This window comes from Erithacus rubecula, assembly GCF_903797595.1.
Source record: "Erithacus rubecula genome assembly, chromosome: 8".
Lineage (NCBI taxonomy): Eukaryota > Metazoa > Chordata > Aves > Passeriformes > Muscicapidae > Erithacus > Erithacus rubecula.
This window is the reverse complement of record NC_136659.1, coordinates 7,453,713-7,565,257: the sequence shown is the minus strand read 5'-3', so window position 1 is coordinate 7,565,257 and position 111,545 is coordinate 7,453,713. Positions and strand designations below refer to the sequence as shown.

At 39.0% G+C, this 111,545-nt stretch overlaps 4 protein-coding genes across 5 annotated transcripts in view; 2 read left to right on the top strand and 2 right to left on the bottom strand.

Moving 5' to 3' along the window:
* Nucleotides 1-4,484, top strand: part of OSGEPL1 (O-sialoglycoprotein endopeptidase like 1) — a 4,896-nt gene extending 412 nt beyond the window's left edge. The window contains exons 1-7 of the mRNA XM_079310714.1: nucleotides 1-251; nucleotides 882-1,269; nucleotides 2,152-2,356; nucleotides 2,432-2,580; nucleotides 3,134-3,264; nucleotides 3,411-3,482; nucleotides 4,355-4,484. The exon at nucleotides 1-251 is cut by the window's left edge and continues 412 nt beyond it. Of these exons, the coding sequence (XP_079166840.1) occupies nucleotides 40-251; nucleotides 882-1,269; nucleotides 2,152-2,356; nucleotides 2,432-2,580; nucleotides 3,134-3,264; nucleotides 3,411-3,482; nucleotides 4,355-4,445 (1,248 nt within the window). The 5' untranslated portion in view covers nucleotides 1-39 and the 3' untranslated portion in view covers nucleotides 4,446-4,484. The remainder of the gene's footprint in view (nucleotides 252-881; nucleotides 1,270-2,151; nucleotides 2,357-2,431; nucleotides 2,581-3,133; nucleotides 3,265-3,410; nucleotides 3,483-4,354) is intronic.
* A 247-nt stretch (nucleotides 4,485-4,731) lies between these two features.
* LOC306804320 (asparagine synthetase domain-containing protein 1-like) lies at nucleotides 4,732-11,173 on the bottom strand. Of its 2 annotated transcripts, none has more exons than XM_079310710.1 (4): nucleotides 9,140-9,215; nucleotides 6,967-8,534; nucleotides 5,895-6,076; nucleotides 4,732-5,061 (listed from the first exon to the last, which is right to left on the bottom strand). In XM_079310710.1, the coding sequence occupies exons 2-4, from the start codon at nucleotides 8,440-8,442 to the stop codon at nucleotides 4,800-4,802; spliced, it is 1,920 nt and encodes a 639-aa protein (XP_079166836.1). In that variant the 5' UTR covers nucleotides 8,443-8,534; nucleotides 9,140-9,215; the 3' UTR covers nucleotides 4,732-4,799. The 2 variants fall into 2 exon arrangements, with proteins under 2 accessions (XP_079166836.1, XP_079166837.1); XM_079310711.1 differs by lacking the exons at nucleotides 4,732-5,061; nucleotides 5,895-6,076 and adding exons at nucleotides 9,712-9,765; nucleotides 11,006-11,173 and having other exon boundaries at nucleotides 8,207-8,534.
* Nucleotides 11,174-34,708: 23,535 nt separating this feature from the next.
* On the top strand, nucleotides 34,709-50,972 carry SLC40A1 (solute carrier family 40 member 1). Its single transcript, XM_079311069.1, has 8 exons — nucleotides 34,709-34,970; nucleotides 35,182-35,249; nucleotides 39,430-39,589; nucleotides 40,382-40,497; nucleotides 40,816-40,942; nucleotides 43,910-44,152; nucleotides 45,992-46,651; nucleotides 47,707-50,972. The coding sequence occupies exons 1-8, from the start codon at nucleotides 34,931-34,933 to the stop codon at nucleotides 48,024-48,026; spliced, it is 1,734 nt and encodes a 577-aa protein (XP_079167195.1). The 5' UTR covers nucleotides 34,709-34,930; the 3' UTR covers nucleotides 48,027-50,972.
* A 29,912-nt stretch (nucleotides 50,973-80,884) lies between these two features.
* Nucleotides 80,885-97,335, bottom strand: WDR75 (WD repeat domain 75). Its single transcript, XM_079310708.1, has 21 exons — nucleotides 97,204-97,335; nucleotides 96,929-97,058; nucleotides 96,141-96,206; nucleotides 95,489-95,582; nucleotides 94,745-94,869; nucleotides 94,532-94,602; nucleotides 93,873-93,986; nucleotides 93,258-93,346; nucleotides 92,317-92,475; nucleotides 91,957-92,016; nucleotides 91,754-91,869; nucleotides 91,107-91,279; nucleotides 90,187-90,350; nucleotides 87,810-87,993; nucleotides 86,295-86,389; nucleotides 85,855-85,950; nucleotides 85,139-85,302; nucleotides 84,512-84,571; nucleotides 83,296-83,439; nucleotides 83,124-83,215; nucleotides 80,885-81,248 (listed from the first exon to the last, which is right to left on the bottom strand). Exons 1-21 carry the CDS (start codon nucleotides 97,287-97,289, stop codon nucleotides 81,044-81,046), a joined length of 2,487 nt encoding a protein of 828 aa, XP_079166834.1. The 5' UTR covers nucleotides 97,290-97,335; the 3' UTR covers nucleotides 80,885-81,043.
* Nucleotides 97,336-111,545: the final 14,210 nt, after the last annotated feature.

The window sequence follows — 111,545 nt, the reverse complement described above, 5'->3', positions numbered from 1 at the left end:
GTTCTCTTCTAGACATAAGCACCAGGTGGATTATAAGCAATGAACAGCATTGCCAAAAGAGTTTTGCAGTCAGTAAAGCACGGCCGAGCTGCGTGGCTGAGGAACAGCACTGCTCACTCTGGAAAGCAACGTTTTGGCAGGCTGGTTTTGGGAATAGAGACGAGCTGTGACGACACCGGCGCTGCTGTGGTGGATGAGTCTGGCTGTGTTCTGGGAGAAGCACTGCACTGTCAGAAGGAAGTTCATTTACAGTAAGAACAGACTTTTCTCAAGTCTTCTGCCTTAATAACGATTTAATTGTTACTGTTACTTATAATATCATTCATATAAAAGTCTTCCCCGTCCCATAAAACTCAGTAAGTGGTGTGTAGGTGTGAAGATGTGTTGCTGGGGCCACAACACACACTGCCTGAAATACTACTAAGGGGGAGGAAAGAAATGCCATGCATTTAACAAGTTTCCTCCAGTATTTTCTTTCAAAGAGAAATAGATTATCTCTAGCTTGAATAAAATATCATTGCTACTGTTAAAATCATTAAATGCCTTGACTTTTTAAAGGGAAAATGAATCAAATGTAAGCGTTGGTGGTAAAGAACATGAGCTGATAAGTGAGGCGTTGTGAATATTAAGTTACATTGTTTTGGAACAGTGTTGAGGTACATTTAAAAAGCATATGTACCAAAAAAGGTCGTTACATCCTTTTCTGGCCTTCCACTGATAACTATGCTCTCTTCAGTGCCCTTGACACTAAACAAGGCATTAGAGAATGAACTAAGGAAAACAGGCAGGATGTGACAAGGTTAAGAGGTGTCTGAAAACTATTTTTATGGCATTCTATCTGCTATGAACTACCAATGCATTGTAATTCCTTGTTTTTCTAGAACAGGAGGAATAATTCCCGTGGTGGCACAGCAGCTTCACAGAGAAAACATCGAGCAAGTGGTTCAAGAAGCCCTGCGTGCCAGCGGCGTTTCTGTGGCTGAGCTTGCGGCTGTGGCAACCACGGTGAAACCCGGGCTGGCTCTGAGCCTGGGCGTGGGGCTGCAGTACAGCCTGAGCTTGGTCAACAGGCACCAGAAGCCCTTCATCCCCATCCATCACATGGAGGCTCACGCTCTGACCATCAGGCTCACACATCACCTGGAATTTCCCTTCTTAGTTCTCCTGATCTCTGGAGGCCACTGTCTCCTGGCAGTAGCGCAGGGAGTTTCAGATTTCCTCCTGCTTGGACAGTCCCTGGACGTCGCACCGGGTGACATGCTGGATAAGGTCCTATCTCCTTTCCTTTGTTGTTCTCTTATTTTTATTGCATTTATACTACATAGTGGTAGCATTATCATCAGCCTGAGGACAGTAATTCAATGCAATACAAGTTTGATGTAACTTTTTTTTTTTCTGTTTTGAAATGCCATAGATTTAAGATACAAAAAATGTTAAAAATGTAGACAAAACATCAGTTGTAACATGTGTACATTAATTATATTTTACCAAATAGGCAACATAACCAAAACTGGAGTTAAATGTTTCATTGACACTGATTACATAAAGAAGTTGTACTAATTAGAGATCTATAGAGGTATTTTATAGAGGTATTATTATGCTGTCAAGTTTGAAAAATGCATGTTAAACATTTCTTACTAATTTTAATTCTTAGAGTTTGAAAAGTATGGTTTGGCCTTCAGAATCTTAAATTTTCTAGGTCCCTGAGTACAGTCTGTAAAACTGGTCACTTATGGCTTTGTTCTCAGACAGTTTTTAAACAGTATTTGTGCATATTAATTAAAAAATTGGGGGAGTGCATGGAGTCAGAAAGAGGATTTTCAAAAGTTGAAACCAACTTTGTTCCTGTGTATCTGGTAATACAGTATGGCAGTCCGTCTGTGTTTCCTATAGCTTAAAAATTAATTGATATTTCTGCAAAATTTGTTGATCCTTATGTTTGCCCAGATTGTTCTAGAATTGCATTTCTAAATACCCCAAGGAAAAAAAAAAATCCTGCTGGGCTGGTGTTGCCTTACCCTTAACATGCCCTGTTTGTAATTTCATATTGGATTGAATTTTTTGGTGTCACATTTTACTCCTAGGACTACAGTACAGGGATGCTGTTCCAGGAGGAACTGATTCCAGGTCTGTTGTTTGTCATCTCCTTAGGTGGCACGAAGACTGTCTCTAAGAAAGCACCCAGAGTGCCACAGCATGGCTGGGGGGAAGGCCATAGAGCACCTGGCTCAGTCTGGGAACCAGGAACGGCTCACTTTCCCACTGCCCATGCAGCAGTATCGCAACTGTGACTTCTCTTTCTCCGGACTTCAAAACCTTGTCTATAATGCCATTGTACAGAAAGAAAAGGAAGAAGGTATTTTTAGGCAGTCAGATACAAACTGAGCTTTTGATGACCTCAGGAACCCCCTTTGATGATATACTTTTATAGGTATTCAGGAAGGTGAGATCCTGTCCTGTGTTAAGGATGTTGCTGCTGCCGTACAGCACGCAGTGACTGTTCATATTATCCAGAGGACATACCGAGCCATGCTCTTCTGCATCAAGAACAGCATCTTACCATCAAAAAATCCCACTTTGGTGAGTACACTTTGTTTTTCCTTTTTATATCTGACTCTGTAACATCATTAGAAGATGCAGATGCCTCATTGTACTTTTTACCTTGACATATGAGGAAGATCTCAGTATGTATTATATTGTTAAAATACCAACAATATTGAAGTAAGTCATATAAATATTTAGCTGGGTTTTAACCTAGAGATTTTCTTACCATCTAATCTAACCTCCCATAACAACTTGACCTCATGCTCCCCAATACTTGATGGCTGTTCTAGTTACAGTAGAACCATAGACTGGTTTAGCTTGGAAAGGACTTTAAAGATCATCCGGTTCCAATGCTACTGCCATGGGCAGGGACATCTTCCATTAGACTTGCTGTGCTTCAGGAATATCTTTTTGCATAATAAGCTCACTTGGCAGACTCTTTTCCAGTATGTTTAAATCTTCAAATGCTGCATTAATTGCTGTCTTTAGAGCTTCAACAGATAACCCTTTTTTAAACATGATGCTAGTTGTGTGTGACCCATCAGTACTTTTGAGTTAATGCCTTTTTTTCTTTTTGAAATGCTGTCAGGTTGTATCAGGAGGAGTTGCAAGTAATCAGTATATCCGAAAAGGTCTACAGAATCTGGCAGATGCAAATGATTTTGCTTTACTGTGTCCTCCTCCAAGACTCTGCACTGATAATGGGGTTATGATTGCATGGTAAGAATTGTTTCTCTTTGAACAACATTACAGGAGCACATGCAAGGTTGACATGAGAGTCCAGAACCTCTTTTTGTGCTGACTGAACGATATGCTCGCATGCAGAGTTGTGACATACATTTTTATGTGACTGGTTTGTTGCTCAGGAATGGCATTGAAAGGTTACGGGCAGGACTGGGGGTGCTACACAGCACTGCTGGCATCCGCTACGAGCCAAGGTAAGTGACTGCTCATTCCCACTCTCCTCACTGTAGGCAGTGAAAGGGGAACAGGTCACATGAAAAACAGGCACAAGCTGCTGAGGAGTCTCTCTGCAGCACACATACATTTTAAATTTACTTTCCTTTACTTTAAATTTAAATTTACTTTACTTTCCTTTAAATAGTAATGATCGTGGCTGGCATTTATGTTCGTTTTGGCTCAGAAACTAATTTACATACATCATACAGTTCTATGTGTTTTCCTACTTTAATCATGTAGATTAAAGTTTGGCTTAAGGCCAAACAAAATGCAGAGCTTTCAAATGTACCAGCTGGTCTTAAACTCTGGATTTTTTCAGGTTTTTTTCCCCTTTCCCTTTTCAGAAGAACAGACTTGGATGGTCTCAATACAAAAAAAAATTGCATTACAGTTTTCACATGAAAAATCATAAAATACTCAAAAAATAATTTGCTGTGAATAAAAAACTAAGTTTCTGCTAAGTTTCTGCTGGTTTAAAACTAAGTTTTAATGCTGACAATACATTATTTAAGATTATCTCTAGTGTGTTTTGCATTCATCAGCAAGACATGAATTTTCAACTAAAATCAGAGTATAAATAAAACAACAGCCCCAGAAGATGGCTTTGAAATCACAGCTGTTTTTCTGAGTTTGGAATGGCTACAAATGCAAATATTTCCTCATTGTAAAGATGTCTCCAGGTACACTTCAGATAGGCTATTTTAATGGTCACAGTCTTAGAAGTGCAGGGAATGTACCAAAATACTTTGACTCTAGTGCTAATTGTAAAAAAGGTCTGTGAAGCTGTACATCTGTGTGATATGGCAATGATTATGTTAATTTTTAACAAATACACAATTCTGTTTTCTAGAGCTCCCCTGGGAATTGATATTTCAAAAAGAGTTGAAGAAGAGTCCATCAAGGTGCCAAAATTAAAAAAGATACGATGGTTGGCATCTTAAAAAGTAACTTAATAAAATAAATGCAACTATAAATTATAAACTGTTTCAATGATGTTATATTTAGTGACAATACTTGGATTACAAATGTTAAAAATCATCTTTCAGAGAAACAAAAGCTGTGTTGCTACCACCAAAGTGATTCCAGCTACTATTCCAAACTAAGCATTCTCAGTATTGAAAGAAAAAAACTTAAAAGCACAGGATGCATTCATAGCGAGCTCCTTGTACATGCACACAACTCTGATTATTAATAATTAATTCCCAAGTGTGTAAAAAACCCCAAACATTCTAAGAAAACTCAAAAGATTTACTGACTTTGCATATAGAGTAAGTGCAACATCTCAAGATACAGTTCTATAATTCATCTACTGAAAGTAACTTCAGTCTGCTGCATGTGTCAGATGCTTTTTCACTGTTGCTCTCTAGTTTTGCAATCCGAGATCCAAACTGTACTGCCCTTTTTGGCAAAACAGTCGAGGCTGTCAGGCCCAGCTCCTTGGCTGCAAGGCGCAGAATCAGTTTCTCACCAATTCCTCGAGGTAAAGTCAAATCAACTTTTTCTGAGACGGGAAGAGAATTGAGGAATGAAACAACATCTTCATCAAGAAAAGGAAATCTGAAAGAGAGATTTACGTGGGAAAGACCCTTTAAAAATTCCATAGGACTAATCTTGGTTTTCCTCTTTACCACATGCAAAGATGTTGTGAAACTGCAACTTTGAAACAAAAAGATTTACACAACAAATGCTGGCAACATTCTGAATTTCAGGCATTCATACCTAATCATGTGCATGGTTAAGAGCACTGCACATCCACCACTGCAACTGTTCTTGTGCTCAATTGAAAATGTGCAACTAAGAGCAGATTTGGAAAAGCACTGGCACAAAGATCACATGAAAAAGCCTTTCATGCACCTGAGTGGCCTTTGCTCCTGCACACCACCTAAGGAAGTTCTTTCAAGTTGATGGTAGCATGGAGGAAGTAGACACAAAATTATTCTTCAACTCCTCAGACTTAACAGCCAGGAGATGTGGTGGATATTTACTATGCCTTTACTGCATGGATAGGAATACACAGCTTCTGTTACACTGTTATTCTCTAGAGACACTCTTCAAAGGTTCACACCAGAACACCTCAAAGTTGTACAAAAGACTGTTCAGTTTAAAATGATAAAACCAGCTTGAATTTGCCTATTTCAACACCTGTTGCTGCTTCTTAAAACTTCTAGATGGAAATCAAGTTGCTAAATTTCCTTAAGTAAACTCTTCCACAGTGTAATACAGTCACTTTTTTAAAAAACAAGACTAAAAACTGCACGACACAGTACACATTAACAAAAGTGCAGCAGAACTAGAGACAATAAAACACGCAGAAATTTCAATTAAGATTTTGTTAAGGGTGTTAATCTAAGCAGCAAAACCAGTTTTGCTCCATGCTAAAACAGCAATACCTGGCTTCTTTTCCGTGATCACCGATGATCCTGTCATCTCTACCAAGATTTCGAGAAGAAATGCGACCTAACTCCATTTCAAGTTCTTTATTAAGACCCTCTAAGCCATCTTTTCTGAAGCAAACACGATGTCGGGAATAGCCAGCAAGCTGCTCATCTGCTCCAATTCCCATAAGCACAACCTGAGGAAACAGAATATAAGAAATTTTAGTATCTATGCAAGTTAATATGTAACAGACCTTAAATGTTTAACTACAACTTATGGAGAAAAATTTTAAGAGACATCTTCTAAATATTACCTATAGGATGGGCTGTGCCTTACACATTTGCAAAGCCTGAAACAATTCCCAGTAAAGTCACTGGTAACTTGAATTATGTTCATGATCACACCTTAAAGTACACACAAACATTGCTAGTGGAGCAAGGAAAAGCCATCAAAATAATGCCGTATGTATCACAAATACATCAGTATATTTGAAGAATATCTTTGTTAGTTTCTATGATAATAATATTTGTTAAACACCAGCATTTAAAAATTATTGTCAAATGATGATGACATATGTTGTAGTTACCTGAATGTACACCCAGAGTATTATTCATTTACCGGCTACTGGATTACTAACAACTATATTACACAAAGTAAAAATTCCTTACACTACTCAGTAGCTACAGTAAAATGTTTTATCAGGAGAAAAAACACTATTACATCTGGCCCATTACTGTGCCTTCAACAGCTGAAATTGAATATTTCCTTCTTCCCTACACAAATAATCAAAAACAGATGTGAGAAATCAGAATAAAAAATTATAGATGGTATTTTTTTTCTTACACATACTATTGCATATCCACGTTCACTGAAAAACCATGAACATTACATGACAAAAGAACTAAATATTATTTTTAACTCTACAATTACACAAATATTATGATTATTAAATATTTTACATTTTGACACTGAATTTCAGAAGCTTTATGAAAGGCAAAGATCCCAGCTGATTTCTGAATCAACAAAACTGTTTTTACATTCCGAAGTCAAACATAAGGCAGAAAACAAAACAAAACAAAACAGTACCTTTGCAGGACTTTTATATGGTTTCAGTTCTCCTTGGTTACTAATAAAACCCTCTCCTCTGGAAGCAAACCAAATTGCACAGCCAATACTGTCATCCAAGACTGTGTCCAGTGGATAGATTAAGTAATTAATACGTTCTTTTCTCACTTTTTTCAATTCGTCTAGTGTAACATTAATTTCCACAAAGTTCCAGGTTCTTGAAGGGTTAATGGCTTCTAATTCCTTCAGTCCTGCCCTACCAGTGATTCTGTCAGGAACATCAAAACAAGATAAATGAGTACCAGTGTCACCATCTTGACAGCCTTCTTGAGGACAAAGCAAATCAAGCTGAACATCATGGCTGGTATGTCTTTTAGCGGTACCCCTGTGCTTAGCTTGCTTTTTCATCATGAAAGCTACATTGAGCAGATCAATTGGCTCTTCCAAAGGCACATGTTTATCAGCCAGGGCTGCAATAACCATAGAATCAATGCCACCAGAAAAGAGCACTGCAATGTGTGCTTTCTTATGAGGCATGCTTGGAAATTCTCTTGTTTTCTGATCTGGGTCTCTGAAGAGACACAGGACTCGTCTCTTGACTGCTTCATTTAAAACATCCAGAAATCGACAGGCAATTTTTTTCTTATGCTCCTCTGCAAGAAATTCTTGAAGGGTTTCTACAGACACCACACAGTTAATGTTGCTAGAATTAGAGCCTGGACATGCTCCTGAAGCTTTAGAAACTGATTTATTTAAGGGGATAACTGGTGCTCTAAGACACAGCTTTGATTCATTCATCACGAGATGTACATGGTTTGGTAAGTCTTTTGACACTTGGTCAAGAACATTAATGCATGTTTCTTCTACTGCTTCCTCTCTGCAGCTGTACTTCCATGGAAACAATGTTAAAGACAAAGATTTAGTTGTTGCACAAGCTTTGAGATCAATTTTGAAAATTCCAGATGCTGGGACTTCTTGCCATTGGTTGCCTGATTCAGAACAACCACTTACAGAGGTGAGACAGAAAGTGCTGTCAGTCTCATTACTGAACTGCCAAAGCAAACTACGACGACCAAAGTAATCTCTGCCAAACCATAAACTGTGTCTGGCTGCTTCATAATAAATAAAAGACCAGGGACCCTGAAGTGATGAGAAGAGTGACAAAATGTCCATTTCACTGCTGCATAATGCCAGATGACGAAACATTACTTCGGTATCATTCTCTAGATTTCCTACATGCACTCCACTGAAAATTTCTCCATTCCAAAGAAAAATATTGTTACTGGCATCTTCCAGAGGCTGAGGAGTCACTAGTCCTCTCAAGTGGAGTACGTGGCCTGAAAAGAGACATTCATAAGAGACATCAGGCACAGTTTTTATCAACTGTTGGCTACTGTCTGGTCCTCTTCTTCTCAGATGGCAGAGGGTGTCTTCACTGAGGAAATCATGAATCGCATGCTGGCTGCACAAGGTAACAACACAGCAAATACCACACATTGCAACAGGAATTCACAGGAACTACTTCTTCATTTTAGCCTTTTCTGAATTTTCCAGCTCCTGATGTGCCTTCTTTAATTCATCTAATGTATCTGTGTAAGAGAAAATGACACAAATAATTAGTTTCATAAAAAGGAAAGTTTATGCATAGGTAAGTTTAAGAGTAAATCTACAAAATTAGTAATTTCAGCCACTTTTTCAATTGAAGTGATAAACATAAAACACTAATTTTGCAAAGCACTATGTTTGTGTTCCATCATTACTAACATAAGCTATGTAAGCTTACTGTAGCATATTCCTCTTCATTATACAAATATGATGATTTTTTTCCAAAGAAAGCCACAGTGCAATAGGGGAATGGCCAACTCCTGCCTATATAATCAGTATGACTTCAACATTTGTATTAAGAAAAGGGAACTGACAATTAAAATAATTAAAATGGCAACACTATTAACCCAAATCAAAGAAATGTACCAATTTTTCACTCCAGAAAATTGAATTTATACTTCTGAATTTTTACTCTTCTAATGCTTGTTCCATCATCACCTCTGTTAACCACTCCCCTATTACTTTGTACTTCCACACAGCTGCAATTTTCTCATTTCAATATACCTTTGAAATCAGCTACAAATACAGCTTTTAAACTGTTTAACTATTAATATTAACTATTTGAGATACCTTTACACTGCAAACTTACTTTTGGACTGAGACAGCATTTCTGTCCGGTCTGCGAGGAAGAATATGTTGCTATTGGGTTGCTGCTTATAAACTTTCTGTAAAACAAAACCCACACTGTGTTAAGTCAAAGCAGCAGCTTCTGGGACCACACTACAGCAGAAGTGGGTGTGGGTCCAAAGAGACACTCCTGGTATAAAAGTGAAGGGATAAGTTCTGCCCTGCCAACACCAAAATTCTAATCAAAAGTATTTAATGCTCAACCTAAGACAATTCTGAATTTCTCTTTTCCACATGCCCAAGGGATCATGTTCTATTTTAAACAAATGCATAGAAAAAGTAGGAATACCTAATGAATCCTTGTGATCAATTCAAATAAAACATAGAAAAGCAAAAAACCCCAACACTGCACAAGTATACATAATCAAATTATTTGGAGGACAAATTATTCTAAGCACAACAGACTACATGTTTATTAAAATCTGTATTACAACAAATTAAAGACAGCATGTTCTGGTTTTGTTACCCCTCTTGTCTCTATGTTTATTTCTCTGCTAAAGTGAAATAGTTAAAAACAAATTTGTAAAACCTTACCCGGTTCTTCTTCAAATTGGAAAGTTCATCGACTACAACCTTCTGCTCTTTAATCTGAAAGGCAAAAGATGCATTTGAATTAAATTATAAAAACAAGACATCATATTATAATCCTAGTAGTGAGCATGTCCACTGATATTTTAAGACAGCAACATACATGTATAGCTGCTGTTCTCCAAAAGAATCACTGAAGGCAAAGTAAGTCTTTAAAATTACATACTTAATTTCTGTAGAAACAGGCTATTTTGCATGCATTTGTACTTCTCCTACCCTTAAAAGCTGCTGGGAAGCCAGAGTACCTATATATATAATATGTATTACATACATACATACATACATATGTGTGTGTGTGTAAATGATAATCAGAGAGCACATTTTTCCCCCTCAGAAGAGAACATATACACAACTAACACAACATCAAGTAATTTTAAAAAAATTATCAAGAACACACTTCATAATCACAGGTATGCTCCAGATTCAAAATCAAATTAATGAAAATCCAAATACTCTAGAACTGTATTAGGAGCAACAGGAGCCCTTCTATTGCTCTTGGCTTTTACATTAACTTCCTTAGTGGGATTTACCACTCTGTTCTGCACTGATAGATGTGGCAGATATTCCTACTTTCTTTTACAATGGCAGCTGTGATTGTCGAAGAGTAATCAGAAGGACTGTTGCAAAAGCCAATACTGAACAAAGCTGTGGGCACCAGGGAAGAGGGAGAGACACATAAGGAGCACCAACCTCTATGGATGAAACCCCTTGGGACATTTTGGGCAGATAAAGCTGAACTAGGTACTGGAAGTAAGCCATATGAGAAGCAGGTGAGGGTTATTGGTTTGTCCAGCCTGGAGCAGACTGAGGGGAAACCTCACAGGAATCTACGAGTTCCTTATGAGGGGAAGTGGACGGGCAGACACTGATCTCTTCTCCCTGTTGATCAGTGACAGTACCACAGGGAACGGCCTGGAGCTGGGCCAGGGGGAGTTTAGGCTGGATACCAGGAAAAGCTTTTCACCCAGAGCCTGGTTGAGCACTGAACTCCCCACGGAAAGTGGTCACAGCACCGGCCTGACAGAGTGCAAATAACTTTTGGATAACACGCTCAAGCACGTGGTGTGATTCTTGGGTCCTGTGCAGTGCAGGAGTTAAACTCGCTAAATGCGGGTCCCAGACAGCACCCGCCCTCCTCCTCCTCCTCACGCTGCTCGCACCGGAGGCGACAGGCTCCGGGTGCCGCCCGCGCCCCGGCCCGGACTCTGGCACAGGGCCCCGCGGGGCCGCCTCCGCTCACCCGCCGGCTCAGCTCCTCCTTCTGGCGCAGCGCCGCGCTCTCCCCATCCTCCTGCCGCGGCGGGCGGCCCGACATGGCCGTGGGGGCACCGGGCGGGCTCACCCAACGGGACCACAGCCGACCACGTTCGGACAGCACAGCCGCCGCGGCCAGCCGCAGCACAGCGCGTGCGCGCAGGCGGGACCGCGCAGACCGCCGCCAATCAGCAGGCGCGGCAGGGCACGCGCCCGACGGGCACCAATCAGCAGGGGCGGCAGGGCACGCGCCCGACGGGCACCAATCAGCAGGCGCGGCAGGGCACGCGCCCGACGGGCACCAATCAGCAGGCGCGGCAGGGCACGCGCCCGACGGGCACCAATCAGCAGTGGCGGCAGGGCACGCGCGGCGGCGCGGGGCGGATGGCGCGAATCCTGAGGGGGCTCGCGCCCCCGGCCGGGAGAAGCCGGGACTGCACTGTAATTCCCGGGAGCCGTGTGTGCGAGGGCATCGGGACACGCCCAAGATGGAGATTTTTGGGATGAGGCTTGGAAGCCGTGCTCCTTGTAGAGTGTGTCGGAACACCCGGGAAAGGAAAGGAGCGGCTTGGTGTAGTGTGACCCCGGGCTGCTGTCGGGCTCTCAAACCCCTTTAAGCGGTTTGCTTAAAGGTATTCCAGAAGATATATGAATCATACACTATTTACAGATATTATTATATGAATCACACACTATTTACAGATATTAAGATCATATGTTTCATTAAGTTCAGTATTAAGACATGTTGCTACAGTACAGATAGAGAGGGACTTTTTAGAGGGGTCCTTATGATACTGACAACAGTGCGAATATAGTTCAAATCTTCACGAACCATTTGAAATATTTACAACTTCAGTAAGAGAGGTAGAAGTGTTGACAATCTCACATAATCATACATATTATATATTTTATTTATACGTAGAGTTTGTGAGCAAGATTGCACCTTGGTTGTATCTATGAGCTTAGCTGGGATGTCTGTGATGTTGATCAAAATTTTTGGTAGCGCTATAGGAAGAACAAGGATTTTGGCTCCCAGTACAGAGATGGAGAAAGACAATTTGGCTATATTTGGCAATCCACTAACTTGCAAAAGTTGTGCTTATTTGCTTTGAACAGAACGAGAAGGTTACACTTTCCTAAAAGGAAGGCTTGTGCCTCCAGCCTTGCCCCACCATGGCTGCGTGTGGGGCTGTGTGTGGGACAGGTGAGGGAGCTGATCTGTTTTTCCCTGCAGTGCACAGGGCAGTGTGTGGGACAGGTGAGGGAGCTGATCTGTTTTTCCCTGCAGTGCACAGGGCTGTGTGTGGGACAGGTGAGGGAGCTGATCTGTTTTTCTCTGCAGTGCACAGGGCTGTGTGTGGGACAGGTGAGAGAGCTGATCTGTTTTTCTCTGCAGTGCACAGGGCTGTGTGTGGGACAGGTGAGGGAGCTGATCAGTTTTTCTCTGCAGTGCACAGTGCTGTTGTGATTCTGGCAGTCCCAAAGAACAGCAGCTGAAGCTGATGGGGAGTTGTTGTCCAGGGGTTGGAGTAGTTCTGGGTTCTTGTGCTTTGAATTCTGGATGAAATACACATATCTGGGTCACATAGGTCAGTTTTGGTGCTATTGCTCACTGTGCTTTGTAGTTTGTCACTATTGTTCTGTTGAGTAATTTGTTTGAGTAATTCCCAACCCTCTGCTGCCCAGGTGTTTTATTTGTTGTTCATATGTTACAAAGGTTGATGATCAAGTAATCCAGTAGTCAAAGTATAATTTCCGTAGTGATTATCCTTTTTATGTTCAGTAATAAATGCAGTTAATGTTTATTAATCAAAAATCCATCACTTAGTGTTATTGATTGTTTCAGAAGAGTGATGATAATGGTTTTGAGGACTAATAGCAAATGTGGAATGGTTTTAACTTCTGGTCTTACCACAAACTAATGATTCTTCTGCTGATATGGAATGGGCTTTTGATAGGTCCTTTTAGAAATGAATGAGTTCCTGTGACAAGATCACTCCTGAAGTTACTGTCATACCTACAATGAGAGCAGCTGTGTTTGCAACTCAGCAAAGTTTGGCACCTTTTCACTCTCTATGCAGAGCAGTGTCGTCTCCATTGGAGCTCATTTCAGGGCTGTTGCAGTTTTGGTGTTGTCTGCACTGTTACTCCTGAGAGCTGGGGAGGCCACCTAGAGCTCATCTGGCTGACAGCTAAGTGGGCAATGTCATTCAGTGACACATCTCTGGTCATTCTGATTGTGTCTGTGCATTTGTGCCAGCTCTCATGCTCTAAACTTTCTTTTTACTAGCATAAAACTATTTTTTTCTGAAGGTTAATAATGCCTGACGCAATGTTAATAAAGAATATTTCAGCCTTTTAAAGCCCTCACCTTTTCAGTATCTGGCATCTTTAAAAATATAAAAAATAACACAAATTACCCAACAAGTCATGGAAACAGCTAAAAGCCAGAAGTAGTTACTGATGCCAGAAAGTCTTTGAAGTTGCTGTCAGCTGTTAGCAAATGCATGGCCAAAACAGGAATCTTTAAATAACCAAGCTCAAGCTCCAAAAGGCTGCTGTTAAAACCACGCTGAAGAGGTGAGGCCATCCTTGTGACAGTGCTGTCGAGTCTTGAAGACCTCTGTTCATGATGTTGATACTTGAAGACCTCTGTTCATGATGTTGATAGTAATTAGTGTTGGAGGATTTTACAGCTCTGAGAGTCAGAGGGTAGGACTGATAGTCCTTAGCAGCCTCAAAGTTTCCGTGCTCTTTGCTGCAGGCTGGAAATCGGCGTGTGCTCGGTTCTATATCTCTCAGCTGATGCTTGGTAACATGTTAAGCCACTGTAAATCGGTTGTGGGTTCAAGTCTGAGTGGTTTATGAGGTTCAGCTGTAAGTGACTCTAATCTGAGGAAACTTGTCATGCTTCAGAAGAACCAGCCACAGAGGTCCTTGCAGGGGAATAGCAGCGGGATAATTGTAGCTCTAATGTTGGCCACAAGAGAGCAAGCCGAAACTGTACTGGCTGCTCAGAGACAGCCAAGGAAAGAGTGGGGCCAGCCATGTAAGACAGATGGATGAGGTTTCTAAAAGGGGAGAGCACAGTCTGAGAATTTATCTGGGTTTTTGTCTGTTTTGGAACATCCTCAGTGCTGCTTCTGGGTTATTTTGTATTCAGGCATGTGCATACATACACATATGTATTGCCACGATCCACATTAGTAGATTCTGAGATGTAGCATCAATGTCTGTGTTAATTTCCCAGTTGAACCTATTTTAATAATTTGCTAATTTATAACAGTCTAATAAAGTTCAAATTGTTGAAATTAGTTTGGTTTGCTTTATGGTAATCCTTCTGTTAATTTGTCTGAGACACCAGGATTTAAAGGGAGTTAGGTTAACTTACACAGTTAGGGATATGGATATATACACTGGAATCTAGGCAAAGTTGTGGTTTTTTTCCTTAGGTTAAGTACCTAGATTGTCAATTACACAAGAAACCTTGCAAAACCTATAATCATTCTATTTTAAAAGTCCTGTCACTGCAAGTAAAACAAAAAGTCAGCACTTTTATGGTCTTGAGGTACAGTTGGGTTTTTACAGTGCTTCTGATACACTGTTAAAGCAATCTGAGAACTCATTTGCACAAAAATTCTGCGTAATTCACAAACATAAAATTTATAAATTTTCAGAAGCAGAATTTCATCACTTTCACATGGAGGATTTTTTGTCAAAATAGCTGGGAACTATCATCAGTTTGTAAAAGCTCATTAGTTTTTACAATCTGATTGCAGACCTCAAAGCTTCTAAAAGTTCTGAACAAAACAGCTTATTTGTACAATACTCCCAGCAGTCCTTCATCTGATTATTTAAGTAAGAAAGGATTTAAAAATAGACTTTTCCAAGTTCACTCTGTTCTTCAATGTAAAACTGAAGTAACTCTAATGAATTCAAGAGCCTTTTTCGGGGTCTCATGTTGCTGTAGTTGAGAAGACAGTTTGACCTTTTATTTTCATAGTTTTTCCTTCCTTGGTGCAGAACAATTTGTTGTGTACTTCGTTAGACTTTAAAAGAGAGTTAAGTTCTTGTTAGTGCTAGCTTCACTTAGACATAGAGAACTAAAATATTTGGGTTTTTCTCTTGAGGGCAGTCCCTCATGCTCTGAATAACCAATGCACAGGTTTACTGCAGTAACTACTTTGAATATGGAATCAGAGTCCCAGATACACATTTTGAGTAGTGAATGTCCAGGAATCTTAAAAAATCAAGTGCTCTGTCTTACAAAACATTTTGTTTGCAGTGTGAAGATGGAAGCCTGGTGCCTGGATGCTGGAAGCTCTTCTGTTGGTGCCACCAAAGAAAAAGTATATGAGAGGCTTAGAACTGCTCAGGAACATTTCATAGATAGATGCCTCATTTGGATTATTTTGGATTGGGCATCTTTATATAAAATCAGATGAGAAAAGGAAAAGAGAACTGCACCAAAAGCATCCTGAGTGAAGAGTCAACCTGCCCAGTAATTCTGCTTTTTGGAAGCTGAGTTAGGAAGTGCAGAGAAGACTCGAGGGATAATTGTGGACTTCTCTTTCCTATTGGGAGTGCCTCCATGACAGTAAGTACTGTGTTTAATACTATGTACAACTGATATTTTCTGGAAGATAAGACCCAGAGATTAGATTTTTTTTGGAGGAGTAGGCAGGTCTGAGCAGGATGGGCTGAAGGTATGGAAGTGGCAGCCTGCCTGGGTCTTCTGGAATCAGGGCCTTGGTAATTTGGGCTGAGATAGGTTACAGCCCCATAAAGCATATTCCATAGGTACACAACAGACACCTAAGTGAGAGCTTGGGCAGGACAGAACATGTCTGAGCAGACTGGAGAAAGGGGGAAATGCATGATACCTTTGCAAGGCTCTCTGAGGCAGGAGTGAAGGTAAGGCTGTGTGCTCTAGGATGCCCAGCTGGATTAGGATCTTGCCTAGGTTATTATATTAAATGTGTTGCTCTTGTGTGCTTTTTGTGCCTTTGTTCTCACTGTCACATACATTTGCACTTAGCTCCTGCTACTGGGCAGGAGATTGTTTTTTCAGGTTTGGAGACAGGAGTTATTTGAAAGGAAACACTAAGATTTTAAAATTCTAATGTGCCAGAGACCACGTTATCGAGCAGCTTGTTTGGCTTCATTTATTTTTAAACTTCATTCTTTCTGTCTTAGGCTGTGCTGAGACCTTCCATTTATGCCATTATCCACTGTCCTTATTCCCTTCCAGTTTTATTTTTATTTTTCTTCTCTCTACTCAAAGTTTTGGTACAAATCAGCCTATACACATGGCAAAACAACCTGGGACCCAAAGAAACTGAACCCTTAGTAGAACATTCAGTCTTGAGGGTCCTACTTGTTCACCATCCTTTTATGGTGAATGTGATACTTAGTGCTTTCTGGTCCGTAGAACTCACAATGCCCAGCTGAGATGGATGAATACAGAGAGGAAACCTAAGCCAAAGCTGTGTGAGTTGGCAGGGTGAGGAACAGAACTTGGAGGTCCTGGCTTTTATTCACACTCCACCTATGAGCATTAGTATTTCTATGTTTAAATTACTATTTCCATATTTAAAATTGGGCTGGTTTTGCTTTATGAAGTCACAGTCAGAAAATTACTCATTGCAGAAATATTCACTGCAATGAATGGCAAAATGTGTATCTATTTTAATTTTATCACAATTTTTATGTTGACTGTTTTAAACCTTCATGCTTGCTTGGCAGCCTAGACCCTTTATCTCTGTAGCTGGAAAGAAAATATTGTGATCAAGTTCTCATGAAGCAGCAGACTAAGCATTCCACAGCTAGGTGACCTCTAACAGAAAAGCTCACAGAAATGAGTTCATGAAACGTTTATTTTGGGTTATCACAGAACAAAACATTTCTATTTGTCATGTTGACATAAAATCTAAAAAGGCAAAATTCCCTGGTTGCAAGTTGCTGTGCCTTAAGCTTTACTGTGATTGTCATCTTATTTAAAGTCTAAACATCATGAGATTTAACTGTTTGCCCCAAACACTCTACTCTGAAACACCATCACTGATTCTATACTCTTTCCCACTTTAACACAGTTTTTGGAGTAACTACAGCTGTTGCAATTAAGAAAGATTGCACTACAAAAGTGCAGGCTGTAACTACTGTGAGGTGTAAGAATCTCATGTTTTAGGTAGTGTAATAACCCTCAAAAGATTTCCTTCTCTTTCAAGGCAGAACCACTAGAACTGAGAAACCAGCAATGAAAATGCTGGTAGGCTTTGAATGTTTGCCTTATCTGTGTCTCATACAGTTAGTTAAATGCTGTAATACTGTCTGCATTCCTGGTATTTTTAGTGCTGATTTTTAAAATGTTAATTCATCATTTGAAGTGAGAATAACCACAAGAGAAAGAGAGGTATTATTGCATAATTCTTTGTATGTTTATTAATTGTTGAATATTTAGCAAAACTTTGCCCATGGCTCTGAATTTAACACTAATTTAGGTAATAGACCTTTCTGCTACTGGCATACATTATCACATGTAAGAGAGGTAGCCTAGATAAATCATACAATTTTGTAACATTGAACATTTGAGTAACATCTCTTTTATTAATATTCTGACATTTCTTTAAAGAAAGGTACTGGTATTTAGCACTTCTGAAATCAGTACAGTAGCTGTCTGGAAAACAAAACAACCCTAGCATTAGATACCTGTAAATTAATATCTCAGCCTACACACAATGTAAGTTCAGTTAATACTCTTAAAGCAAACTTTAAAAACCTTTATACAAGGTTATAAATATGACAGTATCAGTGAACCTTGGCAGACTTACTGAGAAGTACTGACCTTGGTTAGCAGTTAAAGTCAGAAATTAAAAAAATGAATTTAGAATAAACAAGCTTTGCCAAATTTTGCTTAGGGATTGTTTACAGGTCTCAATAGGTTGAAGTGACAGTCCTATCAGCATCAGTTTTATATGGCATTAAGGAGGAAAATTTAGAGTGGCCATTAGTAAAATGGTAAACTTGCAAGCAACATGGACAAGATGTGACTACATTAGATTCTTTCCAGACCAGAACAAACAGAGAGGCATGACAATAAATTGCTATGAAGGAACATATTTTTCTGGAATTATTCCAGTCCTAAAGCATGAAAGTTCTCTCTAAGGAAGGGAAAGTAGGCAATTATGTTTTACTTTCTTTGTAGCTTCTTAGCCTTCTTTCACCTTCAATGAAATATTGATAAAGTGATAAATCTGCCACAACTGGTCTAGAATTTATACAGTAATCAGCACAATTAAAGCAGAGCAGATTTGGCCAACACCTGCTGAAGAGGTCTCATAGTCCTTGCAACTATCAGATTTACCCTATTACTTACACAACTACTGCAGAGATTACATTAAGGTATCTGATTAAAAATTGTATTAACTAGAAGGAGATCATGATCTCTTTAAAAATCAGAGGAAGACAATAATTGCTCTTTTTTTTAAATTTCATTTTTTTATCTGAAATATTTAATTGACTTTTAATCCTCTGTTAGGTAAGTCCACTATATACAGCCTAACATATATTGTTTGCTACTGAAATGGATGCAACAGCTCTTCAGCTGCACATAGAGCCATTGGAAGTATTTTTGGCTAAGAAATGAAGGCTCTAGCATTCAGTTACTGTTCATGTAACTTACACTTATTTGTTTACTGTGTTTTCCACGAAGTGTTGCCAGGAGACTTTGCCAGGCTTATTTTCAATCATGCACTTAACTAGACTCCAGCATACTCTATGCTTCCTCCGTTTTTGCTCTGCCTTTATCTTTTTAATAAAACAGCTAACACCTTGGAGAATAAAACATATTGTTTAAATGACTGAGAAATTGGAAAATTTAATTCAGAGATGGCACTGCATCTTGCTTATTTAAATGAATACTACTCTGGAAAGCTTATTCTGCTGCTTTCCTCTTGTAGATAATTTTAATCAAATCACTTGATTACGAAGCAAGATGAGCAAGGTTTAGCTGGTGAAGAACTGTTTGGGTTATTCCATTCTTCTTGCAGGGAACTTAAGCAGCACAGTCTTGAACATCTTGCTGCTGGAGGATTTTCATTAGATTTAATCAAACTTCAGGTCTCACCTGTATAAATGTGAAAGTTTGTGAATACAGAAATACAAGTTTATATATATGCACACAAGCCTACTCTATTAGATAATAATTCTAGATTCTATTCTATTTATTTTTAGAAGCATTTCTTTATATTGTGGAATTCTATGTTTCATATATATTTATGTTACCAAATAAGAACAAATACAGAAGTTAGATGATACTAAGCACTTAAAATCCTCTTCATATACATACCACTAATAATAATAACTCTTATGGAGAACAGAAATAATTTTAAATAGCTTTATACCTTAAGAGATGCTGTTCTTGGTCCACATCTGATCTGTCTTGCCTACTGATGCAAAATTGCCTACTGATACTACTCTGAGGATGCCAGATGCTGTTTTGAAAAGGATTTTTAGGTCATCATGGATAACTCAAATAATATTTTTTCAAGTTTACAGAATTCACTAAAACCTAAACCCAGGTGAGTTAACATTTGGACAAAATTAAAATTAGTACAAACAGAACAGCAAAGGGGGAAATTTTGCATGTATTGAATCAGACCTAAATATGCATCTGGTACCATTGCAGTTTGCTATTTTCTTTCAGGCACTACTCCAATCCAAAACCATGCAGGATATCTTAGTATTTATCTTGGCAATCATAGTCAGTATTATATGCATACCTCAATATATTATCTTGACAGTATTGGCAGTGTTCAGGGTGCTTTTAGAGTTTCAAAACTGAAGGTATTTTTCTTTGACCAGGCTGCATCATGCACATAGCTGATGAATAAAGCTGAACATTTGACTCTAGTTACTGAAAAATTTGTTTCTAGTCATTGCAGAGTTCGAGTGTGTCTCATATTCTGATGCTGAGAACAAAGCTGAGGAGACTGAGGGTAAAGGTTTTGTGTTCTAATATGTAGATAGGGAAGTGATTTGGGGGAGTGGAGGAACAGAAGGTTTGTAGTATTCAGCCTCTTCCCAGCAGAGCTTCTAATGACAGGTTGCACCATCTATTCTGCCTACACATCTAGCCCTATGCAGAACAAAAATGAGGAAATACTTGCTAGATGATTGGCAAGATGTGTGCTAACAGTGTTGACAGTAGTTATCTTTCTGATCTGACACTTCACTGATACTGTGTGTTTGACATGTGGGAGAATTATTTACAGCTCTATCAGACCTGGAAAAATGGTTGAAAGAGACATCCAAATAATAGAGATTGTTGCCTCCTTTAAATTTAATTTTATAACATAAAAGGCACTGAGTGACAGGGTTTTAATATATTTATAACTGAAAATATTTATGTTCCCTGTGGTTGGTAAGTGAAATGTAATGCCACAGAAATTCTTAATTTTGAAATTATTATATTTTTTAAATATATTAGTTTTCTGAGCACTAATAGTATTTTTTGGCATAGAGTACAGTTAAATAAGGAGAATGAAATCTCATGCTCCAGTAATTGTCAGAAGGAAATTAATTTAAGCCCCTAAGTCTCCTGTAGTTGTGTGTGCAAAAGGAACAGGCAGTTGCACAGCTACTGAAGTCTGCTCTGTACTACTGGCTGTTGTAGGGCAGGCCAGAATGTCAGGAACTTTGGTGAATCTGAGATCTTATATTGCAGGGTCAAGTGTTCCTGTTAACAAGTGAACAGCAATAACAAAAAGGCACAGTATCTTGCATTGTACTAACTATTGCTGGCTGTTCAGTATTCCAGCAAATGCATAAATGCCAGGGTAGTCTCAGTTCTCTTCTGTCAGAAGATTGGCAATGCTAAGCTTTGGTTATCATCTTTACTTGTGAGGCTTTCACTGTGCTAATTAGCATGACTAATTAAAAATAACTGGATTCCCTGAGGTTTGTTGCATTTGCTTTTTAGCATTAGAACATTGTTTTTCCACTGAAGCATTTACTAGAGTTTTTTTACTGAGATACAACTATGGGGAATTTGGCTTAGACATTAACAAAAATAATTTTTCATGGTTTTCCTAACTAGTTCATCTTTAAAAGTAAGATTTTGCAATATATCTGCAGCTAGTAAACAGGTCTTTTTTCAAGGGTTTATTTATTATGTATCTGTCAATTTCTGATTTTCAGAACAGACCTCATGCATAGCAAAATTATTTAGCAGCATTTTATTGTTTAATTCTTTATGGTTTGTTTCTCATTAGTGTACTGTGAGTTTGGATCAAGTAGCTTTCACTGCCTGTACAGCATCTTCTGTATGACCCAATAGGTTAAATATTTCTGGTAAATTCAGCTCTGGTTAATTTATGTTCCATGTGTTACTGTAATTTGATGTTAGACTGTACTTTCAGTTCTTCATATTTGAAAGCAATTAAGCAGCCTTCCTGCTTGACTTCAATGTCATTGCTTCACGTGTTCATTTGCTTATTGTTTAATTCTAAAATAAAACTTTACTTCTGAGGATATTTAAAAGTCATCACCCACTCTGCACTAGGTATGAAGTAATCCCCATTTCCTGGCCTTAATTGTTGCATAACACTGCAATGCACAGCGGTGGAACAGCTGCAACATCCTGATTGAAAATTCTGCATTATGTCTGAGGAGGGAGTGTGGTGTAATCAGGCCAGTATTCTGTCCTTGAGCATCCTGCAGTGTCTACAGAATTATACAAAACATGCCAACTTCAGACAGGAAGGATTATTCATTGGAGGAAATGTCCTGGGTAACCTGGCCAGGTTTACAGTGGACATTATGAAAGGCTCTTACTAGGCAGTAGCTTTATCTAACAAGCTGTTTTCCTGCAAACAGAGATTTGATGAAAGATCAGAGTGCCACACCCTTTGCATAGGTGTGGGAAGAACATTTATCATTGTTTGGTTTGGTATCCAAATGACGTTGCCGATTTTTAATTTGCTGATGTGATGAGCAGCCTGATTTCTGTCTCAGAGGGCACAAAGACATACCTTGAAATTAATAAAAGTCTTTATCATGGAGCATCTTGCTGTCCTTTTCTATTTCCCTTATGATTTAACTGCTTCTTCCACAGCTGGTGCTCTCATCTTGACTCCTTGCAGTTCTCAGGGTGCAAAATATACAGCCATGTACTCCAGTTACTGATAGTTGTGTTTTGTTGATTATTTTGGCAGGAATGCTTGTACAGCTGCTTCTTTTCTTTCATAGAACATCCCTGGGGGCTGAAATCTTTGTTCTGATGACAGTGAGAGTATTCTCAGCTTGTCTAGAATTCACGTGGTTCTTCTAAAAGCTCTAAGCTAGAGACTTTTAGCCTACAGAATTTAAATATACCAACTGTGAGACTGTTCTTTACATGGCCATCCTCTAATGCTTTATGATTCCCTGAATAAAGGGGGGGATGCTAAGCACAGCATCATATTCCTTAGCTCTTATTCTCCTTACAGTGCCACAGCCCATACTGTATGAATGGCTTAAAAAAAATAAAAAATAATTAATCTTATTATGCCTCCTTAGCAGAATAAAAAATTCTAAGGTGCCACTATCGGATGAACCAGGAACAGATATAGGTGATATTTGGCAACTGGAGGCATTAATTTCTCAGATGAGATAAAAGAAGATGCAGATGATGACAGAGAAGCAGTGGAACAGGTTGTTCAGGGAGATTTTGCAGTCTCCAGCCTTGGAACTGGTTAAAGCTTTGAGTAATCTATCTGTAGCTGACTTTGCTTGGAGCAGGAGAATGGGAAAGAGACCTTCTGAGATATTTTCCAATATGAATTGTCCTAGTATTGAAATTTTTTGAGATTGAAAAAATCTTGGGAGTTTCTAGTATCTCACAAGGTTCATAAAACCTGCCACAATGTAGCCTAACATTTACCAGCAAGATCTTCCTTTAATCCATGACCCTTCTTTCCAATGAGCCTGCTCACATCTCCTGCTTTTGTGAGATGACCTGTGTGGAATGCCACTTAAACCCCACTTCCCTCATTTAGTGATCTGCCACAGACTCCAGTACAAAGATTATACTTATCAGTTGGTCCCAAGGCTGCAACAAAAATTCTGTTTAACTTCTGTGAAGTTATAGTGGAGAGAGAGAGCAAGGACAGTGTGTACCATGTTCATTTTATTTGCAGTAAGTCTTATTTTCTTCTGCATGCTTAAGTACTGAAATTTAATTCTTTTCTTCTTCCATGCTGACAATACTACTGAGATAAATTAATCTATTTTTCTTCCTTTCATGCTTTTATCACACTGTTTGCTTTGACCTGGCCAGTGAAACCACTTCCATTGTTATACTTCAGACATTATTTAATTTCCATATTTTTCTAATATCTAAAATAAATGGCTTGTATCTTGCATTTCAGATGTTACTGCTACTCACTCCACATTCCCTGTTGTCCCCTCTGATCCTGCAGCTATGAGCTTTGCTATATGGCTGCACAGTCACTGCTGTAGCAGCTGCACTTCATCCCACATTTCCTGTGCAGATTGCCCACCTAAAAGCTGTTGCATATCAGAAAGCACACAGCAAACACCTGCAAGGCATGCAGTGGGGAGAGGGCTCTGAAGAACCTTCAGGGAAAGTGATGTCTGACTAAACTTAGCACCTCCTTACTCATTACACAAGGATTTCCTTTCCTTGGGAACTACAGTAAGGTCAGACACACTGGATATTAGGTAGTCAGCAGTTTTTTCAAGTAGTTTAGTCAAGTAGGTCAAGAAAAATACTTTGTCCATGTGTCCTGTGTCCTGGGGAGCACCCAGTACTGTGGACAGTGTGCAAACCTATGTTTTAGGTGTTAATGGTGTGACAAATCATGGCATGTCAATCCTGCAAACTGCCCAAATTGTCTGCAGACTTTTTTTTTTTTTTTTTTTTTTTTTTTTTTTTTTTTTTTTTTTTTCTTGAATTTTAAGAAGGGCTTAGCATCCTGTCACAAAGGAACTTGACTGGTACCACTAGGGGAGGAGCTCATTTTTAGTACAGTAGATCTGTAAACTGAATTATGTATTTTCAACAAAACCAAATCTCAACAAATAGCTAACAACATTAGTAATTTGATGAAGTATTACCTGCTTATAATGGTCATTAATTTAATATCACCCTGCTCACCATAACATCACTGTTCCCTATCTCCTGCTCCCTGGCCTCTCTGCAGAGTTAAATTTCACGAAGTATGCATGTGGTGAAACTAATTAGCAAACTAGTTGAATGCTGTCTTCATTTTCGAGTTTTCAGAATACTTGACTGACATTCATTAATTCAACCTCTTAGTGATACATAGAATAATCATTATTCTATAGATGAGAAAATTTGAGGACATAAAATTAGATAGGTCTGCATATGACAGAACTCTGAATTTACTGTGCAGGACGCTTCATCCACAAATTTTAGAAGACTTTAGAAAAATCTCTCTCTTTTTATAGCACAGGAAATTAAGACAAAAAATGCACTTGTTTGGAAAGACACAAAAAACCCCCTGTGATAGAACAAAAAGTAGGCTGACCAGTGGATTCTCCCTCTGCAGACACCAAACTGCTGACAAAGGAAAATATGACAAGCTATTAATATGCTTTTCCTGGAGTTGGTAACTTGTGCAGCATGAGTTCAGCATTGGAACCAGCAGGTTTGGCAGCATAAATCTTACCATGAGCTTTCTGAGCATGTACCTTATTTCCCTAGCCAGGCCCTGTAGCTGTTGCTCAACTCCATGGTGCCAGAAGGAGATTGGAGGGAGAGACTGCATTGTAGCTGTCCCCTGCATCAGTAACAAGACCCTCCCAGGCAGGAGGAATCCAAGATTACTGGGGTTACTGGTTAGCACACTGCTACATAAATTCATTTTGATATCAGTAGGGAGAATGCAGTGAATTATCAGTGCTTCCATCCAACTTTCAGTTAAGCCAGTTAAGCCACAAAAATATTCTTGTTTTTCTTTCATATTCTCATGTGTAGGTTTAGATGTAATGTCACTTTCTGCAGCTTCTCAAGTCACATTATAGGTGTTGTTCTTGAAAAGTAGCAATTGTGTTCTCTAGTTTGGAGATTCAGCCTTCTAGTTTGGAATTCAGCTGTTATTGTCTTTGTTAAATAACTACAATCAACTTGCTGTCTTTTTTACAAAACCTATATGTTGGTTGTGATTCTATTTGAACATCTTGCAGATATGGCAAATTATTTTTCACTGGGTTGCCTTGAACTAGAAATGTATTAAGCTACATAAGTAAATTTTGTCTCTGGCAAATCTTAATTGCCAACAAACTAAAAATATAGTTCAAAATATTTATGAAATAAGTTGTTTGAATAGTTTAATAACTTAAAATAAACTTTATTTCAGGATGGCTAGTAAGTTTTCTCAAGTGAGCTTTCTTCTGTTACGCAACACTACCAAATTAGGTCAAGCTGTGATTTTATAGATAGTTGAATCTATAAAACCTGACACACAAACTTTAAGTAGACTCATAGAAAAGACAGGCATATTAAGCTGGATAGAAATTGCAGTCGATTTATGGCACCCATAAAACACTAATGGCCTAACAGATAAGATTGTTTTGCCTTCCTGAAAGACTTCAGTCTTGAGCAGAGGAATTGTTAGGGAAAGTTAATTTGTGGTGATTTTTATAAATATATTTAACAATACAAAATTTTAACAAACACCTGTCATCAATAGTTTACTTTGATGCTAAGGTAGAAAAAACCCTTAAAAATGGTCCCAGCTTCAGAGAGCTGATGACCAATGCTAAATGTATTTGTCATGTATAGAATAATCAACAGTCCTCTCTGTACCACTTACACTTGGAATCTAATCTGACAATCAGTTGGGCACATGATTAGCTGATAAATAGTGGTACACATATGATTTGCTTAAATCAAACATTAGCTAAACACAGAGTATAATAATAGGTGAAAATAGGCAGAGAAGGGAGGAGATGGCAATAACAAATGGTGATTCCTCGCTTGCTTTCTCTAAGCATAGACAGTTTTTGCCGCAAAGGAATAAAAAAATCAATTCAATGGCCTCCTACTGTGAATTTGGCCTTTCATCTTCAAAGTACTTTCCAAACGTTTATTAATTATCTTTACAACAGTCCGTAAGGCTAATAGATAAATACCAGCCTGCTTATGAGAAACTGAAACATGAAGGTGGAGCCATCGGTTGGTGGCCACATGGTGAGTCAGCACGGAATCTAAGATCAAAATCCAGAAGGGCTGGCACCCACTCTCTTGGTCAGTCGCTGGATTTAGTCTCTTTCTCAGTCTTGCCTTCTTGTGTGCCAAAGACTTGATTTTTTTGTTTTGCTTGCTTTCTTCCCATCTGCCTTCTACCTCCTGCAGGCCTCACTGGAGAGCAGATCATGTGCAAATTGGCAGGTACAGTTTTCATTTTTCTTTCTTCCCTCATCCTTCCTACTTAAGTAAACGTGCAGCCTTCCTGCCTGCTTATGTCCTATCCTTGGACTGTGCAGTTTAGAGAAAGTAACAAACCTTGAATTGACTGAATCTTACATTTGTTAATTTGACATATCAGAGCATAATGCTGTAATTCTTCTAATTAAATGGCTGTACCTAACAAATCACAAGAATGGATCTCATGTCTTGAATCAGTTAATTAAATACTTCTTTTGATGGTTTCCTCTAAATCTCCAAGTCTAGGTTCCTGTACAAAATGTTAAGGATCTGAACTATTTTATTCCAAACAGTGATTCTCACAGTCTATATCCATGTATTTAACTATCTAAGGAAAAATAATTGTGAAGACAGGCATGTTCCCTTGGACAATTTAGGATGATTCTCACCTTCCTAGTCAATACCCTATCCAATTACAACTACAATTCACTATGAGCAGGAGCTCATATATTGTAGAGGCCTCATTTTCTCCTTTCAGACTGACTCCTAAAAACCAGAATCCCCACTAAGACTCCTTCCAAGAGTTCTCTTGGCTCCAAGGGATCATGCTGGAGAAAGCCAAACTCAGACCATACAGATTGCAACTAAGTGATAGTGTTTCAGTTGGTTGTGTGTAGGAAAATGCTGGACACAAAGACTGAAGTAGATTTGGGAAGGTGGCTCTCAATCTCCCTGAACCTGCATTCTTCCCCAGTGTTGCTGTAAAACCTAGTGCAGAAGTCCTGCTGAGTCTCAGCATAGAGAGATTGGCAAAGTACTCTGAGAAAAGACAAAAATTTGCCATTCTGATAAAACACATGCTGTCCTAAAGATACAACAGCCCCAGTGAGGTTATTATAGGGTAGGAATTTGATCTGTTTTTCTAAATTTAGACATCTATTACCATCTGAGATGACAGAGGCTATCCTGTCTGCCATTCAATTAAAATACCTGGAGAGCTCAGGTCTCTTACAGGATCTATGTTATAATTGCCATTTGGGTGTTTTACTTTCACAGGGTCTCTTAAGCTTGATGCCTATGTTTGGCAACTTACTTTGACCCTACATAACATGTAGTCACTGTGAAGTTTTTCATCTAAATTAATCACTGTCTTGAAACTTGTTACAGACAAAGCATAAACAAAACACTTATTTTGCAAGGGGAGGTATGAAATCAATTGCTGGCAATAAGAATGTGGTCAAAACAGAAAGACTACAGAAGAAAGGAATTCACAAATGAAAAACCTGTGCTCCTCAGGATGGATGTGAATATTGTGTAAATAGACATTAGTTAGAGGTTTAATTGTGACAACGTTGTCTCTCATAATTATAGGTTACAACAACTCTTATGTTTGTTCGCAAGGTTAAACACATCACAACAATGCTTCTGACCGTGTCTGACATCCAGAATTGCACCTTCACTTAAGAAACATCCTCTGCCTGTTTATCCTTTATAATTTCCCAACCACTTTGGAGCCCTATACTTAATTGACTTTGGCATGGATTCTCATTCTGAAAACACTTGGAAGCACGTGCATAATTAATGTTTGAGTATTTCTACTGAATACAGTAATGGGCAGTTATGTGTTTTAAAGGACTGAAGGCATAATTAGTGAGCAGCCCATAGAATTAAAAGACTACTTGAAATTTACCTTGAAAAGCAACTTAAGTCAACCTCTTCTGCAGGGAAGCAAGGGGCATCTCTCAGTCCCAGCTGAGGTCAGAAAAAAACCCAATAAATATTGTATTGAGACAATTTGAAATTCTTTGATCTTGCCATTGTCTTACATTTTCTCTGTGTGAATCCATGTGGTGTATTTTAAGAATTTAGTTATTATACATGTGTTCTTTGCAGTACCAGTAATATATATAATCTGACTTCTTCAGATTTTTTTCCTTCTCATAGTTCTTTTAAGTTGTTTGAAAATATTTTCCCTTTTCCTGACATTATGTCAGGAAAGGATTCTTGTTACCTCAAGACTCACGTGCCAGGTTTCATATGACCAGAACCCCATGATGTTGCTACCTTTCCATATCAGTTCCCTTAATTTATTAATGATCATTTCATCCATTTGGGAGTGCTAGCCATAATAATAGGGTGGAGAAGTATTAGATAACAGCAAGCTATCAGTCATATTTGTGTTTTCTTGTTAGCTGATTAAAGGTACTGAGTAGATTTGTGCTTAAGATATTTTAAAAAAATAAGAGCTCTGCAGAAACAGGTAAAGGCACGTTTCCAGCTCTGATAGAACAGTGTTTGCACAGAACTGAAACTGAGGGCTAAGACCACCTCTAGGGCCAAAGGCTTTGAAAAACTTTTCAAGGGAGAGGAGTTTGTGTCCTGTCCCTGAGCACACTACCTAAATATACTGCTTCCATCAGATTCCACATTCCATATTGGACATTGCAGGGTCTCCCTGGCAGTATCTCTGGAATATGATTCAGGCCCTGGGTGTCATTAATGAAACAAAGAGAATGCTTTCTGTGGTATTATCTTAACTTTCACTTCAGATTAGTAAGAAAATCAACAAAACAATATTAATATGAATGATCCTATTGGAGCTCTTATAAAAGAAATTTCAAAACAAATTTTCAGGGTTTTTTTTTTTTTGTTTGTTTTGGTTTGTTTTTTTTAATTTTTAAATTGGCTGTTATGCTTGTCACCCTTAAAGAAAATAGCCTGAAGATGGACAAAGCGTTCTATGGGAGCAACTTTCCCTGGCTGAAACAAGAGTTAGTTGGAGTTTGCTGTGTCAGTGAAGGCATCAGTGACAGGAAGGTATCTGATTGAGTCTGATGGGTAAACTGTTCTCTGAAAGCTAAGGTTAGGATTTTTAAGAACTGAAGTCTAAGTAATTGTACAATTATTACTAATTACTAGATTATTATGTTGTTATTATTATTGTAAATAATCAATATAACACTAACAACAAATGGTAATGACATTGCAAAGGGAAAAGGACTGACTTATTATTCTTAATAAGATTTGGAACTTAGTTAATCACTGCCTAACATCAAATGCTGGCACGTGGTAGTATGAGGTTTTTCTTCTACTCAGAACTGTGTGTCAAACTCATTTCTGCAGGTTTTGCTAAAGATCTATTTGGCTCAGCATGCAGAGTCCTGTTCACACAGGGTGAAGGGCTCTACCTGCAAGATGAATGGCTACACAACTGAGGGCTGTTGAGGTGCATGTTATTTGTATAACCACAGAACAGTTCAAATCAATGATTTTATTTGCTGGCATATGCTTACTTCATCACGTGATTCTAAGTACATCTTGTACTTTAGGCTTTGCCTTCCAAAAATTTTGCTTTCAAGTTGTGGCTGGTTTGAACATAACTGTATCTTGGTCTCCAAAGACAAACATGTTTTTATAAAGACTGTTCTGGAGACACCCAGAAACAAAAATTGATAGTGCAACTGAAGCTCTTCCATTTTCCTGCTGTGGGATCACTGATACTACAGGTTGTTCAGTTCAAGCTAGTGGCAGGTCAAAAGAAACTTGTATTCCCTGATTTACTTCTATTCCAAGAAGTTTTTCAACCTTGTCTTAAATCTTTATTTGTCTTAAATTTTTATTTGTTCTTTATTTAATTTAAATCAATGGAAACTAAACATGTAGCTGAAGGTAAAAAGGTGTTTTTAAGTATTTTCTTGGCATAGAATCAGAATAAAACATTACAGGAAGATGAACAGAGATATCAAAATCTGACTGTCTTAAAGAAGTCAACCATAACCTCCAACAGGAGTTATTTAAGAGAAGGATACCTTTTACTTTTAATAGCTGCTTTTTTAAGAGATACAAATCCTGCCTGACTTGCTTTCATATTTGATTTTATTGTATGTATCAAAATTCCTTAACAATGAATTAAGGAACAAAGGAAAAATTTATACGTAATAGAAGGCTGTGGAAAAAAATAACAAATCCCAGTTTTTTCATATTGTATACTAAAATACACACAGGAAACAAAATACTGTTTATTAAGCATTCTTGCATTGTTTAGTAACAGAACAATGACACCCAATAGGAGACAAACTGCAGTAAGTTCTAATGAAGAAAACAAACCAAATGAGCTTAAATTGCAGATAAGTTGTTATCTTACCCTTCAGACTCATTTCAGCCTCTTCCTCAACACAGTGTTCCAGTTCAAGTAAACAATTTCCTCTCTTGAGAATGAATGTGCAGTATGGTATAGGCAGTTTGCAGAAATGTTACTCTTGATATTTGGGTGCAAAACATTCACTTGTCCCTAAGTAGATGTGGTGTCTTCTTTCATTACTTTTTTTCTCATTTGGCACAAGATGTTTTCTTTATTTGAGTTTAGAGTGTTTTCTTATGACTGAGAAAGACTGGACAAAAGGAGTCTCTTCTTGAAACCAGTTGTCATATAACATATGGCCTAACATGTAACATATGATTTTAAGTTGTTTTGGTCACTAGTCAGGCTATCACTTATCAGTTACAAACGTTTAGCTTGCTTATGTAAACACAGAGCTGGTTCAGCTTCTTAAGCTGGAGTTGTGGATGAGATAGATTATTCTAGCTTCTAAAAAAAAATCTCTCAGTTCTGAATTTGCTGGAGGTTCTGGATGATTTTCTCACAAGAGTTTGTCAAGCCTAGCTCTGGTCCTGAAAATAATGATTGTTTCAGGTTAAAATGACTGATCTGTCACTTAGCCCTGAGAGACAGGAGGTGTCTGAATGAAAAAAATGCCTGAGTTCATCCCACTGTGGATCTTAGACAAAGTGGGAGGGAACAGATGTTTAGTTAATGACCATTAGATATAGATGTTCAGACTGCTAACATGTAAGTGACATGGACAGGTCTGGAGTAAAAGCTGAGAGATTTTCTACCCCACCTCTGCCTGTTTCCCTGTGCAAGAGCATTGCAGACTTGGAGTGTCAGCTGATGCAGAGATGGCAGTTCTGAGAGTTGAATGTGTGGGGTTATGACCAGCAGAGCCACAGCTTCCCATGCCTAAGTCATAGCAGGGGGCAGTGCAGTAAAGGCTTCTGAGTGTCACCCTTCAAAAGACACAGATTATATATATTCTTTACAATTTTGCTAGGCCTTGTGTGAGCTAAATGAATAAAAACCCACTTTGCCCACCAAGAGGTGTGTCTTAATGAAGAATGGCAATAGCATGATAATTAAACTTCATGAAACCTCTCAGCTGAGTGAAAGATCCAAGTGTGCATGAGGTCTCACTATGATTCATGCCTCTTTAGTTAAACCATGACGACAATTGCGAGTATTATTTGGTAAAATTGCTATTGTTCTAGGTTCAGCAGCTCTATTACAAACATGGTGCTTAAAAAAGCTGCCACTGATGTGGGCAGTTGTTTAAAGCCAAAATATATCCTCTCTCATTTTTAAAGCTGTGTCTTTCCTGGAAGTGTATCTTTGACTATTACTGACATCATAGTTATGCACTTACCAATAATGAAAATATTTTGAGTTGTTTACATCTTATAGTTTAATTGTTGCCCTTGTTGCCAGAAAAAGCAAATATAAGTCTTTTTAGAAATACTTTGAAGAATGCTTTTTGAATGAAATAACTTTTATATTTTAATCAGAAACTTTAAAAATGTAAAAACTAATTTAGTATTTCTATTTCTTCATTCAAATAATAACTAGAGAAATTATATTAGTAATATATTTTTAAGAAAGCATATGGAATTTATCCAGTGAAAAAAACTTTAGCTAGGAAGACTATAACATAAATATATATCTTGTTAATTCAAATCTCACTTTTTTATCTCCACATTCATTCTGCCAGTGACCATTAGTCAGGCCTGGTCTCAAATCCATGGCTGGTGTCTTGTGCCATTGTGGAAATTGTTGCTGCAAGACTTCTGAGTCAAGGGTGTACCAAGTAAAACTGGTAACTCCTCTCGTACAACTTTCAGCTATTAAACACCTCCCTAAATGCATCAGAAATATATAAATGTTGTGAAAAGGCTCTGGTGAGCCAGTCAGCTTGAAAAAAGATCTGCATCTTTAAAAACATATTTACAAGGGCTTCACAAAGCAATCTAATAAAATTTGTATTTAGTGGAGTATTAATAAAAATATTTGAGACTTTTTTTAACAGCATCTTAGATGTAAAAATCAAAGTGCTTAAGATACTGTATTACATTGGACATCAGTATTGTGAGGGAAAAAAACCTGAGCACAGACTTACTTTAATAAGCATATTGGGAAGATCATTAGCAAAGTGGTGGCAAATTTAGAAGAAATAAGTATGAATTTATTTCAATTTAAAGCAATTCCCCTGCTTTTGGAAATGCCTCACAAATCAGCTATGGTCTTTTAGCTATATGTCTACAGTCTCTGGACATTCATCAGGGAAGTTTTTAGCAAAGGATATAACATATATACCTTTGGATTTAAGAAATTCTGTTTGGTACTTGCTGGCAGCAAGTCCCCTGTGTCACTGTGTGCAGTGACTGTGGCGTGGCTGGGACATGCCTGACCTGCAGTGGACAAACTGCATGGTTTATCTGCACTGTGCAGTCACACACTGAGCACTGAGGACAGACCGACCTCACTGTGTGCACACGATACAGCCTCCCCTGACATCCCATACAGCAGCATTCCAGACACACACTGGCTTCACTCTGGGTCATACTGGACAGAGCTCGTGTTCTTCCATGAGAGAAACCCCAGAGAGATATAGCAATCATTGCTTTTCAAACTTCAAGAGATGTTTTCTGTGTTTTCTTTGCCTCTTGTCATAGCTTAAATAAAACCCAATTCATCGCTAGCAGAAAAAAATAGCAAAGATCATGAATTCAGCTGTATAATTCAATGCATTTGTATAAAATTCAGTGAACACTCAATCAGAAATAATTATTTAAACTCTAATTCATCCACATCGTTCTCTAGTAATAGAAAAAAGGTCTAACCAGCAGTACTGTGCTGGTAAGTGCTCTTGGTGTTACTGGATGAACTGCTGCTCTATCATATGTATGTATGTATATATGCATTATGTACCTGGCAAACCAGATCAGATCCCATCAATCCAGTAACCAAACATAACAGTGGCCACAAGTGCCACCAGGGACAGGCTGCAAAAGATGTGAGTCCAACATGATAGTCTGTAGTGGAGCAGGGCAGGCATCTGTCACACAGAAGAAACACAACTCACCTAGGATAACCAATCCCATTAAAACAGCAATTTTAGGCTTCCTATGTTTATATTAAATTTTATTTCAGAATTATTTTTCCCAAGGTATAGTTCCCATTATGCAAAGTATAATCCATGATTCATGCATAGAAAGTCATCTAATTAATGTAAGAATACTTTGAACAAGATCACAGGAGGGGCAACACCAAGGACAGGTTATTGGTCTGTTATGTCAGGCATTTATTTCTGGGATGGCCTATATACTTGGGGAAAAAAACAACCAACCAACCAACAACAACAAAAAAATCAAACAAAAAACCCCACAACCCAAACAAAAAGCAGTTTTACACACAGAGGAGGGAACTTCACAGTATTACACAATGAAAGGATTATCTCAGCTCTAGCAGCCAAGAACAATCATGATTTAAACCTCACAAGGACAGATAACTCTTAAATATTTTCATAGCATCCTGAAAAATATCTAGCTTATTGTATATTTAGACCGTTTTAAAGTTCTATAAACATGCATATTTTTGTGGTGGTCAATACCAAAAGTAGGTCACATAGTGTGCAAAAAAAAGTATTTATGGTAGGAACTGGGATGCTTCACCTGAAGCAGAGCCTGAACCAGCAGCAACTGGGTCAATTCTACATCATCCTCACTAGAATAGAAATGCTATTTCAATTAAATAGCTTGAATTTTGGTACCATGTTTAGGTTTGGTTTTTTGTTTTTTTTTTCTTGGAATTGAGAGCACTGTCCTTGGCAGTGTTTTAACCAAAGGCTGGTTGGTGGTACTTGGCGCTTCTCTTGCAACCCCAGCCTCTTGAATCCTCATATTCAAGGACGTCACGTTTTTTAAAATGCCAGGAAACAAAAAGGCAACAGCAGATAGCCGAGCCAGAGGCAGGACTAAGGGGCTCCCGGTTGCTGGGGTCCCACGGGCGGTGCCCGGGAGCCGAGGCTGCGGCACCATGCGCTGCCTGCCCGGGGACCCGAGCCCCGCTCCTCCTGCTCCGCCGGGCCCTGGTGTTGCCGGGGCCGGTGCTGGGGCCGGGGCCGGTGCTGGGGCCGCCCCCGGGGCGGGCCGGGCGGGGGCGGTGCCGCCGCCGCGTACAAAGGGCGGTGCGGGCCGGCTCCCAGCCCGACGCTTTCGGCAGCCCCGAGCAGCCAGCCGGGCGTCGAGCGGCGCTCGGCCCCTCCGCGGCGGAGCGACCCCGCCGCCCGCGCCGCATAAGGCCAAGGCTTTCCGACTTCAGCTACAGTGCTAGCTAAGTCGGGGAAGGCAACACGGAGCGAAGCCGCGCGTCCCCCCTTCTCTCGGCAGCGAGCGGCGGAGCGGGCCGGCATGGCGCGGGCAGCGGAGCCGGAGGGCCGGCGGCGCGGCGGTCAGTGCGGGCGGGCCGCGTCCCGAGCGGTTCCCGGGCGCGGGTGGCCGGGCGGGGCTGCCCGCGGGTGGGGGACACCAGATCGCGCCCTGTCCCGGCGGCGCCGCCGCTCCCGGAACGGGGTCCGCGGCAGCACACCGCCCCCGCTCTACCGAAATTCGGTGGATGTGCCCGCATCTGCTTTAGCATCTTTTTCTTATTTCTCATTTAGGATCTGTGATTGCCTATTTTACGTCTGCAAAGTTTCTTCTTTATCTTGGACATGCACTGTCCACTTGGGTAAGTAAAATACTGGCCTGGTAGAAGTAGGATTTTACTAATCTGGCTGTAATTTACCTGAGCTTTATTGGTGCTTTCCAAAAGTCTTCGCAAATTAGCACACCACTCTAGAGGTCTTGTTACAACACCTTACTGTTAAAAGTCTTCATAATCTTTACAAGGTACGTTTCAGTAGGTTTAGTTTTAGTGCAGAGCAGTGCAGTACTTTTGGAGGGACTGCTTCTGTACTTTTTAATGTTTTTAAATAACTGGAATCAGTGACACTCTTTATAGAGGAGCAAAATGAGAGATGGCCCATTGCAGCATTATATGTAAAGAACTTATACTTATTAATGAGAAATGCTCAGTGTTTACAGTGGACTCAGTATTGTCACTCACTAGCTAACTTGTTGAAAGCATCAGGAGTTGTCCTCTGTAAAATCATTTGCCTGCTGAAATGCTTTCTTTCTGTGCTAATATGATTTACCAGCTTTTACTCACATGAAGAATACTAAAAAAAAAAAAGTTACCTTAAGATATACACTAAAAATAGACAGCCTGATTCTGTTCCACAGAATAAAATTAAGAGTTTGTGTATTTTAACACAATCATAAGTCTCCATACAATGGTTTGGTTCAAAAATAAATGGAAAGTTTGCCCCTGTTTTCCTTGATTTGTGTTTTGGTCCTGCACTTGGACCGGTTTGATATATGTGTTAAACAAATGGCTGATCTCAGTTACAGCAGTGCATGCCTAACTCTGGAGCTTCTTGCTTTCACTAACCTGAAAGGTTGTACTGATGCTTCTCTTAGTGAAAGAAGTCCTTGAGTAGTATCAAATGTCTGTTTAAACAAGTGCAATATTTTGGCAGTTGTTAATGTTGAAAAGCAGCAAGCTGAACAGCTCCTTCAGAGGTTAGGGCTGTTTCCTGCATGCCCAGTTTTTGTCAGTCATGCCCACAAAGTTCTCACTGGCAGTTTGGCCAACCCTGCTTACTCTTTTCTGACCAGTGCTTCACAGCTCTGCCGTGGGCTTGCTCTGAGTTCCTGAGTAATAGTGACAAAGCAGAGTTGGAAAACAATCTTGCACACTGTAACAAATGGTAGAGTAAAAGATGTCTGTTTAGCAATATTAATGGGATATTCCTGGTTGTGTCCTGGTGCATTTTGTGCTGAAAATCTTGACTCAAAAAGCCCCAGCCAAATCTGCCTAAACAATAGTAGTTATTCTGCAACACTTTGACAGAACTGGGTGCAAGACTTCATCTTTTATATCTCCTAAGCTTTGGTGTTCCTGTAGTGTGAAGGCTTTTGCTACCAGGAATAGTGAACAAATACCTGAATTTCCAGAACACCAAGTAATAGATCATCTTTGTCTTAGAGTGGCTCTGTCCACAGTACAAAACCTGAGAAATGGGGTTTTGCTGTAATTGAGAGAGCTAATTAGGTTTCTGTGTTACTATGCCATTCCCAAATGCCTAGAGAAGCTGTAAATGATTAAACATGTCACATCTCCAGAAATGTTCAGACTTGAACAAAGTCTAGGCTCTGTTGAGCCCTTGCTCAGTAAAGTATTTGAGTGTGTGCCTGGCCTCAGGGATCTTAATAGGCTGGACAACAATGCTGAACTGGAGTCTCAGACCTTATGCTGTTGCTGTCTATCCCTCAGCAATAAAGGAGGAACAGCTTGGAACTGGGTTCACCTTGTTGGTGTCAGGCCTAATGTTTCCCAGGAGATCAGCTGATTGCAACTTCCCAGCCTTATCTGTGTGCCTCGGGAGGCAGTCAGTAGGTGGTAGTCTGGCTATTCATCAACTTGCTGGCTTCACTTCTGACGTGGGATTGTATACATTCAGTATAAGGTGATTGTAAGGGTAATTATAATTACAGAAGGGGAGGAGCTGTCTTTAAAAGGATAGTGATGCTGAACAGCTGCAGCTGTTTAGAAGCTTTGAAATGGCCACATTTTGAGATATTTTAAGGTGGGACTAAGTGTATATAATCAAGGATCTGCCTGTTTCTGAAGACAGCATTTGCTGTTCAAATTTCAGTGGATCTTAGCTTGAAATGACATACAAAACTCTCCAATTCACTAATATTGTTTTCTCCTCTACCTTTGTCTATTCTTTATGGTTTTTAGTTCTTGAAAGAAAATCACACTTTCAGGTTCTAAGAGCTGTGATTTCCCCAAAAATTATCTCTGGGTTGACCTGAACAAAATACTCTGGGTAAATGTGTTGGATAAAGCTGAACAGTGTTCACAGGCTCTTAGATGAAGTGTACAGCAGAATCAGGATGCCTCTGGAATCAAAGGACACTTTCTATGAGTTTGAAGTGAGATTTGTTTTTTCACTCTGACAGTGGTGGCCAGCACTGACTTGTACATACTTAATTTTTGTTAATGCCTTTTCAGTTTTGTCTAAATCCAGTAACTGAAACATCTGTGCATAAAGAAAAAAACAAACTTAATATGAATGTATTTCTTGGTTCATTTTTCTAGCTTAATAAACAGTTATCTGGGTTAATTCACCTGCATGTATTTTAAGTGGAATTCTATAAAGGTCATACTAAGTTTGAGTGAAAGCTGGAATTGGGAAATTATATGACTGTAGATTCATTGCTGGTATATTTTTCTATATATTTCTACTAACTAACCATGGAATGTAAGTGGATTATATTTACAGAAGGTTTTAGGTGTCCCTTGAGAGAAAAATGGTTTATATTATATGTGAGGAGATATAAAAGATGATCATGCTTACAGTAGCATTTGGATTTCGTTTAAAAAAGCATATACAATACCCTGAGGTATTTTATTACATTTTTATTAACTTCATCTATTTTTAATAAATAGATGACATTTTTGTTCCATGATTGGAATATAATTTTTCAGTCTGTTTCATTAAACAAGTATGAAAGTTTACATGTTACAATGTTTACAGGAACCTTCTTCAGTGAACTCAAATAACATTAAAAAGCAAGTGTTTTTTGTCTATACTGAACTGAAGACTAATCACACTTTGCAGTTATTTTGACCCTCCAAATATGTATCCAAATATGAGATTTTTATATATATCTTGATTGCTGTGTTACAGGGTGCTGGCTTTGATTTTTAAAAGTACTTTTATGTTATACCACCCCCAGCCCTTCTGAGAATTTGAGGTCCTTAGAAATTTGTACTCTTTGCTGTATCACATAGCAATTGTTTCCTTAAGATAAGGCAGCAGAAGGAAACAGTTTCATGTTTAGTTTGTTGAAGACTAATGTTAGGGACCCTGATTAAACAACCTGTGTGCCACAGAATGGTATGAATAATTTCTTTTCATCTTCTTTGTTTCTGGTTATAGAAAGCATTTTCTGTATTGCTGCAATATGTTTAAAAGTAAAGGGAGATGTGACAACAAAAACCTCCATGTATTTATTAGCATTCCTAAAATGTTTCAAATGGAGTGAAAGTGACTTGCATGTGTTTTAACAATTTATTCCTTTTTGTACCTGTAGCAAGTGGCATCAGAACATGAATGTGTTTTGTTCTAGGTATCAGGTTAAATTAACAATAGGCTAAATAGGTTAAACTAGTTTACAGCAAGTTAAATGACCTGTGCTATTCTGCCTCCTCTGAGTAATTTGCCAGTGCTGAAAACTGAAAACAGCTGAAGTCTGATTTCAGAAACTTCAGTTAACATTTACCCATATCTATCCTGATTTGTATGATGACTTGTTTATACTTGACTCACTCTTGTGTTATAAAGCAGCGCTTAAGCTTTGATCATCTAAGAGCAAACTGCTGCCTTGAAAAGTTACTTAAATAGCAATCAGTAGATCTGCTGTTAATATTTGATCTGTGCTGGAGAATTTGTGTAAGCTTTTTGAAGCTTGTTGGATGTGGCTGGTGACAGACTTTGTCCAGTAATATACTAATAGAAAATATTTTTTATTTGTGATACTATAAGCTGTAATAAGTTGCTTGGTTAGGATAGATGATCTTAATGATACTGGGAAAAAATCAATGGTGACAGGATGCAGCAATCAAAAAACCTCCAGAAAAACCACCAACCACAAAAACCCCTGCACTGCCACCTCTGTGTGTGTAACAAACCTCTAATTTAGTAGAGACACTTGACAGAGCTTTACAGTTAAATAGTGAACCTGAGAACTTCTAAAGAACAACCAGTAATGTTGTGTATGTTGTCTTGCTCTTAAAGGGAGATCGTATGTGGCATTTTGCTGTGTCTGTATTCCTGGTTGAACTTTATGGAAACAGCTTACTCCTGACTGCAGTCTATGGCCTGGTTGTGGCGGGATCTGTTCTTCTCCTGGGAGCCCTTATTGGAGACTGGGTGGACAAGAACTCCAGGCTCAAAGGTTAGATGCCTAGAGCAGGTTATTTACTTAAGGATGGATCAAATTCATGTTAAAAAGGTGAAGCTGACAGTCAAATATGAGAGTGGGGCTTGCTCATCCCTTCTAAGAAGGGTAGAGTGGTGATGGTTACACAAAAATACTTTCAAGCACAGGAGGAAAACAGTTTTAAGTCATGGTGTCACTCAGGCTAAACCCACGTGATGTGTAGAGATCAAAAGGTAAAAAATATGTAATTTTAAGGACTACAGACCAAATTCTTTTTGCATTAAGACACTAACATAAACTTGTATTATTTGTTGTCTCTTGTCTGGATGCAAACATCTTTCACTTAAATGTAAACACACTGCATTTGCATTATGCATATTGTATATATGCTCTAATCTGCTTTATAAATAAAATGAGATCAAATTCTTCAAATGAATTTTTACTTTTTGAAAATTTTCAAAATAGTATGCCTTCCATGGTAGGTTGAAGATGAATTTTAGAGGCTTGAGGTAGGTTTTTATTACTTGAAACATACTGTCAGCATTTAAACAGGGACTTAGATGGAGAGAAGACCTACTTAGTGTAAATCAAGAGCTACAAAGTTACACTAAACATTAGTTTGTTTCTCTAAGACAGTGGAAGATTCAGAATCCACTATGAAGTATACTTTTGCCACTTGTATTTTGGGGGAGACTAGGAAATTAGGGTTGTTTAATGAATCTGTGTGTGTTCCTTAATTATGTCTACCTTAAGGCTATAGTTACCTCATTCTTATGTTTATAACTGTTGCTCTCTGGTTTAAAACAGTGGCCCAGACATCCTTGATTGTGCAGAATTCATCTGTCATCCTGTGTGGTATTATCCTGATGATTATCTTCTTGTTTAAGACACAACTCTTGACATTATACCATGGATGGCTTCTTGTGAGTGCTTCAACTTTATTAATAAACAAATTAATTTATGAAGAAACTTTGGGAATCATGGGAGATGGATGAACTTTAACCTTTTTCCTCTAATCTGTATAGAAATTTCTGGGAGCCAGAACTGGCAAATGAAATGGCACTTGTTAGGTAAACAGAGATGATGATTTTCTGTCAGGAATTGTAGACTTGATCTCGTTTTATGTGAAGAATAATGCTAAAATGTGTGAAATCAAATATAAAAGTATTTTCTGCTTGTGTAGAAAGTGGAGATCTCCATCAGTTTTCTCACATTATAACTCTTCCCCTTTATCTCTCTAGACATTGTGCTATATCCTGGTTATCACTATAGCAAATATTGCCAATTTGGCCAGCACTGCCACAGCGATCACAATTCAGAGGGACTGGATTGTTGTGGTTGCAGGGGAAGACAGAAGCAAACTGGCAGGTGATATATATTGCCTTTATAATACTTTGCATGTCTTACTCTCTAAGCTTGATTTTATTTTTGTTTTAAGACTCTAGAGTTTTACAGAGATCAGTGCATCTTTGAGTTCCAGATAGTTTGAGAAAACATCAAGTTAAAGGGCAGCCTTTATTTTTCTCTTCCTCACTCTGGATTACAGCAGCTGAGATCACAAATTACTGTTGTGCTTTCAATTCAGTTTGGCATCCCTAAATTTGTTTTGCCCTCCTCTTAGTCCTTCTGCAGCCCTGTTAGGGAAACTAGTCCTGTTGAACAAGCCAAGTGTTGCAATACTTTATTTTTAGGTCCCTGGAATGAAACAGAGAACTCTTGCGTAACTGGGCTCCTCTCATAGGGATCAAAGAAAGATGCATGAGAATGAAGTCCAGAACAGTTAAGTAGGTATATTAGGAAATTGCCAGTAGGTAAAACTATGCATGTAGGCACATTTATCTAGCATTAGATGCCTAACTCAGAGTTGTGAATACTTTGCTTCAGTTGGAATTGGAAGCTCTGCTTTCCATTGACATCTGGTGCTTCTGAGCATTGGCTACAGACTAAACCATCTTTTGCCTAGAAAATAGGTTTTTTGCTGCACTTTCACAGTGACATTGATACTACTACTAGGATATGATTCCCATTCATATCCTATTGCTGCTTGGCAGTTGTGACACTTCTTGAATGTGAGAGACTGGGACCCTCACCAAAGATGCACAAGGCAAATTGCACCAAAGGTTGTACAACAGTCTTTGGCTGTGCTGCTCCTCTGATTGTAGCACAGCATGGAAAACAGCATTTTTTGTGACGAATTTGGTCAGGCTGTATGGGCTCTGAATCAACCCCATAAGGGGACTTAAGCCTTCTCAGACAGAGGAACTGATACTGCACTGCAAACAAGGCACAGAGCAGTTTAACATTACCCAGACCTTCTAACTCTGGAACTAAAGTTTAAGTCTGATACAGTTTGGATGCCTTCAAGCTTAGACAACATTTCAGCTTCTGGACTCTAATTTTGTATAAAGCTGCCTAAATTGCCCATAAAGTTCAGAGTCCTTTTGGAAGTTTTAATCCTGCATTCCAGGTTCTTACATTGTGTTTATCTCCAGTGAAGAAATATTGCTTACTCATTTCATCCAGGAAAGGCTAATTCTTAGATGTATTGCAAGTGTCATATTTTTATTTCCCAGTCTACAAATTATCCTCCCTGATCTTTATTTTGACCTTGCAGTGCCTTTCTAGGTTATGACTTTTGTAGAGCAGCAATACAGGTGAACTTTATTCATCCATGTGAATCACAGGTAGAAAAATAGCAGCTATCTGTAAAAGTCTTAGGTTAATGAGAACTCTTAAAACTTTATTCTTGTGTCAGATCTTACTCAGCAAATAATCTCCCCCATCCCTGGCCCACATAGCACACATGAGGTAAAGTACAGACCACACCTGCAGTGAACTGCTTGCCTGGAAGTCAGTCCTGACTCTTTACTGCTTCGTGAGCTCAGGCACAATTGTATGACCACTTAGATTTTGTACTGAGAAATCAGGCAAGAGGTTACTGGAAGCTCTCTTAAGATTTGATTGAGAATGCAAACAACCACTGAATTAAGTGCATTAGTTCAACAGATTTATCTGAAACATCCCTTCCAGGCTGAAGAGGCTTGTTTGCTGTTTAACCATGCTATAACCCAGAGACTGTTGAAATTCCTTTACTAAAAAAAAAAAAAAAAAAAAATGAAGTGCTGAGGCTGACTTCATAGCAAATACTGTTGTCCATCTCTGCATTGCTACCTTATCTCAAAGAGAAATCTTAATTATGCAAGTTAGTTGAATAGAGAAATAAAACCTTACCCTGACTTCTCCTTTGTTGCTCTTGATTAGTTTTCCTGTTCACTCTTTGTATGTTTTTCTGAGTGGGATTAATAGCCTTCCTTAACTCAAAAAACAAAGGTAGGTTAGTTGGAATTTTTAAGGCCAAATATTATGCAATTATCTAACTTAACTATTTGACTGAGGGTTAACTAGGTTAACATTGAATTGACCTTGAAATAGAGTAACTTGAATGTTTCTTTGAACGGCAAGGAGTAATTCTCTACAGATTTAATAAAGCAGATTCATACTGGTGTAGAATTTTACTTGCCCTTCAAGAGTTTGGATTTTACAGTAGGATTCTAAAAGAGGCTTCATGTGTGAAACCACTGTCTAGTAGAAGAATGGCACTACTAATTGGAAACATACAGGAGCCCAGACAGTTTAATGACAATAAAGTAGATAAGATTGAGGGTGAGGCATTCCCTAGCAGCAAGTGAAAGATGCATTTGTGCTGAGAAAGGGTTGCATGTTTTGACTGTAAACATCAAAGGACCAGAAAGGAGTGAGGACTTTGCTCAGTAAGATCTAAAGATGCCTAGAGCTGCCATTGACCAATGTGACTTAAAAAGGAAATGGAAAAGCCACTTCAAAGTTCTGCTGCTATCATGGTGGTTCTATGGTCACCAGTTATTAGAAGTAAATGGAGGAGGCTAAGAAATGTGTTGGGAGATAAATTACTATCTTCCCAAGACACAGTTCTACCTTATGAGATGCCTGGAGCTGAGCATGCTAGGTTTGAGTGTTACAGGGCATAGAGCTCAGAGTCCACAGTATCAGTGCTGTGTAAAAGTGATCTGATCTCATGATGAACAGGACTATGCTGCCACAGTAAACCCAACATACTAAACCTGGATGACCTCATGCAGGAAAAACTGGCAGGAGTAGGGATTTGGCTTACAAATACCTTGGTTGATTGCAGTGAACTTAAACACTGAAGTTTGAAGGTGCCTCTGGTTACTCCTGGAATCAGTTGCAGTTGGGGCAAGACTTGTAGCTTTACATGTGCAATTCACAATTATGTTAGTGAATATGTCACTGTAAGTGTTCTCAAGTCATTTCATATCATCAAATAATTTCTGACAGATATGAATGCCACAATAAGAAGAATTGATCAGCTGACCAATATTTTGGCCCCAATGGCTGTTGGTCAGATAATGACATTTGGCTCCCCGATGATTGGCTGTGGATTCATTTCTGGCTGGAACCTGATGTCAATGTGTGTGGAATATCTGCTGCTCTGGAAGGTTTATCAGAAAACCCCCACTCTGGCTCGCAAATCTGCAAAAGTTGAAGCATCGGAACTGAAACAGCTGAATGCAAAGAAAGGTATTGAAAACACAGAAGTGGCTATTTCAATTCACTGTGTGTTCTTTGCATCAATCAAGCCAAGTGTTGACTTTTTTCTTCTACAGGCACTGCTTTGAGTGCTTTTGAGGCTGAATAGCTTTCTGCTCCTAGCTTGGAGATGTCAGGTTTGGGGAATAGATACCAGAGACTTGAATCTAAGCAACAATACTTTGTGCAGCTTCTTGAGGAGTTCCATAAAATGCAGCCCAAGAATTATCTCCTCTTCATTAACCCCTTAGAGTAAATCTTCTGTGTAACTTTAGGCTGATCATAGGGGATCTTCCCATCCATCTATACCATAGCTGATAGGACCAGGCCCTTGGCTCTGTAGTGTCTACAGCCTCTGTAAGACCATTCCTTGCTAACTCATCTCTGCTTACACAGGTTGTAGAATAGATGGTCATATTTCTATTCTGGTGTGACCGAATGATTTTTCGCATGTTCCAGGAAATGGTGGAGAAAAAACTTTTGGCCTTCAGTTCTGCTTCTTTGGCAAAGCAGTACAAGTGGGATTTGCAGTGTAGATAACTATGACTATTACTATAAGTAACACTAAAATTGATACTAACATCACTTTAGATAAATCCAATATCAGAAATTTAAATTCAGAAGCAAACCTTTTTATTGTGAAGTAGTAAAAATGTCAGATGCTGCAATACTAAACTTGAGTGTTTCCCTTTTTTTTTATTATATGGATACTACTGAAAATCCATGTTATAGCCTCCCATCTCCAATAGGTGGTGGGTTTCTGTTTGGGTTTTGTTGTTTGGTTTTTTTAGTTTTTTTTTTTTAATTAGGAAGAATTCTGCAGTTTTGTTTAAATGTTAACTAACAATCTTGTCTCAATATATTGTGAGTTAAACAGCTGCTATTAAAAATCCTGAAGAGATCTATCTTCCCAGCCATCAGATCCATGATGGTAATAGCTGCTCCAGTAAGCTGTTGGACCAGGCTGATGGCAGTTGAGAATTAGAGAGTGTAGAAGGCTCCATAGCTTTGACATTTGCTAAATACTTCATTCTCCAGAAGCATTTAAGAGCCAGTTCCAATATGTAAGAAACACTTCTTAATCTTTGCAGTTGCAGTATTTTGATTTCATTAGAAGACTTTGTGTTTTTAAAGGTTGCTGAGCTACTTCATGTGTCTTGCTGTATGTGAAGTTAGTTTTGAACTTAATAGTTTAAAACACTCCTCAGGCATCCGGACATTTGTAGAATGTCTAATCTCTTTACTAGTGTAAATACTGCTGTGAGTTTTTGGATTTTTGTTTGTGATCAGTGGAAGTGCCTTTTTCTTTTATTACAGTGAGAATGGAATTGTAGAAATACATAGGTTTTCAGGTTCGTTTACTTTTTTTTAAAGTCGGTTTTTTTTGAAAGCTTTTGGCTCTGGACAGGCTTTAGCCTTCTTCCATGACATTGGATACTGACAGATGTTTAAGTATTTCCTTCTTTTTCCAGTTAATGCTTTTAAGCACACAAAGCTGTGTTAAAATGCCAACTGACACTTTCATTAGGCAATTAATTTCTCTGTGGAGCTTGAGCATTCAGTCACAAATCTAGAAGCAGGCAGTGCTTTCTCCTATCACTGTTTAATTAATTAAATTGATAGGGATAATCTTTACTTGATCTTACTCCCAAGGTAGGATTTAAGAATGCTTTAAATGATTTTAGTTTAGATACCTAAGAGAAAGCTTGGTAGTGGAGTTTGGCTGATGCACTTCTGCAGTAGTGAGCTTGTGGCAAATAGTTGTCTGTTGCTTTACACTGTACAATTTGCAGGCAGGAGTGTATCTGACAGCTCCATTTCTGTTTACAGAGAGTGACACAAAACCTGCTGAAGGAGTGCAGTTAATTATTGAGAAAGATGTAACTGGCTTTGAGCCCCAGGAGGAGAAGGAAGTCGGCTGCGCTGCCCGGATTGCCGAACCTTTCATAACGTTCCGGGACGGATGGGTTGCGTACTACAACCAGCCGGTGTTCCTTGCAGGCATGGGCCTTGCATTTCTCTATATGACTGTTCTGGGATTCGATTGTATCACTACAGGCTATGCATACACTCAGGGGCTGAGTGGCTCTGTGCTAAGCCTCCTCATGGGTGCCTCAGCAGTCACTGGAATCATGGGAACAGTAGCTTTCACTTGGCTCCGGCGCAAGTGTGGCCTCATCCGCACAGGTCTGATTTCTGGAGTTGCTCAGTTGGCTTGTCTGATCTTATGTGTCGTCTCTGTATTTATGCCTGGAAGTCCTATGGATTTGACTGTTTCCCCATTTGCTGACATCAGTGCCAGGCTGTTTGAGAATGAACCATTGCCTACTATAGCATCTCCAGAGCCTGAAATGATTTTTGCAACTGGAATGCCCAACATGTTAAACGGGTCTATTGATCCTGCTAACAGTGACCCAGAGATGAGTCCTGAGCCCGTGCCTTTAATCTCTGTTAGTCTCCTGTTTGCAGGAGTCATTGCTGCTAGAGTTGGTAAGTATTACATCTCTGTTACTATCTGGTTTATTATCTGCTTTCAATTCTAAACATTACAATGCCTGTCAACTAAATGCAATTGACTTTTAGAATTTGAGGTGACAATTGAAGTATTACATTGTTTCTAGGGCCAGTTGATTATACTTCACATAAAAATGAAATGATCCTGCAATAGCATCACTAGGGTGAAGACTGCAGTACTAATTTCATGTCACTATCAGGAGGAAAGTTAACACATTTGAAGATGATTGTAACATATTTTTTGGAAAGCTTATTTGTCTTCAGAACCAAATGAAACCACTTGTTACTAGGAAATGACACTAAACACATCTACTATGAAAACCTTCAAATTTCAGTTTACTAATTATTTCCTTATACAAATGGTCTTGGTGTTTAGAAAGGCAAGGTTGGCAGATTAATTTTTTGAGGCATTGCTGGTTAATGTAGTATTAAGTATCTGTATATATTTATATATAACAGAATAGGCAGTCACATATAACAGTAATGGTCATCTGTGGAATCATTATCCTCAGTTTCTGTATTTTTTGTGGAATTCTGGAAGAATAAAATACTTGGCTCACACATATTGAGTTAGTTTGCAAGATAATATGCTAAACCTAGATCATGAACAGATTAAACCAGTATGGAAGCTAATGTCAACCATTTGAAATGGTGCATTTTGCATAGTTTAAAAGAGGTTTTTTGGGGGTTTTTTTGCAGATTTTTAGTAATTGCATCTAGCATGAATACACTGTAAATAGCTGTAAGCCAGCTATTTAAACAAGGAAAGGATGAATAAAACATTAACTCAATAGTCCTGATGAAAGAGGATGTGACAGGCAACTTAAGGTGTCAAGTTTATGTATTATTTCAGAAGATTTTTGTAAAAGGAAAGTAAATTGCTCTTGAATGTGAATGTGAAATTGGTTCTAGTCAACAAGGGGATATCTTATCCTATGCAATTTTGGCAGAAGTGATGAATTGAGTTGTGCCAGTGATAAGTTTGCCATGGGAAGCCTAGCAGTGTGGATAACTGTTTTTTCTCTCCATAGGTCTTTGGTCCTTTGATTTGACTGTCACACAGTTACTCCAAGAAAACGTCATAGAATCTGAAAGAGGCATCATAAACGGTGTCCAAAACTCCATGAATTATCTTCTTGACTTGCTGCACTTCATCATGGTCATCTTGGCCCCAAACCCTGAAGCTTTTGGCTTATTGGTGCTCATTTCTGTGTCTTTTGTTGCAATGGGCCACATAATGTACTTCAGATTTGCCCAAAAAAGCTTGGGAAAACAACTTTTTGTTTGTCACACTCCTGATCCCAAAGCAGCTGCTGACAGTTCACCACCTGGTAATACATCTACTGTATGAAAGGATCCACTTCTCTTACTAACTTTGCTTCACAAATACCATGGTTAAGCACATATACTTGCTTTAATGACCCTGTTTGAGGTGTTTCTCTAGAGTTGAATGCATAACTTAGCTGTTTGGGGAAGCTGTCCAAGAGAGAAAATTCATTTTACAGTGACTCTATAAATGTTTCATGCTTGGCAGAGGACAGCCTGGTTGCATCTTGACAGCTGCAATATCAAAGGTTCCCCACAAGTTTCAAGTCTGGTGTTTGATCACAAAAATGCTGTTCTAGTTCCACTGCTGACCCCCAGAGTGAAGTGGTTAAGTTGTTATCCATATTCAGTTTACCATGGATTCTGACTAATTCTTGTGTTCACTGAGTAAAATGAGGTCTTTTTTCCTTCTTTTTAGTTAGTTCAGAATAAGTTTTTATACAGTATTTGGTTGTTTGGAGTTTTTCTCCAATATTCCTTTACCAAGAACAGTTCTCTCCTATATTCTTAAACTGTTATAAACATCCTCTTGTTGGGCTTTGATAGTCCTTGTGGGTCCCTTCTAACTCAAAATATTCTATGATCCTTCTTGAATTCTTCTAGTAAACTCAATTTTTTTTTGGTCCCAAAACCTTTATAGTATTTTATGTTTTGGTTTAACTTTATGGAAACACCTTTGCAGGTTTTTTGCATGTTTCCTTACAAATTAGACAACTGTTAGGTACAAGATATTGTATTACACTTTTGTTGCACTTCTTAGAGTAAAACAGCCTCATTTAGCAGAAGCTATTGATGTAATATTACACAGCATGGCTTTAAAATTGCAAATGGCAGGTTTGCTCGGGTTTGATGTTGCAGAAAGTGCTAAGGTCAGTAGTACTGGTAGAAAAATAAGTTGTAGTGCTAACTTTAGTTTTTGCCTCAGAATACAAGCAGCTTTAGTTACTTTTCCAATATATCAGGCTTTAATATGGTTTCTGAAAACAATTGCATTTGAAAATAGCTAATATTTCAGGCAAAAGGTGGATTACTTGCATTTTTCTGATGTGTATGTGAATTTTGACTTTGTTCTAAAATACAGTGAGATGATGGACTGAGAGGCCCTCTAAAGCAACTTCAGAGCAATGAAAATGATACATCCCCTCTGTTCAATAAGTTCTTGCTTTTTTGGTTTAGTTAGTTGTTTTTTTTAACCCTGCATGTGTACTAACACAGTACTTCCATAGTCATTAACCCTGTTGTGCACTTTTGTGGAAACTACGCACTTTGCTCTCTCAGTAGAGTTGAACCTGGTGGTGTTCTGAGTTTTCTTATGGCTTGGCAGTCTGACTTCTAAATTTGAATATTGGTAAAATGTTTGTTTGCAAAATAAGTAGTATGCAAAAACAATGTCAGCAACTCGTGAAAAGTATCCTCTGTAATTGTAAGGGTTTTTTTAATTTTAGGTACTGTCCTTCACAGTCATATCTGTTACCAGACTCAACCCTGGAATGTAAATGTGTGAACTCCATTGAAATTAAAGGCGTTACACCAGGGCTGAATCTGGCCATCACAAATGTTTTAACAATTATCTGTCAAAGAATGTAAAGAACCTCTAGTGGCTTTTGTCTCAGATACAGTGTTTTGTAAGAGGCGTGAAATGGAATGAATGGCAATCCAATGTACAACCATTAGACTTGCAGCCCATAGTTTTCAATAACTGGATGTAACAATTTTCCTCTGATGGACCAAACCTAATAATTACTCAATGTTGCTGAAAGCTTCTCAGGGATGTTTTCACTAGGTTTATAAATGTTTATACTTTGACCAAGAATTTGGGTTTTGTTTTGATATAATAAAGTAAAATATGTAATTTAGAGTAGATTTAAAATTTGTGACTCAATCCTGAGTGTAACTTAAGGAAAAGGGAATTTTGCCATCAGCAGAATTTGTCAGAAGACAAATAAAACAAGCTTATCTAGATTTGTAAATATGTCCAAAGGATAGCCTTATGTGGTATATGATAAGCACATTAGTAAATGAAATAGCTCTGATTTGCCAAATATATTTTCTCATGTGTAAATTGGGACCAGATTTTAATATTGTTAAATATAAATAAAGGTAGTCCAAATGTCAGTGAATGCCTCTATACTGCACTTTGAAAAACATCTGAATGCCACTGTATATCTTGGACTCACTGGCCATCAGGGAAACAAAGCTGAAAATGCAGCTTTTTTTTGTGCTGTCTACAGTGCACAGAATCCAGGGTGCCTAAACTTTCATGCTGTAGCACTAAGCACCAGACATCCTAGAGAGGATGTATTTCTGAAGTCTAGAGAGCTCCAAATTGTGACAAATAGAGTTGGGAGCTTGCCATGTTTCTCTGTCTGTTCCCAAAGGCTTTTTTTTTTTCTTTCTCCAAGAACAATTTAGTCGTATTGAATTTGAGTAGCAATTTGTTTCATAAATAGTTCCACTAGATAATGCAGTACTATTAGGAGAGGACTGGAGCTTTGTATTTGGTAAACATGATGTGGTTAGGATTCATATGTGCATATCACAGCTGGAAGGCAAGACAATCCTAAAATAGAAAAGTGCATGCTAGTTTGAAGAGGAATAAGGAGGTTTAAATTGCAAAACTTGTGTGTATTGGTCTGTGTTGGATGTCAAAAAATGTATGCTGCTTGAGCACAGCCCATTGTGTGCGAGTCCAAGATGTGTGCAGACACCTGTACTCAGTAGTGCTTTGAAGCAGTGTGGAGCCTGAAGTCTTACTTAGCAGGACTTTCATTAAGTAAGCATTTTTGGCCTTGTATTTATTTATTTTTTTTTAAAAAAATGTCCAAATTGGATGAAAACTGCCCTTAAAAATGTACACACTAGAAATCAGTCTTACCAGAATATTTTATTATACAACCTTATGCTGGACATAGTATTGATTTATGTATTACTATTGTTAAAGCTAATTAATAAATTTGCATAAAAAACTTAATTGTCCTGTATTTTTCTGTTTGTGGGTGTCTGGGTATGCTACACTTAGCATGGATCCTGTGCAGAAAGGTCTTTTTGTATGATGGATTGGAACTGCAATGAAGCACAAACAAATAGCGTTGAGGAGGAAGCATGTGACAAATGTAGTTAAGATCTTTCAATGACCTTGTAACTCTTTGGTGAATTGCTCTTTATTTACCACCCACAGTGAAAAGTTAAGACACAATAGATGAGGGTCTTGCAAGCTCAGCCTGGGTCTTGCATTGGCCATAGAACAATTTTGTGTCCTGGCCTGCTGAGCAACATGAAGCAAATGATTTTACCTTGCCATGTATCTTTATCATGCTGATTTTGAGATGATGGCCTTCTGTAGCAGCAACCTGTAGGGATAGGAGTGGTCACGTTTTAGTAGTCAAGTACTTTTCCAGACTAAACCCAGAATGTTTCATATAGGACTGCTTCTAGCTTTGTGTATTTAGGTTATGTTTGCACAAAGGATCCTTCTTTAGAAGGATGTTACAGTAGTTCACTAGGAGCTTTCTGAATTGATTCCTCTTTGAACTAGGATTTTCCTATAAACAGACCTGTATAGTTTGTCCCCAGTTGTTAATGTTTGCCTTCTTCACTGCTGATTACAAATTAAGACAAGTGTTAAAATACTGACTTGAAAGTGTAGGTACACATATCCACCCCTGTAAATATAAAAGTACAGAGAAAAAGATTTGTGAATGGTATTGTGTATTTAATAGGTAAAGAATACTCCTTTAAATTAAAGAATTCACTTCACAATTTACTATTTGATGGTTTCACTGGATTTTTTTACTCAGTTGTAAGCATTTTGCAGAGTTCTGAGTTTAAGCCCCTGAGGAATTCACTGCTCAGCAACCAAAGGTAAAATGACTGGAGATATCTACCACTGTTTGTTTGTTGCACTTCTGGGCTTACCAGGTAGTTGAGATATCAGCCCTGCCTGTGGAGGGCAAGGTGATATCTCTGTATATTCTGTATTGTATTCTCCTCTGAAATATTTAACTGCTTTTGTTTTCAAAAGCATTTTCATAAAGTGAGCACTGGTAATGGGGTATGAAAGTTTAATCTCCTTAAAGGAAAAAACAGTCAACTCAGACCCTACACTTAAACTATTTTGTTTCTTTGGTGGGAAATCTAACTCAAATTCCAAAGAAGTAGGTTCATATCTAGTAATTTTAAAATACTACAGTAATTTCTGTATTTTCTTCTGTAAATTACATGGTGGATGTCCTAGGAATCAGAGTAAAGACTGTTTCTGCTAGGGAAGAGTGCAACTAGTGGGTGTAGCTTTTCTGAATCCACCACACTGGAGGTGGTAATGCCTTTCTGTCTAGCTCAAGGCTGACCTACTTTCAGGTTCTCCAGGAATATTACTGTGCTGTGCTCTGCATTCATGTCTTTCTCAAGTACTTAGTAGTAAGTGTTAGAGTAATAGAACTTTTCTGTTTTGACCTCTGTAGTTACATATTCTCTTACCTTCTTGTGGGTGCTTTAACTCTTTGTGGTAATAAAAAATATTTTATTAATGAAATAAGACTATATCTTTAGCTTCTGCTTTAAAAAAGTCACTGTTTTGCCCCTCTGAAGGCCAGAAAAAACTGAAGAAAGGGTATTTGCTTAAAGGCTTGCAGAGAGTATGGACAAAGTGCATGCTGCTCAATAATGCTTTTTCAAATACTTCAGCTTGTCCTTGTATTGGTCAATATTTCTTTCTAGTTAAACTTTATTTCCCTTGTGGTCACAAGGGGAGCTTTCAACTGCTTTTTACTCTTGGTATAGGGTGATGGAGCAATCTGTTTTCACACATCCCAGGGAAGGATGGTCCAGCTGACAGGACACACACCACCTGGCAGCCCCAGCTCTGCCAAAGGCCTTGGGGAGCAGGACCAGTTCCAGCCTTCTCCTCTGCCCACCTGCTGAAGTCAAACTTTGAGACCTGTCTCTTTCATCACATTTAGATGGAATTAACCAAGTGGTTCCAAAGCTGTTTGTCAGGAAGTGAAGGAGGTGGCAGGGAGTGGTGTAAGTTGTGTCCTTGGAAAAAAGTGGGTAAAAATATGTCTGAAATGTCACTTTTTCTATTGCTGACAATGCTCTGTAACAAACTCATGAAATAGTCCAGAAAAAAATAAGATTAAATTCAAGGTCCTACATTTAGGCACAACCAACTGACTTTTAAAATACTGGGTAGGGAATGCTTATCCATTGTTGTAGAAAGCTATTGTGAGGTTATGGCATAACAAAGAGAAAACATAAGTAAATATGAAAAAATAAATGGAAATGGGATCTATAGCATGTATGCTTCACTAATGGAATCACACAGGATGCCATTCTCTTTGAATTTGAAAAAAATGGAGACTTGCTTCCAATTTTTACTTTGTATCTGTCTTGAACAGCAGCGATTACCAGAGAGGGGCCAGAACAGTGAAACAGCTGCAGTCAGAGCTCTAGGAAGTGCTGAGTAAAGTGCTCTAGGGAACCCTGCTTGAGCAGGGAGTTTGGGATAAATGACTTCTAGGAGTCCCTTCCAAGATTACCCATTCTGTAATTCTGTGTAATGGCTGAAAGTATTCAGGACAGTTAGAGACTGAGGTGATGTGCTAGCCATACCTGCCTGTGTAAAAGAGGATGGAAATAATGCATAATTTTGCTCAAGAAGACAAGCATTAGCCAAGTCAGATAACGGTATGCTTGAAACTGTGCAAGTTGTACAGTTTCCAATCCTGAATCTTCAAGAGCTGGTACAATTTTTTCCAGCTCTGTTTTTCTCCAATTGCATGAAATGTATTTCTGCAGTTCTTGCAGGTCAGTGTTTCCTCTAGAGCTGCTGCTGAGGCAGTGGACTAGTCTTACTGTTCACCTTCAGTTTATAAAAAAATCTCTGGATGTGCTGTTGAAAGTAGTTCTGCAGGATGAGCAAAATATTTGGGCAGCTTTTTTAACAATTTAAGGGTATCTTTGTAGTACTGTCAAAACTTCACAATTACCACAAGCACTAGTATGGCAGACCTTCACTGTTTTTCAGAATGTTCACATACTCTCCTGTGCAGAGCCTTCCTGGATGCAGAGCCTACATGTATTTTATATGTGCATCTCCTATCCAGCCTCCTTTTTTGAGCTCCTTTAGCTCCTTTAGCTGTTCCTTCTGATTTAGGGAAGAGCTGCAGTTCTTAACTTGGGGAATTGGGACCATGTGTTTTCTGGGCCTGCTTCTAGAAAGTCACAGTTTGGTTCTCAGGGTGCTGAAAAAATAAATATGTGTGAATACCTTAATTTCTGGGAGCTTCCTTCCACTGGCTGACCACATCACATGTAAGAGCTGACAGGGAGATGTACAAATATGTGGTCTGTCCAACTGGAAGGGGAGGAGGAGATGTCCACATTAGAAATATTTGTTCAGCTGCTACTGGAGTAAGGCCAGTCAAAGTTACTGTTTAGAGTATGAAGTGTGCTGCAGTCCATTTATCTTCTAAAGATAACCAAACAAGATAAAAGAACCCATTCTTTGGGACAGTTTTGGTTTTATTTGCTTGACTGCAATATCCTATTCTCTGTCATCCTGTACTGACCTTGGCATTGTTTAGCCATGCCTGATGGGAGCAAATTGTGACACAGCTGGGGACCAAAGAGACACCAAGCAGCCCATCCAGGCTGTGGAGCTTCCTTAGTGGCTGTCTAAGCACAGACACAGCTGCTTTGCACAAACCCCCTGCAGATTTCAGTAGCTTAATCTCAAGGTACCTGTGGACTGAAGGGATGGTGTGAAACTCTCCTACAGCCCCTGCACACAGTGTAGAACTTGGAGTACAAGCAGCTCTTGGAGAGAAACACACAAAATAGCATTAGTAGTATATGCCCATCAAAGGAATGTTAAAAAAAAATAAATGCTGCTTCTCCAGGGAGAAATGTTTTGTACAAGAATGTCTCCTGAATGTCTTCTGATGAGCTTCTTCCCCCTCTGGAACACCAAGAAACTTTGTATGTGTTGGGAAGCCTTTATTTACTGAATTTTAAGACAATGTTTCTCTTATATCATATTATAAAGCCATTTTTGTCTTGCACACATCAAGGAGCTTTAACTATAATTTTAATGTCTTTGCTATCAGAGGGTAGCCTTGTCAGGAATTTTCAGATGTCAGAGAAGTCATGCTTTGACTTTTTGTTTTCTTCTCTTTCTTGCTCTGATTAGTGCCTGATGCTGGCAGATACCAACAGCCTCCATGCAAAATTCTCAGTTGCTACAAGAGAACAAAATGCATCTCATCACCTTTAATTCCTTCCCCTGAATCTGTGTCATTAGATTTATCTTAGCCAAAAGAGGGAAAAGAAACTGTTCTCCCACTGTTTGTTTCCTGTATTTTCTTTCATTTTTTGTGGCTGTGTGGACACAAGGAGGAACATACTTTGTGAATAGTGGAATCAGACCTGAGGGGGCTAGTCTTTGGTTTCACACCACAGGCAACCTGATTAGAAAAGAAGAGAGGTCTTCCTTTTCTTCAGGTGATTGCTTAGGTCTGTTCTCCCTCCACAAATAATGAATTCTTGTCCAGTTCTGCTTTGCTAATAGAGAGGAAATTTTCAGTAAGAAAATGGTAACTTGGCTTATTTACTTGGGTTTTTAGTACAGGTTATCAGTTGAAGTTTGGGGTTATATAGGAATGTACAGTTTCATTTTATCTGCTTAACTGTCATAAAATCTAAATGTTGTCTTATCTAAATGGAACAGAGCAAACAGAAAAGACCAAGGCTGATAGCTGGATGTTCAGCAGAAAGCTGTAACCTCAGGCTGATTTTGTACTTCTTTTTCATGTTTCCTCTACTGTCTAGTTGGCATTTCCCACTTGGTCACAGAGAACAGAGGTTAGATCAGTATCAGAGCATGGAAACAGAAGTGCTAGAAGATCATGTGAGTAACCTCAGCACTTTCTGGCAAATCCTCTCAAATCCTGAAGCACGGGTCAGGACTCTCCTCAACCCTCCCCACATTCTTCCACATCCACAGAGCTCCACACCATGCAAGTTGTGCCTGTGTGTTCAGGACAGATGCTGATTTCTGAGTCTATACATTTCCAGTGTGTCACATATTTGCTGAAGATAACTTTGTATGCATTGACTAACCCCAGAAAAGAGGGATAAAGAGGGCAGCCAGCTGGGGGTACCCAGCAGGGTTCTCAGTGGTTTTCATGGACTACCCTTGTGACCTAGTGCCAAACATGATGGTCAAGGCAACAGCAACTTTTATTTCTATAGTTCACTGAATGTGTGCAGCATTTCTTGGGAACTTCAGCATTACTTGAGGTAATTCTGTGGTGAGCTTCATACACTATTATAAATTCCAAGAACCTTCACACTGGGAGAGGACAACAAGCAAATATTGTACTGAAATAGCAAAAATACATATTCACAGAATGATTATTACTATTTTGGTCTTCTAATTCTCTTTATTAAGAGACAGAATCAGTAACAAAAAAAAGACAATTCTAATCCTCCTCGCCAATACTTTAGAATAGGAGGATATTAGTATGCTTTCCTACTTCTTGTTATATGCTTTAAAGACTATTTAGTCATTATATATTGCTACTTGTGAATACTGTTACTGAGTAAAAGTTTAAGAAATAAAATAATGAGGAATATCTCACTTCAATAGTATTGACTGTATCAATTCTTAGAGTGTGTTTTTATTCATCTAACTTCATTTACATCAACGAATGACAATAAAAAGGGAAAGACCAGTTTCTCAAGACCATCCTGAGGAAGTGATACAAGGCATTATTAGATGTGCTTGAGGATGACTCAGTGTTTCTTAAGTTGCATCATACTAAATAAATTATACCAGAAGTTTGGATACAATCACAAAACAACAGGATGGGGAAAGCAAGCCAGTTCTGGATGCTAAAATACAAGCATTAGTTTGAAGTGAACAAGACAGGTCTGATTGGGTTTCACAAAGAAGCAAAGCAAGACTGATAAAAGAAGAGGCATGGGAGACTGGGATGATAAAAGGAAGTACAGCAGCACAGCAGGAGTGTGTGACACGGGACATGCTGCAGAATAAGGATTAGTGGTTTCATGGGATTACCTCTCTTCTAGTCATCTAAATCGTTGCAGACTTCAGACCTTCAATTTATTCCATGGACATTCCCATCTTTCCCTGGTCCCTTACTCTGAAGCATCACTTGATGCCCTGCAGTAAATGGCCTCTAGATCTCTCCTCTAGATCTCTCCTGCTGCCTCTGAAGTCAGCTGGAATAAGACAGCCTACTGCCACTGACTGAGAGCTAATTATTACAGATTGTTTGTGTCTCAGGCTCAGTGACTGTAGGGGATCACCATTTCTGAATTCTGAGTGTCTCAGTTACTTGCTGTTGAAATCTAAAAAACTAGGATCATGAAGCAAAACATTTTTGGGGATTTCAGGCAAAAGAGTAGCCTGTCAAGAGGACCAAGAGGAATTACCTAATTAGAGCTGTGCTAAATGAGTTACTCATGAACTTCTGAGAAATACATAGCACAAAGTTAACTGTGATTATCATGTGTGGAGGGTACATTCTGTATAGCAGTAATATGTGGCACAAAGTACCTATAACCCCCTATACTATGTGGATACAGCATCTTTTCCTAAAAACATTTTGCTAAAGCAGCAAATTAACTCAGCCTGTCTCTTCAACAGACCCCATGTGCCCAGCCTCCCACAAGTTACAGTCCTGTAAAGAAAACTCTGGAAACACCACCCTCTGCTTTCTGAGTGAACTGCCTTCCATGGAGACTGGAGAGCTGGGCCACCCACTAGTCCTCCTAGAGATTATTTTGCTTTTCAAAGATGGATTTTATTTGCAAGAAATTTTACATCATGATAGGTGAGTTAAGATAAAATGCAAGAACTGCATCTTCAAGCTGTGGCACCACAGATGTTTTTCTTGTCCCACTCATATTAAAAATGGTATGAGAATGTTTCTTTATGTGATACCTAAACCCTTGTGTAAAGGAGCAGATGGTTAAATGGTAATAGACTCTGTTTTTCTTAAAAACACCAAGATGTTTTAAATAGTCAGATACTGCATGGATGGCAATTGGCCACTGTGGAGAGGTGAAGTCAGACAGAGATGTGGGAATAACACTCCCACACTGATTAGGGAAAATATGTCTTCCCTTCTTCCCTCTACAATTTTGCATTGCCTGTCCCCTGGCACTTCTGATGAGGGGCTGCTCTACCTGACTTATTCCTTTCCTTATCTCTATCCCTATCCTTAACCATTCCCAGGGTGAGCCTGGCAAGAGCTGTGGCACAACAGGGCCAAAAGCAAGAGGCCCTGCACACTGGCACAGGGCTGGACAGAGGGTGGCACTTGTGCTGCTGGGAGATGGGGGTGCAGCCACCTCAGACAGAGTGTCCAAGTTCAGCCCAGCAGCCTGCATGGCACCCTTGCTGCTGATAAACCCAGGACTTCAGTCTAGGGCTCTGTCACACCAGGCCACAAGGAATAAGGGAGAAGGTAATGAGGCACATAGAGAAACTCAGAAGGCAGCTCTTGTCTGTCCTCCACCTACGTGATGCTGAAGGCCAGGGTACACAGTAATTGCAAAGCCTCTTAGAGAACATAATTAACTCCAGCTGGAGCTTTTCAACTTTTTAAAACCTTTCCCTCTTCATTAAGGGCATTAAGCAGTCACTTTTTCTTAGACCTCAGAGAAAATTACTTTCCTCACATTAATACAGTCTTTAAATGACCAAGAAATGTTCTTTGCTCTCCTTCATTCTAAGAAATAACTTACAGGTCATGTACTGAGAAGATCAGTTTCACCAGGGAGGAGTACAACTGAGAGATGGGTGACATCTGCTACCCATCACTTCTAGCTGAGTAGAAAGGCACACCTTTTCTGAGGTGTGTTAAATGCAGAGCAGAGAGCTCACAGAATGCTTTGAAAAGGTTTTGGGAACTTTCTGTTAAAAGCTGGTGTCATGAAAAGGAGAACTGCTGTAGGAAAAAACGTATTTGCTATTCTCTTTCTCTCAAGGAGACAGAAAAGGTAGGAAAATGCTTTTTCATCCTTTGTGGCCACCAGCTAATCAGCATGTTGGAACAATAGGGAACATTAATAGCTTGTGTGTGCTTTGCCAAATGCAATGCTATTTTTGGTATGTGTCTAAGGGTATGATTCAGCAGTTTTTAGCCAGCAAATAGTTCAGACCTATCTCAAGAGTATTTTAAGACTCATGGTATCACATGTTTCTTAGTAATAGTTTTCCTTTCTTCCTTTATCTGTGACTATATAGTAATTCCATTAATGAATCACTCATTAGTAAGTATGGGAAAACATTAAGTGAGAGAACTGTCAGAAGGATTCAGTGATTGCTAAAGGTGCTCCTGCTGAAAAGAATTATCTGTGGAGCTCTTTAATAAACTTTAATTCTGTGAGAGAGTTAACTTGAATTAAAGACAGCTGAAATCCATGAAATACAACCATGTCAGGGTCAACTCTGAACCATATTAGTTAGTAAAGCTAACTTTGCATGCAGGTAGGAGGGTTGGTAATCTTCTCAAGGCTACTAATACAAACTTCTATGTATTTTTAGGATTGGGGTTCTGGTTGCATTACTCATTTAGCATTGTCAAGAAAAGATACAGTGGTCAGAGGTCAGCTGTAAGGCTGGAAATTTGAACTGACAGTGTAAGTGTGAACATAAGTATGATGAGAAAGGTAGGATTCAACTACCTTAAAATACAGGGGGTGTGTGAGAAGCTCTTGTTTAATCTGCAGTCGGGGGTGAACCACTCATGTTCACTCTGTGTTAGGAGAAATGCAGCTTCATGAGCAGCAAGCAATATTCTTGATCTTCCTGATTTAGTGGTGTACTGTGGGAAAACACTTTGGCTTCCAGTTCCAGGTATCTGCTACAGTAGCCTGCTTGTTCCATACCTCACTTTTGTGGTTCTTTCACAATTTTCAGGCAGAACATAAAGCACATCTGATGCCCCTTGGCATGTTCACCCCATTCCTTGCATGGTGTGGAAAAGAAAGAACCTGTGTGGGCAATTTCCAGTATCTGTGAAATCAAACATATTCCTCTGGAAAAGAATTTCATGGTATTTCCTTTGCAGGGAGGGGCTGGGAATGAGAGGTGGAAAGAATCCGACCTGATAGTGCAGTGCTCACTGAAACAGTGAAAAATAATCAGCACAGTTCTAGGTGAGGGAGTGATTCCTGTTGTTCATGGGAGAGTCAGAGACCAAAATGCCTTTGCAGCTTCAGTCCAGGATCTAGACCTAATGTGAAGTGTCCATTAGTCAGTGGAACTCGATATTGATTCAGTGACTGAGCTGGGGGAAAAGAAACTTTGGGGTAGGTGAAAAACATCCCAAACACAAGGGTCTCACTCAGCCTCAAGCACTTGGATTTTCTTGGCAAAAGCAAAAAAAATTAACAACAAAAGAACACACACTCTAAAATATATTTTGGGAAAGACAAAATACTGAGCCTTATACAAAGTTATCTCTAAACAAGAATAACTCTGCAAAGTACAACATTAAAATGTTAGGAAATGTCAGACCCTGAACAACTTGCCTGCTTGTTTTTCTTTACTACAGTGAAGAGGAAAATTTCTGTATTTTGTTTTAAGCTGTTCTGTGATTTAAACCAAATTCACACCAAAGCTTACTTATTGCAATAACCCCATCCCAGTCTTTTGTATTTTAGAGGGGTAAAAGTTTATGGAAATTAAATGAATGAGTGTTATGTCACATCAAGGCACCAGAATAGCAACAAGCCAAGAAATTAACAAAATAAAACTCTTCCAAGAATACATAAGTTGTCCTTTGGTAAAGGTAACAAGAAAATGTCTGTTGAAGGTTTGGGGGCTCCCATGTTCCCTCAGTATTCACAAGCAAGATTACAAACTTCAGCAGTGAAATACAAATGTGGGATGTGTCATGTGAAGTTTTCTCATGTGTATTTCTGACAAATTAGGGTTCTTTAGGTTAAGAGATGAATAAATCACTCTATCAGACAGTTTGTGGTGTGTGTGGGAAGTCTTTTTGAGAAGGTGTGTTAAAAGAATTCTGTAGTAGCTGGGTACCAGAGTGAATGCCAACATCTTACTACAGGCTTAGCACAGTATGAATTAGTTACTTACAATGAAAGCTTTTTTCTCCCCTGGATTCCCACAGAGTTAACAGTTCTGTAAGCAAGTAAAGCCAAATGAAAATATGAAAGCTGTGCAGACCTCTGGCCTTGTCAGCCACTATGTAAGGCAAAGTTCAGCTCGCTGCTCCCCATTGCTGACATTCTTGGCAGGCAGGACAAAGCTTTCCTCCTACCACTGCTGGAGCCTTGCCACAGCTGGGCTGAACATCTCCCTGCTTTAGGCTCTGAGAAGCTGATGGAGGACATTTGATATTGTACCTGTATCTTTTTTTAATGGGGGGAAAAAAAATAAAGTCACAAAACTGATCTTGCAGAACACAATAATGTACCACTCTAAGTAGTAAGCAATTTATTGATTCGAGGTAAAATAGTTATAATCTGCTTGCTAGGAGTTTAAAATTTTTTGCAAGTTCAAGTTAGGCTTCACACACAAGGAATGATAGGAAACAATCACTAGAATGATTTAAGTCTTGTGGCACTCCAACTCAAATAATGAATTCTCCCTTTGCCTGTAATAGTGCTCATTATTGGCTCTGTTTCCTGAGTTAAACAAAAGCCAGGAAGGCTGCACAGTTTGAGTGAAAAATCTAAGTGAACATCTAAATTTTCCAAGCAGTCTTGGTCCTGTTGACTGGCTGAGGTATAGGAGTGGACACAAGAAAAATTTTCTGCAATAACCAACACTGTAAAAGTTCCCATGTTTTGAAAAAAGGTTGTTGTTATTCATCACCCTTTGCAGAAAAACAACAGATAATTGTTGGATTCTGGTAATTTCTACCTAAAAACTACCAACAAGGTAGAAATTTCAGCTGTCCTGCCCTCGAACAGAGTGAATACAAAGGCTCTCTATAAACTGGGAGTCAGTCATCTTTAAAAGTTTGAAATTCAGACCTGCTGGACATCTTTAGCTTGATATCCAAGCTTGAGCTTTTTCCTTCCCTGAGCTTCCACATAAGTGGTAGCACTTTAAAGGGATTTGTTAAGAAATGTCTCAGAGCTCCTGCCCACCTTATCCCCATATTCCCCTCCATCCTCCCTGGCACACTGCATCTCTAAACACAGTGTGACTCAGGATCAGTTCTTATGCCACAGTCCTGTCATAGTGTAGCTGTAACTGGAAAATTTTAAGCTAATTTGAATGAAAATCTGTAGTCTTGACTATATTTTGTTAGGCTTCCAATACTCATTTGCTGACAAAATAGTGGAAATTCTTCCTTAAAGAGAGATCCAGGGTATAGTAAAACGTTTCTATGCACATTAAAAGATGTGGTTATGAGGTCAGCAATGTAGAACACCATCTGCAGTTTACCAGTTCTATGCTTAATTTACAAAATGAACTTCATCTCAGCCATGAAATAAATGTCTTTCTTGCAGTCACTGATACAGGAGATTGTGCTGGAGAGCAGATTGATCTTTTTTCTGCTTTTTCCAAGGCTGTGACTAGCAAGGATGCCTTAGCCACTGAACAGCCTGCTCCAGTGTCTGCAGCATCAGGAGGGTTTAATGTACCTTGGAATATGAGGGTCTCTCAACTCCAAAACATTAATTTTGTGTAAACCAGAACATTCATGTGGTGCCCTTTACCTTGGGGTCACTTGTTAGAACATTGCTGTTCTTTCTGTCCTTAGAAAGAAAATGTTTTTCAGCACAGATATTGCAAACGTAATTATGCTGATCCTTGCTGTTGGAGAGTTTCATTTCCTTGAAGTCCTTCTCTTTCCCCTGTCCTTGGAAAAACAGAAATAAAATTAGGAACTTAAATCACTATCCCTTGGCTATCTGTGGAAAGTTAACACATTCCTCACATGATCTGTATTTTTGCCCTTGAAAAGAGCTAATGCACTCTTTCACCTTGCATGTGGTCTAGAATGAACTCCTCTTGTTTGCACTCTTTCAGAGATGTCACTTTTTTTTCCTAAAAGAGACTTAAAAATTAAAACCAGACCTACTTAAAAGGGAAGGTTAATATTTAATGAGTCATAAATATAATATTAGTTTCAAGTAACTTCAGATTCTAGGATAAGAAGGGATTCTCAAAGGAGATTTTGATTAAAAATTGGTTTTGTAGGGATAGTATTTTGGGCCAAAAGTAATTTTTAGATGATATAGGCACTTGCCAGAAAGGCAGGAATGGCAGGCAGCAATTGTGGAATGGCAGTGTATTGCCAAGAGGCTCTGAGTAAGGTGATGTTGCAAATATGTTTGGACACTTTGAGAGGTGAGTGGTGTAAAATTATCTAGAATAGGACAAAATTCAGTGAGGTATGTAAAATCCTATTCTGTCTGCCTAAAGACCTGTAAGAATAAATCTGCTTACCTGTCTTCTGCTAAAGTTGGGCATTTTCTCTAGCTTTTGGTGAATTAAAGTTATTTTTCACTCAATTTATTTTACTACAGCATGAGAAATGTGATTTTTTTTATAACTCCTGAAAATACCTGTGCCTCTTCAAGCAGGGAATGTGGGTTTCTCAGATTAATTTATTGTTTCTCTCTGGTGAAGACCTACCTGTTCAAAGGAAAATGGGTTATGCTAGATGAGCTCTTGCAATTTAGTACCAAAACCAGGATATGTGCACCATGCATAATGGTGCAACCTCATCTGAGCATATAGGTACCATGAAACTCTACAAGTGCAAAAAAAAAAAAAATTGATATTTTAGAAGGGAAGTTTCTTCAAAAAGGAAACCTTTGCTGTAAATATTCTATTTTAATAGATCAAAACCTGAAATTCTAGCAATAAGCCTGCTCTGTGATTTGCCCCTGGGAGCAAGCGAATTCATTGTGCTCATGACATGTAAAAATATACAAGAAATAATACTTCTGAGGTTTCACATCCTTTCACAGTGTAATCAGAAGGCCCAGGAGGAGCTGTCTGAGCAATGATAGGAGTGCAGTGGAGTCATATGTTTCCCATGGAAATCATTTGTGACTTCCCTCTCTTTACTGCCACACATCTTCAAAGCACAAAACTAGCTTGTATTTTAAGCAGAACAATTATTTGCTTTACATCAAAGTTTTATGTAGCTCTTAATTCAAACTGGATTTCAAAGGAGTGAAGTTAACAGAGGTCTCTGTAACACATGGGTGGTGATGTGTTTTCCTCTCCTGGTACACTTTCTATTGATAGATCTTGACATACTTTACAAACATTTATAATTCAGCTGCTTGCCAGAAAGAAAATATGGGTTGCTGTTTCAGAAGAAGAATTATTGCCAATTCCTTCTTCTTTTTGCAGAGAATTGCAAAAGCAGCAGCCATCTTTACACCTTAACTGCTGTGTAACTGCAGTGTGATTATGGTCTGATGTATCTCCGAGTGCTTTAGTTGAAGTGTCTGAGTGATCTAATCCTTTATTTTATAATTTTGCCTCTTAGGATCATTTTTGCTGCTTGTGTTGTTCCTATGGGTCAGAGTTTTGAAAAAACAGACCTCTTGTCTTTTATTTATGGACTAAACTGCTGTCTGAACAGGTTGTTTGCCATCCTCCTTATGATACAACTAGAATACTTAATTAAAAGCAGAAATGGGATTACTCATACTAAAAACTCAATAGTTTTACTGTAAGACTCTGTAGAAACACCTGTTGGACATAGATAACCCAAATATTTTGATACACCTGCTAGACAATTTGCTTCTTCCTCAAAGGAATAGTTCAGTGCTCATGAGTCAAAAAAAATAATGTAATATTATTTTATTTGTGCTGATTGGATCATAGAACAGCTTGAAGCCCTGTCTGGGATCACTTGGTGTAACTGTGTACAGTTTGTCACCCTGGTGACAGTGGCCCTCCTGTACTGTGGGACTCTTAGTTCTGTCTGTGAAATTGTTGTTTCTGCACATTGCTTGCAGAAGGCTGGTTGTGAACATTTTGCTTTTGAAATTCATGCTCAGTCCAAAACATGTATGAACTCACTGTTAAATTGGCTTCACTTCTGTAATGAATTTACACTAAACTGCCCATTTGAGTCCTTATGTCTTAGAAGAAGCTGTGTGCCTCCCTAGGACAAGAGGTGAGTGCAGTGGGTTTTCACTGTTACCTTTCCCTCCCAGCCCTTTCTAAAGGGCTCTTTAGACTTGATGGATTTTAAATGGAATTAGGTCCTGATTATGTCCAAGAAGAAAACTAAGGCAATTTTTTTTCTTTTATGCTCTAGCTCCTCGTGGTCAGGAGCTGAGGCAGCAGAAGTATTTTGCTTTCCAGGCTGCTGTTGCACTGGTAACAGCCAGATCAAGGATATCAGCTCTTGTAGATGGATAACTGTGTCTTCCTGCTTGTGTGACTGAGATGGGCAAAGGCTCCTCTCAGAACAAGGAACCCTCTCTCCTCCCAACCCTCCATCTCGGGTAAAATCCCAGTCAGGACCAACAAATAAATATTTCTTTTTAGCATCTACCTCTTTGTAACTCGGTGCTGTTAACATTTCTATTTCATAGTTTTACTTTAAACCTTCATATTTTCTTTTTCTGCCTACAGACTCTTGATTCTTTAGCAAGATGAATTTCTTTCAAGGCCAAGAGAGGTGTTTAAGGAAAAGAAATAAAAGCAGAGTAGCTAAGGAGTCCTGTTTAAACAGTGTGCTTTCTCCTTATGTCTTCAGTTGCCTTAGACATCTCTGCCTGCCTTCAGACTGACTTGTTTGTTCAGACTGAAGGACTTGCTGGAGTCAAATCCAATGGGAATAACATATATTCCATTAACCCCATTGTGCAGTCCACTTCTTCCATGTGTCACTCCTCAGTGGTTCTATCTGAGGTCTAATTTCCATAGTAAGGGACAGAAAATCTTGAAAATTCAAATTGTTTCTAGCAGCTAGAGCCTAGTGGAAGTCAGCATTCCCTTATTCTCCTTCAGTGGTGGATGAGGTGAATTTGCATGCTCTGCATTTTTCTTTCTTTTTTTTCTTTTTTTTTTTTTTTTCTTTTTTTTTATTTTCTCTTTCACAATGGACAATGGATTTTGGGTCAGGATGGCTACGTGGTGTTGCTGAGGGCAGGAGAGCTTATTCCATGCCCTGCCCTATGAAATATATGTTGTCCCATGAAGGAAGCCAGCTCTGGGGAGCTGGAGGAAGGAAATGCTTTTCCTGTTTTGTTATGGTCCCAGACACTGTAAAGCTACTTTTGTGATTAAATTTAATTTAGCCAAGTGCAGTTTGAGAGGTGTATATGTTGTTAATTTTTGAATGTCTTTCCTCTTTGGAATTTAAACAGGGTATAATTTTTAAAGTACATTTTCTAAATTTAAAAAATATATTTTTTTCTTAGTCATACAGTTACTACAGATCACAAATTGAAGATAAAATCACTCATCAAAGACCCACTTCATGCTTTCTCTCAGTCATTTTACAGTGGGGTTTTTTTTCCAAAAGTAGATTTTATCCTGGACAAAGTTGCTTTTATAGATGGCTTCTGCAGGATGAGGCACACAGCACAAGGTGTGCTTTATAGGATGTAAACTATTAATGATTGTCTGTGTTTCTTGCTGTGGTCCTTTCTGTGGCTCCAGAGGCCTTTGTGGGAATATATTCCACTGAAATAACAGAACCATCTCTTACTTTATCTACTGTGTGATTCATTCTTTAGCAAAATAATTTAGTAAATGAGGTAAGAAAACTTAATGGAAAAACTGAAAAAAGAAAAAAGAATCCATGTTAAAATGGGACAGGGGAGCACTAAAATGAGGACTGAGCATTACTCAATAGTTGTTTTGTTTTTTGTGGTTAGTCAAACTGTCCTTTCCCTGCACAAGTGAGGATTGCTAAGCATGAAAGATCCCCTTTTGTAAGCAATCCAAGCCACAGCTTATGTGCTGTGTCAGCTTTCTCACTGTAGGTACTGTAAGCAGCAGAGAACTGCTGGGACTTGTGACACTGGTTCAATGACCACAAGTAATGGTTAAGGAATAAAAATGACCCTCAAATCATATGATTTCAATCTGGAGAATATTCTCTTAGAATTAAGGCAAAGTTTGGCATGTTTTTCAGTTTTCATTTACTAAAAGACAAGATATTTCACATGACAAAATATGAATTTAAAAACCATCTAGGAAAAATTAAAAGCTAAAAAAGATTAAACTAAACTGTTTTTGTATATTGTCCACAGCAACATTATTGTCTCATGCAAGATCAGCATTTTCAGTAGTGTAAGTAGTTATGGATCATGATTGTAACTTTAATATTTGGGATATATGGCCTCAAAACTGTCTAATTTCATATGATAATTTGAATCTCGCACTATTTGTCTACTGTGTAAGTTTGTGATTGTAAATTGGGATTGTTTTAGTTTCTCCAGGTGTGAAAGCAAACCCTATGTATTTAAACATCACCAGTGTGCTTGGAGGCATTGCTGCTCATCCAAGCGTGGGTTCCTCCAGCTGGATATGCAGTAAGAGGCCTTTGTCACCCAGTACAAGATTTCCCTAATCCTTTACAAAAATATAGAACAACTTTTTTTCTCACATTTTTTAAAAGACTGTAGGTTTTTAAAAGCTTTTCAACCATATGACACATGAAATAAGTTTCTCAACAGGATCCTTAATACTCCAGCAGAGAATCCCCAACTTGTGTAGTAATGCCAATAGTTACCCAAATAATCCCAAGAAACAAGTCTTTAGTAAGTCTCTGACACAGGAAAAGGCTTTTCAAGGGGTTGGGTTTTTTTCCCAATTGTTCATAATTTATGACTCATAAATTCCTTGACCACTGAAATATTGCAGAGACATCTTGTGCCAGCTTCCCTAAAGATGCTGAAAATTTATATCAAACTACACATCATTTCAGTGCCATAAAGCAGGAGTCCTCATCCTTTTGATGGCAGCCTCACTTTCAGGTGTGTGGATGTGTGATACAATTTCTCTCTTAGAATTAAATGGTTTGAGCTTCCCACTGCTTTTACAAGCCTTATCTCCTTGTCAGGATCTCCTGCAGAAGATAACAGCTCCTGCTGTGTTAGGTAATGTGTTTGTTACTTGGAGACAGTGCAGCCCAGGGGTGTAAGGTATCCTATACTTGCCCTGACTCTGAGAAGGCTTCATTCCATATGCTTGTAGACAGAGCAGTATATTTATCATGGAAAATGTGAAAAAGCATCTGTAGGTACTCATTGGTGTTCCAAAGCTGTAAATTCTTCTAAGCCACACAGCCTTAGCAAATACAAAGTACAAATACAATTACATGCCTGATTACCTTGAATTGTTGTTACATGCCACAGGCAGGATCCAAGGAAGATCAAGTGTTTGTTCAGCTGAGACTTTTGCTCAGCAGAAGGGTCCTCTCTGCCCAGCTTCTCATTTGATTGACGTCATGGGCTTCAGCAGCATTTGTTTGTAATCTTCAATGTGGCTGCAGGCACAGGCAGCTGAGCTGCTGTCCAATTAGCTTTTCTTTTGGTAGATCTAGGAGCTCAGGAATTTGTGGAGATAAAGAATGTCATCAAGTTTTATACACCAGTAGCACATGCTTCACCTTTTGGAACCCCTTCACCTTATGTGGTGTTGGAAAACCAGAAGCTGGTTGGGAATCTGTGGTACCTACCTCCTTCACAGGAAATTTCTGTCTCTTCTCCCTTTCTCATTTCCACTCTCTGAAAGGATCCAGAAGTGTCTGATTTTTGCAAGTAATTCCTAATGCATCTGTATTGTCCCAGTAAATTGAATTAGGCTAACTTTATGTGCTTGAGCTCATGTGGAAGGACTAGGTCTTGTGGTTTGTAACTTTAGTCGTATTAAAGTTCTGAACAGAGAGATACTAAGAAAAATCCAGATCTTATTTGGCCTAGTAAAAATCAATGCACTAGAGCTGCATCTGGTATTGTAAGGACAACTTCTCTGGCAAAGTGAACAGTTTCTCTGACATTATTTGGTTGATTAACAGTGTCCCTTGGCCTGCTGCTCTACCTTTCTGCACATACAGTCAGAGCTTGGTTTGTGGGGAAAAACTTTCTTTAGTGCACTAAACTTCCATTATTGCAAGCTAACTTTGATTAGAATTGCTTCTTTTAATCCTTTCAAGCAGTACTGTCTGCCCTAGTGCTTTAGAAAAATTAAACTAAGGAAATAAGAAATCTTCTGTGTACATCATCTGGTCCTGATTACCTACTTTATTTTGCAAATCAGTGTACAGTCCACAAATGTGGTATTAATTAATGAGGTATATGCTTTGGACTTGGCTGCCACCATCTCAGTGGTTTCTGAGCATGTTGATGCATTGCAGAGAGTTCCTGATTTCTTTGGCTGCCTCCCAGCTGGGAGTTGATATTGCTTAAACTACAGACAGAGCAAAATACTGAACGAAATACATTCTTTGCTATGGAACATCACCCTGTATTGTATTTATGGGGTGCTCAAATAATCAATTTGCATTAATTGTAATTTCTATAGAAAAACTCAAAAGTAATTGGCTCAAGTGTTATAGAAATAAATTTAATTACAGGCATGAAATTTAATGTAAATAAATATCAGACAGTTTTCTAGTAACTTCTTTTGGCTAAGATGATTATAAAATTAGATAATTTAAAAACCATATAGTCCCAAAAGTTGCATTTCCTCTTTCAAAGTAGCCAGTTGCTTTCAAAAGACCACAATATACACTATTGAAAGAGTTTAATGGAACAAGTGGTTAGAAAACTCTGTCCAGACAGTGATACCTGTCACCACAAGAGTGATACTTTTCATTTTCTCTGGCTGAGGACAGCCCTGAGACTGTGTAACATTAGTGATGGGTTCTGTGTTTTCTTCCCAGCCATTTCTGCTGAGCTTCCCTAAGCTGTCAGCTGGGACTTGCCATGTGTCTCTGAAGAGAATATGCTGTAAATCCCAAAATCTGCTCCCATCTGTGGGATGTGTGAGTGCATTTGCAGGAGGTGCAGTAACAGCACAAGCACAGGCCCACTTGCTAGGCTACTGCTGCAGTGTTTTCCCTCTCTCTCAGAGCAGAAGTGGAACTGTGTCCTCTGGAAACTGGAGGCTGAAGGTAGATTTACTTTCAAGAAAACCTTTCAGAGTATTTAACTTGTACTTCTTTTATTTCTAACCATTACACACAAGTGTGGTGTGCCTTCCACCCCTTGCTTCCAGATACAGTTGTAGCAAAAGAGTACATAAAAAATTAAATTAGTTAATTTCTAATAGTCTACAAACATTTGAAGGATGCTGTGAACTTTCTGAACTATTTTTTGAGGTTACTCATTACTTCAATCAATTAATGTTTGTTTAAATGCAAACACAGCTGTTTTGTAGGGTTGTTTGGTTTTTACCCCACGCACGAGGGACTTACAAACTGAGCAAATGAAACACTTTGGGTTAACAAACCCTATTTCTCCAAAGCCCATAATCTCAAATGACAAATATTATTGCTCTCAGAATCAGGGGCATGAGGGAGGATGGGAAATCAGCCTGGGCTTTGGTTGTTTTTTTTCTGATGTTGTTGCCTTTTGGTTTGTAACCCTCAAAGCCATAAAATTCATAAAGCTGAGCCTCCAGTAATGACTTTTAAGATGGATTTTGTCTTCATCAGTATGCCAAGAAAAGAGACAAATATATTTACAGTGGCCCCCTGTGCCATATCTGGGATATATATTTGGCCTTACTGACCCAAACAAGCCTGGTGCTGACTCTCCTCCCTGCTTGTGCCAGTGACCACACACAGCCCCCCTTTGCCCCAGATGATGTTTGTGCTCTATTTTAACAGCAGACACCCCCTGTGTTCCAAGACAGGCTTTACCAAGAAGCAGTAATAACCTTTTTTTCCTCTAAAAACTTGGACCAATATTTGCCAGTACTTTTCAACCCCTCTGATCTGAAATATGAACACTGTAGCCTTATTTCACTATTGTTTTACAAAAAATAGCCCCCAGAAATACCCCCTTTTTAGAATCTCTCTCAGTAACACCTTCCTATAGGGCTCTTCAGCATTTCTGAATTGTTCATTTTTCCAGGTTTCTAATACTCAAGTTTTTCTTCCCTTAAAAACAGATATTTCTTTCATTTACACTATTTTTTCTTTTATGAACATGAAAACATAACCTTTTTGTGGGCAATCAGTAAATACAGGATTAGCAAACTTGCACAATGGCTTGGTTCACATTTCATTCTTTTCAGTGATCTCATTAATGAATAGTCAAGTTGAATTTGGAAAATGAATACAGGATAAAAAAAAGCTGCTTTGTACCACTCAGATTCTACTTAAGAAATAATTAGTGTTGACTGGGTCTAATAAAAAAACAGGCTTTTCAATTTATCATTTTGAATTGAATGTTTGCTATGGAATTTCTTATTCTTCTAATTTCTTGAGAAATAGCAACACCTAAAGATCCCGAGATCATTTCCTTGGCACCCTGCTGATTTCATTCTTACTGAATTCTATAGATGTGAGCCTGTAGTTATTATGAAACTTGAAGGATAATGACAATTAAAGTGATTATTTCAGTAAAATGTTAGGAAAAATCAACCTAATCCCTATTGTTAAGCAGACATATTTTTTTTTCCCTATGGAGAAAAAAAATTTGTAACATAATTTATTGAAAGTTTTAGTTTTATGACTTCTGTTAAGCTGTTAATAGTTTAAACTTTATTTGATGAGAGCCACATTTGCACTAGTCTAGATGTGGTTTCCTTGTAACTCTTGAATCTCTTTAAAAAAAGATAAAACAACTGCATTTTTAGATTCCTTAATGAAGGCAGTCTACTTGTCCTGCTCAGGTCTGCTTTCTTGTAATGAATATTTAGCACATTAACCTGAGCACAATGGCTTGTTCCACATTTCAGGCTGGATCCCAAGTAGCTGTGAACCCTTCAGTCTCTTGCATTCTGTTTGATCAGCAAGTACTTGGGAATGGGACAAATGTGCAGGATTGAAAACAGCAAAATTCACTATTCCTGCCAGGGCTTTGCTTGGTCAAGTTGCACTTCCCCTATGAGAACCACATACTTGATATCCAGAGCCTGATTTTTTGTGGAAAGTAAAACAGAAACAAAACAGTTTCCAGATGCCATCCATATTTTCCTTCTTGCTAAAGCTTTGATATTTTTTAAATAAAAAATTGTACTGTTGTAAGGCTCTAAGTCCTGTGAATTTGGAGCAAACTAGTAAGATGGTAATTAAAACAACAACAGAGGTCAAAACAGATGAAAGTAAAAAAAGTAGATGATAAAGCAAACTCTTACAGAAGACATTGATAAGACTTCAGTAAATCTACAGGAAAATTATATCAGTTCTATAAAACTTCAACTGATAATCACAGGAATAAAAATTATAGCTAAAAAGGATCTTCTACAAAAGTAAGAAATCAGAGCTTAGAGTAAAACTCAGAGTCAAGCCTAACTGTTGCCCAGAGTCAAACTTAGTTTGTTGTTCTCTGTGGTGTGTTCTGTTGTGTTGCACATGTAGAGTTTTTGGGTCATCTTTGCTTGAACACCTTTTCAATAATTAGTGTAATAAAACATTTATGAAATTTTACTAATCTTTCAAGTCCACTTGATGTGCCTGCAGGAAGCCTCCTTTCTGTCATTTTCTAATTATTCTTATTTAGAATAATAATTTAGACTGAATATGCTAGATTTCATTTTTTGGTATATATTTTAAGTCAATAGGTCAGCAGGGTCTTAATGTGAGATTCTTGTCCCTGTGGATTGGTGCATGATCATCAGGATCCTCTTCCATCCCTGGTACTGTAAGTGGCCCAGTGTGAGAGTACAGGGAAAAGGCACAGCAGCTGAGCTGCCTCTCCCACTTGGCATGATTGCCTAGGAGGGAGTTATACAAAAGGAGAGAATTGATTTCTATGTTGGTTCCATGAGAAAAATGAAACTTCCTGCAATTTCTCTGTGTGCGTCCCCCTCACCCCCGCTCCACTTCCAAATAACTTTTGAACCCTTTGGTCAGTTGTGGCCCTGTTGGATCAGGAGGTTACACTGCAGGGAATTAATTGAGATGAGCACTTGGTAAGAGGAGAGAGTCTCCATGAACATCCCAGTGAAGAGGAGTCTGTGGCTCAGCACCAGAAGAATCATATGGAAAAGGGACGGGAATGCTCCAGGTAGATGAAAAACACTCATCGATCAACCCAACACCCAAAATTATGGGAAAAACTAGCAACATTGTGCTCTGCATACAACTTCTTGGGTTTCTTTCTTTTAAAGCTTTAAGGAATGGGGTTTTTTAGCCTGTTCCTCTTTGCTGTTCTTTTGCTTGCTGCCACTACTCTTGCAACCTGAGCAGCACCTGTGAATCTCTGCAGATTCCTTCTCTCTTAACAAGGAGCTAAGCATGCTTAAAATGTATTTCTCTGGATGCAGGATTTCCATATTATGCATCACACAGTATTTAGTCTGAAAAACTATTTAAGAACTTCTGAAATTTTTTGAATGTAAATAGGAAGCTCTCCTTTTTTGACATGTTTGTGTTTGCATTGGTATCCATCGCTAAGTTGAGGTCTCAACTATGGTTGTATTATATTTATCTATCTATAGAGAGATCTTTGCAGCATTTCTACAGGATCTACTGAATTGTTTTACCTGAACTGTGTAAGTGGCTTGATTTATCTCTGAGCTGAGGGGCAGCTGGAAACATCCACTATTTGTATATCTCAGCCCATCTTTAATTTTTTTGTAAGTGGTTCGACTTACATTGCATTTTTCCAAGTTGAAATGTTTTTGTAACATTTTTTGCTGATTAATTGGAAAGTTGTTATTTATGGCTTCCAGGTGATTTGCACTGGTGGGCATTCAGGGTGGTTTTCTGGCTTCATTTAACTTGTTGATTTAGAAGTGGGTTTTTATTTTGGAATTGGTGTGAATTTTTCTTTCCACTTAATCCTTGAGATTAGCTAGTAGATTTCACAGAAAAGGAAAGATAAACTGTCTCTGTATCCTGAGTCTACTCACAGAATATGCAGTCCAGAAATAACATACTGTACAGACCAATGGAGCAAGCACTATGAAAATTTTCCTTTCCTACAGATGTGATAGTTCTCAGAAATCCAGCTTTCATTTGTGCTATGCCAAGTGAAAAAGGGCTCCTTTCAGGATGGGATATTTCAGGGTTTAAATAGTCTCTTTATACTAAGAGCTCATGCACTGTTCCTTACTGTTCATTTTTTGGGTACTTTTCCTTCTTTGAAGGGATAGGGGAAATGGAGCAATTTGCAGCTCACAAGAAAAATCAGGAGGCTCAAGTGATGTGCCCTGGGACTTGTCTTTGCAGCTGTGATCTCAACAGTCCTTGTGCTCCTGCTCAGTCACAGAGGGACAGCCCAAGGTGCCAAACCCACTCTGATTCTTCTTCTGAGGCAGGGTTTAGTTGTCTTTTATACTGATAACTTATCTTGACATTATTTTAACTCATAAGATGATTTTCTTGCTATGTTAAGCTTCATTTTCAATATGGAAAAGGAAGAGAACTGTTAAAGATGTCCCTGCTTTCCCTGTATTTCTTCCATAAAAGAGCTAGGACTGCAAGTAAGAGAAGAGTAGGGCCAAGGAATCTCAAAAAACAGAGGAAACTTAGCTGAACAAAACCTGAACAAAACTTCATTACAGAAGTATCTGACTTTGGTGAAAATTATATATTGCTTTTGACTAGCAGACTTTATGAGAGAGCCAAGTTACTTTATTATTTGTACAATCAGTGTCTGAAAATGAAAGAGATAACATCTCAGATAATATTGGAGAGTTTGTTTGATGGCTTGTTTCAGTGGTTTGAGGAAGAAATGAAAACTCCTTTGGTCACTAAAGGAAATCAAATAGCCAAGACATTCAAAGCTTTGATCACAGTCTTGAATCTAAAAATATAATAAACTAAGTAGTAATGCAAACAAACATAAGTTGAGGCATCAATAACAGCAACTGATAACCAGCTTTGTGGCTGGGATAATTTAGCTGGTTTAAAATAAAGGAGTTAGCAGTATAAGAAAATAGAAGAAATTTTGAAAAATGGGCAAAACCTCCTGCTTTTCTGAGCACCACCTTCTACCTACTCCTTTGTTGCTGCTTTCATGAAGAAATTAGATGAGTAGATGGCTGCAATTTGTGTTCTTGAATGATAAGCCTAATTCTTAGTTACACAGCTGCATCTGGAAAGGTCAACAGAGGACAAAGGTCATGGCTCAAATAATGATACTTCCTTACATGTTAAAAAATTTTAACAGTTTTCATTTTAGAAGCTAAGAGAATAATCACCCTCAGCAGTTTAATGCCATCAGTCTAAAAGCATTTTCTTTGAACTGCTGGCTGCTGCTTTATTTGTTTATTTACCTATTATTATGGGAGAGGAGGAAGAGGGTGTAAGGAGAAACCAGGAATTGCTGCATGAGAGCTGACCTGTCTCGGGTATCACACCAAACAAACATCTCTTGGGAATGTTCTAGGTGTGGGTGCAGCTCTCCTAGCACAAGGGACAGGCTCTGGGACAGATGAGTGAGGTTTGAGTGTCTAACATTAGAACTTCATATTCTGAGCATAAAAAAACCTCCTGAAGAAAAGCCCTACCCTGCTCTCAGTGGAACTGCAGTTCTGTGAACATTTTAAACTATTTATTCATGTATTACCTGGTTCCATTATAAGCAGACATTTTTCCCCAGCCAGTTCCCCACAAAGGCAGTGGGTGCTTGTGTTGGCACAGGAGGTGCAGCAGCAGGCAGATGTTAGCTGGGAATGCTTCTTTCCATGGTGGCCACTTATGTCTTCAAAGCATTTGAGAAACCCACAGCCCTAGGAACTGCTGATATGCAGCTTCCAGAGCTGTGTGGTAACTCCCTTACAGTCACATTAGGGTATTTACCTAAAGGGCTTCGTTCCCTCTATTACCAACAAGAAATTCTTTGTAAGAAGCTTGGGCTACATTCACTTTCAAAGTGAATTCACACATGCAACTCAGGACATTGCTTATAAGCAGTATTTTAAGATTTAGTACTTTACCTTGTTGTTGGCAATGTGACTTTGTGACCCTGGACTATAAAGTCAAAGGGTGCTTTGTCAGTGATTTCTGAAGAGTAAGGGTTTCATCCTGAGTTGGCTTTACAGTACAAACACAAATATTGTTCATGATTTCTGCCCTCTGATAATGATTTCATCTTGTGAAGAGACTGCTGTGACAAGCTCACCCCTTTGTGTTAGTGAAGTAGTTAAAATGCAGAGCTGTTTATTTAAATGTCTTTTGCAACCTTAGAGGAGAGTGACCTTGCTGCCCTGGCTAAATTCCCATTTACATCATTACTGTAGGTAAGTGTACTGCTTAACTCCTCAAGGAAATGCTGTGCAGAGGCCAAAGCTAAACCTGCACTGTTCAGTCTGAACTGGGATATCTACAGAAAACAGTGCTCTGCAGGGATTCTGCACTGGGAGAGGTGTTTGCTGTGAAACACTGGTGTTAGCTGATGTATAAATTGCTGCCTTTGCTTCTGCCATCACCAGAAAGACTCAGATACTAAAGGTAATCAGCAAGGAATGTAAGTCAGAACAGAGAAAGGACAGGCTTTAGGACTATCCAGAAATGTATTTAATGACCCTGACAAGTTTTGCTCCTGAAATTATAAATTAGTCAGAACAGTATTAGTCAGAACCTGTAAGCAATTAGCCCAAAGAAGGGCTGAAGGACAGTTCTGGTGTTGCTAAGGCCCAGGGAAAAGCAAAAATAAGTGTTAAAAGGGATGGTATTTTATTTAAAGGAAATAGAGTAGGATCTTTTCATTTTTTTTCTAAAGATTCTTATGGCAGAATGGCATAGAGATTTTGCAGGAAAGGAAGATGACTTTTATTAGGAAAAACTGTGTCTGTCAGAATTGGTAAGCACTGAACAGATTCCACACCATAGAATGGCTTTTTTCAGACATTTGCAGAATTAGACAAATATCTGTGAAGAATAAATATACTTCAGCTCCTCTGCTTTGGGGCAGAAGGTCTGTTCAGGTTTCTCCGAGTTATATTGAAGCTGTTGTTGTTTTCTTCTGTCCTATTCTCTGCTGGTTCTAATTCTGGCTGTGAGCATGTGCTTTAGAAGGCTCACTGCAGTCTGGGATTTGGCACATTGAGGTATCTAAAAGAGCTTCCTCCCCAAGGCCAAACAATTCTTAGCTGAGATACAAAGATCCAGGTGATCCTAAAACACGCGGCACAATTTGCAGGGTTTTTTTTCCCCTGTTCTTGAACTCAGAAATCCATAGCAACTACTGTTTAGTAATATCAGCCTCTTTCTCACAGCTTTCCTGCCAAGTCTGCCCACCAAGGACAGGGCACATGTTGGAGCTGCTGTTAACTAATAACCAGTTTGGGCCTTCCTTACAAAATAGCAATGAAGAGCAGTGATTTTCAGTCTCTGGAACTACACTTGATTGGGAAAAATGGGTTAAAATCACTGGTTACCTCCTCAGTATTTACAGCAGCACCTGAGCATCTCAGAGGAGCAGCCCCTCAGTCAAAGCCCATTGCCATGATGTACTCCATAAAGTCTTGCCTTTATATTTATTTTTTGTAATGCTTGCCATAGTTGCTGGAATTTCAGGCCTTCGTGTTTATCCAGCCACTTGTCTGAGTGGAAAATTTGGGAAGTAAACAAGTCCCCTTCTAGGCACCTGCCACACTTGCATGGTCTGTCCCTCAGCCTAAATAAAGCTGTGACTGCTCCTGTGAAAACTGCTGTCCTGCTGTGACACCTGTTGCATTTGTAATTTCAATCTTTTCTCTTTTGTGTCAAATCTTTCTATTAAAGAATAATAAAATCTTTGTAAAGTAGCTTTAGAAGGAAGCAGAAGCCAAAAAATCAAATTAAGATCTGACTTAGGGTATCACAGTTAATATGGAGAACATTCATGGCTACTGAGATAACACAAAATAAAACAAAAAAAAGTAAAACTATTGAGAAACAGCAGAAAACTTTAAAAACTAAAGCATTCCAAAGCAGCCACAGATAAATCAGTAGCAGCCCTTTCTCTGTATTCTTTATTGTTGTAATTGCAGTATCAGTCAGAGGACATTTTCTAAAAGGTTGGTCAAGAATGTGCCTATTAACTGTAGTAAAACCATAACCAGAAATGTATTTCCTTCTTGAGCAGAAAAAGCACAGAGAGAGAACTACCACTGTCTCTTTGAGGGTCCTCTGTTATCCCAGTATGTTCAGTCTGCTGTGCAAAGTGAAATCAAGTCAAAAGACCTAAGTCTAAAAGCTGTATCTTGGTGAAAATTTCTAACACAATACACTACTGCCTGAACACAAAACTGAACTGCACCTTCAGCTGTTGACTTGCACATGAATTGTCTCTTGCTCATATTGGCTTGGCTTCCAGGAAAGCACTTGACTTTCACAAGAATACGTGAATTTAAAAAACCCCACATGAACAGAGAGTAAGGTTTCCTCCTTTCAAGTTACACTTAAATGTTGCTGACACAGTAACACAACACCAGGCTTTGATGCAGTGCTTTTGCAACAACTTGTGTGTAGATCTCTGCTCAACTCACACTTATTTTTCACAGAGCTGAAGTCTGATATTTAAAAAAAATACAAAACCTTTCAGTGTGTCTTTCCTAATACACTGCATTTTTTAAGGGGAAAGCTATTTACTTTTTATTTTCCTGTACTTTCTGATATGTTTCTGAGTTTTCAAAGCCTATCATTTGTCAGTTACAATCTTAACTCATTTTCCCTATTTGTTCTGTTGAAACTTTTCATTTAGGGAAAAATCCCCTGGGTCCAAGGTTCTAAAAAGGCTGTATCAGTTTCAGCTTTGCAGATAAGAAGGATGGAAATAAAAATTGCATAACATTTGGGGAACTGTGATTTTTTACTTCAGCTATATATACCATGAGGTTATCTCAACAGCTGTTATAAAAAGGGAGAAAAATGCAAAAGCAGAAAACTGGGCAGAGTTGTGATATGGTGTGTTTTCCTGCTCTCCCTGTCAGTTTGTGATAGAAATGAAAAACATGAACTTACAAGCAAATTAACTTTGAAAAACTTTTACACATTTTAAAATATTACTTTTTTGCATACCAAGGCCTAACTAAACAAAAAAAGCAAAATGCCTAAATAATAAAAATTTTCCTTAGAATTCTCAGTAATACTAGTTCTAGGCAAGTAATCTCTGATAGAAGAAACTGTGCCTCACAGTCCTAAGTAATGAAAGTCTGAAAAGATGTGTTACTTGGCTTTATTGTATGAGAAATGCAGGAGCCCCTTGCTGCCACAGGACTAAGTTAACCCTAGCTGCTTTAGTCTGAAACTGGATCAATTAACTATTTTTCACAATAATGTCTGATTAGAAGGAAATATAAAGAGTGTGCAAGGGACTATCATCACTCAAGTTGCATGGCAGGCATTCCAAGCCTCTTTACAGAAACCAGTGTCTTCTGAAGTATCTTCATATCCCCACATTCATGTTTTGACATCCATGATAGTGAACTTCAAGAATAAAAAGGTACATTTTCTATAATAAGAACTTTTATATTAATTTTTGGTATTTTTTGAATTTGCTGAAGCCAGCACTCAGACCTAGTGGTAGAACTGTTTTTACAGTTCTTTTCAGTGCCCCTGTCTCTACACCAGTGTTCCCATTTCTCATGGTTTAAGACTCCTCTCACTCTCACCATGACAGGCCCAACATCCAAAGTACTTCAATCCTAAATGCACAAGTCACTGTTGTGCCACATTCTGGGTACTGCTACAACACAAATTCTACCCTGGCTGCAGCCTGGAACCTGTTTAACCCTGTGACAGCTGATGAAGGACCTGCCAGCACACCAAGGGAACAAACACTGCCTTTGTGCTAAAATGGGAGAGGTAAATCTGCCAGAAAAATAATTCGGAGGTGCCTTCCTTGATGCCTGAGGATGAATTTCAGTATTTCTATACGTGGGTAGAAGTGACAGATTTTGTCTGTTGTAGGATATATTTCCCCAAAAAATTTTAAATGTTGCCACTAACAGCCTTCCATTATATGGTGTTACAGGAGAGGAAGCAAAGCATCCTCCACTTTGTATGAAAGGCAGAGTGGGGAGAACTCAGGATTGTTCTTGTTCCAGCAAAATACTGTTTTCTTCAGGGCTTTTAGTGACCTGTGCCATTTGCACCTGCTTGACTTCATATTGCAACACCACAGGAGATTGTATTCACTCTTAGGCCCTCAAATTCACTACTTCAATTCTGCACTCTGTATAGTTCAGTGACATAAAGGAATTCCAGCTGATGCATTAAAAGCCTATTTAACTGGCTGTTGCACAAGCTGATGCCTCTCCTACATGATGCAGCTGTGTTGGTATTTGGAAAGGTTTCATAGTGCTTGATACACTGAGTACCCTCCATCTAAGAATCTCCACACTCTCTTGTTTCTCCATACTCTCTATCTTTTGTGAACTCCACGAAAGATTAATATCTATATTCTCTAACCAGCTATGTTAAATCACTCCTCATCTGTCTCAACATCTGGAGAGGAACTTCTGGGGAGGAGACTTGCTACTTACCTGCATACAGCACCAAGAACCACTCTGATTTTCCCTGCCACACTTTGAGCTAAGCTAAGCTCTGTCACCAGCTGAAGGCATTTGCTGCTGCTGCTTTGGCAGCAGTAACCCAGCCTCAGTGCAGAAGATTTTCAGCAGCTGAGCTGTTACTTTGCTAACTGATCACAAGTCAGATAATGATCTCAGTTTTGCTATTAGCCTTTTAAATATACTTGTAGGGGGAGGGGAACCCCCAAACCAGGTTAAGCATTGTCTAAAGTCACAGAGAATCTTGCAGTAATAAACTAAGAGCAGAATCAGCTTTTAAAACTTTAATCCCTCCCCCTAGTTCCACATTCCTTTGGAAAGAGAAGCTGCTAAGATTTTTGGCCAGAGGACCTGAAAAAATTTTTTAAAGAATATTTAATCCACAAAGCTTCAACTTGTAGTATAAAAAAAAAAGTTAAGATGTCTCTTTACAAGGCTGATAGCCAACTGTAGTCCATTTTTCTTATTTTTCGTAGCTCTTTTTCCTGGGATTTAGACAGTTTACATGTCATCTCCCCAAGTAATTCCATATGGCTTGTATCTTCTTGTTCCATTGCTGGGACATCTTCCTCATCTGAATCATCCTCTGCTTTTTCACTTTCCATTTCTACTTCATCAGCAACTTCTTCAGCACTGGAAGGTGGTTGGAAACAACCCAATTAATAAGTACTCTCACATACTACAGTATGATTTGGGACAAGTTAAGTTACCACGCAAACAACAAAGTAAACAAGACTTTATCATCTTTTTTTTTTCATTTCAGCCTACCTTAAAATTACTATACTACTCTTGCCATCTCAATTTCAAGCCATTTTTCAAATAGCTCTCCTCTAAGTAAACTTAAAATAGTTTTTCACTCTCAAAATATAGTATGCAAGTGCAGAGCAGGCAGGTCAGCATTATGACAAATGTTACAACACTGCAGTCCTACAGGATCAGAAACATTGGATATACTGGTAGATGAGACAGTATTCAAGAAGGCCATTCTTCTCTTTCAAATCTGAAAAAGATCACTTGGTCTTAAAAACTTCCAGAATACCTAGAGCATTACTAGGGAAGAAAATTCTTTGGTTGTTTTTGGTGTTTTTCTCCAAGTATAGAGAGGTGTTTAAAGTGGCTGCTTCCCTTCCTAGTTCAATTGTTTAAAGCCTGTGCTGAAGTGGAAAGCACCATTCCAATGAATTATATGGAACTGTTATAATTTAAAATGCATTAATTAATAGTATTAATTCAAGTGTCTGTTGTATAAATAGTCCAGATCTATTAAGAATGAAATGCATGGCAAAACAGTACTAAAAATCATCTGTTCTAGTCCAAACTATTAATCACTCACAAAACTTAAATGGAGAAGCACAAGGTAATATCATAGCACCAAGGAAAATAGAAGCATTTAATGTTAATAATATATCCACTGTATAATACATACACTATACAGTGATAAATTGTGGTCAATCTTCAAGGGCCCAGTGCTGCAGGCCTTACATGTACCTTTAAATGCACAGCCATACTAATCACCACTGTCAAAGTACAAGCTCTGCAAGGGCAAATATTTACACAGGTCATTGAACTCTCACATTCTTCAGGACTGAAACTAGATGCAAGTTTCCATGTATCAGATTTTTGCCAGTGTTTTGTGGGTGCTTTGTTGTGCCATGCAGTCTGAGATCTTGCAGCAGTGGCCAGCACAACGTGGCAGAAGCCAGGACACTGCTGTTGTTGCAGAACCCAGAGCACTCTCTGCAGCTGTGTTTGCTTTTGGGCAAGCCCTGGACCTGTGAACCACCCTGTGAACTGACAAATCCACACCAACACCTGATTCCAAGGACAGGTTCTCATCCCTGGTCTGGCAGAGTTTAATGAAACATTTTAACTGCCTTCAGTGGAAGTGACAAGGTATTAATCCTAATACAAGACCACTGTCATAATTCCTGTGTCTGCATTCCTTTTTTAGCAGCATATATTGATCCCAAAGGAGAAAGCTACAATTTTAAGTACCTATCAAACTACTCTATTAAAGTGGAATTAATGCACTGTAAGCCAAACTTGGATGTGCTTACAGTATACACTTGTATTTTGTAGCTTAATTATAAATGACATTTGAGTTCTAAACAAATTCTTAAAATCAAGCTTATAACTTCCTGGTGCATCTAGAAACTGAAACCAAAAATTATGCAGCAAGTCATAGAAATTTCAAATACAATTTAGAATCTAATATTTATCCAAAATTAGCACTAAAAAGCCACTAAATCCCTGGAATAAAGTTAAAGTCATAGAGAACATCTAAATGTAAAAGGCAGCCTTTTAATTATAAACACTTTATGCAAAACCCAGCAAAAATAACAGCAAGAGCCAATACACTAAACAGCCAGACCATTACCACACATTCTATTATGTTCTAACTATTCTATTCTAACTTACTGAATAGATAGTGTTGGAAAACTGCTTTTACACTCTGAACAAAGATGTACATAATTTAAAATTTATAACTAAGTTTTGAACTTTTCTTACCTTTTGTTCTCTTTGGAGATGAGCAGTGAGTTAATAAATATAGTGCATAGGAAGGAAGCAGATGGCAAAACGTGTGCTGGAGTGTGCAAAAGCTGCAAGGACAAATCAGAAGTTTTATTAAATATTTTGTTTATTGTGATTTTACTTGTACATTTACTGTAATTACTCCTACCTCTTTGACAGCAGGTGAGGCTTGCTCCTGCTTTTTATGAACAACTAGTTTTCCAAGGTCTGTATCCTCCTGTGCTTGCTGATGTCTGTGCTTTCCCAACAGCAAACTAAATGGTGTCATAGGAACACTTTCTTCTACTGCCAGCTTGAAAAAAAAAGTAAGTAGAATTTTAGTGTCACAAATCTAAGTTCTAGTTCTATCTAAGTTACCAAAATTCAGAATAAACCCAGGTGAGAAAAGTCTACACACAAAGTTAACTCAACTGAGCTACGTGATTTTTAGTACTCATTCTGTCAGATGTCTGGAGAGAATCCTGCGCAGAGGGTTGCAAAACTCTCCAGAATCTGGACCCAAGAGCACTAGATTTTATTTTGCTGATCTACCTATTAACATTCAATTATGGAAGGTGGTGCATGGCCAGAAAACAAAAGGATGGGTTTTTCCAATTCCACTTAGACCAAAAGATCATTTATACCCCAGCATCATCTGCAGAGAGATTCAATTATGTAATGGGAAGCAAAACATGGCACCTTGACTTTGGGCATTTTCCTACATCAATATGCATTAATTTGAACACCAAATTATTTCTCCACCCTCCAAAGAAACTGATTGCTTATGTCCACATTCCCATAGCATTTTGTATTAGAAAGACACTAACTTTTACTCTAATCTATTTTATCTAACCAACCAAATGCTGCTGTTTCAGTGAGTACGAAACACTTCTTCAACATGAATTAAAACACAAAATCCAATTTCCCAGACTACTTCTCCACAGAAATACATACTAGAATGCAATTCTGGAACTTCTTCTCACTGATAAGTCACAATTGACTGACAACTCTTCATTCCCATCAAAAAGCACAGTTCAGACCACACTCAAGGTTCCAAGTGTTACAGAAACCAAGGTAACAAAAGAACTTACTCCAACATTTTACTTCATCTGTGTAAGCTGAATCTTTAAGAAAAATATTTTTTTTCCCCAGGGAGATGGAGAGTAGCTTACTGATACCTTTAAAAAAAACTTTTTACAAACAGCACTTTTTGTCAAAAAATAAACAAATCCAGATTCCTGCCCCTTCAGCTAAGTGCCTGTGACTCCAGGTAAGGATCTGGTGTACATTTTCATGACAAAGGGTAATTTCAATTTGACAACATGACCGCCATCAAAATTTTGAACTGCTCTATCCATCTGAGCTAGAACTTCTATGAGAGGTACCTGTCTGCTTGATGGTGTGAGCCTTTCTTCCAGAGACTTTGTGCTGAGTGTCATCAGCTCCTAAAACACAGAGGGATGTAGCACCATTATCATATGTGAAACTGCTTTCCATATTTCCATACCTTGCCTACAAAAGCTTCCAACTGGCCCAAATGCTTTTATCAGTCAAGTGTAAGAGGCAAAGCCATCTCTTCCTCTTTATTTTGTAAAGAAATTGAAGAGAAGCAAGAATGGACCTAGAGGTTCTATAGACTTTTTGGGAAAACAGGCAAAAAACCCTACACCCCCATCCAGAAATTACAGGGAAACTGATTTCCTCATGGAACATTTGAATAATCTGCAGTAATTCATATAAATTCTAGGTGTTTGTTTAAGTTAAACAGCATAGGCAATGTTCCCAAGTTATCTAGTGTCTTGTATCAATGAGGCAGCATAAACTATTCACCATAGAAAACCAGTAAATACTTCTGAGCTTTAGGCTGTTTTGTGAAAGCTTTCAACAAAGCACAGTTTACAGTAACTTGAAATCAAAAAAGGAACTCCTAAGCAGAACTCTGAATTCTTATCAACCCATTTTAAAGAAAACAGCTTTCCCCCAGGAACCACCTACCCATTACTATTCCTTACTTGTGTATCTGTAAGAAAGAACAGTTGGGATTTTCTTAGCCAAAGGTATTTTTCTGTATTTTCAGGTTCATCTCTTGGCACAAAGGCAGCAAGCCGGATCTTTTCTTTACAAAGATTTCTCTGGATGTAGATTGGCCGTGGCTCATTTGGCTTAAACACAAACACTGCAAAACCAAGAATATCTTCTTTTAAATCAGGAACTTCTTATGCTCCTGGCTAGCTGTCAAAGCCCTGCATGTCACAGCCAGCAAGGCTAAACAGGATTGCCTCCAAGCACCAGTTTATAGGAATATAACTGGATAACTTTGCTCAATAATAAAAGGGACCTTTCACAGTATTCCAGTCCACATAACATACTTGAAAATTAACATTTCTATAGGAAGAGTTCTCTTAATTTAATGTCAGAGCTCTAAAATGTAGCTGCACAGTTCTGCATTTTTAAGAGAGGGTCAAGAACACTTGAGATCCACACCCAGAAAGTGTGGTTAATCCTGAGATATATCCTGTACCTGAAACTCCCTGCTGGAAAAAAAAGTGACACACTTTATTTGAATGCTGCTGTCAGATACAGCTCAGTTTCCACATGTGCAAGCACACACTGACGTCCCTCTCCAGCTTTCATGGTCTGAATTCTAAGAAAACCTTTGCTAGAAATTGTGCTTCCCCAGTTTTAAATCCTGCTGATTATGACTTATCAAAGAAGGCTTTGTACTTACAGCTGGACTCTTTGGAGAGCCACGATATTGCAGCAATATGTTCAGAAAGGGGATCAGGCTGTAGAACTACAATGTTGAGATGGGCACTCCACTCCACTGGAAAGCAAGCACAGCAACAGCCAGAGTTAAAAGGAGCCAAACAAAAAGTGAAACAAACAACACACAGGGCCTTAGGTGCTGGAAGAGGCAGCTCCACTCATTCCCTGATGAATAAAAACACACAAACGCTACCAACTCCTACACAAGTGTAAGAAATACCACTTACTACTGGTTATCGTTCACCTAACTTAAAATTTATTCTGCACACACACACAAAGCACATGCACATGGACAGGATACTATCCTAAGTATGAAAATCATCCCATTTCCACAGGGCATTTTGTAATGTGCTAAATCTGGAATTGAACTAGAATTATTTCAAGGTTTCAAGCTGATCTTACATGCACAAGTGAGCAGGTTCCAGCAACACAGAAAGCCATAATCAGTGGCACCAATAAGGTACTTGGAACATGTTAGTCTCCCAAAGCAGATGTTCCTACAGAAGTAAAAAGTCAAAACAAGTTAATCACCTTCAGAGTTCATCTTTGTTTTTCTATGTAGCAATTACTCACAAGTCACAAAAAACATTCAGTTATGATTTAGTTTTGGGATCTAAATCCAAAGGTTGCTTTTTGCATTCACCTCCAGTGGCATGAAACTCCACACAAAACTATCAGATAACTCTGATGATTTGAAGTGTGCATGAATGTGTAAGGATTACATGTTTCTACAGCATTCCAATACAAAGGAGGGATTTTAAATGCTTAAATAAATTACAAACCCATATATAACAGTGTTCACACTGGGATTGGAAAATAACTTCCATATTTAAAGAAGTTTTACTGTTGTTGAGGAACTAGAACAAGAGAATTAGTTAAAAAAGGTTATTGTAAATTGTTCCAGTTGAAGAAACAATGTGATTTGAATTCTCAGTCTCTTGTTTGAGATTAACAGAACAACCTTATGACTCCTAATGATAAAAGATTTTCAAAAAAGCTAGTAAGGAACAGAATTTGCATATTAAAGCATAGCCCTTTGAAGTTATTCAAGTAATACAGTAATTCATTATATTCCTAGAGCAATTTATTTCCTTTTAACATAACAAATGGTAAAGGTTGTAAGAAGAGGCAGCTGGCCTGGCAAAAGCTTACCACTGCACCAAGCTGGTGGGTCACATGGCTCCCACAATTTTCCTGCACACCAGTTTCAGAATAACATTTCTCAGTTTCTAGTCTTAGAGGACCAATATAAAACATCACATAAAAGAAAAGCTTACCAACAAACACAACACATAGAAGGGAGAAACCTATGTATGCTGCTATGATTCTTTGTGTCAAGAGTCTTTAAAATATTGTGACCACACAATGTTGATATCTTTTATCATGACAGCATACAATGGAGCATTGCTGGTATAGTCTGCCAGGAAAACATGGATTTTCAAACAGAGGTTAGAGAGGATCAAGATATGTATTTCAAAGTACAGATAAAGTCATCATGCCTTTATGGTTTATTGATACAATTTCTATTTGTATGTATGCATACACAAATAAAGAAGCAACTTCTTGAATTTACACTTTCCCAGGACTTTGATTCACATCTGGATTAATGGGGAAAAAGAGAAGGGCTATCAACACACTACTTGTGTGCTCCATGATAAAGATTTAAGGATGAGAAGTACAGGAGGCAAACAAGTAAGAAGGAACTTCAACACTTGATCTTATTTTTAACAGTATTTTTAACCAACCATCTTAAAACCATTTTAGTCTTTTCTATATATGATATGAACTTAAGACTGATAAATTAAATGCTTATGTGTATATGTTTATAAACATATACAAGATCTCGAACTGCTATGAATTGATTCTTTCTTTTCTGAGAGTTCAAATGAGACATAAAAGAGCAGATGAAAAATGTACCTTATATTTCCAGGTGGATGGCAAAATGTACACTTAAGATCCCAAGTAAGTGAATCCCATACAGTGACAGTTTCTTCAAAGCTAACAGCAAGCAAAGAGCCATCTTCTGAGAAGCAGCAGTTTGTAGCTTGGTAGTTGTGGTAGCTGCCTACAAAGTCACAGCTCCAGCTGACACTCTGCTGTGCTGTGTTGGATAAACAAGCCAGTTAATTCAAGTCTATACATGAAGAAAGAAGACTTCAATTATTATTGCAAAATAGGCTCAAGAACAAGGCAGTTTTCTCTCATAATTTTTGAAGAGTACAGAGAATCTGCTCTGTTTTAATACGAGAAACAGCTGGTAGGGTTTTCATTTGTCCTCAGTTCTAAACTTGAACAGTGAACCTTGAGACTGACATGGTACAATACTCATGCTTAATTTGCCAACTCCTTCAACTGTGGTCTCAAAGAGGCAGAGGCTAGGTAAAATGATACTCAAGTAGACTCAACACTTATTGTTCTGAAAAATTGTTCTGTCATATCTCTAGCAAGAACACATAAGTATCACTCAAAACCTGAACAGAGCTTGCATTTGAGTACAACAAAGCTCATGGCTCATTTACAGAAGATTTGAGGATCACCAAGTGACCAACCAGCATGCTTTCTTGTGTTGGTTGACCTGCCACTGCATTCTGTTGGGACATCTTTCCCACTGTTGATAGTTACCAGAAAATTAGCTGGAGCAAAGTGATGTACTTACCACATTAATATACATTTCCCAGTATAAAATAATTTCTACAGCATGCTTTTGAAACATTTGAGTAGGATGAGGAAAAAGAAGGAAAATCACCCTATGCTAAAATACCCTTTATATAATGGTTACAAGTTGATGATTAAAAGACCTGCCTGTAAAAAAAAAAAAAAAAAAAAAAAAAAAAAAAAGGCAAAAGGAAAAAAAAGAAAAAAAGCCAGGAATGATTGACCACTTCCGACTGCATGGCACCATCTAGGGGCCCAGCAAGAGACCTGCTGCAATTAGCACACACCAGAGTGAACTCAGCTGGAGTGAGGAGCTCTTTGGTAAACTAGTATTTGCTACAGCAAAGCTGCAGCATGTCAAACCTTTCTACCTGAGCACTCCTACTCTGCCCCACTGGGCAAATACACCAGAGCAGTCACCACTAATTGGTACTTTTATATACCATGAAACAGAACCCTGTAGTCACTTAAAAAACAAAACAGCCTGATGAGGCCAGTCAGCAGATACAAAACTATTGTGTGGAAGAAAAAAAAAAAAAAAAAAAAGTTTCATCCCCAACTGACATTATACTCAAGATCAAAGTATGTGCTCATTAAGATAAAGTTTAATTTAGTGTCAGAATAATTTATGAAAAAAAAGCAAAACCAAACACTCTTTCAGATACCATTGAAGGGATTACTATTAATACAGTAAACAACACAGGGTTTTGTCTTTCTCCCTGTCTTCAACTACACCTGAGGAACAAAGAGCTTGGAAAGTTAGGCAAAGTTTGCCAAATGGAAACCCTAGCAGCTCGTAAGTACTTCTGAACACGTTCTCACTGCCCATGAAAAGGCAGATTACTAAACTGCAAGCAGCTCAGCAAGACCACTATCACAGCTACTTAGGCATGAAATGACAAGACATCAGATGGCAGGAAAATGCCACTTCACTTTAGTGAGCCTGACACTGTAATAACATTTAAGTAAAAAGACATTAATATGTTGGAAATCTTTTGTATTTTATGTCCAAAGGCAGACAGAGCAATCAATAAACATACACAGATGGTCTATTTGAAAGAAATGAACATCAGCATGTCTTCCAAGAGGTGAAATTTGGTTATTAAAAGTATCTCAGAAATACCTAAATACCCATTCTATGATATTCAAGTACCTAATGGAAAGGATGTTCAAAAAATGAACTCTGAAGTGGTGGATCTGTAGAATGGCAAGAGTGCTATTATTTTACATGAAGTCAACTCAAACAGATTAACACATTTCTGTATCCTGCTCCTTTAAGAACAAGTCTCAAATGAAAAGCTTACCTAGAAGACTGACAAAAATCTATTTTCTGAGCATGGAAAAATCATTACCACAAACAATTCTTCAACCAATGAGCAAAGGCTGCCATTCCCCAGGAACCTCCATACCAAACTAACACTGTAAAGCTATGGCAGAATTCCATTACAGGATGCTCAGGAGAGCACAATACTTCATGCAGCAGCAGAAGCAGATCAATGCAGGGGACTAAGCAAATGAAAGTAGGGTCTTAATTTCTACAGGATGGCTTCAAATGTCATTGTAGGTCATTTCCAACTGAGGTTATTCTCATGGTTCTGTGGTACAAGGTGCAAGTAACTCATATTTTGGCCACACTTACCTTCTGGATCAGTGTCTTCTACCATCACCCAGACTTTAAACACACAGTCTCTTCCAGTTGTTACCAGTATGAGAGAGTCCTCTCCCAGTTCATCCATGTCACGAAAGCACATGTCTGTGATGTGGTTGTCATGGGGTGTGTTTATTCTGGTGTTCAGCTCAAAGCTATAGGAAAAGAAAACAGAAGCTTGCCATTCTGTATCATTTGGAACTTAGGGAAGACTTCAGTTCAAGCTGATTCTGGAATAGGCAGGGAGAAGAGAAATCAAAGGAATTTCTAATTAAGACAGCTAAATTGCATTAACAGATCAGGTTTCCCTAGTGGCTTCCATACAGTAGCCCAGCACCAAGAATTATCACTAGGCAAGCATCTCTCAAATACTCAGCCAGAACCCTGGGCAGCCCTTCCAGTACTTAAAAATCAGTCATGTGGTTGATCTGTGTAGTAGCTTTCATTTGCCTTGTTTCTTTTAGAAAATAAAAATTTGAGGTAAAAATGTAAAATTTTTAATAGAAAAATCAGGGAAAGTATATTAACCAGATGTGTATGTTAGCTAAAGACAAAGACAACAATATAATGATAATCTTCTGTACCTTCTGGAGAAGGACTAATCAATGATGGATTACACAGAGATGGGAAAATTGTATGAGCTACAGAAACATTCTGTCAGGTCCATGACTTTTAATACCAAGAAAATATGTGAATTTAAGTCCCATGTTACAACAGTCTCTGATTACTCTAAGTAAAACAGATCCAGAGCAATTATTCCCTATGTGCATTCAGTGCAACTCTGTGCTCTGCTGCAGATGCTGTAGATTGCATGGTAACTTCCCAGATCTGAAAAAACTCTGCCTCTGCAAGGCAATATCTGTGGAGGGATTTGTGTGACTGACAGCTGGAAGGCCAGCTGCTATCATTACCTTTGTATTTCCTCATTGTAGAGCCACAGCTTCAGCTGTAGCTCGGGGTCAGTCACTTCCTCACTCTCCTCGACTGTGGCCAGCCAGGTGCCCCGGGCGCTGAACGCCACCTTCACCAGGTCCGACTGCTTCAGCCCCGCCTGGTGGATGTACTGCCGCTGCACAATGTCCAGCTGCAAAGCAAGGACAAGGGTGCATTCCAGAATCCAGGCAGAGCTGCAAGAGATCCCACTCGTGAAACCACACAGAGAGGATGTTCTGAAGGCTCCAGCGAGACCTGACAGGGCCATGGCACAAAGTAGTACTCCAACATGTGGGAAAAGAAGAATTAAGAGCATGTGCATTCCACAATGATGCAAAGCATAGGAAATAGTGAAAAGTAATTAGAAGGCGTTTTACCTACAGATTTTTGACATTTAACAGGATTGCACACTGTTTCAGAGTACTTTTTTCAGTATCAATATTTAAATTTGTTTAGCAAGTAAAGTCAGAGATAAAGCCAAGAACATCTCTGCCTGGAATCCAGCCGTGTGGGATAGCTGCAAGGTTTTTTTTCCATTTGCCATAAAAGTCTCCAAATAAATTCTGATGCACAAGTTACTTGACTGAGTAAGTTAAAAGTTTTGGTACAAGCCCATCCAACTTACACTGAACAACTGTTGGTCACTCTGGAGGGAATAGAACTGCAAGTGGCCTGGCTCTCCATTCAGGACCAAAGCTTTAGTTCTAGGATCAACTACTAGGCCAGTCTTGATGTCCCTACCTGGAAACAAAAATCAGGACAAATGACCAAAGCTGTCGAGTGATACATTCCACCCTCTAAGTGAAAGATAAATTTTAGTGCACTTACTTTTGATTAGCCCTTGAATACTTCTGGAAAACCTTAGGTTGCTGTTGATTATTGATATTCCTGAAAAAGAAAGCAGACCAAATCTTGCATAAGGCACACAACTCATGGTGGGAAAGGGACTGTAACCATCTGTACTGTAAATGTGTATTTTCCCAATTTATGACACCAAGTTGGAAAGCCAAGTTACAGCAGTGACCAGGCAAATTCACAGAACTGATCAAACAGCAAAAGAACAAGCATGTGTTTTTTCAGCTCACTAATGAAATTTTATGTACTTCTTAGTTAATTCATCCAAAATCAACAAAGCTCATACAGATCCGCATTTCCATTGAAGTGGTACTTGGATGTGTTTTGGCTTACTGTTGTCTGTGTGCAAGGTGCAGCAGAGAACACCGTCAGAGGACATGGAGATGTACTCAATTGGAGACCCCAAACGAGGCAGGAAATCCTTCTGGCATGAAGACTCATTGTGCCACTGGACTAGAACAGATTCAACTCCACCACTCAGCAACCTGGTTCCTTTTCCAGAAACAGAATACAGTTAGAAGACTTTGCTTAAAAAGAAATAAAATCAACAGCCTGTGTCTTTACAACAACATGAGTTTCTCAAAATTTCCTAAACTGCCACAAGTAAACAATACATCAAGCCTGGACAATACACATAGACATGCTTCTCATTATCCCCTTTTAAATTGATAGAGAAACTTGGATTAAGTAACAGCAAGTTGTCTACAGTGAAATTTAAGCAATGCTTTGGGAATAGTAGATCCCATCGCTTTCTGTATCAGCTGGATATTTGTATTAGGATAAGGCTGAATTGTTCTGCTTCTGTTAGAAGACCTTTGCAGTAAGAAATACCTTAAAGAGGACAGTTCAGATCACACAATTCATATAAAAGTGTAGTATTTCTGACAGCAGGTTTGAGCTCAGACAAGACTGGCTTGTTTCATTTGGATGCAAGTAAAACTGGCAAGAACTCGGTATTAATGAAATGGAAGGGGAGGAAGAGTGGAGGTGAGGAGAAGATGTGAAGAGAAGGGGTTTTCTTTCTACCACAGAAGGCAGATATTTGACATTTTAGATGCCAATCAAAGTGTATATATAAAATAACAATTCCTTTCATTTTTATTTCAGATTCTTCCTGGATATACTTAAAATTCTAGAAATTAACTTGCTATTAAGTAGACAAACTCGGAACTTCTATAGATTCTTCCCTGTCTGCTTCAGAAGGTTTTGTTTGATGGAAATTTTTGGTAGTTTTATTATTGCTTTGTTTTGGTTTTTATTTTTATTTTACTCACCCTCCATAGAAAAAGCCAGATCCATGACAATATCATGATGCCAGTGCAGTGTGGAATATGTGTACTCTTTTTTGTGGTGGAAATTTCTCCTGTATGGAAAGGAACAAAAGAATTCTTTACTCACATCAACAGACTAAACTAAAGGAAATATGGAAATTAATCAATTGTATCATACTTTCCTCTAACTTCTAGACTAGTTTATCCTACTGTCAAGTGATGCAGGAGGAGGAAAGGAACCACACTACAGGTTTTCAGAACCCTCGTGATCCACACCTCACAGATGTACTGAGCAACTCAGCCCTGGAAGCAACTAAACCATGTAGTGTTTTTAATTCTGTATTCCACTGCTGTGCTTTCTCTCACTTGCCCATAAAGAGTTATTTCAGCTGCTCTTGCATTACCTTTTATATCTAAGTTTAGATTCAATGGAGTATAACTTAAGATAGGCATTTTTTCCACGTGGCATATACACTGTCAGCACTGCAGGTTCATTGCTCATTCTGACTTCTGAAAATGGGAATGCTAAGGACAAATTAGACTGCTTTGCTCAGGTTTGACTTAATTCCTACAGTTAGAGGAGCTTATGGGATACATAGTTAACCAAGATGCACATACCAGAGGCGAATCTTTCCATCAGCATGGCCAGTTGCAATGCAATCCTCCTTAGGATGGCACACAACACAACTGAAGCGATTGTCTCCTTTTGTCTTCACTGTACTTAAAGAAAACCTTTTAAAATTAAGAAAGTAACTTTAATTGTAAGAGTTAGATTGTTTTTTTTCTAAAACAAATCTTCAAAAGGATCAGCTAGTGCACATAAAAAAATTTTCGACTAGCAAAATTAAACATTTTCATGTTGTTATGGTTACATGCACTCTCAAAAAATAAATAGTGACAGACTTATTTTTATTTTCATTTCCTTAATTCTTCACCTTCAATCATGCTGAAAGAGTTTTTGCTTCTGTCTTTCTCTCCTTCTTTCCTTTCCTCCTGTTTTCCTCCCACTGTCTGGACCCTGCCCAAACTATGTCACCTATTTCAGGTCAACATCAACCTAAGTATTTAATTGAAAAAAACTACATTCCTAAGCTGCAAAGGTAAGGTGCCACTGATCTGCTCACTGTTCACTTCTACAGGAAGCTTCTTATGCAGTGACTACGTCCCCTCCAGCAGAAAACCAAACATGACATCATGTGTGCACACATCATGAGTTAAAAAACATTTAGGATATAACAGACTGAATCAATACCTGACATTTTCATTCTCATTCTTACCTGTTCAACAGTTTTCGTTTAAAAAAATACACTTGGAGGTTCACATCCTTCACTGACACCACATATGTATCCTGTTGAAGTAAAGCCATTTAGGACACACAGATTAAGATTTCTACAAAGTTATAAACAGTGTAGAGTTCATTTGAGAGGAAAAAAAACCAACCCCAACCAACCAACACTGCAGAGAAGAAAAAAACCCAAAGGTGAACATACTTCTCTTCCAAACGCAATGTGCTTCATAGATGCATCCACATCATCCAGAACCACCGAGAGCTCCTTGCCTTCCAGATCTTGGCCTACTCCTTTTGTCAGCTCAACTGAGACCAGCTGGAATGTATCTGACCAAAAACAAACAAAAAAAAAATTCTGTCTGAAACCAAGAGTAGCACTGAAGAACGAGGACCAGACAGTGGGTATCACTGCAAGTGTAGGCAGAATTCAAGGGAAGCTGTGAAATATTTGGTCTTGCTCTGAAGTAGCAATAAAGTAGCAATATATTATAGTACACAGTAAGACCAGGCTGTATTTATTACAGATAAAATCCCATAAAAAAATACCTAGGCATGCTGTGCATAGGACAAGACAGTTTATGGTAATACTGCCTAAGGTGGGAAAATAATCTCTAACACTCATACCCAAATTCAGTAGTACAACCTGTACCATGGTGAGCACTGCTCAAAGATGAACTGCATCTATAACACCACATCCAAGCAGTACATGCTTCAAAAGCAAAGACAATCACTCTTCTAGAAAAATACTGGAATGATAGATGTCACAGAATAGGAACGAAAGAGGTACAAATTGCAGGACTACACATACTTGCCAGAGGACTTAAAAAATATGTCACAATTTATATATTAAAGCCCATTCTTGCAGCACACAGCTCACATACTGCTGGGACAGTAGCAAACACACAGAATGACTGAGATGACATGGATGATGCTACTTGTACTGTACCTCGTTCACCCTTCTTTGGAATGACAACAAACACTGAGTCCTCAGCACTAGCAAGCGTGTACAGTGCCAGAAGTTTGGTTCCTACAGTGAAAGTCTGAAGGAAAAAAGAGAAGGAAATCAACAATTACTACATTTATGTGCCTATCTTTGAAATAAGGAAATCATGCCTTAAAGAAACATTCATGTATTAATTTTAATTCTCAATTCTAAGACAAATACATCTTTATTCTATCAAGGATGAATACAAATGTTAGAAAAGTACTAGTAAAATATGAGGCATCAGGATTATTGAAAAGCCTCAAGATACCTTATCCCTAATACAAAGCAGAAGGCATACCTAGAGGTGGGTATTTAGTAGAAAATGTGAGCAAGAGTAAGCAGCCCTCATTTTCAAGCCATTGGATCAATTCCTATTGGTGTATCCCAAACTGCAGCACACTTCCCAGAGCTACACTGGACTTGAAACTGCAGCAGGTAGTATGTCAGTACATCTCCCATCTTCTTCCCCAAAAGGAGCATCATCATCACCATCACACATTCTATTACTGCCATAATTAGATGTGTTTTAGGTTGTGTTAACAGTAGAACTACCCATCTCAGACTGATCTGTATCCATGTTTTACATGCTTTTAAGAGGAATAACTCAACATACTTTAATGGGAATCCCATCCATGAAGTCCCACAGCTTAATGGTGCCATCGAGTGAGCAAGAATAGAGCTGAAAAAAACCAAACCAAAAATAACTATATAAGTAATAGCACTATATCAAAGCCAGGTTCTACATAAAATCACAACTACAATTCCAGGTAACTAAGCAATAAAAAACACAGGATAGAGACCAGCTCTGTGCTGCCTTCAAACAAAGTGCAAGTACATTATTACTCTAGTGTGAAATGTACACTGTCACGGGAATGAATGCACAGATACCCACCATGTGAACATCTAATCCTGCACAGTTAATATACAGATCAGTCCCTCTTGGTAAACAACTCTTGTTTATATCCAGACACCAAAAAAACCCAAGCAAGCTAGTAGCAGGGAAGGCAGGCTGGGGGCAGAGGGAGCCACTGGGCAAGTTAAAGAGATTTAGTCACATCTGCATCGGTACCAGCCCATACAGAAGGGCAAAACCACAGTATTTGTGACTTTCTTACACGCTTCTTTTACCCTTTCAATCCAAGAACCGGAAATTTTGCTACATTTCCGCTTTGCTGTTATTCCATTCAAGGAGTGCAATCCACATGACATTTCACGCTCGTGTTTGTAGGAAACTGACACAGCTCAACCCTTCCTGTCAGATTTCAGCCGCCCATCAGCTCTACGATGCCCTAATCGCTCCCAGCCCCTTCCCAAACCCCAGCCAGCCCCGGGAGAGCCCCGCGGCGGCACAGAGGGCCCAGGGCCAGCCCGACCACCCCCAGCCAGACCTGCCCCGCAAACCTGCATGTGGTTCTGCGGGTTCAGCTGGATGCCGGTCACCAGGTCGGCGTGGCCGCCAATGAGCCGCAGGGTCTCCTCGGTGTTCACGCTGTACACCTTCACGAAGTCCCCCGACACGTACAGCAGGTACCTGCAGGGGGAAACGCTGTTACCCGGCCCGAAGGGGCCCAGGAGCCCCGCGGCAGCCGCAGGCCGCGGGGACACCGGCGGGCAGAGCCCCGCTCGGAGCTCAGGAATCCCCCCGAGCGCGCCGCCCGGCCCTCTGCCCCACTTGCTTGGAGTCGGCGGAGAACACTGCTCTGGCTCCGCGCAGGGCGCTGCCGCCACACCGCACCACGCGGAGCGCGCCCGGCGCCACCATCTTGTCCCGCCGCCACCCGCGCGCCGGCCCCGCCCCGCTCGGCGCTGATTGGCCCCGCCCGGCTCTCATTGGCCCCGCCCCGCCCGGCGCTGATTGACTCCGCCGCCGCCGCGTGCTGCGGGAGAGCCGCGCGCGCGCCCCCTCATGGAGAGCCTGGGATGGCCTCCAAGGCGGCGCGCTCAGACCAGACTCCCCCTAAACACTGCCAGGGACGGAGACTCCGCCACCGGAGTCCCTCTGGGCAGGTCCTTCCAACCACTCTTATTGTGAAGAAATTCTTCTTAATGTCCAATTTGAACCTCCGCTGGCACAGCGTGAGACTGTGTACCCTCGTCGGTTTCCTGGGAGCAGAGCCCGCCCCTCACCTGGCCACAGCCTCCGGCCCGGTAGTTTGCGCAGGGCCCTCCATCAGTGCCCCTGCCGAGCGCCCCTCAGAGCGCCGGTGCGTGCGGGAGGCTGTGGAGCCCGCGGGGATGCTGCCCGTGCCCACTGCCAGGGTTTATCATCTGAAGCCTCCCCTGGCTGCGCTCCGCGGCCATTCCCAGGTGGAAGGCGGCAGGAGCGCTGGGCTGAGCTGGCCCGTGAGGGGCTGTACCGCTGTCACCCCCAGCGAGCGCTCCGGTCCCTCCGGGACTCCGCGCGTGGCACTGGCACTGACAGGGAGAGCCCTCTGGCTGGGTCTGGAATTGCGCCTGTCTGAGGAGAAAAATGCCTCAATTCCCTTGTTTAAGTGAGCCGAAAGGCTGAACAGAGGAAATTGGTAGGTAAGCTTTGCTAAAACCCGCTTTGTTCGCCGACTTGGACGAGCTGCGGGTTTGCCGAGTTACAGAGCACATCGTGTTCTCGTATCTGGAGGAAAACCGCTGTCAGAAGCAATGCGAGTGTCTGGAGTACACCGTGATTTATGGTGTCTGCGCCCTTCACTGCTGCTTTGGAACAGCAATTGCAGTTCTTGCACAGCTGTGTGTTTTTGGCAGCTGTTTGCGCGATTGAAGGCATCTCTGGTATGTTTGTAATTGATCAGTCGCTCTTCACAGACAATAACTAGGGACAGGTGCGTTATGAGGGTGTGATCATCCTGCTATAAACGATGTCCTTTCCTTCCCCGCCGACTGAATCCTGGTTCGGAGGTTAACTGAGGATTGTAGGGACAGTAGCACACACCGCGGGGTATCGTGGTCATAGGGAGCTGGGGATGGATGTGAGAGAGCACAGTGCACCCAAGAAACCTGGCTGCCAATCTCAGATGCTTTGGTAATTAAACAGTGCACTCTCTCCGGAGCTGAGAGCAGAATTTCAAAGTGCTGCCTAAATTGCAGTTGGGTTTAACAGCTGTGTCATGCTCTCATTCTGGTGAATATTTTAAAACCCAAAGGCAGATTCAACCCAGTGCTCCTCCTGTATGGGACAGTACGTCGTGTCCAAGTTTTGAGCCATAGGCACTGAGCAAAGCCAGAGTTCTGTCAAAGGCGGGAAAAAAGCAAGGTCTCTGGGAAGAGACAGTCCCTTTAATCCACATTATTATGTGAATGAGACTTTTTTGTTTAGGTGTACACTAAAAGTAGTCAAGTCTCGTTGAAACAAAAACACTTGGCATGTTCGTCCTTCTTGATGAAGGAGAAAGACAATTACCTTAATGCATATGTTTATGCAATGCACGTTTATTTTTATCCTTTTAGGAAATCTTCCATAAGCTTTAAAGCTGATAAACCATGCAGAGATCAAGGCCACCCCCAAACATATATCCTAGGGCAGGAGTACAGAGAGATAAAACAAACTGTATATTGCCAGCACCAGTGCAGAGCACTGTTCTCCCACAACACAGCCACTGCTTTTAGCACAGGATTTCCCTGCTTCCAGCAGCACAATTAATTTGATTTTCCTTCCCACACTTCAGCAGAAACCCAGTAAGGCAGCCACAATTGATGTGATTTCATTATCAAAAGACCACTTGCTAGTTATGATATACTGGGTTTTTTCAACTTTAGATGCTCTGTGTAATTGCTCCAAGTAATGCTGCCCAAACTTTTTAGTGGTGCTATTCTAAGTCCGGAATGTTGTTGTGAATTAGATTGCAGACTTTAAAAGACTTGGGCATCCAATGTTAAAATGGTTGCCACAAAGTTATTACTAAATAATAAATAATAATAGTAAATAATAATATATAGTATCTAATTACTAATAAATAATAAACACACACAGTGTAGTTTTTTTAAAGGTTCTTTTGGCTACTTTTTTTGGTTTTTAGATGCACTCAGCCTTTTAGTTGATTGTGATAACCTGTATTTTAAGTGTGGTTTGGTGCACAGGTGTATAAAGAACCAAAACTTATCTGTACCAGTTTTTGGAAGTTGAGGTAGCAGAAGATACTGGAAGTAATCTGTTATGTGGTATTCAATGGAGTAAGGAGCAAAATTGATCTAACTTGATGTTTAATTTTAATTGTTTAAAGTGGTGGCTTTGTATGCTTTTTCTAATTTATTTGTTTAAATTTGCATTTCCAATATACAAAATTCATGTATGTCTGCCTGCAGAAATTTGTTTTTGTCTTTCCCAAAATAGTGACTTGGTTCAGTAAGGATTCTAGTGTATTTAGTTGATGGTTATTTAGGAGGAATTAATCAATAGAATGTAATTGCAAGTACTACAAGGTGTATTTTTGCAATTTTTTTGGAAAAATGTACTGCAATGAATCAAGCAAATACTTAATAGATCATAGCAAATAGTATTGGCCAAAGATTTGTTTGCATTTAGAATTCACTGTGTGATTGTGTAAGTAATTACAGGTAGACTAGTTGGAGAGAACGCAGCTGTAGTTCTGAGACATCGGTTTTTAATATTGTAAACAAAAATAGCATAACTTTAAATATGTGTCTTAGAAGGAAATCCTTCCAGGCCAAGAGGTGAGTTCTTTCCAAATGAGTGTTACTAGTTAGGTTTATGTACTCTGCCTAGTCTATAAGTTCCTAAACTGTCCCAACCCTTGTGAAATCCCATGTAAATAATACAGTGTAAGAGTGATGAGGAGAAAAAACCATCGTTGTGAGTTCAAGGAAGCAGAAGGAGTGTCCTTAAGGAAGGGTGTTGTACACTACAGTACCACTGCAGCTCATTAAGCCAGTAGTGCAACACAGGACAGATATCTGATTCTAAATGCTCATTACATTTTATATTTGACTTGGTTTTCAGCAGGCTTCTTACTTTCTGTACCCTATTTGATCTCAGCCTTGCTCCTTAATCAAATATCCAGCTCTGTATCCCTGTCTGGAGCCTGGGAGCTGTGATCACTCCCTTGCTGTCCCCTGCACTCTGCTTTCACACTGGGGCGTTGGTTTGTCAGCATTTCAGCATGGGCCGATGGATCTGGTACATTTCAAAATCTGTTCTGTTTGCAAACTCCACAGTTAGTCTAGAATGGCTTTTTGTCTTCCATTTTGTGTCTTTCTTAACCAACTTGTTCTGCAAAGAGAAGAGGGTTCTGAAATACATGCCTTGAAACCTTCTTAAGAAAATCAGGGATAAGAAAAGCGTCTTTTTTAGGAAGTGATGTGTCTGACTCAAATAATTGATTGCTAATTTGCCTAAGCAAACAACACAAAGACAGTAATATGAATTCATGTCAATTATAGTTTGGGGGGATATATTTATTTGAAGGAAAATGACACAGTTTTCTTTGTGGTACACAAAAATTAATATCTCATTTGCTGAAAGAAAAATTAGCATGACAGAGATGAGAACGGAGTATGCGGCAGGCACACGTGGCGGTGTGGAAGCTCCTGTGGCAGGGCACATCAATAGTTCTGAAGTTGGCCAAGCAGCTCTGCGGGGAGGGGAGGCTTGGCTTACGGAGAGCTGGTGCAACCTTCTAGTAACGAGTCAAAGCCGCCGTCGGCACTAGAGGGTGCTGGAAGAACGACTGCAACATGAACAAGTCCGTGTTTGAAGTCCAGAACCCCCGAGAAAGGCAGCTCGCCAAAGGCGTGGTGCCCCTCAGAGCTCTCTCTTCTGACCCAGCCTTGCCATAAACAGCACACTGGTGTTCTATTAAATCCGTGCTGCCAAAGGGAGGGCTGGCACCTCGGAGGGACTCTGTCGTGTGACACTGTTTCCTCAGCAGCGCTCAACAGGTGATGGCAAAACAGATGTAAACACTTCAATCACTTTTTCAAAGAAGTTTTGTTTTGAAACATTTCTGCATAGAAGGACTAAGCGTATGGTGAGAATGAGTAGAGGCAAACTTGATAAATGGAAATTTGAATATTGATACTGATTCTGAGGTTGACCTTTAAAATAATTCCACCTCTCTATGATTTGGTGTTTAATAAATTTTGGAAGAGTAATTAGTATAGCTTTAGTTTAATTTAAATAGTTAATTTTGAAAGTACTTTTTTCTTTTGAAGATCATAAGACTATTTAATTCTACAGAATTCTTGATTATAATGTCATCCTATACTAGTTTGATTTTACAAGTTCTTTAAGTATTTCAGAAATATTGGCCAATAAGTATTGAAGTTCGTATAGTTTGATGATAGAGCTGTTTGGAATTTTTGTTACCAACATTTTAAAGTAAGGAGATATTAGTTACCTGGTAAGGAGGTAATGACACAGTGAGAAGCCTTGCAGGTAAATTAAATTGATATTTCATGTGAGAATTTGATAACAGGAATTCCACTGAAATTTCTTCCCATTTCATACATTCCCTTTTTTTAATGGTGAAAAAGAAATAGGATTTGTTTTCTGACCATTTCTAGTAGTTAGAATACATAAAGCTGTTACATGTAATGACAGCAGATGGTCACCTTTGGGTGGTGTGGTTGTACTTGACCTTTTCTTCATTCATTGGATTGTGCCTTTCCCTTTGGAAAGAGCATTTTGTGGAGATGTGGTTCCAACTGACTCCATGCCAGCACAGCTGTGCTTTTGTATCCAGGTTGTGAATAGTCTGTGAGCCTTGCTATGGGAACTCTGTATGGTCCTGTGTATGAGCTGTCCCAGACAGTGGTTTCTACAAGTGTGCATCATCTGCATTTCTGCCTCTGAGTGTGCCTTACACCAAGGCAATCACCAAAGAGTCAGGGTTTTGTCTGGAGAAACAAGTACCTGGTAGATAAAGTGACCAAGGTCTTCTAGATTAACCCAATAGACAGAGTGGAGACTGTGTCTATCCACATGCATTTTACAGCTCATTTTCCTCATTGAAAAACAGAGATGATGCCTTGTACACATCTGTCATGGCAATGTCAGTCAATCCCATTGCTATTAACTGCATGTTGATACCAGCTAGGTGTAGAGGTGTGGTGCTGATTTTGTGCTCTGGTGTCTCTCCTCTACTCTGGTAATGAAAAGAAGCTCTGAAATAAATGATAATAAGTATTTCCTAATTATTAAATATTCCTGTGACCCTTAAAGACTTTAAGTTACTTTATCAATAAGGCATTGGCTGCTGCTAGACACCTTTTCCTTTCCAATGCAAATAGAGCAACTAATAACTGCTGAAAGAGATGCTGAGTAATCAAAAGATAACCTGAGAAGCAAGAAAACAGAACTTCTACCTCTAACTTCCTTCTGAACTGAAGCTGTTCAGTGCAAAGACCTTGCTATAAAAAAGACAGACATACTCTAAGTATGTCTTATTGTATGTGGAGGTTTCCCTTCAAGGGTTTGTTCTTTAAGTAGTGCCTCTTTGTAAACAAGGATAAAGTTTAAGGGGAGCAGAGCTAAAAGGGGTCTCAATCTCATTTACATCAAGCAGCTGCTGAATCTTTTTGTCCACTGTCCCATGTCTTTAAAGATTTTTTTTCCCCTTACCAGTAGCAGGGGAGACACAGCTTTGTTCAGCTAGGGAAGATAAGTGCTGCAATAGTTACAGAAAGATTCTGGCTTAAAAGGAGAGACTCAGTGCTTTAAAAACTTTGTGCCTGTAGCCTAACAAATGTTCACAGCCTCTCCTGTGATACAAACCAGCTGTAACCATGCATTGCTGTGTGTAAACAGTGTTCTCTTGCTATAAGTGTTTCCAACAACAAAGCAGGAGATACAGGCTTTACTGTTCTCAACTGAATGGTGCTAATTCCCTACTACTGATAATCACCCCATTTTTAAAAATCCTGTCCCATTCTTGAAGCCAGCAAGAGCAGGGGCCAACACTGTGGTGGGCTGAAACCTGGCCTAAGAGACTGGAGACTTGGTGCAGCTTTTAGTGTCTTTGTGAAACTCTCATTGCAAAATCTTCCAACTATGGAAACAATGTGCTTTTTATGCATTAGTTCATCAGGATAACCACGGCCCTACTTTTCAAGAAACAGTTAATTGAACAAGAATATACTGGTTTTTTTTTCCTTCTTCAGTGTTTCCTTAATTAATTTTATAACATTTCTTACTAGAGGTGGTTATCTTTAATGGGAGAGAACTCTGAGAGGAGCCTCAATGGTTCATAGGTCAGTGTTAGTGATACTTCAGAACTGGTGGGTGTCCTAAGTAATGTAATAGAATGGGTTAAGTAAGTATCTACTTTCCCTCTTCTGATACAGCAGCTAGCAAGGTTAGTTGCATTTTCTGTTCATGCATCTATTTCTTACAAGCCCTCTTCTTTTTCCCTGCATTTTGCACTGATGCATTGGCATTTGTGGCATCTGACACAAAGGGGCTGATTCTGAAGGGTGAATGCCCTTCACTATTCACGTCTCCTCTGAGATAAACAATGCCAACAGAACTCGAGTTTATAAGTGTGTTCAAACTGAGGTAAAACTAATTTCCCAAATTATTTCCAAGCACCAAGTCCAGATGCCTATTGTTAAGGTTTGGATTTTTCTCTTGCAGCAGCTGTAGAATGGATTTTATTTTTTTTTTTAACAGTTATATTGAGTTTCATAGCAGCGAAAACTGTTTTGTTGCCAAATGGTTGTTGCCATGATTTCTGTTGAAAGAAGGATTTTGGAGGGGAGAGTGAGTCCAAATGTGCTGTTTATTTCAGAGTTGTATGGTTCTTTTAATGGACAATATTTTTAGTAGTCTGGGTAAATGCCGCTGCTTTAACTAACAGGAGAAAACCAACATAAACCATGATGTATTCTGGACTGGGGGTTTGTAACTGTTAGAAACAGCAGTCAGTCATCATGGAATAATTTTGTATTGTAAGGACTATTGAACTGAGGAGCATAAATTAACAGGAGACTATCTCTACCTTATGTGCAAGTAACAGGTTGTGTGAAGTGTGGCTCAGGCATTATGCCCTCCAAATTCTGTCTTGCCTAACTCATACATGGCTCTTAACATTCTTAATCCAGAAGCACCAATTCTACCAAAAGGATCTTCTAAACTGGTATCACATCCTTTTTATGTCCATCCATATATCCTGTATACCCTTTCCCAAAGTTTACTAGAACTTGGTAGCTGGTGGAACAGAGATTTCCTTTGGGTTTAGGCTCATGTTGCCTTTAGCACTTGTTGATACAATTCCTGTTGCTAATATTCTGTAGCTTTAATTAGGGCATTTTTTCCTGAAGGCTGCATGTTCTCTACTGGCACAGAGTGCTCCAGATCCACACAGTGCACTTGGAGGGCCCTGACAGAGTGAGAGCTCACAGTATTGAACTGCAGCTGATTTTATGGCTTAGCAGGAAGGTATTGCTCCAGTGAACTAATAGGGAAAGCACCATGTTTTTGAAGCCAGCAGTAGCAATGTCTTTGCTGTCTTCAAATCTTGGCAGGTCTTATTGAAGGGTCCCAGCATAAGCAGTTCCATGAACTTCTGGACTTGTTTCATGCTATCCCTGAAATGCATTCTTGTAGCAAGAACTGAAGGTTGCTATTCCTGTTACCCTACTTTCAGATGTCACGGGGGTGGTGGAGATTACCAGGTGTTAGATACAGTCTGTAATTAAATGGAGGTGAGAGAAAGTACTCTATGCAATGGAAGCATTTATTTGGATTACTTTAGTATTGTTCATGAACATTAAATCAGTCTCCTGTTTCAAATTATGCTTAAATATAGTTTTGCTCTCTTACTCTTGAACTAATAAGTCTTTTTTATGAATAAGCACCTTAGGCTTTAATGTTTTAGGGAACCTTTATAAATCAATGCCAATTTAAATTCTTTGTATATTGTGGTAAAAGTAATCTTAATTTGATTAACTTGGGTGTCCATACTTGTTATTTCTGAGAGAGAATCTTACTGAAATACCTGTTCTAAATACTTACCCAAACTATTTTTGGTCTCAATGATTTTCTTGTTTATCTTGATTCCATTTCTTTTTTCCTTTTATGTAAATGCCTTCTCCTATCTCGACTATGCATTTATTCATGGTTTTGCTGTCGGTAAATTAATACATCCTCAAGCTATTAAGATTTCTATGGCAGATTTTAGTTTGGCCTTATTACTTCCAGTTCTATTCTAACCTTTTGGAATGTAATTTGTATAAATTCTTGTGGTATGTTCTGTGTAGTTTCACTTCTAGATTCAAAATTACCTTTCATTGTCTTCAGTGCTACTCTGCTTATGGACTGCAGTAAAATGTGTTTGTTGGGTTTTTTTTGTGAAGCTGAGTGTGTTTACTGTGCTGCTGCTGTACTTATCCTGCTTAACATACTATTCTTCTTCATTTTCAAATTGTTTTCTTCCAAATTTCAGATCTTTCACTAGTTTCTTGAACAGTATCAGAGGTAAATAAACTGGCACTCCCTCGCCGTTTCCTCTGTCTCTGAAGAAAAATGTCCCCAGCACAGTCCCCAGACTGGTGTATGCTGTGTCCTGCTGTTTTGCTGACATTATAGGTAGGTGTCTAGGGAGCTAATGCCCTTTAATTTCAGCGAGGTTATGCTATGTGCCCACTTCTATCAGTAAGATTGACACACCACTCAGATATTTACCATCTCAGGGATGAATAAATAAGATCATATTTGACATTTGTGGATAAATATTTGGCCTCCGCTCTTCCCTGAGACTTGCAGCTGTCATAATTTAGGAGAACTCATGGTTACTGGCTGTGAAAGGTTGGACAGAGGTCCTGCCAGAGCCATGAAAATCTTCTCTTTGTTCAGCCAGCAGACTGGATGTTGAGCAATTAGAGATCCTCCCTTCCCCCAGAGACTGGGTATTTTGTTACTGCAGTGCTTCCAGGCACTTCTGCATGAAGGAGAGAAAGCCATCGGAAATGTTTGGTCTCTTACATGATGGTATAGGAGGAACTGCAGGACTTGGCTGGCAAGGCAGGGTTTGATAAGCACTCAGGCTCTCTATAAAATGCATTTTTTTTGTTAGCCAATTGATGACTTCTGTACAATCTGTGCTCTTCAGTAATCAGCAGGGCTGAGAAGCAGAACCAAAGGTTCTAGTTTGCAGGTTAAATAATCCTATCCTAAAGGATGTGCAGCCTTTGAAATATCTGACATAATCTAGACTGTCAAAGTAAAATAGCAAAGGTATCAACAACTGACTTTTTTGGCTGAATTTTCTTACTTGGTTGAGCAATAAGGTCTGTAGACAAAAAAAATAAAATTAAGTAATTCTGAGAGCTCCACAAGAGAGTGGCTGCCAAATACAACAAAGGTTTCCTGTGCAAATCTAGAGAGCCAGGCTTCAGTCTGCCTTATGGCAATTGCTGGAATTTGCTTACTTCTGCATTTTGTTTGACTGGGTGCCCTTCAGGCCCACAGGGATAACCAGTTTTAACTTTGTGAATTACGAATTTTCAACTTAGATGGAAAAAAAAATGCAACTAGTGTAAGAGAAAACCATATTAAATGGTTTGAGCGAAATGTCGTGTGGTTTACTTTTACTTGTGTGCTGCCATTTATTACTAAGAACCCAAAAGCACAAGAACTCTAAATCATGAATTTATAAACTATTTCCACGGGCAGTGCTGCAGGTTCTTCCTGTTTTGTGTTACGTGAAGCCAACTGAATGTTAACTGACGAAAGGTAATTTCTGGGTATTGCTTTTTTATGATGCTGTAACATCATCATCATAATGTTGTTTTGTTTGATGTTTTGGTATTTTGTTTCCCACTAGCAGACCTTCCTAGCTGGCTTAATGGGCAGGTATCTGGCACCCGCTGCTTAGTTGTGTCATTTTCCTTGTTATTCTTTTCCTCAGGTACAACACCCTTCTGTTTAATATGGACTCGTCAACAAAAATATTTTTCTCTGCAACATACTATCTGCACTTCAATTGTAAGCTAGGCCATTTGCTGCCTGGGAAGTCCAAGGGAAATAAATGTTTTATGTTTCCTTTGTCCCACTTCAGATTCAACAGCCTTTCAGTATAGACCCTCCTTTGACCCAGGATGCCCTGATGTCAAAAACACAGTCACCTGAAACGAAATTGGAATAATCTTGAAACAAAATCACTGAAGCTTTAATTTCCTTTTTTATTTGTGGATGCATATGGAATAATAATTTTGTTTCATTACTTCAAGCTGAAAGATAGCTTTTCACATCTATTAAGATTTTACTTCAAATGCATCTAATCTTTTATGCTTTTATTCCTAGGAGGCACATTAATATTAGGAACAGGGGAATGAAAAGGGACTTCCTCAAGGACAGAGGATTTTTATTTTTTTTTTAAATTTATTAGGTTTTTGTCTTTGTGTGACTTTGAAAGCTAAAGGACAGCTGAGTTTTCCAGCAGCAAAAGAAGCAGGAGGTATATACAAAAAATGCAGAAGGCAGTACAGGAGCATCAAGACAAAGAAGCAAGGTAGTGTGAAAATAGGAATATCAAGTTTTTCTTTTAAAAATATTGAAAAGGCAGTAAGTGAAAAGAGCATATATTGAGGGGACAAATCTCAGTGTGATGTTACAGTTTTCTGACTTGTTAAGCACACCAGGAATTCTTAGACAAAAAGGAAAGACAACATTCAAAGCTGAATGTTGTGGACTATCATTAGTATGAAAAGGCAAGTCCCCATATTGAAACTTTTAGACTTAGCCAAGAGGAGTGTCTTTCCCTTTGTGCTCCATATGAAAGGATCTGAAGGTTTAGATCAAGAGACAAAATAAATATTTTTGGAAAGTCAACAGCACACTAAGAAGCAGTTTGTCCTTGTGGTGGAGGACCAGCAGAAGTAGAAAGTACTTAGAAGGTGAAATTGTATTACTTTAATCTGACCTTTTTCTGTGGATTGTCACAGCCCAGAGTTTTGGGAATGTGAGGAGCCAGTTGAAGAGATGCTACACTGCCAACAGTGTGGGTGAAATCAGAGATCCTGGTTTTCACCATCCTCTCCCACTTCATTAGCCATAAAGTTACATATGGTCTCCAAAAAGAGATCTTTTAAACAGTGAAAACTGCCAGCCTGATCTTTCACAAAATAACAAAATGAACCTATTTGTGGCAGCAAAAAGAGAGGCCTTTTTTTTATCAGGGGCTTTGTATCCCTCCCAAAGGTTTTTTACCAGCAGTCTTAGTACAGCACCCAGTGTGAACACCTAACTTTTCAGTTTCCACTGAATAATCACAGAATTGCATGCAACCACACTGCAATTCAACCAAAATGGACAAATTACTGAAGTACTTAAGGTCTGTTTACCTTGAACAGGAGAATAGTAGGACATTTATAGAGGTTTATTTCTATATTCCTTGTGGATGATGTAACATGCATAGAGTTTGCTGAAATGCTGAATGAGGGAGATGAGAGGAGAGAAGGAAGGTGCCAGACATTCTTTGGCTAGAAAGGCTATTATGAAATGAAATGTGACAACAAATGAAGTTATTCACAGGGGGTGGGTGAATAACTCCTGTGCAGCTTTCAGGTGGTTCTGTAAGTTGTTATGGGTTTATTTTGGTGGGGGTTTGGGGTGGTGTTTGTTTTGGTTTTTGTCCTGGTTGGCTTTAGAAGTCTTGATTTCTGTTCAAACTGTTAAAGGTACTGAAGCAGGGAATTCAAGGGTTCGATGCTGATTTAATTAATCTGCAACTGTCAACAGTGTGCCACCCCTTGGCAGCTGCCCTGTGTTCTGGCAACAGGCTGGGGATAGGCAGGCAGAGGAGCAATCTGATCAGTTTTTCCACTGAGCTAACTGCTGAGCCCCTAATGTTACACATTGGTGTTTAATAAATCAGCTCTCAGAACATGAGTGGGGAGAAGTCACAATTTATGTATAGCAGTAGGATATACGTTTAAATATGACAGTGTAGATACTGATAGCTATTCAATAAATAGTCACCACAGCAGGTGTTAAAGGACATCCCCAGTGTCTGAGTTTTGGGAGAGTACATCTGTGATGTACATTAGGGGGTCTGCACTAGATCATACTGCTCCATGGTGTTTATTAGTTCACCTTTGTCTACTTACACTTTCAAAATCCCTTTCTCTGCTTTCTTTGTGCCAGCTCCTGCTCTAGGATTCGGGGGTCAGTCCTGACTGAAGGAGTTTACATGAAGTCAGCTCCCAAGTCATCCTCCCCACACTCTGAGAACTGCTTTGGCATAGAAAGGAGGAGTGACTGGAGCCTAATGAGTCATACCCAGCTGTTAAGTAAGATTTATGTTCATAATTAAAAGTTAAATGAAAACAAAATAGTGGCATTTTTGTTTTGAATGCACTGCACAGTCTTCTACTTCCCTTTCATAAGTGTCCTTCAATTATTTTCTAACCATGTTTTTTAGTCCCAGGAGACCTTACCAAAAGTAAAGAGAAGGTTGGAAATTTTGCATAAAGGCTTAACTTTGCTTTTAAGTATGTTCCCTGTCAAACAGAGGATCTGCTTTCCAGAATGTGACTGATAATTTTAAAAGAAAATAAAATTCTAATTACTAGTTGAAAATGCTAATTGCTAAAATATTTGGGACAGTCTTCTATAAAATTTAAGTGAATTCCTTTTAGTTTTCTCTACACTAAGAGAAGCCTGACTTGTGTGCTTTTGTTTGACCTTTGGGACTACAGCTGAGGCTTGAAAAGACACACTTTAAGAAAAATGTTTTGTCTTGGAGAAGTAATGACTTGTTCTGAACTGAGACCTGAGTGGCAAAATGTGTATAGTGCATATTCAGGAGAAGAGCAAAGCCTGTATATCATCCTAAATAAACCAGCTCCTCCTAGGTGTGTGTAGGAAAAAGATTAATTTGCTCTAGCATGGAAGGTACAGCACTGTTAAAAAGAAAGGCATTCAGTAGTTTGAAGCTCTCTAGCAGTGACAGTATTCTACACATAGATTACTTACCCTTTTAATCTATTCTTTAATATTTTCAGTGTAGTTATTTTTGAGCATCAAAACAGACAAATTTTCTTTCCAGTGCTTACTTAGAGCTGACCCTCCCAGAGAGTAAAAGAAGTATCCAGCCCATGTTATTTTTAAGGTGTTGCCTAAACCCATTCCAAAGCCAGTTCTTCAGAGGAAAGCAGAGACATAATTCATCTGCTGAAAATGAGTAACTTTTTTTTTTCTAGTTATAGCGGAAAAAGCATTCCCTCATTTTGTTAGACAGCCAAGCAAATCCCTAAGTAATTAATCAAAATAATATATTGACTTTTAGTAAGAAAAAGAGAAGACTTGTATTTCTACTGAAGGAGGTCCTAATGTTTTAGCTATACTGCAAAATATGCATTTGTATTAATGACTGTAGCAATAGGGAGAAAATTTAATTGTTGTATGTTTATTTCTGTGGACTTATTTGTAAATCAGGGTAGAAAGTTTCATTTGAAATAATTCACACACCTGCAGAATTCCTTCCTAAATTGAATAGGTCAGAGCCAGCATCTTCCAAGGACACTGATGAAGTGATACTTGTATTTCTCATTCTGGGGAGTTTTTTAGCCTCCCATCTTCCTGAGAAATTTACATGATCCACTTATTCTGAAAATCAGGCTTTAAATTTAGGATTGCAAATAGAGAAATATATATGTATGTTCACTTTTGGCTTTTTTGTGTTCATCTTTCTTGTAGGGTTTTGTTCTTATAAATATTGTGGGTTCCCCACATAGTTCTTTTGACTTCATTGCACTGTATAGCAGTTAGCAATATAAATTGTGATCCAGGCTGGGCTTGTTACCAGAGATGGTGCCACAAAAGGTGGGGATGGGAGTAACTGCAATACTTTAGACTGGAATTTTACCTTCAGGATGACAACAGCAGTGCTATAGTAAGAGGATTCAGGCGGTAAACTGAAAACAAAAGTAATGTGTATGTCACAAACTTCAGACTAGTTCAGTTCTAAAGGCAGTTTTATGGGCTGTGCTTGCAGGCACACACACCCAGAAGAGAAACTTCAGGAGGAGCAGCCCAGTAGCCTGCACATCCATCCTCATGGTGTTGCTT

What these genes read in the sequence shown, in the direction of transcription:
- SLC40A1 (XM_079311069.1), top strand. Translation starts at nt 34,931, where the DNA reads ATGGCGCGGGCAGCGGAGCCGGAGGGCCGGCGGCGCGGCG. An exon ending in CAAGAACTCCAGGCTCAAAG is followed by an intron (nt 39,590 to 40,381) that starts GTTAGATGCCTA and finishes GGTTTAAAACAG; the next exon opens with TGGCCCAGACATCCTTGATT. An exon ending in ACAGCTGAATGCAAAGAAAG is followed by an intron (nt 44,153 to 45,991) that starts GTATTGAAAACA and finishes TTCTGTTTACAG; the next exon opens with AGAGTGACACAAAACCTGCT.
- LOC306804320 (XM_079310710.1), bottom strand. Translation starts at nt 8,442, where the DNA reads ATGTGTGGTATTTGCTGTGTTGTTACCTTGTGCAGCCAGCATGCGATT. An exon ending in CATATAAAAGTCCTGCAAAG is followed by an intron (nt 6,077 to 6,966) that starts GTACTGTTTTGT and finishes CTGTTTCCTCAG; the next exon opens with GTTGTGCTTATGGGAATTGG. An exon ending in GATCACGGAAAAGAAGCCAG is followed by an intron (nt 5,062 to 5,894) that starts GTATTGCTGTTT and finishes TCTCTCTTTCAG; the next exon opens with ATTTCCTTTTCTTGATGAAG.
- WDR75 (XM_079310708.1), bottom strand. Translation starts at nt 97,289, where the DNA reads ATGGTGGCGCCGGGCGCGCTCCGCGTGGTGCGGTGTGGCGGCAGCGCC. An exon ending in ACATTGCGTTTGGAAGAGAA is followed by an intron (nt 94,603 to 94,744) that starts GTATGTTCACCT and finishes TTACTTCAACAG; the next exon opens with GATACATATGTGGTGTCAGT. An exon ending in TCTTTCTTACAGATACACAA is followed by an intron (nt 84,572 to 85,138) that starts GTAAGGAATAGT and finishes TCTGTGTTTTAG; the next exon opens with GAGCTGATGACACTCAGCAC.